Source organism: Conger conger, chromosome 10 (genome assembly GCF_963514075.1).
Source record: "Conger conger chromosome 10, fConCon1.1, whole genome shotgun sequence".
NCBI lineage: Eukaryota > Metazoa > Chordata > Actinopteri > Anguilliformes > Congridae > Conger > Conger conger.
In genome coordinates, this window is record NC_083769.1 from 1,047,544 (window position 1) to 1,191,722 (window position 144,179).

The following is a 144,179-nucleotide window of genomic DNA, read 5'->3' on the forward strand; positions in this document are numbered from 1 at the left end:
ATTTTATTATTACAGATGCCATTGAATATATATTTTTAAAGATATACCGATGTTTTATAGAGTAGCTGGCCAGATGAAGAAAGCTCTCATTCTCTAAAAATACTCATTGTAAAAATATCAACTTGGTATGGAAATGCTCGAAAGAATTTCAGCTTGTCGGACATATAGTCTAAAAAAATATTGGATATTGTTGTCAAAAGATATCCCCTACCTCAACCAATCAGAGATCAGTTTGTTTACGCATCGCATTGATTCAGTGATTTCTTATGATTTCTCTTTCTTTTTGGCTGATACTGATTACTAGAATGTCAGCATTGGGGCTATAATTCATGCTGCATGTGTGATAAAAACGGAGGTACGACCCGGATTTTCTCAAATATGGATTTACTTACACTGTGAAGCATGGTGAGCATAAGCTGTTGTGTGTGCTGTGCAATGAAGTACTGGCTAATGAAAGCATGAAGCCTTCGAAATTAGAGACATTTATAAACAAAAGACGCCAGCCTAAGAGGATAAACCTCTGGCCTTTTTCCAAGGTAAGAGCCAAAATCTTGAGGTGTCCCAGAAGACATTTGAACGTGCACGTACCGTGCAGGAGCAGGCACCTATCTGGTTTCCTACCGGATCGCCAAGAGTGAAAGGGCCCACACTCTCGCAGAAGAGCTTATGCTTCGATGTGCACTAGACATGTGCACTGCCCTCATTGGTGAAAAAGAAGCTGCAAAATTAAAGACAATTCCGTTGTTTATTTTTATTTTTATTTTTATTTTATTTTTTTGTTGTCTAATGTCTAATTGTCTAATGATACAGTTCATAGGAGGATCTGTGACATGTCTAATGATACAGTTTGTAGGGACTACAACTTCTACATTCCCAGAGGAAAATTCTGCGACATCCACCACGAATGACGTCTAACTTGGTTCAGCCAATCCCGTAATGGCAAGACACGTTCTTGGGATCTCTCTTCTGTCTCTTCTGCTTCTTCTGCCTCTTCTGCTTCTTCTCTTCGACGCACCCTTTGTGGCCATTCGCTTCAGCTCATCTGCTCCGAGACTCGGACAGAGGCTGAATGCTGCACAGTGCACTACAGGCCTACGGACACACCCAGTTACCTCGCGGTAACTTCGTGGCCTATAGCGAGTGGAAACTGGTGTACGCGGAACGCTACATCAGCAACAAACTTTTCCACCCGGAAAAGGGACCAACGAACATCCTTCCAGCAACCGAGCGGACCAGACGACAACGCGCGGCTAAGACCCCCCAGCCTGCGCATCTCACCAGGACACACATTCACAGCACCATCGCGGCTCCTACAAGGACAGCACGTCTTTTGGATCCAATGCGTATGGACTCAGTAAGAGAACAAACATTCAGGCATAGCCAGTGTTTAGTTTAGTCTTAACTGTTTTTGTGAATCTGTGTTTCTATATTTGCCGTCTTATCATTGGAATGTATTTTGTTAGCTATATATGTACGTGAATTGATTCGCCGTCTTTTGCGCATATATAGAGTAAACTACGCAAGTAGTCTTCTCACAGCTAACAATAACTAACACACCCAGAACTCTAGCTTACCCAAGCTAGCTACTCCCACTTTTACCTTTCCTTTGTTCAAGCGACACACGCGCTTGCGCGCGCCACACACACGCACACACACATACCCAACTAAATTTCCTTACTAACTTCCCGTTAGTTTATCTGTTCTGTGTTAAATAAATAAATATATTTTATTAAACCCCGGTGTCCGTTTTGGAATCACATAGACATGAGAGCCGAGTTAAAGCAGTCTTTCGAAGAACTTCCAACCTTCAGGTTATCGGTATGTTTAATCATTAATATTGGTTATTTTAATTATTAATTAAAATACTAAATTTGTGGTTAGATATTTCTGATAATAGTAATTTTATGAGACTGATTACTTTTTGCAATTATACTGCTACACAACGTTTAACTGGCGCCCCGGTTTCGTAGAGTGTAAAATCCCTGCGTTATTTGGCGGCCCGTGCGAGGACCCTACATAATTTGGAGTCCCATGCGAGGACTCCTACAAGTTCATAGGAGGATCTGTGACATGTCTAATGATACAGTTCATAGGAGGATCTGTGACATGTCTAATGATACAGTTCATAGGAGGATCTGTGACATGTCTAATGATACAGTTCATAGGAGGATCTGTGACATGTCTAATGATACAGTTCATAGGAGGATCTGTGACATGTCTAATGATACAGTTCATAGGAGGATCTGTGACATGTCTAATGATGTTGAGCACCAGCTAACCGAGCGTCTCTCCACCGACTGTTTAGCTTTACAACTTGATGAATCCACTGACGTGGCTAACCGTGCCATTCTTTTGGTGTATGTGCGGCATGTGTGGAATAATGATTTTGAAGAGCAGTTTTTGTTTAGTGCAGATTTGCCGAAATCTACCACTGCAGTAGAGATTTTTTCTACAATGGATGCATATTTGAATTCAGTGGGACTCTGCGGATGGGGCAGCCTCAATGACAGGAAGACATTCACGGGTAGTCAAATGAATTTTGGATGTAGCTGCACCAAATGCTACGTGGAATCATTGCTTTTTGCACAGAGAAGCATTAGCTGCCAAAGACATGATACCGGAGATTCACGAAACATTGTGAAAGGTTGTGAAAGTTGTCAATTACATCAAGCACAGCGCAAAGAATGCAAAGTGTTTTCAAGCCTTCTGTCAAGAGATGGGTAGCGGCCACGAACAACTGCTTTATCACGCCGAGGTCCGTTGGTTATCCAGCGACAAAGTGTTATCCCAAGTTTACAAGCTCAGAAACGAATTGGCAGCATTTCTAGCGGAGAAAAAGTCAGAGCTGGCAGAACATTTTAACAATAACCTGTGGATCGCACGTCTCTCCTATCTTGCTGACATTTTTGATCATTTGAACACTCTGAATGTGTCATTACAAGGGAAGGGACACAACAGATTTGAAGAAATGGACAAAATCCATGCATTTAAGAAAAAGTTGCATCTGTGGTCCAAGCATGTTACCAGCGACAGGTTGAACATGTTACCGAACGTGTGTCATGAGGTAAAAAACCTGATGGATACAGACAGATCAGAGCTGAAAAGGGTCCTGCGATCTCATTTGGAGAGACTGCACACACGCTTCTCTGATTATTTTCCCGAGGAGGAGAACGCGCTGGCTCACGCTTGGATAAGGGACCCTTTTGGAACTGACGTGGAAACGGTGGCAATGTCATCCAAAGCGGAATCTCAATTGGTGGACCTATCATGTGATCGCGTCCTGCAGAAGAAGTTTTCAGAGTTGACTCTCCCTCAGTTCTGGTGCAGCGTTGTGCACGAATATCCTGCCCTTGGCCACCATGCAATCAGAGTGCTTTTGCCTTTCAGTATCACCTATTTATGAGGGCTTCTCTGCCCTCACACAGCTAAAGAACAAATACAGAAACAAACTGATCATGAACATGATCTTCGGATCGCACCGTCTTCCATCACCCCAAATTTTGACAGACTTATGAAAAGGAGACAGCCCCAGATCTCTCATTAAGAAGTTGATCATAACATGTAAGTCCATCATGTCATTATTGATAGGCCTACTAATTGTAAAACGGTATCCCAATGTGTGTTCGTTATTAAATGTGTATTCATATTCATGTATTCATGTGTAATCATATTTTTATTTTCTAAAATAAATTGTCAAATTATTGGCTTGATGAATAAGCGCTGTTAATTTGCTATTGGGTCGTGACTGAATTGGTATATTGAAATTTGGGTCGCAGAGGAAAAAAGGTTCAGAACCACTGGTTTAGACAACACTCACAGAATATGAATGGCAGGCTCATCAACCTTTTTAACATTTTACATTTTAGTAATTTGGCAGACGCTTTTAATCCAAAGCGACTTACAAGTGCATAGATTCTTCCACAAGTCAAAGCATCACATCCATGACTAGTAAAATACATATGAAGTGCTGTTTTAAACAAAAAATACAGTCATCGTAAGTGCAAGTTTATTTTTATTAGTATTTTTTTGGGTATGACAAGAGGGATATCAGAAAGGGGGGGGAGCAATCAGGAGGGAGGACTAAGGTACAATTTGAAAAGGTGTGTTTTTCGTCTGTGTCGAAATAGGGGGAGGGATTCTACTGTCCGGACAGTGGTAGGCAAGTCATTCCACCACTGAGGAACCAGAACGGAAAACAGGCGTGAGCGTGCAGCTCGACCGCCAGGTGCTCGTAGTGAGGGGACCATAAGGCGACCAGAGCTGGCAGACCGGAGTGGTCTAACTGGCGAGTAGGGAGTGATTAAGGATTGTATGTAAGGTGGGGCAGTCCCCTTAGCAGCCTGAAATGCCAACACTAGGGCCTTGAATCGGATGCGTGCGGCAATAGGAAGCCAGTCGAGGCCAATGAGGAGTGGGGTGACATGAGTCAACCTAGGCTGACTGGTGATCAGGCGGGCTGCAGCATTCTGGACCAGCTGGAGGGGCTTGATGGCACAAGCTGGCTAGGAGGGAGTTGCAGTAATCCAGGTGGGAAATGACGAGCGCCTGGACTAGGAGCTGGGTGGCTTTCTCCGTCAGGAGATGACGCAGATGGTGTATATTCTAGAGAAAGAACCTGCAGGTTCTGGCAGTGGAGGATACTTGTGGAGTGAGGGTGAGGCGGTTATCAAGAGTCTCCCCAAGATTCTACAAAGTCCTCAACAGTCAGTGAGAGGTCGATTGTCGGAGAGGACTTAGCAGGGATGTAGAGAAGCTCAGTCTTGGCAAGGTTAAGCTTCAGGTGGTGTGAAGTCATCCACGCAGAGATATCAGCCAATCAGGTGATGGTGTGTGGTGACCTGGGTATTGGGGGGGAAGGAAAGAAAGAGTTGGCCATCATCAGCGTATGAATGGTAAGAAAAGCCATGGGAAGAGATAACAGGTCTATACACCATGTCTCTTGGTTCTAACTGCAAGACCTAACTGATCTAGTGAGCTCTATGAAATCTTCCTCCAGCCCTTTAGACATCTTACCAACGTCTATGCTGAAAGATGTTATTAGTTCAGTAGGTCCATGTTTGGTCTCTATCATCAATAGCTCGCTGGAATCTGATTAAGCCCCCTCCTATTTTATACAGGCAGTTGTTCAGCCGCTCCTCAAAAACTTAAACACATCTCTTCCCAAGAACTACAGGCCTATATCCAAGCTGCCTTTTATTTTAAAATGTAGAAATAATTGTTGCCTATCAGCTCACTGATGTTTTAAATCACCACAACATTTTTGACAAATTCCAGTCCGGTTTCCACCAGAAGCACTCGACAGAAACGGCTCTTCTCAGATTTTCACATGACATTATGATGTCCTCTGATGCTGGTGACTGCTCTATCCTGGTGCTGCTGGATCTCAGTGCAGCTCAGTGCAAGAAAATGGCAGAACCCACACTGACTGTGCTGAATAACTGAAAATTGGAGAAGTGGATGTTGGAAGTTGTGGCCTTTTGAAGTGATGTCATACTTCTATAAAAAGCCACAGCTATGTGGTGTAAGAGAATGGTTGGCCAGGACAAGCATTTAATACAGTACTTTCTCAAGCCATACACAGCAGACTGCACTGATCTCCTGTTAATTATTTTTTTTAAAGACATTTTTTAGGCCTTTTTGGACAGTATATAGTATAGAGAGACAGGAAGAATGGGAGCAAGAGCGAGGGGAAGACATGCAACAAATGTCAGACGGTCGGATTCAAACCGCTGACGCCACGGCTCGCAATGAGCCTGCGGTCAGTGCTCTACAGGCTGCGCCACCAAGACACCCTCCTGTTAATACATTTTAACCCTAGAAGACACAACATATTGAATGCCCCTAGAATGCATGACATAGGTCCAAATGGACCCATATTCATTTCCTATAGAATTAGATGCATAGAGGGTCTCTTTTTAATTAATTAATCTACATTATTGGCATTTGGCCTTAAGCACTACGCTACAGGCCCCGCACTCTACTCTCCAATCTACTCATTTGATGTTTAATGTATTAATGAATGATCTTGTTTTTGGTTTTTTCAAATCATCATATTTATCTTTCTTAGGTTTTGAATAAAATAAAATAAATCATATTACTACACTTACCATCTCAGAAGCCTGGAGGCCTTCCATGTAAGATGCCTTCAGAAGATCCTTGGCCTCACTGTGAGTGCCACACACAGAGGTGCAGGAACGGGCAGGCAGTCGCAGTGTGGAATCCACCCTGAACCACCATCAACTCAGGTGGCTGGGGCATGTTATTAGTATACCTAGCCACAGACTCCCACGCAAAGTTCTCTGTAGCTAACTAATATCAATCTTAGCCAATCTATTGTTGGTGGCCAGAAGAAGCAGTTCATGGACCAAATGAAGACCACGCTGAAGAGATGTCTGATCAACCCCTTTTCATTGGAAGAACTTGCTTCCATCTTGCACTCACTTTATTTTGTATACGTTTTTGGCCATCATAAATCATTATTTAAATTATTATTATTTCAACTTTATTTCCTTTCAAACTTTACTTCCCCATCGTGCATCTCAAAAAATTTGAATATAGTGGAAAAGTTCATTTTTTTCCGTAATTTAATTCAAAAAGTGAAACTTTCATATATTCTAGATTCATTACACAAAGTTAAATATTTCAAGCCTTTTTTTTGTTGTTGCAGTAATTCTCCTTTTGTGTGAATTACTGCATCAATGCAGCGTGGCATGGAGGCAATCAGCCTGTGGCACTGCTGAGGTGTTATGGAAGGCCAGGTTGCTTTGATAGTGGCCTTCGACTCATCTGTATTGTTGGGTCTGGTGTCTCATCCTCCTCTTGATTCTAGATCTAGATTCTCTATGGGGTTCAGGTCAGGCGAGTTGGTTGGCCAATCAAGCACAGTAATACCATGGTCAGCAAACCAGTTACTAGTAGTTTTGGCACTGTGGGCAGGTGCCAAGTCCTGCTGGAAAAGGAAATCAGCATCTCCATAATGCTTGTCAGCAGATGGAAGCATGACAAATCATGGTAGATGGCTGTGCTGACTCTGGACTTAAAACAGTCGACCAACACCAGCAGATGATAGGGCACCCCAAATCATCACTGACTATGGAAACTTCACACTGGACTTCAAGCAACTTCGATTCTGTGCCTCTCCACTCTTTCTCCAGACACCTTGATTTCCAAATCAAATGCAAAATTGACTTTCATCAGAAAAGAGGACTTTGGATCATTGAGCAACGGTCCAGTTATTTTTCTCCTTAGCCCAGGTAAGACGCTTCTGACATTGTCTCTGGTTCAGGAGTGGCTTCACACTAGGAATGCAACAGCCCATTTCCTGGACACGTGCATGGTGGCTCTTGATGCAAATTCTTGATGCTCTCTCCCAAATTCTTGAATCAGCTTTGCTTGACAATCCTCTCAAGGCTGCGGTCATCCCTGTTTCGTACCGCACCTGTAGTGTAGGGAACTGGTGGAGAGCCAGGAGCGACTATGGGTAACCCCTTATAAGTGGACACACGAACGTGTTCGCCACAAAATCCCGGGAGGTAAGGGAACAGGGAGAAAACAATACGGGGGAAGACACCTCCCGGAACAGGAAGGGAAATAAAAAATAACCCGGAGACAAAGATCCAACCCAAAAAACGGCTATTAGAAAATAAAGCGACGCTTAAAAAACAGGGCGAACAACCCAACCAAAATAAGTGCTAAAAGGCGAGCACAGAAAAACCCCAGACCAAAATAAAAGTACAACCTAGTATAAAACACTAGGCACGTAAAATAAAGAACCTTGAGACACAGCTCAGGAAAAGCAAACCAAAATAGAGATAGAATAGAATCTTTCGGAAGACGTCAGCAGTGCACACCACACCAGCAAACTGAACGTCTTCCTTTCCTTTTCTTTTAAATGTGAAATAAACCCCAATAGCACGATACATGACTCATAAAGACACTGAGTCTACCGCGTGCTTACCAGCTTGGTGCAAGAGCGAACAGTTGACACCGAAGCGCTGACTGACTGTCCGCGATGGCTTTAAATACCCTCCGGAGGTAGGCTCCCCTGGCACTAATGAGGGCCAGGTGAAAATAATGAGTCCCTGCCCTCTGGTGGCCACAACCGGTCACTACCACCATGACAGCACCTTTTCCTACCACACTCCAGTCAACTTTCCAGGAATATGCTTTGATACAGCACTCTGCGAACAGCCAGCCCTTTCAGCAATGACCTTCTGTGTCTTATCCTCCTTGTGGAGGGTGTCAATGACTGTCTTCTGGACAACTGTCAAGTCAGCAGTCTTCCCCATGATTGCCTGACCAAGTATTGAGTGCATAAATGAACATACTTTTCAGAAGGTCGACATTTCTGTATTATAAATCATTTTTTTGATTGGTCTTATGTAATAATTTTTTTTCTTTTCATGAGCTGTAAGCTGTAATCATCAAGATTAAAACAAAAAAGGCTTGAAATATTTCACTTTATGTGTTTGAATTTAACCTTTTGAATTAAATTAAAATTTGGGGTCGTAACAAATATGATTTTTATTCAAAACCAAAGGAAGGAAAAACAAATATGATGTTTTGTCATTACCAAAAAGAAGATAATAAATGAGTACCTTGAATATCAAATGAGTAGATTTATTAATTAAAATTGGAAAGACAGTGCTCTAACTAGCTAGTTGTTTAAAATCCTATCAAAAAGAGGTCAATTACAGTAGACTGTTGCTGACTTGCCAGCTCCAATAGTGTAAAAAAGTACTAACAAACTGCAATTGTCATAAGAAAATAAAGCCAACCTGTAACTGCTTATCAGATTCGACAAGATAGATTTGTTGTTTGCTGTGGATAGCAGTTTTCCAAACAGGCAAGCAGAAGTTTTTTTCTGCTGCGGAGTTGAGACTTCTTTAGTTTGTAATCTACACAAAAACAGTGGGAAGTGTGAGATAATGCTATATCTGGTCTGATTATGAGATGGGTGCGTGGGGGGTTTGGACCCAAAATGCACGACTCAGAAACAATGATGTAGTTAAGTCCCGTCAGGGCTTTATTCAGGGAAAATCCAGAGAGCGTAGTAAAAAAAAACAAGCAATATTCGTACACGCAATATCCAGCCAAAAAAACAAAGCGCAGTACCGAGCGAGAAGGCAGTCTCGTAATCGGTACACATGCAAGAAGTCCAGTAGCCAGGAAAGCTGTCAGCGGGGCAGAAGTACAGGCGGACGGTAGGCAGGCTCAGGGTCGATGAAGGCGCAAGAGTCAAGACCGAAGTCTGCTCCACGGGGCAAAAGTACAAAAACAGCAGGCAAAGACATGGTACAGGCAGGCAATGCAAGGCACCCGCACCTCCCCTAGAGCAATGCAGGGTTAAAGGCCTCGCTCAAGGGCCCAACAGCGGTGCGGATCTTATTGTGGCTACACCTGGATTAGAACCACCGACCTTGCGTGCCCCAGTCATTTACCTTAACCACTACACTACAGGCCAACCTATCCTGCCCTAGCATTAGTAAATTAGTAAATGACATGCACAAGAAACGTAAGGTAACATGAACACATGATTAAAATGTTAGTATTACCCAATCCTGATCTAGCATTAGTAGATTAGTAAATAGACAAGGGAAATTGAAACAATTCGGGTGTGAGTGACAGAAAGGGAGAGAGAGAAAGCAGGAATGCAAGATTTGCATTGAAAAAGTGTTTGCTAATCAATGACCAGTACAACGTAACATGAAACATAAATTGTGACATAAGTTGCGAAATATGACAATAAACTAAATAACATGACATGGCAAGACTAACAATTAAATCGTAACAACAACTAAATGACAATACGACATGGCAATACGACATGACAATAACATAACCAAGACAGTAACTAAACATAAAACATGACATGACAAACACAACGTGACAGATTACTCAGAGCTATGTGTGAAACTGTACCTATAGCAGAAGTGCGTCAGCTGCCATTTCCTGTCAAGAAAAATCTAAAACACTACAGCAATGGACCTATCTTTATATTTATACTTTGCTGTACATGCTATGTATTAATCTTTACAATAATTTACTGTACCCATTAGCATAACTTGCAAGCAAATTGAGTAATTACAAGGGACGAAATATGAAGTGCACATTGCCCAGACTTTCTGCAACAAAGGGGGAAGCTGATGAAAGAGATGAAACAGCTTTTGCGGTGCATCAACATTGCACAGGAAGTCCCCAAACATTACCATGGTGACAAAGAAAAGGAAACGGTTCAACGATGACAAGTATTTTGGATATGTGCTCTACAGAGGACGATGAGACATTATGCATTTGATGGATGGCTAAAGTGAAGACAGACTGAGAGAGCAATGGATGAAGGCTCTGGTGAGTGCACTTTTTGCGTTAGATAGGGAGGAAATGCAACAACCATACACTGTGTTATGTGTCCACAGCAAGGTTGAATCGTGCAAAAACTATTATACATGTCTGTGAGCATTTTGTGCCACAATATATCTTCAGTATATCCCTTGTCCCTGTGAAATTTTCAGATATATTCCTTATTTACAGGTCCTTAGTACACTTACATCCAAAATGGGGCACGGAGGATGTGCGTAATTAGGAGTATACTATTGAGGAGGCAACAGTGTGGTATAATAGTTTGGATGCTAGGTTTATGAAAGGTGAAAGTTATAGGTAGGACACAATTATCCTACCCTCCATGTATGGCATGGTCAGTAGAAGAATTATAGTGCATTACCAAAGTATGTTAATGGTGGAGTAACATTTGTTATTTTTGTCATTTTCATTTGAGATCAAATGATGAATATGATACAAAAGTACAAAGAATCAGGTTTTATTTCATGGTATCTACAGTGTCATGAAAAAGTATGTGCTTCCTTCCTGATTTCCTCTGTTACTGCATATGTGTCTGCGTAGTTCAACCAAATGTCAGAATGGGGAAGAAATGTGATCTCAGTGACTTTGACCGTAGAATGATAGGATGGTTTGAGTATTTCAGAAACTGCTGATCTCCTGAAATTTTCATGCACAACAGTCTCTCAAGTTTGTAGAGAATGGTGTGAAAAACTAAAATCATCTAGTGAGCAGCGTTTCTGCAAGTGAAAATGCCTTGTTAATGAGAGTTGAGAGCAAAAGGGTCAGCCTTGTCGAAGCTAACAGGAAGGTGACAGTAACGCAAATAACCACACATTACAACAGTGGTATGCAGAAGAGCATCTCTGAACACACAACGCCTCAAACCTCTAAGTGGATAGGTTACAGCAGCAGAAGACCAATAAGTCTATAAAATAAGTTTAATAAATACAGAACTGTGCAGAAGTCTTAGGCACCCTAGACTTTATTTTTTATATATATTATGTATAATAATATATATATGTTCATTTTTTTTTGTGTATAAAAAAACACATTTGAGATTTCCAAAAATTCATTTTCCAAAATATTTTGATTTTACAGAGACATTTTTGTATTTAATAAAAAAAAAAGTTACATATTACTGTAAGCAAATACTTTTCACATAAAAACTTGATCAAGGCTGTCTGAGATCAGAACAAGGACCCAACCAAAGTCTGCAGAAGAACTGTGGCAAGTTCTCCAACATGCTCGGAAAAACCTAAAATATTGATTGGTGGTCACAAAAATTATTGATTTAATTCAGTTTTTAACTATTCTGCCAAATTACTAAAATGTAATGTAAAATGTATAGTATGTTTATTTAGGACCTTTCATTGAATCATTTTTGAAAGAATCTTATCTGTACAGAATTTTATACAGGTGCCTAAGACTTCTGCACAGTACTGTACCTAATAGTTCTCACTGAGTGTATGTATCGTACATACAGCAAGATCAAGATAATTAAAAAGTCCAAAATACAAAATGTAAAAATGCACTTCCAATAAAACAGTAATAAATAAAATATGAAATAGCCATGTGTAAATTAAAACAGGACCTAAATAAATCAAATACCCGTATAATAAAACAATACACAACAGTAAATTAAACCTTTATCCAACATAAGCCACAAGAAATACTATCATGGATCGCCAAACTTCGCCATGGATCGCCTAACTGCTTGTGTTTTTCCCCAATAAATACTATATTTAAATGTCAGTTCATCTACACTGATAATAAATATAGTGACAATCAAGATTTATAATGGTTAATTTCTGTGCAGTTCAAATCTGATTGGAGATAAGTCATTCTTAGGTTTGCCAAACAGCATTAGCCATCAGGGAGAAGAAACACGTTGTCGAAGTGAAAAAGCGCAAAGTGGATATCCAATATAAGTAGACAAGGTATGACACCAGAAAAATATAAGAATTTTTTAGGATCACTTTTAGGCTACTTTTAATGGATTATATCATATCACCCAAGGTCCAGTTGCATAGAGTGTAATGTCCAAACTTAGAGGCTTAGTTAGCTACTAGTTACGTCTAATATAACATTAACATAGCTAATAAATGTTGTTGCACCATGGCTACTAAGGTTATAGCCTAACTGGTGGTTTGGATGTGAAGTCATTATTACTATATAGACCAGTACCAGTATATTATAAACAATGAAAACGTTCTCTCCTTGTGGTTGCAGTTGTATGGACAGCTTTTACTCCAACATGGTGGTAGGGTCAAGGTTACATGATTTTTGATGTGTCTCAATCCATATTTGAGAGGCATGGCGGAACTTTCCTGCTTTTTAAAATTCGAGCATTGCATAAAAATGAGTTAAAAAAAAATGTAGCTTGAAAAATGTAGCTGAAGGTAACAAAGAAAATGATTTTTTTTTTAATTTAGAAAAGTACATGAGTAAGAGTAAAAAGTATCCCCCTATAAAACAACTTAGAAGTAAAATTTACTGTTTTAAAAAAATGTATTCAAGTAAATGTAATGGTAAATATAACACATTACTGCCCACCTCTGGTCCGAGAGATACAAACATTATACGATTGTGTGAGGACTGGGAATCATGCAGCATCACATATTTTATTACATTATATTAACACACTATGGTTATTTGAAAGTCAACTTTATTAGTGTGATTGGGAAGCAACACACTACTGTTATTTGAAAGTCAACTTTATAATTATTATTTTTGACGGCCTACTCCTCCCACAGTTTTCAAGCTATCGGCACAAAACCAACTGGAGACAATGAAGATTTTCTAGGGATAGGAAGTCCCATAGGAATGGTTGAATATTCAGTTTCTGTATTGGTGACAGAATGTTGTCTACCAAATCTTTGGACGAGTGAGAAGCTGGGATTCAGATACCACCCAGGACTCTCATTACATCTACTGAAATATGTGATGCGATGCAGTAACTAATGTATCTTAGTGGAGATCTAATTTTTCTTCTTTTAATTTGATGTGATGATCAGAGCTACACAATGAGGTATCACTTGTTGGGATTGGCCAATCCGTTTTGGAGATATAGCTTGTTATAGTATATGTGTCTAACAGAAGTGGTTTTGAGAAATCAGCCATCAAAGTTTATTGAGTGGTTGTCACAGTTTCTCATCTAGAAGTGACCGAGGTGTAAAAACTGGCCCATCAGCCACTGCTTTGGAGCGTCTGGAGAGATTGGGGGCGGGACATAGGTTTGGGCGTGTCAACAAGCTGTATAATATATGCATGATCTTTAGATGGGAGGCTTAATACTTGAAAGGCAGCGTTTTTAAATAATAATATAAGCATTATTCAAATAGCACCTTTATAAAGCATATTTCATACATTAAATATAGCTCAAAGTGCTTTAAAATCACAGCTTTCTGGTTTCTGCACCCATAATGACCTATCACAAAGATTATGAAATCGTATGCTCCATTTGCATTTCTAAAGTATTGCATTTTTTTAAAAGGCTAATTTGCATGGGTACTGTGGGTTATCTGACTAAGCGTAACGTAAAACCCTGTTCCCATTTGAAATATGGAACTAAAAGCTATTAGCTTTTTTCTAATAGCTTTTAGTTTCATATTTCAAATGTTGTGGAAACATTACATATTAAATTCCAAATCGAAGCATTAACAAATTTTATTTATTTATTTTTGTCTGGATCCAAGATGTTGCTCGCTTACTCGTGTGTTTGGGGTTGTTGTCTTTTTGAAACACCCATTTCAGGGGAATTTTCTCTTCACCATACGGCAACATAATCTCTTCAAGTATTTTGATGTATTCAAACTGATATATGATCCTTGGTATACAAACCCAACACCGTAGTATGAAAAACATCCCCATACCATGATTTTTGTGCCACCATGCTTCACTTGTTTTTGTTGCCATTTTAAAGCATTTGAGATAATTTCAGCTGAGCATCCTATAATTTGCTGCACTTTTTTTATATGTTTTCCCCTCTCCAATCAACTTTTTAATCAAATGATGTTGTTCCTCCGAACAATGTTTGGAATGGCCAATTTTACTTCCCTTCTTCCTTAATAAAGGACAATTAATGACACCTGTTTTCTCACAGAATTAATGTTTTTTCTCTAATTAAACTCCACACTGCTATTATTTGAACACGCCCCTTTCAATGAATGAGTCAATTACTCAGAACAAACAGCATGCATATCATGATATTACATTACATTATTGCCATTTGCCAGAGCGACATACAGTTGATTAGACTAAGCAGGAGACAATCCTCCCCTGAAGCAATGCAGGGTGGATACTTGTGGAGCCAGGGTGAGGCGGTTATCAAGAGTCACCCCAAGATTCTTGGCCGTATGCCGTATCACTACCACTAACAGTGGTTCATCAGGTTACTGATGTTGTACTGCTGTTTTTTTAACACAACTGTAGATGAGAAGTTGGGTAGGTGTTGTGGGGTAGGTGTTGTAGCCAAAATCATTTTTGTCATGTAGGCTGCAGCCTAACTTAGACTCAATGTTGGATTTTTCTTCTCCCTTAATAATGAAAACCCTGTCTTTGACTAATATTTAAATTTGTTTGATGATCTGAAACATTTAAGTGTGACAAACATGCAAAAAAAAAAAAAAGAAATCAGGAAGGGGGCAAACACTTTTTCACACATACAGTGGTATGTAGTTATGCAAGTACACATTGTCAGTAAAGGGCATTTTTATACATTTTGGTTTCACCATGTAGAAATTACAGCAGTGTTTATGCATAGTCCCTCCATTTCAGGGCATCATAATGTTCGGGACACAGCAATGTTATGTAAATGCTGCAATGTTGCTTTTGAAAAAAATAGTTAACAATTGCCTTCTTTCACATTCCTTTATTTTTCTATTCTCTAGAAACAGCACACTAACTCACAACTCTAGCATCAGCAGTCATTACCCGTGTGTTGGACAAATTTGTGGATTATTTGATTCGGTCTCTCAACCTATTTAGTCAGTCAATATTAATTTAGTTAGTCCAATTACTTAGACATTTGAAATTGCAGCCAAAAGTAGACATTTCCAGGTCTATTAAGCATAATTATGTGATTTATTCAACAATGATCAGCTGAATGTAGCTGAATCGGATAAGCATAGGCAAATATGTCACTTTAGGCATCTGTTTCGTAACAGGGCAGATAATACTAACTGTTATACTTTATCCCTCTGTAGAGAGTCTTGTGAATTTGTTGGGAAAGAGGCCAGGAAAAAGCCGAAGGATGGGCTCCTCGCGTAGACACCAGAGAGGGGCGGGGAATCCAGAGGGCATAGAGAGGCTGGTGGAGGGGGACAACTTGTCAAATGCTGGACAGGAGAAAGGGGCAGGGGCAGGTGAAGCCCCTCCCCAAAATTATGCCGAGCACCAATCAGAACTCTTATTGCCATCCATGGAGATCGACATCCAGCAGTCCCAAGTCCAGACGGAATGTAAAACAGAATCTGAGAGTCCAGTTTCCCGAGCTCACCGACATGAGTCAGAATCAGTAGAGAAATCCGGAGTGAGTAGAAGCCCAGATGAAATATCTGAAAACAGGGGAAAGTACAGAGAGCATCTGAATGTGGATGAAGCTCAGGAGACATCTTTTTCTAACAGAAGAGGAAGGAGAAGGAAGTTGGGGCCCACTCGTAAAAGCTCTCTGAAGGCTGAGGTGCAGACAGAAGTGGATGTCATAGGGCAGGAGAGGAAGCAAAGAGAATATTCGTCAGATAATTCTGAACAAGCTGAACAATCCACATTTTTAATGGAGATGGAGTATAAAGAGGAGAGACAAGAAGACAGCATGATAGAACAGGCTGGATCATCTCACACACCTCATATGTCAGATTACTCTGGCCAAGCACATCATACCACATTTATAAGGGAGGAGTCACACACAGACACACAGCTGACCCAAGCAAGGACAGAGAGTGTAGGATGCAGTGTAGCAGAGAAATTGATTGAAGAATCTGACCAACTAAATAAATTGGAGGGCAGTCTGCGCCTAGACAAGGGTTCAGCGCTCAGTTTAAACCTTAATGACTTTGAGCAGAGGAGTGTGGATTTAGAAGACCCTGCCCAAAAGAGTGAGGAGGGAGATATGAGCAATGTAGAGGATCATTCTTCTGAAGAGGTCAGTAAGGGAGAGGTGCTCTTTAGTCTTGCTAACGAGAATGGGCAAGAGGAAATCAAAGAGAATAAGGAGAGAGAGGAGGAGAGGAACCCTGAAAAGGGACAGACTGTTGTCAGCGATGGTCATTCCCCTACAATATTGGAGCAATCCCACAACTCTACTGCTGCTGAACAAGTGGAGACTGCAAAACTGCAAGACACACAGCTTCCTTTGATTATGGAGAACACGCCTATCCGATGTGAGGGTGAAATCAGTGTACAGGAAGGAGGAAAACTAGGAAAAACTGATCAGAGGGGAGCAGAGACAGATACAACAGACAAATCTGCTGACATCATGGTGTATGAGGATACCACCCTACCCCAGGAGACATCTCTTCCAGTCCCTAACAAAAGAGAAAGAAGAATAAAGCTGGGCTCCACTCGTAAACGCTCCCGCAAGGCTGAGGTGCAGATAGAGACAGGCCTGGAAGAGGATGCCATGGGGCAGGAGATAGAGAAAGGGGAAGAGCCATCACTGTTAGAAGAGCCATTGGGCTTTGAGCCAGCTGCACCATTAGGTGAAATACAAGCAGAAGAACAGAAGGAAAAGAGCATCCATTATGCTACAGATCACGAGAAGGGAATGGAGTGCCAGGTGGGAGACAGAGAAGATTCAGACATCTCCACCCACAAACCCGAGGCCTCAGATCATTCTCAATTGGTTGAACCTTCCACATTTGTAAAGGATTGGGAGATAGACACAGACACACAGCTGACCCTCTGGAGCAGAGAGAGTGTGGAGCACAGTGTAGCAGAAAACACAAAGCATGAGAATCTGGTTGAAGACACTGTCATTTTGGACCAACTGAACCAATCAGAAGACAGCCTGCTCCCAGACAAGGGGTCAGCCCTTAGTTTAAACTTTAATGACCTTGAGCAGAGGAGTGTGGATTTAGAAGACCCTGCCCAAAAGAGTGAGGAGGGAGATATGAGCAATGTAGAGGATCATTCTTCTGAAGAGGTCTGTAAGGGAGAGGTGCTCTTTAGTCTTGATGAAGAGAATGGGCATGAGAAAATCAAAGAGAATAAGGAGAGAGAGGAGGAGAGGAACCCTGAAAAGGGACAGACTGTTGTCAGCGATGGTCATTCCCCTACAATATTGGAGCAATCCCACAACTCTACTGCTGCTGAACAAGTGGAGACTGCAAAACTGCAAGACACACAGCTTCCTTTGATTATGGAGAACATGCCTATCCGATGTGAGGGTGAAATCAGTGTACAGGAAGGAGGAAAACTAGGAAAAACTGATCAGAGGGGAGCAGAGACAGATACAACAGACAAATCTGCTGACATCATGGTGTATGAGGATACCACCCTACCCCAGGAGACATCTCTTCCAGTCCCTAACAAAAGAGAAAGAAGAATAAAGCTGGGCTCCACTCGTAAACGCTCCCGCAAGGCTGAGGTGCAGATAGAGACAGGCGTGGAAGAGGATGCCATGGGGCAGGAGATAGAGAAAGGGGAAGAGCCATCACTGTTAGAAGAGCCATTGGGCTTTGAGCCAGCTGCACCATTAGGTGAAATACAAGCAGAAGAACAGAAGGAAAAGAGCATCCATTATGCTACAGATCATGAGAAGGGAATGGAGTGCCAGGTGGGAGACAGAGAAGATTCAGACATCTCCACCCACAAACCCGAGGCCTCAGATCATTCTCAATTGGTTGAACCTTCCACATTTGTAAAGGATTGGGAGATAGACACAGACACACAGCTGACCCTCTGGAGCAGAGAGAGTGTGGAGCACAGTGTAGCAGAAAACACAAAGCATGAGAATCTGGTTGAAGACACTGTCATTTTGGACCAACTGAACCAATCAGAAGACAGCCTGCTCCCAGACAAGGGGTCAGCCCTTAGTTTAAACTTTAATGACCTTGAGCAGAGGAGTGTGGATTTAGAAGACCCTGCCCAAAAGAGTGAGGAGGGAGATATGAGCAATGTAGAGGATCATTCTTCTGAAGAGGTCTGTAAGGGAGAGGTGCTCTTTAGTCTTGATGAAGAGAATGGGCATGAGAAAATCAAAGAGAATAAGGAGAGAGAGGAGGAGAGGAACCCTGAAAAGGGACAGACTGTTGTCAGCGATGGTCATTCCCCTACAATATTGGAGCAATCCCACAACTCTACTGCTGCTGAACAAGTGGAGACTGCAAAACTGCAAGACACACAGCTTCCTTTAATGATGGAGAACACGCCTATCCGATGTGAGGGTGAAATCAGTGTACAGGAAGAAGGAAAACGAGGAAAAGCTGATCAGAGGGGAGCAGAGACAGATACAACAGACAAATCTGCTGACATCATGGTGTATGAGGATACCATCCTACCCCAGGAGACATCCCTTCCAGTCCCTAACAAAAGAGAAAGAAGAAGAAAGCTGGGCTCCACTCGTAAATGCTCCCACAAGGCTGAGGTGCAGATAGAGACAGGCGTGGAAGAGGATGCCATGGGGCAGGAGATAGAGGAAGGGGAAGAGCCATCACTGTTAGAAGAGCCATTGGGCTTTGAGCCAGCTGCACCATTAGGTGAAATACAAGCAGCAAAACAGACGGAACCAATGATATGTCAGACCACAGATCAAAACAATAGAATGGACTGCCAGATAGGAGTGAAAAAAGCTTCTCGCATCTCCACTCAGACACCTGAGACCTCAGATAATTCTGAACAAGCTGAACAATCCACATTTTTTATGGGGATGGAGTATAAGGAGGAGAGACAAGAAGACAGTGTGATAGAACAAGCTGGATCATCTCACACACCTCATATGTCAGATTACTCTGGCCAAGCACATCATACCACATTTATAAGGGAGGAGACACACACAGACACACAGCTGACCCAAGCAAGGACAGAGAGTGTAGGATGCAGTGTAGCAGAGAATTTGATTGAAGAATCTGACCAACTGAATAAATTAGAGGGCAGTCTGCGCCCAGACAAGGGTTCAGCGCTCAGTTTAAACCTTAATGACCTTGAGCAGAGGAGTGTGGATTTAGAAGACCCTGCCCAAAAGAGTGAGGAGGGAGATATGAGCAATGTAGAGGATCATTCTTCTGAAGAGGTCTGTAAGGGAGAGGTGCTCTTTAGTCTTGATGAAGAGAATGGGCATGAGAAAATCAAAGAGAATAAGGAGAGAGAGGAGGAGAGGAACCCTGAAAAGGGACAGACTGTTGTCAGCGATGGTCATTCCCCTACAATATTGGAGCAATCCCACAACTCTACTGCTGCTGAACAAGTGGAGACTGCAAAACTGCAAGGCACACAGCTTCCTTTAATTATGGAGAACACGCCTATCCGATGTGAGGGTGAAATCAGTGTACAGGAAGAAGGAAAACAAGGAAAAACTGATCAGAGGGGAGCAGAGACAGATACAACAGACAAATCTGCTGACATCATGGTGTATGAGGATACCATCCTACCCCAGGAGACATCCCTTCCAGTCCCTAACAAAAGAGAAAGAAGAAGAAAGCTGGGCTCCACTCGTAAACGCTCCCGCAAGGCTGAGGTGCAGATAGAGACAGGCCTGGAAGAGGATGCCATGGGGCAGGAGATAGAGAAAGGGGAAGAGCCATCACTGTTAGAAGAGCCATTGGGCTTTGAGCCAGTTGCACCATTAGGTGAAATACAAGCAGAAGAACAGAAGGAAAAGAGCATCCATTATGCTACAGATCATGAGAAGGGAATGGAGTGCCAGGTGGGAGACAGAGAAGATTCAGACATCTCCACCCACAAACCCGAGGCCTCAGATCATTCTCAATTGGTTGAACCTTCCACATTTGTAAAGGATTGGGAGATAGACACAGACACACAGCTGACCCTCTGGAGCAGAGAGAGTGTGGAGCACAGTGTAGCAGAAAACACAAAGCATGAGAATCTGGTTGAAGACACTGTCATTTTGGACCAACTGAACCAATCAGAAGACAGCCTGCTCCCAGACAAGGGGTCAGCCCTTAGTTTAAACTTTAATGACTCTCAGAAAAGGACTCCAGAATTAGAAGACCATCCTCAAAAGAGTGGGGGGGGAGAGATGATGAATAAAGAACACAGTACAGGAGATGTGCTCTTTATTCTGGCAGAGGAGAGTGGTCATGAGAAAATCAAAGAGAATACGGAGGGAGAAGTTGTCAGTGATGGCCATTCCTCTACAATATTTGAGCAATCAGATAACTCTAGCAATGCTGAACAAGCGGAGACTCTAAAGCTGCAAGGCACTCAGCTGCCCTTAGTGACGGAGAACACGCCTTTCAAACATGAGGGAGAAATCAAAGCACAGGAAAGAGGAGACCAGGCTGATGAAAGGACCATAAATCTGGCCGAGAAAGACAGATGTACAAATACTGTGAAGGTCAAGGACACTGCCCTACCCCTTGAGATGCGTCATCCAGTCCCTACAAGAAGAGAAAAGAAAAGGAAGTTAGGGTCCACTCGTAAAAGCTCCCGTAGAGCTGAGGGGCAGACAGAGGCTGTCATGGGGGAGGAGGGAGAGAAAGGAGAAGAGTCATCAAAGTTGGAAGATGACTCTGGGACATCTGTACCATCAGAAGAAATTCAAGCAGAAAATCAGAAGGAAAAGAGCATCCATCAATCCACAGAACATTCAACCTTTTCAGTGGAGAAGGAGAATAAGGAGGAGAGAGAACAACAGGAGATGGAAGTTGGAATGTATCACACACCTGATATCTCAGATAATTGTGTCCAATCAACACATACTACCTTTGCAAAGGAAATTGAGTCAATTCCAAACACACAGACAACCCACAGAGAGGGTGTGGGGTTCAGTGTAACAGAAATCACAAAGCATGAGAATATGATTCAAGACACTGCTCTTATTGACCAACTGAACCCACCAGGTGGAAATCTGCACACAGAAAAAAATTGTGACCTCTCAGTAAGTCTTCATGATTCTCAGTGGAGGAGTCAGGAGTTGACTGGCAACACTCAACAGTTCTACCAGCCTAAAAACATTGGGCAGTTTTCTGCAGATGAGCACAATACTTCCACTATACCACCACGGAGGAGGAAAATGGGATCAACTCGCAAAGGCCTCCAGCATTCTCCCAATCAAGGTGAGAGGGAAAAATTTAGCAAACAGAGGGAGAAAAGTCAGGGAGATGAAGGAGAAATGGGACAAATGTTAGAGGGAATGAATGGCTCACATAAACAAGAAAGGGGAATAGATAAGAAAAAGGATGGGGCCATCATGAGTTCAGTTCAGTCACTTGCATTTTTAGAGCCAACTCAATGTCCTGCTATTACCGGAAAACAGGATAAGGCAAGTACAGTGGCCACACAGCCCCCTGCAGTGAGGAAGAAGTTGGGTTCCAGCTGCAAAGACAGGAGAAGTGTATGGAAAGGGGAAAGAGACCTCAGACAAGCTGATCTTGAGGTAGAGGATCCCAAAGCCTCAGCAGTATTGCAGAGAATTAAGGAAATCTTCCAACACTGGGACCCAGAAGAAAGGGGCTTCATCACATGGGACCTGATGCAGGTACAACTCTATTCATTTGATTGTTTTTGCTCATGAAAACACTGCTAATATGTTATACAAGATTCAGTCAAACAAACAGTGTTCATATTTTAAGCTCTACTTTAAGTTTGTATTTTCTGCTGTACACAGATCACAGGGGCATGCAGTATCACAGGGACATGTTAACATTGACAGCATTAAGTTACAGATTCAATTAACTTGTAAAATGCTTTTCACAACGGACCACTGTCTCAATGCACATTGTAGATATTCTGGGCCCAGGCTCCCAAGAACCAGCGATAGGTGACAGTGGCAAATCTTGAGGATATTGGAGGAAACCTTGGGTGGGTCCTAATTCATGGGTGTGGCCATCCACTCCTTCAGACACTGGGCAGAATAATTAAAATGGTGACAGACAATGGAGGCATTCGGGTTTAAAGCAGCTGGAAATGCAGAGTTTGCAGGGATGGCCATGGTTGTGGGAGACTATAGCAAAGTGGCAGTTCAAGCAATCTGTTTGGCCAGAGTCAGATGCATTGCATGAAGGCAGGACCAGCAGGAAAGACAACAGGAAGATAAGTCAGGACCTCAGTCTGGAGGGTCCAGGATAGGAAGATGACATAAGGACAAAATGCCTATATGTAATTTTACTCATGTGTGTGCATGCATGTGTATGCATTCCAGGGACTGGGAGGTGAGCTGGGGCTCAGTACTGAAGAACTTTGGCAGGTATTTGATCGACTGGACAAGGATAGAGAGGGACTGGTCACTTCTCAGGATGTCACAGCAGGCTTCCGTGAGTAACTCTCAGAATGTACAGAATCATTCCGTTTGGCTTTGTCCTCAGGGACACAATGCTATTAAATATAATATATATCATGAATATTATATGCTATATAATCAGGTAGTGATGAAATACTGACCTAATAAGTACCTGGTATTTACCAAGGAAACACAATAAAGACGATGCAGCTAACCGACTGTGAAGTAAAATAAAGCCTTACCAAAATGGCCCAACAGCAGACACAACCAGCAAGGTGCTTTGAGATGATACTTCAACTAATTATTCATATAACTAGCTAGCTTGTTCATCAAGCAAAATAACTGAAGACTCAGCTGAGAAAAATGATCAGTATTGGTTAGAATTAGCCAAAGATGACTAAATGGAGGATTTTCCCATTTTAAGGTGCAGCCACAAGTGCAGCTGATGTAGTTGTTTGCCAGGTGACTGGGGAAGGATGATGAGCTGGCTAGCTACCGTTCCCTGCTTTTCATACATTCACAACTATGTTTCTACACTGAATCTGACACTGAGACATACAAATCATGAAAGCCAAGACATTAAAGTGCTCACTACGAGTGACATGGTAACAAATTACTTTGTGTTCTCAGTTGCCGAAAGGGAAAGACAGTGTGATCTAGCTTGTAATCTTACATTTAAAAATGTTAAAACAGTAACACTATTTGACAGAGTCATTACAATCTCCAGTTTGTGTTATAACACAACAGACATAACAACCTACATAGAAGGCTCACTATGACAGAGGTATCATACCACTGATTCATTGTGACATTTGAAAATAACTATGTCAATTAATAGCTGAAAGCTATGTCACTCTGCATCAGACTGCCAAATAGTGATATGTCATGTAAAAACAGCTTGCCATGAGTTTATATTATTTTCTTTGTAGGTTGAGATGAGTAGATAAGGCACCAATGTTAATTTATGAAACACACCTCTGGAAGAACCATATACCCGTACAATGACTCCTTTAAGATACAGGTGGATTTGTTCCCATCAACGCAGTTTCATGTCCCTGTGCTGACCATGTTAAGTTTAATTTGCATTGTCCTGTTACCCATTCTTTGAAATGACCACTAAAGGACTAATTTATGAGGTTATAACAGTGTCATGACATCATTTAGACCATGTCAAATTAAGTGAAAATATTTTCGTTTGTTATTAGTATGTCATTAGGAGTTATGACAGAGGTAAAGCTTTTGGGGCATAGATTCTGAAATAACATTTTCAATTGTTGCAGATACATAATACACTTCTATGGTATTCAAGGCTCTCCAATTGCAGGTTGTAGAAGACACAAACATAAGCAACCTTATATTTTTTGTAGTAACAATAATGCTTGAGAGGTAGAAGGGGAACAGTGGGCGTCAGGGCGTTTGGCTTGGGACCAGCTCATACACAGTGGGACTCTTAAGAGCAGACACAGAAGCCATGGAACATTATTTCTTGTTTACAGAATGTTGAAAAGATGGTGGTACATGGACAAGGAATAATAATGAATCTGCATAGTATGCAGAGTGTATGCTGGGTTTATGGTTGTAGAATACAACAAATGTACAATAACCAGTGCAAAAGGGAGAGCCCCCATGTGCTTCAAGCTGGTTAACTGTACTAGGACTATAAGGTGTACAGCCAGGTACAGAGTAACAAACTAGGACTCCTTCTCCGAACAACTTCCCAGGGACTAGCCAAAATAAGGAATGCTGGAGCATGGGAAGCTCAGACCAAACCCCACTGTTTAGCGCAACAGGACAAAGGCTGATATTCTGACGTCTTCCTCAGAGTCAGTAGAAGAAGCAATATACAATAGCACTGAATGATCTACAATAAAATTGTCATAAAGCACAAAAATTATACACAGTAAAAGGGCACAGGAATTAGGCAGGCCTACAAGCATACAGGCATTAAATAGGTAAATGGTAAATGGCAGGCATTTATATAGCACCTTTATCCAAAGCGCTGTACTATTGATGCTTCTCCATTCACCCATTCATACACACACTCACACACCGACGGCGATTGGCTGCCATGCAAGGCACCGACCAGCTTGTCAGGAGCATTTGGGGGTTAGGTGTCTTGCTCAGGGACACTTCGACACAGCCCGGGCGGGGGATTGAACCGGCAACCCTCCGACTGCCAGACGACTGCTCTTACTGCCTGAGCCAATGAGACGACTGCTCTTACTGCCTGAGCCAATGAGACGACTGCTCTTACTGCCTGAGCCAATGAGGCGACTGCTCTTACTGCCTGAGCCAATGAGACGACTGCTCTTACTGCCTGAGCCATGTCACCCCCAAATAGACTATTCCTGATGTTACCTTTTCCTGTTTCCTGTTCAGTCTGTTGGGAGACACAGGGGAACTGAAACTAGCTTACTTTCCGGTTCCCGGGCCGAATCTGCTAACTGTTAGCCAGCTGCATAGTTCACACAACTTGTCAGCCAACGCTAGGGCAATACCCAACATAACCCATGACATTGTGCTGCAAAAGACGGGAGTCTTCATTGTGATTTTTTTTTTTTATTGCACCAAAATAATATGAAAATAAAGCTCCATTCGGCTACCCGCTTTCCACTAAAAAACAGCTACCACAAACCTTGTCAGATGACTAACCATTCCCAGCAGCCTTAAACACCACGAACCAATCAGAACAATCTAAAGAATAGAATACAGTTGCCCTGATCCCCACTCTTAAATCTGCACCAGCACAACATGGCAGTGATATGTGCATCATCAGGAATGATAAGGCCTTTACATGAAGGCAGTAATGGGCAGTAATGATGCTATGTCTCTTGCTGTTATGGTTCAGGCTCCTTTAAGAGCCTCTGTTCATAGGCTATAGTGATGTACGGTGCGTGCTACGTCATACGTGCTTGTAAATGATAACATGCCGGATTAAAGAACTATAAAGATCTCTCTGTATCTTATTAAGCCAGTTTAACAGTTAAGACACCACACTTGCCATTGTCCATACTCAAATAAACATTAAACAAATAAACAAACTAGCTGAGCTAGAACCCAAATCTGCATAGAAAATGACTCCATATGAATATAAATGTATATGTGCACTAATTGCTAACATAAACTTTTCAAAGCAATGTATTACAGTTTTTTACAATCGTTTTCACACTTGTCTCAATACCATGTCCACTTTTTCAAAACTCTTCACACAGTGTGCTTTTGAAACACGCACTTGAGCACATCAGTTAACCTTTGGTGCAAAATGCACTTCAACCACCAAAACACTTAATATTTCACCCAAAAGTGACTCATGCTGCCATAACTATAGCATATGCTTTCTCCCATAAGACTACTTTGTCACTCAATGTTCAATGAACTGCAAAACACAAACAACATGGAGCATTGCTAAATACATATATTATGTGTTTCCCTTTCCTCTATTTTTGCATCCACAAATATTTCAAGCCAAGCAGCTAAAGAAACTTTTGATCTGTTGGTTTGCCTCTCATAATAGATGTCATGACTGAGTGTGGGAAATTTACAGTAAACTGTAAATGAATGAATGTTTTACTATATTGGAAACCCAGAATAACAATTTTTACTGTGTAATGTAAAACAATATATGATAAAGAAACAAATCACAAAAGCAACAGTATTCTTCAGAGGGTTTACAGTATTTTGACACTTGTTCTCTCAGTGCAATATACTGTAATTCAGAAAAGAAAAATACAATACAATCATTTACTCAAAATACATTACAATCAATAAGAAATACATACCAAATAGCAATATTTCCACTATATACAGTAATTTGCACATATATTGTCTGCCTATCAGTATCAGAAGTCTACTGTTGGCCTGGCCCATCCATCCTGTCCTCTGCATTTGGCTATAGATTTTCATCAACATCACACCCAGCAGCCATTGCATCTAGAAGTGACATCTGTTCATGTGGGTGGTGGTCCTAAACCTTCACATATACCTTCATAAACTTCATATTGGTACCTGAGTTTCTTGACACCCTCAGAGTTCCTGTCAAAGGGGACAGTGTACAACTGTTTCATCCTGATCTGATGTTTCTGTAACACTCTTGAAATGGTTGTAGTGCTTACATTGTCAATGTTTGGAAATATGTTGTTGTCTGCGATTATGTTGTTGCGTATTTCTCTTAGCCTGATGCTGTTGTTGACAATGACCATCCCAACTATTGTATCCTCCTGTTGAGGTATAAACATTCTTCCCCTTCCCCCTGTGTGACTGTGTGTGGTAACCGCTCGGTCCTGTAGTGAGTCAAAGACAAATGTGCACTGATACATCTGCTTTTTCTGGAAACTTCTCAAATCACAGTACTGCTGTAATATACACATCAATTGAACTCCTTCAGTCAGAATGCTGTAAATACTGTATAGTACCTGTTGGTTTGCCTGAAAATCCTCACTATTGAAGCCACTGTGGATCTAGGCAAGTTTGGTTGAACCCTCAACCTGATTCCCTCAGGGACAGACCATGATTTACCACATGATCAATGACTGTGGCTCTGATTTCATCAGACACAACTGTTCTTGCTCTTCCATGATGTCTTCTTCCTCTACCTCTGGCTGCATCCATTTTCCCCACCAAGGCTAAAGAATGCAAGTGCCAATCCAAAGGTGGCCCCTTTTGTATATGTGGTAACGGGGCACAAACAACAAACACCTGGGTAGGTTGTTCACTGAAAGGACAGCCAGGTGTTTCAACAGTACATATACAGCAGTAATAGTGGAAAGATCTCTTCAGTGACAACTACATCTATATTTACCCTGTATACATGCACATTTCAATGCAAGTATGATCTCTTTTGTATAGATGGTAACAAGGCTGCAAACAAAAAAAATGAATAAACGGAATAAACTTTCTGCTCAAATCAGAATGATCTGTCTTACGTATTTCAAGCATATAGTTTCATTTTTCTGCCAAAATGCAGCATATTTCCTTCCACAATGATCAGAATTTTATTGGGTTTTGAACTGAAAGTTAACTGTTTTGAACAGAGTATCTAAATGTCTGCAAAATTTGCTGTATTTGTACAAACATTTGCTGGTAGTGAACACTGACTGAGAGAGGTATTCATGAATTTTGGAAGAAGTGGTGATTGAATGCTTTTAGTATGAAAGCATTGCAAAAATATCCACAGTTTAGTTCACATAGTCTAATGATATGGTGAATGTGTTAAGTGTTTTGAAAAAGTGGACATGGTATTGAGACAAGTGTGAAAACGATTGTAAAAAACTGTAAGTGTTTTGAAAAAGTGGACATGGTATTGAGACAAGAGTGAAAACGATTGTAAAAAACTGTAATATAAAAATGTGGGCAGTATTAATTTTAGCAACTAAGCCATTATTATTATTGTTTTTGCAATACACTGAATGCATTTGGGGTTGAGATGAAAAGAACACAAAACATGTTGTGAGGCTTGTCACCTCTTCAGGAGGGTTAGGGTTAGGGTCAATTGACCATGCATTTTATCTGAAGAGGTGAAATGCATGGTCAATTGGGTTAAGGTCAGGGGCCTCATTTATAACCGTTGAATATGCCCAAAAAAGAGCTTGAAATGTGCATGCCCCACTTTCTAAGCATAAATTGGGATTTATTAAAAAAAACTTGACACAGAAATTAATTATCAATTATTTGGACTCCATATAACATTCAATTAATTTTCAAAACCCAATAAAATTCTGATCATTGTGAAAGGAAATATTTTGTATTTTGGCCGATAAATGAAACTATATGCTTGAAATACGTAAGACAGATCATTCGGATTTGAGCAGAAAGTTTATTCAGTTTATTCAATTTTTTTTGTTTGCAGCCTTGTTACCATCTATACAAAAGTGATCATACTTGCATTGAAATGTGCATGTATATAGGGTAAATATAGATGTAGTTGTCACTGAAGAGATTTTTCCACTATTACTGCTGTATATGTACTGCTGAAACACCTGGCTGAACACCTTGTCTTTTGAGCGCCTTGTGCTGTCCCACCTCAAATCCATCCCCCCATTTTCACAGACACCCCCAAAGATTTTGCACTTTAATACAGTTTTTTACAATCGTTTTCACACTTGTCTCAATACCATGTCCACTTTTTCAAAACACTTAACACATTCACCATATCATTAGACTATGTGAACTAAACTGTGGATATTTTTGCATTGCTTTCATACTAAAGGCATTCAATCACCACTTCTTCCAAAATTCATGAATACCTCTCTCAGTCAGTGTTCACTACCAGCAAATGTTTGTACAAATACAGCAACTTTTGCAGACATTTAGATACTCTGTTCAAAACAGTTAACTTTCAGTTCAAAACCCAATAAAATTCTGAAAAATTCTGAAAAATGAAACTATATGCTTGAAATACATAAGAAAGCATTCTGATTTGAGCAGAAAGTTTATTCAGTTTATTAAATGTTTTTGTTTGCAGCCTTGTTACCATCTATACAAAAGTGATCATACTTGCATTGAAATGTGCATGTATATAGGGAAAATATAGATGTAGTTGTCACTGAAGAGATTTTTCCACTATTACTGCTGTATATGTACTGTTGAAACACCTGGCTGTCATTTCAGTGAACAACCTACCAAGGTGTTTGTTGTTTGTGCCCTGTTACCACATATACAAAAGGGGCCACCTTTGGATTGGCATTTGCATTCTTTAGCCTTGGTGGGGAAAATGGATGCAGCCAGAGGCAGAGGAAGAAGACGTCGCGGAAGAGCATCAACCAAACCAAGTTCAATTGATGTGTATATTACAGCAGTACTGTGATTTCAGAAGTCTCCAGAAAAAGCAGATGTATCAGTGCACATTTGTCTTTGACTCACTACAGGACCCAGCGGTTACCTCACACAGTCACACAGGGGGGAAGGGGAAGAATGTTTACGCCTCAACAGGAGGATACAATAGTTGGGATGGTCATTGTCAATAACAGCATCAGGCTAAGAGAAATATGCAACAACATAATCGCAGACAACAACATATTTCCAAACATTGACACTACAACCATTCAGGATGAAACAGTTGTACACTGTCCCCTTTGACAGGAACTCTGAGGGTGTCAAGGAGCTCAGATACCAATATGAAGTTTATGAAGGTATATGTGAAGGTTGGACATGGTATTGAGACAAGGAACAATATGAAGTTTATGAAGGTATAGGTGAAGGTTTAGGACCACCACCCACATGAACAGATGTCACAGGGCTGGAAAAGGCACGCAAAAAGATGTTTTCCTCGGTGTATAGCAAGAGATAACATTTGGAGTGATGTTGATGAAAATCTATTGCCAAATGCAGAGGACAGGATGGATGGGCCAGGCCAACAGTAGACTTCTGATACTGATAGGCAGACAATATATGTGCTAATTACTGTATATAGTGAAAATATTGCTTTTTGGTATGTATTTCTTATTGATGGTAATGTACTTTGAGTAATTGATTGTATTGTATTTTTCTTTTCTGAATTACAGTATATTGCACTGTGAGAACAAATGTCAAAATACTCTAAACCCTTTGAAGAATACTGTTGCTTTTGTGATTTGTTTCTTTATCATATATTCTTTTATGTTACCTAGTAAAAATGTGGGAATCTGGGATTCCAATATAGTAAAACATTCATTCATTTACAGTTTACTGTAAATTTACCACACTCAGTCATGACATCTATTGTGAGAGGCAAACCAACAGATCAAAAGTTTCTTTAGCTACTTGGCTTGAAATATTTGTGGATGCAAAAATAGAGGAAAGGGAAACATATAATATATGTATTTAGCAATGCTCCAAGTTGTTTGTGTTTTGTAGTTCATTGTACATTGAGTGACAAAGTAGTCTTATGGGAGAAAGCAGCGCTATAGTTATGGCAGCAAGAGTCACTTTTGGGTGAAATATTAAGTGTTTTGGTGGTTGAAGTGCCTTTTGCACCAAAGGTTAACTGATGTGCTCAGGTGTGTGTTTCAAAAGCACACTGTGTGAAGAGTTTTGAAAAAGTGGACATGGTATTGAGACAAGTGTGAAAACGATTGTAAAAAAACTATAACAAATTGCAGCATAGGTTGCAAGCTTGTGAAGTCACACTGTCTCAGTAGATTTTTTTAGATGCCTGTGATGATGAGCATACTGTATTTTTATATTTTTGCAAATTCCTTGTATGTGAAAACTACTTGGCAAATAAAGTGATTCTGATTCTGATTCTGATTCTGAAACGGCTGGGTGATGACCATGCACAGTGATGCATAATGGCTGCTTTAGCACTGTTGGAGGGCTTTGCCAATGGCAGGCTTCAGATGGAGAGGGTGTTCAGCAATGGCTGCTTTAGCACTGTTGGAGGGCTTTGCCAATGGCAGGCTTCAGATGGAGAGGGTGTTCAGCAATGGCTGCTTTAGCACTGTTGGAGGGCTTTGCCAATGGCAGGCTTCAGATGGAGAGGGTGTTCAGCAATGGCTGCTTTAGCACTGTTGGAGGGCTTTGCCAATGGCAGGCTTCAGATGGAGAGGGTGTTCAGCAATGGCTGCTTTAGCACTGTTGGAGGGCTTTGCCAATGGCAGGCTTCAGATGGAGAGGGTGTTCAGCAATGGCTGCTTTAGCACTGTTGGAGGGCTTTGCCAATGGCAGGCTTCAGATGGAGAGGGTGTTCAGGGATCACAAGGATTTTCCGTCCCATAATGACTGGATTATGAGCTGATTTTGTTTATTTCGATATGATTGAGCCTGGCATAATTGGGATGGTATAATTGGAATGACCCAACAATACATACGGTGTCATTTTAAAAAAATGCATCTGTTAAAATAAGAATTCTTCATGTTTTCATCTCTCTTCCCTGTGGCTTCTGCCGGACAGACTTGATTGGCATGAAATCTGTTGGGAATGCAATATTTGCCTGATATAATATTACACTATAACATATAACACTAAGCCTATTTTACCATAGGCAACTGGTGTCATGATCATTTATGCCAATACAGGTCTCTATACAATGTGATATATTTTTATGTAACGGTAAACTTTGCCTTTTATATGACACGGGACAATCGTGGTTGTGAGATTAACATGGTCAGTTTTTCGCTGAAAGCAGGATATTTTTACTTTCAATATCCAATGGATAAATAGCCTCATGATAATATATTGCTTTATTTATTTTTATGTAGATACCGCATAGTGGAAAGCTACGTTCAGTTATCCGGTATTTTAATATGTGTGTTAACAAATAAACATGGATGAAAAAACGGCATACAATAAGCCATAAGTGAACCAACAGCAACAGAAAACCTATTTGATGGCACTGTAAAATTAAATTCCCTGCGGTGTTTGAATTCTTAGCCCCCTGAAATGGCCACAGATATTGGCCACAGATGAACAGCATATTGCAATATTGCTTAAACCACAATAATAAAATGGTGAATGCGCATTTATTTTAAACTGATTTTACCATTTCAGCTTCAGAATAAAATATCTGTTATCAGTTAGCAATTTTTTGTAAAAGTTTACAATTCACTTTGGTTAACCTAAACGAGGACAAATTTGCTTTTGTGAATCAGTCCCATCAATGTCCAAATTATCTTTCTTATTTATCTTTCTAAGTTTCTCTTCTTAGCTTTGCGCTCTGACATTGTCATTCACAGACATAGCCTACATACGGATTATCAAGGACATTTCTATGCTTATCGATATTAATTAATATTAATTAACCATGTTTGGGTAACTGTACAAGTGGCAGCCGTACGCAAGGTGTTATAGATCGCAATATGTTTTGGTGTACGTACATTTCCTCTTTTCTACATACGCCAATATTTTGTGTATTTTGTTGTGTTGGCAATATTCTTTCTGTCATTGTCTTGCTGCATGATGAAGTTTCTTCCAATTAGTATGGATGCATTTCTCCATAAGTTGGAAGACAGAATGTTTTTGTAGACTTCTGAATTAATCTTGCTGCTGAGTTACATCATCAATAAAGATTAGTGAGCCCACTCCAGAAGCAGCCATGCAAGCCCAAGCCATGACACTTTCTCCACCGTGCTTCACAGATGAGCTTGTATGCTTTTGATCATGAGCAGATCCCTTTTTTCTCTACACTTTGGCCTTTCCATCACTTTGGTAGAGGTTAATCTTGGTCTCATCAGTCCATAAAACTGTTCCAGAACTTTTGTGGCTCATCTCTTTACTTATTTGCAAATTGTTATCTTGCCTTATGATTCTTACTACTGATGAGTGGTTTGCATCATGTGGTATAGTCTCTATATTGCTGCTCTTCTTCAAATGGTTGATTGAGATACCTTCACTCCTGCTCTGTCGAGATTGTTTGTGATGTCACTGATTGACGTTTTCAGGATTTTCTTTACAACTCTCTAAATGTTTATGTCAACTACTGCTCGGTCGATCTGTTCGATGTCTGTTGCTCAGTATGCCAGTGGTTCCTTCCTTTTTCAGGACATTCCAAGCTTCAAAATGGCAAAATTGCTTTTCTCCCAAAGACAGCTCTCTGGTCTTCATGTTGGCTTATCTTTTCTAATACAAATGCAGTGTTCACAGGCAAAACCCAAGTATAAAAGCAAGAGTAGACATTAAGAACTATGTATTGTTGAACCAATCAATCTAACAGGACACATCTTGGCAACAAGAAACACCTGTCAGTCACATGTTCAAAAAATTTTGCTCACCTAAACATTGGGTGGTCTGAAACAAAAGGTGATATGTTCTAAGTTGTTTAACAAATCTAGATAAAATTACATCTTTTGAAATCAAACTCAAATGTCTTCAGTGTATAGGAAAAACTACGGAATTGATCTTGCTGGTACAATACTTTTGGAGGGGACTGTAGCTTTCAGCTACTAATTGACAAATGTCATGATGAATCAGTGGTATGACACCCCTGTCATAGTGAGCCTTCTATACAGGTTATTATGTCAGTTGTGTCATAACAAGAACCAAAGATTGTCTCATAGCAATGGTATGCCATTGTTTATGAGTAGACATGACACTTCATAACAGGTACAAATGTACCTTGAACACTGGCTAATTAAACAGCAAGTGTAAAATTGCAGGGATTTCTCTTCATAGTAGCTAGGATATAATTATCTACCTGTTTTGATTGCCGAAAAATGTTTTGTTTTTTCCCCCCCAGGAACGCATTGCTTTTCTCATTGTACTCAACAGATAGCTTCTTCTTTACTCCTAAAATTGATGATTGCACATTATTATGGTTATCATACATACACGATCAGTCACAACATGAGCTAGTTGCTTAAACCATTTTTTTTCCATGATTAAAAATGCTTTAAACATATCTATAAACACTTGATATTTAATTATATGATATGTGTATTTATATAGGAGATAATCATAAGTGAAGTGCATTGAAAAGTTACATTTCTAAATGAAAATGGAAATCTGGTAAGCTAATTGGGAGGGGGGGTACATTTTGTTATTATAAATATTTAGGTATATAGGCTACAGGTGTTCATGATCACGTCTATCTTAACAGATGCACCAGGACCTGTAGAATTAGCCATGAAGTTCCTGCTGAAAATATAACCGTAGTCACCCTAGATCACACCCAATATAACAGTTAGCCGGCTAACGTTAAAGCTAGCGGTTACATTGTGCTAGAGCTACAGTCCGTGAGACTGTCTAAAGTCTATGCCTGCCTGCGATACTGATTCTCATGTCCGTTTAATAATAGAATATTCAATTAACCTAACTTGTGTTAGCATGTGTCTTCCCCCATATAAAATCTATGGGTCGAAATTCAAATTGAATGTACAGTCATGAAATTAGAAACATATATTTCTGAATTTCCCACAGAATTAGTGGTCTTGTGTTGGGATTTAAATTGAGCTATTTTTGCGTAAAAAGTATATCCATAACACAGAAATGGCGCAATGTATCAATATAAAAATTTGCTGGTTTGATTGAAAATGCCAACCAATGTACACATATAGTGAGTACTACTGTGCTCATGATAATGCTATTTGCCAACAATACACTCATGAATGTGTAAATAATGTAACAAATTTTTCATGTTTATACATTCACCGAAATGATACCAAAACATGATTACTATAATTCATCATTCTTATTACTTTAACTGTGTAATGATGAATGTTCTCCATTCCTCATTATAATCAATATGTAAGTGCGTCCGCCAAATGCCATTAATGTAATGTAATGTAATGTAATGTAAGTAATCAGTTACAGCATCAATTGACTTGGAGGTAATCATACATCTTTCTACCAAACATATTACACAGGGGACTTCATGCAATTCCAGCAGCCCAGCGCTCGGCCGGCAGCCACTGTGTCAGAGTGTCACCAGTCAGAGGCTCCCATTCTGCCTGAGGAAGTGGCTGACAATGGAGAAAAGACCTTCCTGTCCATGTTGGATGATCTGAGAGCCTACAGCCTGCTACAGGAGTAAGTTAAGTAGTTGGGAGGGTGTCTGGGAACCAGCATATTTTTTGTGTTATTCTCGTAAACAGAAGAGAAGAAATTGTAGGGACCACACTGATTTACATTACATTACATTACTAGGCATTTAGCAGACGCTCTTATCCAGAGCGACGTACAATGAAGTGCAGATCGAACAGCAGTCGTGAGTGAGAAGTGCAGGTGGCATGAAGTGGCAGAACGGAGGGGTCTTGCTGGTGTATATGTCTTGATAAGTGATTGAATATATACAGGGGCTGATCCCTTAACTGCCTGGTATGCGAGCACCAAAGTTTTAAAGTTGATGTGAGCCATAACAGGCAGCCAGTGGAGGTTGCTGAGCAGGGGGGTGACATGTGAATGTCTGGGAACATTGAGTACCAGACGGGCTGCAGCATTCTGGATCAGTTGTAGGTTGATGTTGATGGTTATTTTATTTTTTTGCAAGAAAGTGTCATGGCTATTCGGCTTGTCTCTTAAAGGTTTTCAAGGCACTAACTTGTTGCGCCACTAGAGGGTACCATTGAGTGTTGCGTATCTCCGATAGCCTGGAGTTCTAAACGGATCTTTGTGGCTGTTCATGTATTTATCTCCCTTCATTGATTCACAAAAGCAAATTCATCCTCGTTTTAATGGTTAACCATACTCACTTGTAAAGGTTTACAACAAATTGCCAACCGATAGCCGATAATTTTTTCTGAAGCTGAAATGGTAATGCGCATTCACCACCAGCCGTATTATTGTGGTTTAAGCAATAATGAAATACGCTCTTCATATTCTAAACAAGCAAGAAATTAAGAAATTAACAGATTTTCTTACATTAATTCATATTTTATTGTAAAAAATGCATTCTGTGAATTAGGCATAAGAACACAGTGAACAATACATTCAGTGAATTTATTGTGTTGTGCTTTTCCTCTGATACTGACACATGAGTAGCATAGGCCTAAGCTTTAGTTATGTAAACATCCCAACTATCGTTAGTTGATTTGTTGACTTGTTGATTTGATTCTATGACCGTCCATGTTGGCCCATGGCTCTGACTTGATTAATACAAATGTTCTAAAGTATCGCAAACGATGTGTCCCAACTAAAGTTACTCATGAGCCAAATAAAATCCAAAGTATTGTCTCTAAAATATCTGTCTAATGGTATTTGTGTGTGTGTATGTTTATGTGCATGTGTAGGTTATATGCCTTTGCGTGCACATGCCTGCGTCTTGGTTGCCATTTTTTGTCAGAGGAAAGGCCCATAGCTGCCGCCACTGCTGGTCTACTTTGTATTTGTTATTCTAAAAAGTGCTTGGGCTCTGGGTGTGGCCCTATGGTCCAACGGATGGACGAGGTGGAGGGAAAGAGAAGACATTTAAGGATTGGCTACAACAGTGGTGAGCTGGGTTTGCGAGAGACAGCCTTGAGGCTAATCAAATTACCAAGTGGCTGGCCAGCATTCTGTAACATCAGGAAGCTGCCATTATTTGCTCACTGAATTCAGTTTTGTGCCTCAACTGACTGGCCATGATAGCTGAGTCCCACTGCACAGTATGGGACTGCTTATATTTTGTGGCGATTCTTTTGATTTATTTCCTCTCCTGGACATTGAGCTCATGCTTAAAGAATACACCAACATTTTTGGAAATATAGCTTTTTTCCAACTTACCCAGACTCGACGAGATATTCAATTTCATTTTTGTGTATCCACAGGCTCGGTTTCCATGTTAGTATAATGTGTTAGCTTAGCATAAAGACTTGAAGCATATAGGAGTCAGTAGCCTACTCATACAGCAACTTTGAAGATGTCTTATTTACAGAAGGTATCATGTTTATTTAACCTACATGTGCTGGGAAAAAATTGTAAGTACAACACGGTTGTTTTTGGAGATGGTTGGAACTATAGCTGCTGGACACACATGTATCCTTTATGAACACACATGTATCCTTCCTGAACACACATGTATCCTTCATGAACACACATGTATCCTTCCTGAACACATGGGTATCTTGCTCTACCTTCAGAAGGTGCATGGACTACCTGTTTGTCTATGTGCATCCAGTCCGCATTTTCGTTTCCCTATTATGTTTTCCACCTGTAGTCTAGTTGTTTAGCCCACCTCACCTTCGAGCCCGGCTAGTTTCTCACCTTCCCTTATGTATTTAAACCTCAGTCTCTGCATTGCTCTTTGTCAGAATGTTGATCATTATTCAGAGCTGAGTTACCAGTACGCCTGTATATTGAGATTCTTTACGAAAACCCTTTGCCTGTTTCTGAGTTTGCTTAGCCCCTTTGTTTTGTTTGCACATCTGATCATTTTGTTTTGGATTTTACTCTTTTGCCTTATCGACTTTGACTTTGCCTTACCCTTATGTACTTCTGCTTTTTTTGACCCCTGCTTGTTTTTTCAACTCCTTTTGCATCTTCTTTTGCATCTTCTTTTGCATCTCCTTTTGCATCTCGTTTTGGCTTGGCTGCAATATCCCCTGGTCTGCATTTGGGTCTTCAGTACCATACTTACAGTTTTTTACAATTGTTTTCACACTTGTCTCAATACCATGTCCACTTTTTCAAAACACTTAACACATTCACCATATCATTAGACTATGTGAACTAAACTGTGGATATTTTTGCATTGCTTTCATACTAAAGGCATTCAATCACCACTTCTTCCAAAATTCATGAATACCTCTCTCAGTCAGTGTTCACTACCAGCAAACGTTTGTACAAATACAGCAAATTTTGCAGACATTTAGATACTCTGTTCAAAACAGTTAACTTTCAGTTCAAAACCCAATAAAAGTCTGATCATTGTGGAAGGAAATATGCTGCATTTTGGCAGAAAAATTAAACTATAAGCTTGAAATACGTAAGACAGATCATTCTGATTTGAGCAGAAAGTTTATTCAGTTTATTAATTTTTTTGTTTGCAGCCTTGTTACCATCTATACATCAAACTAGCATTGAAATGTGCATGTATATAGGGTAAATATAGATGTAGTTGTCACTGAAGAGATTTTTCCACTATTACTGCTGTATATCTACTGTTGAAACTCCTGGCTGTCATGTCAGTGAACAACCTACCCAGGTGTTTGTTGTTTGTGCCCCGTTACCCCATATACAAAAGGGGCCACCTTTGGATTGGCATTTGCATTCTTTAGCCCTGGTGGGGGAAATGGATGCAGCCAGAGGTAGAGGAAGAAGACGTCATGGAAGAGCAAGGACAGTTGTGTCTGATGAAATCAGAGCCACAGTCATTGATCATGTGGTAAATCATGGTCTGTCCCTGAGGGAAGCAGGTTGTGGGTTCAACCAAACTTGCCTAGATCCACAGTGGCTTCAATAGTGAGGATTTTCAGGCAAACCAACAGGTACTATACAGTATTTACAGCATTCTGACTGAAGGAGTTCAATTGATGTGTATATTACAGTACAGTACTGTGATTTGAGAAGTCTCCAGAAAAAGCAGATATATCAGTGCACATTTGTCTTTGACTCACTACAGGGCCCAGCGGTTACCTCACACAGTAACACAGGGGGAAGAATGTTTACACCTCAACAGGAGGATACAATAGTTGGGATGGTCATTGTCAACAACAGCATCAGGCTAAGAGAAATACGCAACAACATAATCGCAGACAACAACATATTTCCAAACATTGACAGTGTAAGCACTACAACCATTTCAAGAGTGCTAGAAACATCAGTTCAGGATGAAACAGTTGTACACTGTCCCCTTTGACAGGAACTCTGAGGGTGTCAAGGAACTCAGGTACTAATATGAAGTTTATGAAGGTATATGTGAAGGTTTAGGACCACCACCCACATGAACAGATGTCACTTCTAGATGCAATGGCTGCTGGGTGTATGGACATAACAGTGGAACACATCCAGGGCTGGATAAGGCACGCAAAAAGATGTTTTCCTTGGTGTATAGCAAGAGATAACATTCGGAGTGATGTTGATGAAAATCTATGGCCAAATGCAGAGGACAGGATGGATGGGCCAGGCCAACAGTAGACTTCTGATACTGATGGCAGACAATATATGTGCGAATTACTGTATATAGTGAAAATATTGCTTTTTGGTATGTATTTGTTATTGATTGCAAAGTATTTTGAGTAATTGATTGTATTGTATTTTTCTTTTCTGAATTACAGTATATTGCACTGTGAGAACGTCAAAATACTGTAAACCCTCTGAAGAATACTGTTGTTTCTTTATCATATATTGTTTTACATTACACAGTAAAAATTGTTATTCTGGGTTTCCAATATAGTAAAACATTCATTAATTTACAGTTTACCACACTCAGTCATGACATCTATTGTGAGAGGCAAACCAACAGATCAAAAGTTTCTTTAGCTGCTTGACTTGAAATTTGTGGATGCAAAAATAGAGGAAAGGGAAACACATAATATATGTTTTTAGCAATGCTCCAAGTTGGTTGTTTTTTGTAGTTCATTGAACATTGAGTGACAAAGTAGTCTTACGGGAGAAAGCATATGCTACAGTTATGGCAGCATGAGTCACTTTTGGGTGAAATATTAAGTGTTTTGGTGGTTGAAGTGCATTTTGCACTAAACGTTAACTGATGTGCTCAGGTGCGTGTTTCAAAAGTACACTGTGTGAAGAGTTTTGAAAAAGTGGACATGGTATTGAGACATGTGTGAAAACGATTGTAAAAAAACTATAACAAATTGCAGCATAGGTTGCAAGCTTGTGAAGTCACACTGTCTCAGTAGATTTTTTTAGATGCCTGTGATGATGAGCATACTGTATTTTTATATTTTTGTTCAGCAGTTGGACTGTATATAAATGCATTGATAAAGCATATGACTGAGCTAGAAATTGTGGTTATTTTCCCAAAAATATTGTTTTTAAAAACTTTTGTGTTCAACAGCTTCTTCACATAAACAGAAATGAAGCAGCAGTAGGAAGTACTTTATTGAGGCAATTCTGGTTTTGAAATGAGCTGCTGTGCTGTATTGCTTCAGCTCACACTTTCTGAATAGCCTGTGTTATGTCACAATGTTATGGGCCTACCTCTTTACTTTCATTTGGTTTGAAAAAAACAAAAAACAAAAAAAAACATAAATAATGAATTAAAGAAATTTTAATTTGCTGCTGTCAGCCGCTATTTACATCTTTCACTTAACAGCTGTTTGACACACTACAATGCATTAGTAGGGAAAATGATTTGAAGTATACCTCAGTTGGCTTGTCATTTTATGTGTTTTAGCCGATATGGAGTAATGTAATGTAGTGTAATGTAATATGGAGTAATGTAATGTAGTGTAATGTAATATGGAGTAATGGATTGTATGAGAGGCCTGCTGGGCTGTTTACCTCCCCTCCTCCTCAGCACCACTTCAAACTGTCGGTGCATTCTGGCCTGTAGGTGTCACTGTTTACACATTCTGGCCTGTAGGTGTCACTGTTTACACATTCTGGCCTGTAGGTGTCACTGTTTACACATTCTGGCCTGTAGGTGTCACTGTTTGCACATTCTGCAATATTACAATAGTGATTTCTTTCCAAGGAAGAGACAAATGCTTTTTCAAATGACAATAACATTGTAAATGACTTGTTTCATAATTTGAGCTCCCTGTCCTCTCAAGAGAGGAGGTACCTCCCCTGCCTCTATTAACCAGCCTCCTCTGGGACGCATATCATATAATGAAATATGAATTGTTTATAGACAAGTTCATACCATTTTTTTATACAGCATTTTTAATCATGAAAAAACTGGTTTAAGCAGGTGGTTTTAATGTTGTGGCTGATCGGTGTATGTGTACACACACAGCACAAACAATCAATGAGGCCTTATTAGCCATCAGGTATTATCCTCAATAATAATACCTTTTCTAAATTTAATGTGTAAAACACAGTTGTCAATCATTCCCCTTATTCTATTGAAACAAACAAACAATGCCTATCCCTGAGTATAATACATTGAAACACTGAATCTTTTGCAACCACTTTCTCTCTTGGTTCCCTATTCCTTCTCTTGCACTCACTATCTTCCTCTTTCTTTCTTTCTTTCTTTCTATCCCTCTGTCTATCTCTAGGCACATCCAACAGCACAGTGTTGGAGTTAAGGAGCTGCATGAGGAAATGGAGAGACAGATTGGGACTGAAAAAATAAGAGTAAAGAAAGAGGTAGGCCTAAATCCACTCCCCACCGCCCACCCCCCCCCCCCATCCCCAACCACCCATACTCACACACATTTGTATAATTGCATAATGATTATAATGTCTGTCATCTCATACATCTGTGTGTGTGTGTGTGTGTGTGTGTGCGTGTGTGTGTGCGTGTGTGCGTGTATGTGTGTGTGTGTGTGTGTGTGAGTGTGCGTGTGTGCGTGTGTGTGTGTGTGTGTGTGTGTGTGCGTGTGTGTGTGTGCGTGTGTGTGTGTGTGTGTGTGTGTATGCACCATTCCCTGCAGAGCCTGGAGAAGAGCCGTTCACAGCTGGGTCAGGCAGAAGAGGAGCTGGACCATAGGAACAGGGAGATTCGGGCCCTGAATGTAGTTCAGAACCAGGTGAGAGAAACCATACAAAAAAATGTATGGTTTCCTTAGGGCTTGTAAGATTCTTAACAGATACACAAACACAAACACACATTCACACACACACATACACAAACACTCCTCATCAGTGATGGGCCTTCAATTCCACCAAAACCCCACCAATGCCCCCAAGCACACACCACATACTGCCAAAAAAGAAAAAAGAAAAAAGAACACAATCCTGAATACTCCCAAATCGACCACTAACTTCAACATTTCCGCAAGCAATCAAAGTATGCAGGCATAGATTATTTTCAACTGAAATGTATTATAGAGCAAAGTGAAAAATGTATACTATGTATATAATGTACGTAGCTACTGAAATGACAACAACCTGAGTCCTTTTCAATACCATTGATATTGAATAATCATTGTTAATCCATCATCAAATTGCAACCTGGAATCTTCATATGAAAAGTCAGTCAGTTATATCAGCTGAGGCTCTCTTGCCTATCATAGCATGCAAAAAATATTTAGGAGTGACCTGTGCATGTCACTTTGCCCTGTAGTTGGCTAACTGTATAGTGGGCTTATAGTTTTGATGAATGGTGCACTTTTCTTGCTCGCTGATATGACACATTTTGTTAATGTTGTTTGCTCAAAGTTACATTACAGCATCTTGGCAATAATACTCCTATCCATTTCCATATCTATTAAACCTGTTAAATTATCCTTTCGTCGTTACTCATACTCAGAAGTGGGCATGACATAACCCAGAAGTGGTGTTGTTTAGACAGTCCCCTACATTGCGATTTGCAGTACATTGAAACCAAGACTTTCACCTGAGGCACAACTACTATAGTTTTGATCTCTGTTATGCAGGTACATCTATATTAAGTGTTTATCTGGTTTAACATTAATTACAAACCTAAGCTATATAAAACGATGTGTGTACGTGCGTGAACAATTTTACAAGGAACACTTTTGGCTGAGCCACCTTAACATAAACATACATCCACGTTTTCCTAAAGCTCTATACTCTAAACACATCCGTCACACAGTTTATTACATAAATAAAATAATGCAGATAAAAATCACTGAAATAACATACTGTAAATCACAAACACTTGTGTGACCAGCGACCACACACAATGGAGGCAATACACCTCATTCAATACACTGGGCTCACATGGATTATCCGTACGTTTCAAAATAAGCACCTTTGGAACAAAACTGCCCCATACCTTGCTATCGGGTGACGCCTATCCATCACCCACACTACAGTACAGTCAGCCTAAGCTAGCCGGCTAGGCTACCAACCACTAAGGTTACAATACACAGGCTTATTTCAATTCAGCTACTTCACCATTTTAGGAGCTGTATTCATTGACATGATGATTAAAACAGTGTACTTGCAAGTATGACTGATTTCTTTAACAACCCTGACCGGAGAATGCAGAAAGTCTGACCCAGGTAGAAAGCTCACTGTATACAAAGTGCTGCCATTCATGCTTTGAAATGTTTACAGGGCGTTATGGGTTTATTCAGCGCAGTAATCCTGCTTTGTGAAATACCACCAGTACCGATTGCTAGCTAGCTACAGAAGAAACTGTAGCTAAAATCATATTCTGTGCTATACATGTGCACGAATCTTAACCTATTCTGTTTCTTAATTACATTAAAAGAGAAATGTCCATTCTCTTCATGTATTTTTTGAACCAACGCCTCTCCCTCTGTCGGAGGCACGACTTGTTTAGTCCCTACTTTATTAGAATTTACTGTCCTATACAGTCTTCTAATATTGTAGCTTATTCTATATTTTCTCGATTCCTTTCGAGTTTGAGTATTACGGTTTCACTACTTAGGTGCCTATCACCTTTCTCTTCAGTGCCAGTAATCAACTCGAGCCCCTCGAGCAGGAATCTACTCGGGCAGTGCCTCACTAGGCCGTGAGCAGTTCTCAACTACTCGGGCCCACGTTGGGCGCCAAAATTGTTGTGAGCCACGGACCCCTTGCCGAGCTCAGACCTCACATTCCCATGACCAGTACCTCACCATGAGGTGTCTCGGGGACGAACTCAAGTACTCCGAACGTTCTGGAGCCCTGGTAAGTTCTACTGAACTTCCAGCCCAGTCTCGAAATGAAGGGTGTGATGCAAATCTGGTATACGATGTCCTGTATTCAATGTATTCCTCTAAAAGAATCTAGTGCAAGTTACATATACCCCTTTAGCTCTTTCTAATTTACCTTTCCACCATGATGTTAAAATTCAAGGTACACCCCTCAAATACTCATCATCCTCTTTGGCCTTTACCTTATCTTATGGCTCCCCCTTCAGGGAGATAAAAGCTACTGAACTTCCATTAATACAATGGGTACGAACGCCCCTAAAGTCTACTACTTATTTATATCGTATATAGTATCTTACTAAAAAATAAAAGACATAAAAATGAAAGGAAACTTATAATGTATTACTTCTATGTACTACTTTTCCTACTTTTACAAGTAATATAGATTATAATTACCACCCATGCCCTAAATATAGCCATTTCGTTTTCTGCGGGATTTGATCCCTCCTCCTTGCTGTTGATGAGCTCTTTGAACAGCTGCATTGGTTTGGGAATCTGGGGCAGGATCAGGACCCAGACTTTTGAAAGACGTGACTTTGCACTTCGTACTTCTCCTGCCTGTTGTATGGGATGTGCACTGGTATGTCTTCGAACACGTCGGGGGTTTTGCAGTGCAGCCGCAGCATATGCCTCTCCTCACTGACACTGAGGTTAGGGGGGGAGGCTTCAGGTTCTTGCGTGGGTCCAGCAGGAAGGTGTTCTGCAGCGTGGAGGAACCCCGTATCCCGTCTGTTGGCCTCCAGGTGCAGTTCACGGCTCCAAGCATGTCGTAAAAGCCCTTTAACTCTTTCACCAGCTTTTCTGTATGATGAGGGATGCGCATGAACACCTCTTCGACATCAGTCCCGCTGCCACAGCTCTTGGGCTGAGTCCGCACCGCGTACGTCACTCCTCTCTCCATATCCATATCCTGGAGTGGCGTGCAGAGGGAGCGCGCCACTCCAGCTTGACTACAGCTGCCCTGCATTGCTCTCTCTTCAACAGCCCATAGATATCTTCTGAAGCAAAATTCTAAGATGCTATCCTAAGGTCTAAAAGCTTATTCCTTATATATCCTTTTTCCGTATAAAAGTGCACCTTTTTTGATAAGAAATGTCCCCAATATATCGAGTGGGAAGACATTTATCTCTTATGCAACTTTTTAATGACCATATTCATCACTTCTGTTTGTCCCACTGTCATTTTCTCATACCTCAAAAGAAATTTCCCCAATAGTTTATCTCATGTGCCCCTCCGGTTGGGAGTTTCCACCATCTCAATATACGAGTGGAAAAACACTAGCTCTTATGTAATTTTTTAATGAACCTATTCATCACTGGTATTTGTCTCCCTGTCATAATCTCTCCTTGGAATCTCTCCAAACTTTGACTTCATACAAGCCAGAAGTTAGTGCCCTCCACCATCTCAACACACTCTTCAGGTGCCCCTCTCCACGGCGCCTTAAGGGATCTACAAAGGACCATCCAGCCAATAGCTGAGTGTAAATCATCATTTAACTCCTCCACTGTTAGTCCTTTGAATCTACCCGATAAATTATTTGTGCTATAATCAGGAAGGCCCTTGAAGCCTCTTAATCTTCTTTCGGTATTGACATCCCTTCCGTTTTCCTTATCTTTTTGCTTTAGCCAGGCATTGTGCTCCTCCACTGTAGGAGCAAGCCCACACGTGTCAACTAAGTATGTTATCACATCTTGTACCATATACTTCTCCTCTTACGGGAGCTTTTACTCCTACCCCATTGGCGTGTGCGAGGGGTTAACAATGCATTCCTTCCTAACCCATCCCCCGTCAATCTCTCAAGCAAGCTACATTAACATTACAGCAAACTAGAAAATCCACCACAAGCAACATCACCGTGAACAACTTCAACAAACAAATACAAAGTTTTGCGTTTCAAATTGGTGAGTTGTGCGGAGTGATATTATGCTTGTACATGAGCCTCCAATATAGGAGGACTTGCTGGTGAAATGCGGATAGTTGAATTGGTAATTTCGATATGACAAAATCACATCTTAAAAGAAAACATACCACATACCAGCTAAACAGACCAACTCCAAGAGCAAGTGTATTTCTTACGGTCGTATTGGTAAATACGTGTGTTGTATTGTAACTTCTCTCTGTGTTCGTCTGAATATCCAGTAATGCGCGTTTCCAAGTTACCTAAGAGTGTGATGCCCCCTTGTGCTTGCAGCTAAACATGAACTGTTTTGAAAAATGGCACGCAAAACTTTGAGGTGTTGTCATTTTCATTGTATGTAGTTTGTGTGGTGAATTACTGAATCAAAACATGTATGTTTCTGTCTTCAAAATGGCTCACTGAGTATTGATTTGTGGAAAGGCTTTGTCTTAGAGGTAGGGAGGGGTCAGGCCAGGTGTGAAAAGCCTACTTATCTGGCGAGACCAAATACCTCATAAATATTAATTGAAGAAAGACCATTAGCTCTCCCATTGTCAACTGCTGCTGAAAAATAGTAGTGACAACACAAGGTTTTTGTCATTTATTTTATATTTCTAATTGGATTTGCTACAATATTTTGTCATCTTTTGATACCCAAGACCTAGATGAATAAATTTCAGTAATCCAAAAATGTTTTTACACGCACATGTTCAAAACGACTATTTACAATTTGTGTGATTCTAGAGCAATTTACAACCAACATATGATTCTGATCTAATTACTGTTGCCTTATTATTGTAGCTGAGTTTGTGCTGTAAACAAAGATATGAAACACTTTGGAATCGCTGTATAGAACGTTTGTTAAAATGACACAAATGTCAGAGCATGGCACAGTCAGCAGTTTTCCTCATTTTGCCCTTAGACCCCAGAGGGTAAATGTAATGTAATTACTGAGCCCATATGCATTGCTGGGTCCAAAAGACGTGCTGTCCTTATAGAAGCGGCGATGGTGCTGTGAATCAATGTCCAGGAGAGGTGCGCAATGACATTTGCCCAGTGACAAGCAAATAGGCCTAGCATTGCCGAAATAATGACAAAGTAATTCTCATACAAAAAACATAATCCTTAGGTTGCACGGCTGGAGTGGGTTCAATCCTTTTCTCACTGTGAAATTTTTAATCAATCTGGTCACAGGATATAGGCTACCGACAGCTATAAACGAACAACAACAGACGACTTTAATAAAGCTAACAGTGTTATTCACCTCACTCTAAGGGCCCAGAGAACCAAATCCATAAGAGATTTTGTGGAACAACATCATCATGAAAAGCAGAAAATCGGTTTAAATTGAACCATCCTTTTTTAAAGAAAACCTGAGATTCTTTCAGGAGGAATCGGCAACGATGAGCTTTGACTTTGCTGTACAGGCATCAGAAGAGAGAGGGGTTGCTTTTACTCAAACAATTCATGTGAAACATTTAAGAAAACAGAAAAAACTTATAGCCACAATACATTTAACATTTCTATTCTTTATGTTTTTATTTTTTTATTATAAAAATGCATTGACTTCTCCAATCTTCCAGCCAATCAGAAAGAATGAGCGGAATTGTGTCTGTCTCCGGGCAGTTGGAGGACAGCGTGCGGCGGCTGAGGCAGCAGCAGAGTGGGGCGGAGGAGCAGGAGCGGTGCAGGGCCCTGGAGCAGCAGCTGGAGAGCATCCGAGGACAGCTGCAGGAGACCTTGAGACATGTACACGCCTTACGCAGTGATTACGGCCACAAGCAACCCCACCCACAGCTACGCAGGTACACCACCACCCACAGCAACTCAGCTACACCACCCACAGCTACTCAGCTACACCACCACCCACAGCAACTCAGCTACACCACCCACCACCCACAGCAACTCAGCTACACCACCACCCACAGCTACTTACCTACACCTCCACCCACAGGTATACCACCTCCACCCACAGCTACTCAGCTACACCACCACCCACAGCTACTCAGCTACACCTCCACCCACAGCTACTCAGCTACACCACCACCCACAGCCACTCAGCTACACCACCACCCACAGCTACTCAGCTACAACACCACCCACAGCAATTCAGCTACACCACCACCCACAGCTACTCAGCTACACCTCCACCCACAGCTACTCAGCTACACCACCCACCGCTACTCAGCTACACGACCACCCACAGCAACTCAGCTACACCACCACCCACAGCTACTCAGCTACAACACCACCCACAGCAATTCAGCTACACCACCACCCACAGCTACTCAGCTACACCACCACTCACAGCAACTCTGCTACACCACCCACCGCCACTCAGCTACACCACCACCCACAGCAACTCAGCTACACCACCACCCACAGCTACTCAGCTACACCACCACTCACAGCAACTCTGCTACACCACCCACCGCCACTCAGCTACACCACCACCCACAGCAACTCAGCTACACCACCACCCACAGCTACTCAGCTACACCACCACCCACAACTACTCAGCTACACCACCACTCACAGCAACTCTGCTACACCACCCACAGCAACTCAGCTACACCTCCACCCACAGCAACTCAGCTACACCACCCACCGCTACTCAGCTACACCACCACCCACAGCAACTCAGCTACACCTCCACCCACAGCTACTCAGCTACACCACCACCCACAGCAACTCAGCTACACCACCACCCACAGCAATTCAGCTACACCACCACCCACAGCTACTCAGCTACACCTCCACCCACAGCTACTCAGTTACACCACCCACCGCTACTCAGCTACACCACCACCCACAGCAACTCAGCTACACCACCACCCACAGCTACTCAGCTACACCACCACTCACAGCAACTCTGCTACACCACCCACAGCAACTCAGCTACACCTCCACCCACAGCTACTCAGCTACATCACCCACCGCCACTCAGCTACACCACCACCCACAGCAACTCAGCTACACCACCACCCACAGCTACTCAGCTACACCACCACCCACAGCAACTCAGCTACACCACCATCCACAGCAACTCAACTTCACCACCCACAGCTACTCAGCTACACCACCACCCACAGCAACTCAACTACACCACCCACAGCTACTCAGCTACACCACCACCCACAGCTACACCTCCACCCACAGCTACTCAGCTACACCACCACCCACAGCTACTCAGCTACACCACCACCCACAGCAACTCAGCTACACCACCACCCACAGCTACACAGCTACACCTCCACCCACAGCTACTCAGCTACACCACCACCCACAGCCACTCAGCTACACCACCACCCACAGCAACTCAGCTACACCACTACCCACAGCAATTCAGCTACACCACCACCCACAGCTACTCAGCTACACCTCCACCCACAGCTACTCAGCTACACCACCACCCACAGCAACTCAGCTACACCACCACCCACAGCTACTCAGCTACACCACCACTCACAGCAACTCTGCTACCCCACCCACAGCAACTCAGCTACACCTCCACCCACAGCTACTCAGCTACACCACCACCCACAGCTACTTACCTACACCTCCACCCACAGGTATACCACCTCCACCCACAGCTACTCAGCTACACCACCACCCACAGCTACTCAGCTACACCTCCACCCACAGCTACTCAGCTACACCACCACCCACAGCAACTCTGCTACCCCACCCACAGCAACTCAGCTACACCTCCACCCACAGCTACTCAGCTACACCACCACCCACAGCTACTTACCTACACCTCCACCCACAGGTATACCACCTCCACCCACAGCTACTCAGCTACACCACCACCCACAGCTACTCAGCTACACCACCACCCACAGCTACTCAGCTACACCTCCACCCACAGCTACTCAGCTACACCACCCACCGCTACTCAGCTACACCACCACCCACAGCTACTCTGCTACACCACCACTCACAGCTACTCAGCTACACCACCACTCACAGCAACTCTGCTACACCACCCACAGCAACTCTGCTACACCACCCACAGCTACTCAGCTACACCACCACCCAGAGCTACTTACCTACACCTCCACCCACAGGTATACCACCTCCACCCACAGCTACTCAGCTACACCACCACCCACAGCTATACCACCTCCACCCACAGCTACTCAGCTACACCACCCACCGCTACTCAGCTACACGACCACCCACAGCAACTCAGCTACACCACCACCCACAGCTACTCAGCTACACCACCACTCACAGCAACTCTGCTACACCACCCACCGCCACTCAGCTACACCACCACCCACAGCAACTCAGCTACACCACCACCCACAGCTACTCAGCTACACCACCACCCACAGCTACTCAGCTACACCACCACTCACAGCAACTCTGCTACACCACCCACAGCAACTCAGCTACACCTCCACCCACAGCAACTCAGCTACACCACCCACCGCTACTCAGCTACACCACCACCCACAGCAACTCAGCTACACCTCCACCCACAGCTACTCAGCTACACCACCACCCACAGCAACTCAGCTACACCACCACCCACAGCAATTCAACTACACCACCACCCACAGCTACTCAGCTACACCTCCACCCACAGCTACTCAGTTACACCACCCACAGCAACTCAGCTACACCACCACCCACAGCAACTCAACTTCACCACCCACAGCTACTCAGCTACACCACCACCCACAGCAACTCAACTACACCACCCACAGCTACTCAGCTACACCACCACCCACAGCTACACCTCCACCCACAGCTACTCAGCTACACCACCACCCACAGCAACTCAGCTACACCACCACCCACAGCTACTCAGCTACACCTCCACCCACAGCTACTCAGCTACACCACCACCCACAGCCACTCAGCTACACCACCACCCACAGCAACTCAGCTACACCACTACCCACAGCAATTCAGCTACACCACCACCCACAGCTACTCAGCTACACCTCCACCCACAGCTACTCAGCTACACCACCACCCACAACAACTCAGCTAGACCACCACCCACAGCTACTCAGCTACACCACCACTCACAGCAACTCTGCTACACCACCCACAGCAACTCAGCTACACCTCCACCCACAGCTACTCAGCTACACCACCACCCACAGCTACTTACCTACACCTCCACCCACAGGTATACCACCTCCACCCACAGCTACTCAGCTACACCTCCACCCACAGCTACTCAGCTACACCACCACCCACAGCCACTCAGCTACACCACCACCCACAGCTACTCAGCTACAACACCACCCACAGCAATTCAGCTACACCACCACCCACAGCTACTCAGCTACACCTCCACCCACAGCTACTCAGCTACACCACCCACCGCTACTCAGCTACACGACCACCCACAGCAACTCAGCTACACCACCACCCACAGCTACTCAGCTACACCACCACCCACAGCAATTCAGCTACACCACCACCCACAGCTACTCAGCTACACCTCCACCCACAGCTACTCAGTTACACCACCCACCGCTACTCAGCTACACCACCACCCACAGCAACTCAGCTACACCACCACCCACAGCTACTCAGCTACACCACCACTCACAGCAACTCTGCTACACCACCCACAGCAACTCAGCTACACCTCCACCCACAGCTACTCAGCTACATCACCCACCACCACTCAGCTACACCACCACCCACAGCAACTCAGCTACACCACCACCCACAGCTACTCAGCTACACCACAACCCACAGCAACTCAGCTACACCACCATCCACAGCAACTCAACTTCACCACCCACAGCTACTCAGCTACACCACCACCCACAGCTACACCTCCACCCACAGCAACTCAGCTACACCACCACCCACAGCTACTCAGCTACACCACCACCCACAGCAACTCAGCTACACCACCACCCACAGCTACTCAGCTACACCTCCACCCACAGCTACTCAGCTACACCACCACCCACAGCCACTCAGCTACACCACCACCCACAGCTACTCAGCTACACCACCACCCACAGCTACTTACCTACACCTCCACCCACAGGTATACCACCTCCACCCACAGCTACTCAGCTACACCTCCACCCACAGCTACTCAGCTACACCACCACCCACAGCAACTCAGCTACACCACCACCCACAGCTACTCAGCTACACCACCACTCACAGCAACTCTGCTACACCACCCACAGCAACTCAGCTACACCTCCACCCACAGCTACTCAGCTACACCACCACCCACAGCTACTTACCTACACCTCCACCCACAGGTATACCACCTCCACCCACAGCTACTCAGCTACACCTCCACCCACAGCTACTCAGCTACACCACCACCCACAGCCACTCAGCTACACCACCACCCACAGCTACTCAGCTACAACACCACCCACAGCAATTCAGCTACACCACCACCCACAGCTACTCAGCTACACCTCCACCCACAGCTACTCAGCTACACCACCCACCGCTACTCAGCTACACGACCACCCACAGCAACTCAGCTACACCTCCACCCACAGCTACTCAGCTACACCACCCACAGCTACTCAGCTACACCACCACCCACAGCCACTCAGCTACACCACCACCCACAGCTACTCAGCTACAACACCACCCACAGCAATTCAGCTACACCACCACCCACAGCTACTCAGCTACACCTCCACCCACAGCTACTCAGCTACATCACCCACCACCACTCAGCTACACCACCACCCACAGCAACTCAGCTACACCACCACCCACAGCTACTCAGCTACACCACCACCCACAGCAACTCAGCTACACCACCATCCACAGCAACTCAACTTCACCACCCACAGCTACTCAGCTACACCACCACCCACAGCTACACCTCCACCCACAGCTACTCAGCTACACCACCACCCACAGCTACTCAGCTACACCACCACCCACAGCAACTCAGCTACACCACCACCCACAGCTACTCAGCTACACCTCCACCCACAGCTACTCAGCTACACCACCACCCACAGCCACTCAGCTACACCACCACCCACAGCAACTCAGCTACACCACTACCCACAGCAATTCAGCTACACCACCACCCACAGCTACTCAGCTACACCTCCACCCACAGCTACTCAGCTACACCACCACCCACAGCTACTCAGCTACACCTCCACCCACAGCTACTCAGCTACACCACCACCCACAGCTACTCAGCTACAACACCACCCACAGCAATTCAGCTACACCACCACCCACAGCTACTCAGCTACACCACCACTCACAGCAACTCTGCTACACCACCACCCACAGCTACTCAGCTACACCACCACTCACAGCAACTCTGCTACACCACCCACAGCAACTCAGCTACACCTCCACCCACAGCTACTCAGCTACACCACCACCCACAGCTACTCAGCTACACCACCACTCACAGCAACTCAGCTACACCACCACCCACCGCTACTCAGCTACACCACCACCCACAGCAACTCTGCTACATCACCACTCACAGCTACACAGCTACACCACCACCCACAGCAACTCAGCTACACCACCACCCACAGCTACTCAGCTACACCACCATTCACAGCAACTCTGCTACACCACCCACAGCAACTCAGCTACACCTCCACCCACAGCTACTCAGCTACACCACCACCCACAGCAACTCAGCTACACCACCACCCACAGCTACTCAGCTACACCACCACTCACAGCAACTCTGCTACCCCACCCACAGCAACTCAGCTACACCTCCACCCACAGCTACTCAGCTACACCACCACTCACAGCAACTCTGCTACACCACCCACAGCAACTCAGCTACACCTCCACCCACAGCTACTCAGCTACATCACCCACCGCCACTCAGCTACACCACCACCCACAGCAACTCAGCTACACCACCACCCACAGCTACTCAGCTACACCACCACCCACAGCAACTCAGCTACACCACCATCCACAGCAACTCAACTTCACCACCCACAGCTACTCAGCTACACCACCACCCACAGCAACTCAACTACACCACCCACAGCTACTCAGCTACACCACCACCCACAGCTACACCTCCACCCACAGCTACTCAGCTACACCACCACCCACAGCTACTCAGCTACACCACCACCCACAGCAACTCAGCTACACCACCACCCACAGCTACACAGCTACACCTCCACCCACAGCTACTCAGCTACACCACCACCCACAGCCACTCAGCTACACCACCACCCACAGCAACTCAGCTACACCACTACCCACAGCAATTCAGCTACACCACCACCCACAGCTACTCAGCTACACCTCCACCCACAGCTACTCAGCTACACCACCACCCACAGCAACTCAGCTACACCACCACCCACAGCTACTCAGCTACACCACCACTCACAGCAACTCTGCTACCCCACCCACAGCAACTCAGCTACACCTCCACCCACAGCTACTCAGCTACACCACCACCCACAGCTACTTACCTACACCTCCACCCACAGGTATACCACCTCCACCCACAGCTACTCAGCTACACCACCACCCACAGCTACTCAGCTACACCTCCACCCACAGCTACTCAGCTACACCACCACCCACAGCAACTCTGCCACCCCACCCACAGCAACTCAGCTACACCTCCACCCACAGCTACTCAGCTACACCACCACCCACAGCTACTTACCTACACCTCCACCCACAGGTATACCACCTCCACCCACAGCTACTCAGCTACACCACCACCCACAGCTACTCAGCTACACCTCCACCCACAGCTACTCAGCTACACCACCCACCGCTACTCAGCTACACCACCACCCACAGCTACTCTGCTACACCACCACTCACAGCTACTCAGCTACACCACCACTCACAGCAACTCTGCTACACCACCCACAGCAACTCTGCTACACCACCCACAGCTACTCAGCTACACCACCACCCAGAGCTACTTACCTACACCTCCACCCACAGGTATACCACCTCCACCCACAGCTACTCAGCTACACCACCACCCACAGCTATACCACCTCCACCCACAGCTACTCAGCTACACCACCCACCGCTACTCAGCTACACGACCACCCACAGCAACTCAGCTACACCACCACCCACAGCTACTCAGCTACACCACCACTCACAGCAACTCTGCTACACCACCCACCGCCACTCAGCTACACCACCACCCACAGCAACTCAGCTACACCACCACCCACAGCTACTCAGCTACACCACCACCCACAGCTACTCAGCTACACCACCACTCACAGCAACTCTGCTACACCACCCACAGCAACTCAGCTACACCTCCACCCACAGCAACTCAGCTACACCACCCACCGCTACTCAGCTACACCACCACCCACAGCAACTCAGCTACACCTCCACCCACAGCTACTCAGCTACACCACCACCCACAGCAACTCAGCTACACCACCACCCACAGCAATTCAACTACACCACCACCCACAGCTACTCAGCTACACCTCCACCCACAGCTACTCAGTTACACCACCCACAGCAACTCAGCTACACCACCACCCACAGCAACTCAACTTCACCACCCACAGCTACTCAGCTACACCACCACCCACAGCAACTCAACTACACCACCCACAGCTACTCAGCTACACCACCACCCACAGCTACACCTCCACCCACAGCTACTCAGCTACACCACCACCCACAGCAACTCAGCTACACCACCACCCACAGCTACTCAGCTACACCTCCACCCACAGCTACTCAGCTACACCACCACCCACAGCCACTCAGCTACACCACCACCCACAGCAACTCAGCTACACCACTACCCACAGCAATTCAGCTACACCACCACCCACAGCTACTCAGCTACACCTCCACCCACAGCTACTCAGCTACACCACCACCCACAACAACTCAGCTAGACCACCACCCACAGCTACTCAGTTACACCACCACTCACAGCAACTCTGCTACACCACCCACAGCAACTCAGCTACACCTCCACCCACAGCTACTCAGCTACACCACCCACCGCTACTCAGCTACACCACCACCCACAGCAACTCAGCTACACCACCACCCACAGCTACTCAGCTACACCACCACTCACAGCAACTCTGCTACACCACCCACAGCAACTCAGCTACACCTCCACCCACAGCTACTCAGCTACACCACCACCCACAGCTACTTACCTACACCTCCACCCACAGGTATACCACCTCCACCCACAGCTACTCAGCTACACCTCCACCCACAGCTACTCAGCTACACCACCACCCACAGCCACTCAGCTACACCACCACCCACAGCTACTCAGCTACAACACCACCCACAGCAATTCAGCTACACCACCACCCACAGCTACTCAGCTACACCTCCACCCACAGCTACTCAGCTACACCACCCACCGCTACTCAGCTACACGACCACCCACAGCAACTCAGCTACACCACCACCCACAGCTACTCAGCTACACCACCACCCACAGCTACTCAGCTACACCTCCACCCACAGCTACTCAGTTACACCACCCACCGCTACTCAGCTACACCACCACCCACAGCAACTCAGCTACACCACCACCCACAGCTACTCAGCTACACCACCACTCACAGCAACTCTGCTACACCACCCACAGCAACTCAGCTACACCTCCACCCACAGCTACTCAGCTACATCACCCACCACCACTCAGCTACACCACCACCCACAGCAACTCAGCTACACCACCACCCACAGCTACTCAGCTACACCACCACCCACAGCAACTCAGCTACACCACCATCCACAGCAACTCAACTTCACCACCCACAGCTACTCAGCTACACCACCACCCACAGCTACACCTCCACCCACAGCTACTCAGCTACACCACCACCCACAGCTACTCAGCTACACCACCACCCACAGCAACTCAGCTACACCACCACCCACAGCTACTCAGCTACACCTCCACCCACAGCTACTCAGCTACACCACCACCCACAGCCACTCAGCTACACCACCACCCACAGCTACTCAGCTACACCACCACCCACAGCTACTTACCTACACCTCCACCCACAGGTATACCACCTCCACCCACAGCTACTCAGCTACACCTCCACCCACAGCTACTCAGCTACACCACCACCCACAGCAACTCAGCTACACCACCACCCACAGCTACTCAGCTACACCACCACTCACAGCAACTCTGCTACACCACCCACAGCAACTCAGCTACACCTCCACCCACAGCTACTCAGCTACACCACCACCCACAGCTACTTACCTACACCTCCACCCACAGGTATACCACCTCCACCCACAGCTACTCAGCTACACCTCCACCCACAGCTACTCAGCTACACCACCACCCACAGCCACTCAGCTACACCACCACCCACAGCTACTCAGCTACAACACCACCCACAGCAATTCAGCTACACCACCACCCACAGCTACTCAGCTACACCTCCACCCACAGCTACTCAGCTACACCACCCACCGCTACTCAGCTACACGACCACCCACAGCAACTCAGCTACACCACCACCCACAGCTACTCAGCTACACCACCACCCACAGCAATTCAGCTACACCACCAGCCACAGCTACTCAGCTACACCTCCACCCACAGCTACTCAGTTACACCACCCACCGCTACTCAGCTACACCACCACCCACAGCAACTCAGCTACACCACCACCCACAGCTACTCAGCTACACCACCACTCACAGCAACTCTGCTACACCACCCACAGCAACTCAGCTACACCTCCACCCACAGCTACTCAGCTACATCACCCACCACCACTCAGCTACACCACCACCCACAGCAACTCAGCTACACCACCACCCACAGCTACTCAGCTACACCACCACCCACAGCAACTCAGCTACACCACCATCCACAGCAACTCAACTTCACCACCCACAGCTACTCAGCTACACCACCACCCACAGCTACACCTCCACCCACAGCTACTCAGCTACACCACCACCCACAGCTACTCAGCTACACCACCACCCACAGCAACTCAGCTACACCACCACCCACAGCTACTCAGCTACACCTCCACCCACAGCTACTCAGCTACACCACCACCCACAGCCACTCAGCTACACCACCACCCACAGCAACTCAGCTACACCACTACCCACAGCAATTCAGCTACACCACCACCCACAGCTACTCAGCTACACCTCCACCCACAGCTACTCAGCTACACCACCACCCACAGCTACTCAGCTACACCTCCACCCACAGCTACTCAGCTACACCACCACCCACAGCTACTCAGCTACAACACCACCCACAGCAATTCAGCTACACCACCACCCACAGCTACTCAGCTACACCACCACTCACAGCAACTCTGCTACACCACCACCCACAGCTACTCAGCTACACCACCACTCACAGCAACTCTGCTACACCACCCACAGCAACTCAGCTACACCTCCACCCACAGCTACTCAGCTACACCACCACCCACAGCTACTCAGCTACACCACCACTCACAGCAACTCAGCTACACCACCACCCACCGCTACTCAGCTACACCACCACCCACAGCAACTCTGCTACATCACCACTCACAGCTACACAGCTACACCACCACCCACAGCAACTCAGCTACACCACCACCCACAGCTACTCAGCTACACCACCATTCACAGCAACTCTGCTACACCACCCACAGCAACTCAGCTACACCTCCACCCACAGCTACTCAGCTACACCACCACCCACAGCAACTCAGCTACACCACCACCCACAGCTACTCAGCTACACCACCACTCACAGCAACTCTGCTACCCCACCCACAGCAACTCAGCTACACCTCCACCCACAGCTACTCAGCTACACCACCACCCACAGCTACTCAGCTACACCACCACCCACAGCAACTCAGCTACACCACCACCCACAGCTACTCAGCTACACCACCACCACCCACAGCTACTCAGCTACACCACCACCCACAGCTACTCAGCTACACCACCACCCACAGCAACTCTGCTACACCACCACTCACAGCTACACAGCTACACCACCACCCACAGCAACTCAGCTACACCACCACCCACAGCTACTCAGCTACACCACCATTCACAGCAACTCTGCTACACCACCCACAGCAACTCAGCTACACCTCCACCCACAGCTACTCAGCTACACCACCACCCACAGCAACTCAGCTACACCACCACCCACAGCTACTCAGCTACACCTCCACCCACAGCTACTCAGTTACACCACCCACCGCTACTCAGCTACACCACCACCCACAGCCACTCAGCTACACCACCACCCACAGCTACTCAGCTACACCACCCACAGCAACTCAGCTACACCACCACTCACAGCAACTCTGCTACACCACCCACAGCAACTCAGCTACACCACCACCCACAGCTACTCAGCTACACCACCACCCACAGCAACTCAGCTACACCACCACCCACAGCTACTCAGCTACACCACCACTCACAGCAACTCTGCTACCCCACCCACAGCAACTCAGCTACACCTCCACCCACAGCTACTCAGCTACACCACCACCCACAGCAACTCAGCTACACCACCACCCACAGCTACTCAGCTACACCACCACCACCCACAGCTACTCAGCTACACCACCACCCACAGCTACTCAGCTACACCTCCACCTACAGCTACTCAGCTACACCACCACCCACAGCAACTCAACTACGCCACCCACAGCTACTCAGCTACACCACCACCCACAGCAACTGAGCTACACCACCACCCACAGCTACTCAGCTACAGCACCCCCCACAGATACTGAACTACACTACCACCACAAATGATTTTGCCCTTATTTGTTGGAGGAGGGAACAGGTTACATATTTGTCTTCTCTTTCTGCCTCCAGTCTGATGGACAGGGGTGGACAGATTGAGGACTTCTCCAGACCAGAGGTAACACTGCCATAGATGTTCATATTTCTTAACACCCAGATTATTGAATGAATGCAGCATCTTTACTTCCTCAAAACACCCAGATTACTGTATCAATGCAAAATCTTTATTGTCTCAAAACATCCTCACTGAACGCAACTTTTTAGATAATTTGAACATGTTTCTGTGCAGTACAATATGCCTTGGCTCCAGGTGTTACATTTGTTCTTGTTTAATATTTGTATTTGACTCTTATGCTCAGAGTGAAATGAGGGACATTTCCTATCAGGCTGCGGTACAGGAGGGATCTGGATCAGTGCTAGGCCATTGGTCTCCCCAAGACAGCTGTATAGGGTAAAAAGTGTGTGTGTGTGTGTGTGTGTGTGTGTGTGTGTGTGTGTGTGTGTGTGTGTGTGTGTGTGTGCTATGTCTGAAAGAGTTTTCTCTCCTCTATTAAAACATTTCTTTGTTTATTTCCTGAATGTCAACTCCTGACGTCGCTCACAGAGCTCAAGGTGACTCACACAGGCGAGTGATATCCATAGAGGAGGATCCCATGCCTGACCTACCCACTGGCAGCCAGGCCTCGCCCCACTGCAGCCTCGGAGAGGCACTTTGGGACAAACAGAGAGGCCAGGCCAGAGGAGAGAGAGACTCACTGAGTAAGGAACAGAGACTCGCATAGTTAGGAACAGAGACTCACTGAGTAAGGAACAGAGACTCGCATAGTTAGGAACAGAGACTCACTGAGTAAGGAACAGAGACTTGCATAGTTAGGAACAGAGACTCACTGAGTAAGGAACAGAGACTTGCATACTTAGGAACAGAGACTCACTGAGTAAGGAGCAGAGACTTGCATACTTAGGAACAGAGACTCACTGAGTAAGGAGCAGAGACTTGCATAGTTAGGAACAGAGACTCACTGAGTTAGGAACAGAGACTCACTGAGTAAGGAAGAGAGACTCACTGAGTTAGGAACAGAGACTCACTGAGTAAGGAGCAGAGACTTGCATACTTAGGAACAGAGACTCACTGAGTAAGGAGCAGAGACTTGCATCGTAAGGAACAGAGACTCACGGAGTTAGGAACAGAGACTCACTGAGTAAGGAAGAGAGACTCACTGAGTTAGGAACAGAGACTCACTGAGTAAGGAAGAGAGACTCACTGAGTTTGGAACTTCAGCTGTGTCTCAATTGCACATTCATGTGCAAGTGCACTTGTGTGCTAAAAAGCTCAAATTTCAAGTGCACCTGCAAGCCAACTACTTAGAATGCAGGAATATAAAACCACTTAATTCAAGATGCACTTGTACTACAGTGGGGTGCAAAAATTTGGGCACCCCTGGTTTAAATGTTTGTTACAAATAATCTGTATGTGATCAAAAGCAAAATCAATGGAACAGCTGAAGTCAACGTCTCAGATAGAATGGCCCGAGACCTGGTGAGAAATGTTCAGAAGAACCCGCACATTACTGCTAAAGAGCTGTTCACAGGACAACAATACAACATACTTTAAACAACAAAGACCTACATGGCAAAGTTGCCAGAAAGAATGACATCAACACAAAATTGAAGTGTCTGAAGTATGCAAAAGAAAACATTGAGAAGCCTGAAACCTTTTGGAACAGTGTGCTTTGGACTGACGGAATCTAAATTGAACACCAACAAATAAGGTATGTTTGGAGAAAAAAGGGTGAAGCCTTTGTGGAGAAGAACACCTTGACAAGAGGAGGATCCATTATGCTCTGGGGTTTTCTGGCAGTTTGGGGCAAAGGAAATATTGTGTGAGTGGAGGGAATTCTAGAGGCTAATGTTCAAAGGTCAGTCCAGGCATTGAAGTTGAAGAGAGGTTGGGTATTCCAGCAAGACAATGATCTAAAGCATACCTAGAAATCAAGCATGCAGTACCTCCAGGAAAGACGGATGAAGGTTTTGCCACCACAGTCCCCAGACTTGAATATTATAGAAAGTCTGTTGAGTGATCTCAAGTGATCTTTTGAGCTAGAGAGGTGTTCTGCTAGGGAAATTGGGAAAAATACCAGAAGTGAGAATTTAAAGACTCTTAGCTGGAACCATAGATACAGGAAACATTTTCAACCTGTTATAGTTGCCCGAGGAGGCAACTATAACAGACAGGTTCCCAAACTTTTGCACAGCGCCTTTTTCCTTTTTTTATTATTTTGAAACTGTAAAAAATGTAAATAAAAAGTAATCTTGCTCCCCCACAGTACTGGACCTGCTGTATAATCTCTCACTCTCTCTCTCCCTCTCTCTCTCAGGCAGTGTGAGCTGCTCCCCCGCAGTGCTGGACCTGCTGTATAATGTGGTTCTGCTGGGGAACAGCAGTGTGGGAAAAACGTGCTTCATGAGGCGATTCCAAAGTGGAGAGTTCAGCCCTGATCTCTGTGCAACAGTCGGTAATATTATTGCTATGTACTGTAAATCCTGATCTCTGTGCTACCGTCAGTAATATTATTGTTAAGAGACACTTTCCCTTACTTTTGAAATCATTTGATCATGGAAGATGTGAATGGCAGAGAAAGCTGTTATAAAACCCCTGATAGTGTTCCTAACAGCGAGGTTCCCTTTTCTTTGGTGTTTTTGTTTGCGAGGCAGGCCTGGACAGCTGTATCCAGAGTGTGCAGGTGGAGGGGCGGAGGGTCATCCTGCAGGTGTGGGACACTGCTGGACAGGAGAGGTGAGAGCATGCAGAGGGCTGAGCGGAGTACTACAAGCTGAACGGTGAGGCACAGCATGGTGAAGGTGTCGCCTTACCAGGGAATTTCTCTCTTCCTCAGGTATCACAGTGTCACCAAGCAGATTCTGCGTAAAGCCCAGGGACTGCTGCTCATGTATGACATCACTTCCTCTCAAAGCTTCCTCGCCCTCCGCTATTGGCTCTCCAGCATCGAGGTGAGCTTCAGGCTTGAGGCTCAAGGTTCGATTTTGCTAGGAACGCCACACAAACACATTCAATGGTGCAGTCCCACAGTTATGTACGGCACTGAGGCCCCGGACGCAGAACAGGGGATAATCCACTTGCGGTTGCAGTTCACTGCAGTTGCACACCGGGGACCGGGGTTTGATTTGAAGTTTGGCCGGCTCTCGTGGAGCGGCATAATTGGCTCGCTGCTCCAGAGGGAGGGACTTGGCAGGGTGAGTAGAATCGCTGAGTAGGGTCGCTGCACAATAAAGCACCTCGGGCGCCTTGGAATCACGGTCACAAGCATGAGACGAGACGGCTTGAAGAAGGCGTGTCGCTCTCCTTCGGGCCGCTGAGGGACGGGGTGTGGGTGGTGTATCTAATACTGGCTCTAATTTAATCAGACGGGGCACAATTGGCTACCAAATTTGGAGAAAAAGGGAAAAAATCTGAAAACGAAACTTTAAATAAATTAAAAATAGTCCAAAGCAAAGAGATCCAAAGACAATGCCAAAAAAAGAAAGCAAAAGAAAGGTTGAATAAACGAGCAAAAGGTCAAAATCCAGGTAATCAAAAGTAGAAGGTACAAAAGGGCTGAGGCAAAAATCTAAGTAAAAAAACAAAGCAAATAATCAAAACCAAGAAATCAGATGGGCAAACAAAACCAGATGGCAAGGCAAACTCAAAAACAAATCAAAGGTGTGTCGGTAGGAATCTCAATAACAGGCGTACAATGAACTCAGCACTGGTAAAGATCAACATTCTGACAAAGAACAAAGCGGAGACTGAGATTTAAATACATGAGGGAAGGTGACTATCTCGGCGGGGCTCGGGAGAAAGGTGGGCTAACAAATAGACAACAGGTGGGAAACATAATAGGGTAATAATACAATAACAAGGGGGAGACGAAAACGTGGACTGGATGCACGATAACACACATGTAAAACATACGGCTCCGGATTAGGGAATAGACATTTGCATAGATTGAAGACGTAGTGATAGTCAGAGACAGGTGCGAACACTTCGCTGAAAGTACAGTGCGGAAAACTAAGAGATTGCATTAGTGAGTTAGTTACGTGAAAAATCTAAACTAACCAATTAAAGTGACTGTTAGTTTGTTAGACAGACAGTAAGTGTATCAAAGTGGATTAGTACTGTACAATATCTAGATTAGTAGTAGTTAGTAAGAATAGTGCTTTACAACGTTTAACTATTGAGAGAAGCAGGAAGTAAGAAATGCGAGATTGGAAGGAATGAAAAAATTAAGAAGAAACAGGGGAGTGACTCGCAAACATTCAGACACAGACAGGGGAGTGACTCGGGCTCGTAAACATTCAGACACAGACAGGGGAGTGACTCGGGCTCGTAAACATTCAGACACAGACAGGGGAGTGACTCGGGCTCGTAAACATTCAGACACAGACAGGGGAGTGACTCGGTCTCGTAAACATTCAGACACAGACAGGGGAGTGACTCGGGCTCGTAAACATTCAGACACAGACAGGGGAGTGACTCGGGCTCGTAAACATTCAGACACAGACAGGGGAGTGACTCGGGCTCGTAAACATTCAGACACAGACATAACAGGGGATCACGAATGTGTCACGAATAACTGAAAAGGAAGCAATAACCAGATATGAATGATGATGAATAAATAACAAGAATAAACAATAATAACACTAAATACAAACAGAACAAACTCAGAACATTACAGTCCCTTCCAATAATTATTTTTAAATTAATTCATGACTGTGTTTTCACTTTTAGGGCTCAATTGTAATGCATGGCACATGGTCTACAGAGTATGGCATAAGTGGGTTTAGGGCATATCCAAATCCACGTTTGGTTCAAATGGGCGGAAGGTGGCTTAATTAATAACAAGTATGTCTTCGGTGTAACATGGAATAAACCAATCAGATTGTCATCTCCTTTAAAGCCTTGGCCGATTGCTAATATAACAGCAAATTTAGCAAGACTTCATGAAGACCGATTCACCTCTGATGAAACAGACCTGGTCCAGCACAAGATTAAACCGTTCTGCATGTAGAACCACTGTGCATGTAGAACTGCCGCGCACATGTAGAACCGCTGTGCATGTAGAACCGCCACGCACATGTAGAACCGCTGCACACATGTAGAACCGCTGTGCATGTAGAACCGCCACGCACATGTAGAACCGCTGTGCATGTAGAACCGCCACACACATGTAGAACTGCTGTGCATGTAGAACCGCTGCACACATGTAGAACCGCTGTGCATGTAGAACCGCCACGCACATGGAGAACCGCTGCACACATGTAGAACCGCCACGCACATGTAGAACCGCCGCACACATGTAGAACCACTGTGCATGTAGAACCGCCACGCACATGGAGAACCGCTGCACACATGTAGAACCGCCACGCACATGTAGAACCGCCGCACACATGTAGAACCACTGTGCATGTAGAACCGCCACACACATGTAGAACCGCTGTGCACGTAGAACCGCCACGCACATGTAGAACCGCTGTGCATGTAGAACCGCTGTGCATGTAGAACTGCTGCACATATGTAGAACTGCCACACACATGTAGAACCAGGGGCTATGGAGTGAGGAATAGTTCAGCAGGTGGCACTGTATGAATTACCCAACTCCTCTGTACTCGTTAGCAGGGGCAGAGTCTCAACAGTGCAGGCATCAGTTACAGCTATGTATTCATCTGAGAACTGCTTGGCAGTTGAAGGGTTAAAATAGTGCTGTGAGCTGGAATGACAGGCCGAGGAGTTAAGGATTAATGCAGATTTGCATTAAAAATAATGGTTCTTGATCAGAATCGCGACATTACAAATGGGAAGGCCCAAAGAAAACACAAGATCAAGTGTGTGACCCTGCTGGTGTGTCGAGCCATTAATCGACTGAACATTGAACCAGTAATTAACGGTGAACAGGGATGCAAACAGAACAAAAGCCAATAACACAGGAAGGAGACGTTCACTGGATGAGAAAGTTGTTAAGGAAGCCAAATATTCTCTCAATATAGTGTAACTATAGTGTAAAATTCCAGATTATATACACATTTCGCAGTTGTTTTGCGCATGCCCACATTCGCAAAAATCAGGAAATACATATATAACGGGGATCCATCCAGTACACTGAATTTATAGGAACCTTTCTCCTGCTTAATGACCCAGTGTACTCAATTTATGTATGCAATAGTGAGCAAGTGGGCCGTTTCGGACATGACCAGACATTCAGCGATTTTGTCTTTGACAGGAAGGAGCCCCTGATAATGTCATTATTATGTTGCTGGGGAACAAGAATGATAGCAGCAAACAGCGGGAAGTTTCATTGGAGGAGGGACAAAGGCTTGCAAGGGTAATGTCATTGCCTTCTTTTTTGTTTTTTTTCTTTGATTTTATTTTCTGTTTAAATTAAATGTGGCATTGGTTCCATGCATTAACTAGTCTGCCAATAATTCTGCAGCTAAAATTTACGGTAAAAATAATGTACTTTATTTTTGTACTCACAAACTCACCAAAAATCACCTGGATCACGTTTTCTTCATAAACTATCTGTTAATAGATTAGTTGATTTTGTGAAGAGACAAATTTTGGCTGAATGTATAAAAGGAAAAAGAGCAATTAATCCATGGAGCATGACAGCACTTCTAGATACATCTGTAATGGTCAGTACAGTGACGAGCTGGTATAGAAGTATATATATCAGCCACAACATTAAAACCACCTGCTTAAACCAGTTTTTTCATGATTATTAAAATGCTTTAAACTGTATAAACTCGTGTATAAACACTTAATATTTCATTATATGCTATGTGTACTAATATAAGTGGATAATCTTAAGTGAATTGCATTCAAACATTTTTCAATGAAAATGTAAATTTTGAAAGCTCATTGGGAGGGGTGTGCATTGTTATTTAAATATGTTAGTACGTACTTGTGTTTATCTTAACAGGTGCTCCAGGACATGTAGAATTTTTAATATTTTAAAAAGAATAAAGACCACCCGCCAATTTCAAAATGCATGGGATCTATTCCTCCAAATGTTTCACCACATGCAGTACCATGTCATTCCAATGGAGTGAAGAAGGGTGAAACTGTAGGATTAGATGCCATGCATTATGGTCTTCCTACAGGTCCTGGAGCATCTGTTAAGATAGACACCATCATGAACATCAGTTCAGTAGCAAGATATTTAAATAACAACACAATGCACCCCCATGAGTTTACAAGATTTACATTTTCATTTAAAAATTTAACTTTTGAATGTAATTCACTTATGATGATCTGCTTATAAAAGTACCATATCATATAATGAAGAATTAAGTGTTTATAGACAAGTTTATACAGTTTAAAGCATTTTTAATCATGAAAAAACTGGTTTACACAGGTGGTTTTAATGAAAAGGGCCCAGTGCAAAGGTTTGGGAACATTTTTGGATTATTCTTTATAAGTTCTTAATAAGATGATTACTGAGGCCAGACCCAGGTGAGTTACACTGCTTTCAGGCTCCTGACAGAAGCCGCTCCTGCAGCCTTGTATATGTACACAAGAGAAAACACTGAGAAGCCTGAAGCCTTTTGAAACAATGTGCTTTGGACTGATGAAACTAAAATTGAACTTTTTGGCCACCACCAAAGAATGTATCTTTTGGAGAAAAACGGGTGAACCTTTGGTGAGAAGAACACCTTGCCAACTGTTTAGCATGGAGGTAGATGCATTATGCTTTGGGGTTGTGTGGCAGCTGGGGGCACAGGAAATATTGTGCAAGTGGAAGGAAGAATGGATTCCACCAAATATCAAGAAATTCTAGAGGCTAATGTTCAAAGGTTAGACATTGAAGTTGAAGAGAGGTTGGGTATTCCAGCAAGACAATGATCTCAAACATGCCGTGCATGCAAAGAGGCCAAAGAATATTTCTGAGGTAGAGGTGTTCTGCCAGGAAGAATGGGGGAAAATTCCAAAAGCAAGAATTAAAAGACTGTTAGCTGGCTACAGGAAGTATTTGCAAGCTGTTGTAATTGCCCGAGGAAGATTTACAAAGTACTTACTGACAGGGTTCCCAAACTGTTGCACAGGGCCTTTTTTATTATTTTTAAACTGTAAAAAATATAAATAAAAAGTCATCTTGATTTAACATTTTAAGAAACATGTTTAACATTACCATTTAGAGGTCAGGTTTTTTCAGACCAAATGTCAGAATGGGGAAGAAATATGATCGTTGACCGTGGAATGATTGTTGGTGCCAGACAGGGTGGTTTGAGTATCAGAAACTGCGAATCTCCTGGGATTTTCACACAGAACAGTGAGCAGCTGTTCTGCGGGTAGAAATGCCTTGTTAATGAGAGAGGTCAGAGGAGAAGGGCCAGACTGGTCAAAGCTGACAGGAAGGTGACAGTAACACAAATAACCACACATTACAACAGTGGTATGCAGAAGAGCTCTGAACTCTCTGAACACACAATGCATCAAACTGAGATTAGGTTACAGCAGCAGAAGACTAAAAAATAAATCGAATAAATGCCTAATAAAGTGCTCACTGAGTGTATCTTATACAAGGTCTTAGGCACCTGTATAACATTCCGTACAGATAAGATTCTTTCAAAAATAATTCAATGAAAGGTCCTAAATAAACGTACAATAAATTTTGCATGACATTTTAGTAATTTGGCAGAATAGTTAAAAACTGAATCAAATCAATATTTGTTGTGACCACCCTTCAGCTTTAAAACTGCATCACTTCTCTGAGATGGCCAACGCTGTCCTGTAGTTGCTTGCCACAGTTCTTCTGCAGACTTTGGTTGGCTCCTTGCTTCTGATCCTTGCTTCTGATAGCCTTGATCAAGTTTTTATGTAAAACGTAGTCAAAAAAATAAACATACTGCCGCCTCACAGCAAGGAGGTCCTGGGTTCGAATCCCCGTCGGCCAGGACCTCTCTGTGTGGAGTTTGCACGTTCTCCCCGTGTTTGCGTGGGTTTCCTCCGGGTACTCCGGTTTCCTCCCACAGTCCAAAGACATGCAGGTTAGGCTGATTGGAGAGTCTAAATTGCCCGTAGGTATGAGTGTGTGAGTGAATGGTGTGTGTGCCCTGTGATGGACTGGCGATTCCTGCCTTTCGCCCAATGTATGCTAGGATAGGCTCCAGCCCCACTGCAACCCTGTTCAGGATAAGCGTGTTAAGATAATGAATGAATGAATATATAATAAAGTCTAGGGTGCCTAAGACTTCTGCACAGCACTGTATATATATATATATATATTCTTGTTTTGCCCCAGGAGTACAATATTCATTTCATGGAGTGCAGTGTGGCTACCGGCAACAATGTGGTACCAGCCATGAATAACCTGGCCCGGTAAGAAACATGATCTAATGACCTAACCATCAAAAACACCAACGTCTTTCTAAAAAGAGCTTCCGATCTACACAGACCTGCCAACAGTTTGAGCAGAACGGATTCACAGGGAATGATTAGAAAAAATATTTGGGTTAAGTTTTGGTTAAATTAAAAAAAACAACCAGCCCCTGATAAAATAGGTGCAATCTGAGTGAGGGGTACAGTCACAGTTATGGGATTTATTTCCAGGTGAATGTGGTAAAATCTCAGGTGAATTCAGGTGAGAGGTACAGTCACAGGTAAATTAGCCAGAGATGAGTGGGGTACAGTCACAGGTACGTGTGTTTGACAGAGGTGAAGGGTACAGTCACAGGTTAGTGTGTTAGGCAGGGGTGAGTGGGATAAAGTCACAGGTTAGTGTGTTAGGCAGGGGTGAGTGGGATAAAGTCACAAGTTAGTGTGTTAGGCAGGGGTGAGTGGTACAGTTACAGGTACGTGTGTTAGGCAGGGGTGAGGGGTACAGTCACAGGTACGTGTGTTAGGCAGGGGTGAGGGGTACAGTCACACATACGTGTGTTAGGCAGGGGTGAGTGGGATAAAGTCACAAGTTAGTGTGTTAGGCAGGGGTGAGTGGTACAGTTACAGGTACGTGTGTTAGGCAGGGGTGAGTGGGATAAAGTCACAGGTTAGTGTGTTAGGCAGGGGTGAGGGGTACAGTCACAGGTTAGTGTGTTAGGCAGGGGTGAGTGGGGTACAGTCACAGGTTAGTATGTTAGGCAGGGGTGAGGGGTACAGTCACAGGTACGTGTGTTAGGCAGGGGTGAGGGGTACAGTCACAGGTACGTGTGTTAGGCAGGGGTGAGTGGGATAAAGTCACAGGTACGTGTGTTAGGCAGGGGTGAGTGGGATAAAGTCACAGGTACGTGTGTTAGGCAGGGGTGAGTGGGATGAAGTCACAGGTGAGTGCAGATAAGAGTGCTGGCTTGCCTTTAGTGTTCGTGTGTTTCTCCAGGATGCTGAAGCAGCAGGTGGATGACAAGCAGGAAGGAAGTGTCACGTTTCAGAACGGGTCCCCAAAAAAGAAGTCAGGGTGTTGTGGATGAGTGTGTGATGATGTCACTCAAGGAACCACCACAGCAGAAGTTGCCCTTATGGAAATCTAATATACACCAAGATGAATATAAATAACAGAACGTAAAAATATAATATTAAAATATATAGAATATATTTCATAACAGTATATTTTTTACAGAATATGCAATTTGGCAAGCAATTTGCATTTTGCTTACATTGTACTATTGTGAAGTGTTACAATATATTGATTATAGATTTTGTTAGAATATATATTTTAATATAACCAATTTCCATGAGTGTGTTGTGAGGTTAATGAGAACTCATATTCTCAGCTATCTGACCGATCTGACCGAACTGCAGGAAAACAAGATAGCTGTACATAACCATAGTACAAAACAGCAGAAAACCTGCAAAGAAAGCCTCAAATGTTCCATGTAACCACCAGTGGACATAAATATGGCTTCAAACTAGATTTAGAGAAATATTTACCTTGAAAAAAATCTATCATAAAGAATGAGGTCTGATCTTGTTCATAGCTGAAGCCAAGTATGTCTGGAGAATTTTGCTCAATAAAAGTTTGTGGTCATCATTGTTTTACTGCATTCCTCAGATATTTCAGCAAAATAAATATTTGTTGGCTGTTTCAGCCAAAATTTATATTCAATCTGAAAACCTTTTACATCATGGTGCCAACCAGTCCCAACCCAGAACTCGGCAGAATCGACGTCATTATTGTAAGACACATCGAGCGAACAGGCAGGTGTATGCTGGCAAACAGGTAAAATAGAGATAACTGATACATACTTTAAATACCTGTTGTTCTCCTGATATATACTCGAAATACCTGTTACTCTACTTCACATACTCTCAATACCTGTTACTCTACTGATACATACTCTAAATAACTGTTACTCTACTGATACATACTGTAAATACAGTGGTGTGAAATAGTGTTTGCCCCCTACCTGATTTCTTATTTTTTTGCATGTTTGTCACACTTAAATGTTTCAGATCATCAAACAAATTTAAATATTAGTCAAAGACAACACAAGTAAACACAAAATGCAGTTTTTAAAATGAAGGTTTTTATTATTAAGGGAGAAAAAAAATCCAAACCTACATGGTCCTGTGTGAAAAGGTGATTGCCCCGCCTGTTAAAACATAACTTAACTGTGGTTTATCAAACCTGAGTTCAATTTCTCTAGCCACACCCAGGCCTGATTACTGCCATACCTGTTCTCAATCAAGAAATCACTTAAATAGGACCTGCCTGACAAAGTGAAGTAGACCAAATGATCCTCAAAAGCTAGACATCATGCCGAGATCTAAAGAAATTCAGAAACAAATGAGAAAGAAAGTCATTGAGATCTATCAGTCTGGAAAAGGTTATAAAGCCATTTCTAAAGCTTTGGGACTCCAGCGAACCACAGTGAGAGCCATTATCCACAAATGGCAAAAACATGGAACAGTGGTGTTCCCAGGAGTGGCCGGCCGACCAAAATTACCCCAAGAGCGCAGCGACGACTCATCCAAGAGGTCACAAAAGACCCCACAACAACATCCAAAGAACTGCAGGCCTCACTTGCCTCAGTTAAGGTCAGTGTTCATGACTCCACCATAAGAAAGAGGCTGGCCAAAAATGGCCTGCATGGCAGAGTTCCAAGACAAAAACCACTGCTGAGCAAAAAGAACATTAAGGCTCATCTCAATTTTGCCAGAAAACATCTTGATGATCCCCAAGACTTTTGGGAAAATACTCTGTGGTCTGACGAGACAAAAGTTGAACTTTTTAGAAGGTGTGTGTCCCATTACATCTGGCGTAAAAGTAACACCGCATTTCAGAAAAAGAACATCATACCAACAGTAAAATATGGTGGTGGTAGTGTGATGGTCTGGGGCTGTTTTGCTGCTTCAGGACCTGGAAGACTTGCTGTGATAAATGGAACCATGAATTCTGCTGTCTACCAAAAAATCCTGAAGGAGAATGTCTGGCCATCTGTTCGTGACCTCAAGCTGAAATAAACTTGGGTTCTGCAGCAGGACAATGATCCAAAACACACCAGCAAGTCCACCTTTGAATGGCTGAAGAAAAACAAAATGAAGACTTTGGAGTGGCCTAGTGAAAGTCCTGACCTGAATCCTATTGAGCTGCTGTGGCATGACCTTAAAAAGGCGGTTCATGCTCAAACCCTCCAATGTGGCTGAATTACAACAATTCTGCAAAGATGGGTGGGCCAAAATTCCTCCACAGCGCTGTAAGAGACTCATTGCAAGTTATCGCAAATGCTTGATTGCAGTTGTTGCTGCTAAGGGTGGCCCAACCAGTTATTAGGTTTAGGGGGCAATCACTTTTTCACACAGGGCCATGTAGGTTTGGATTTTTTTTCTCCCTTAATAATAAAAACCTTCATTTAAAAACTGCATTTTGTGTTTACTTGTGTTGTCTTTGAATAATATTTAAATTTGTTTCATGATCTGAAACATTTAAGTGTGACAAACATGCAAAAAAATAAGAAATCAGGAAGGGGGCAAACACTTTTTCACACCACTGTACATGTTACTCAACTTCACATACTCTAAATACCTATTTCTCTACTGATAAATGTCGACAAACAGACATGCAAAAGTCATGGTTTTGCAATAGCATGACAAAACTATTATTTCTCATTTCGTATTTTTCTTTTTAATTGATTTTCATTTTTTAATACAACGTTATAAACCTCTGCGGGAAACACTGCAAAGGGAGTGGAAAACATGGAACAGGCAGGCAGAAAAACACTGGAATGTATGGTCAGGTCAGGACACACAGCAAAAGACCATAATGATGATGCACCACCAGAGCAGGGAAACGGGTAATGAGAAGACTATGGAAAGCAAACATGGACAAGAAACATGAAAACAAAGGCAGGAAACTATGGCGCATGGAGTGTGACAATGGCACTTAGATATCACCATAGGCACCTGAAAACAGATGGATTGCTGATGAAATAGAATAATATTTGAAGTAGTTTGATCAGCTGAGCTACTGTATGCAATATTACAGTTGTTATGCACTGTTTGGATGCATTGTTGACAACTGTGATCACAACTTGCAAATGCATTCGCTGAACCCTTAATTCTCTTCATACAATTCTCTTCCCTTTACACAAAACTATCACATTGGAAACACGGTGTGTAAGACATTTAAGTGTCTTGCAGGCACTGAGTACAGATTTAAGCTTTAACCTTAGTCTTTTGCACATAATATCCTCAAGCCTTTCTCCAATATCGCAGAATCAGTTGCAGCTCTGTAGGCACATTCACTGTGTGTGAAAATGTAGAGGTACAGAAGTTTTGATTGAATAATCAGTTTGGAGTCACACAGAGAAGGGACAGCAGAGGAGATGCAGCAGTGAGATGTAAGGGTAAAGGTGTGGGGGAGCTGGACAATGGCTTCAAAAACGATATATGGCTAATTAAATAAGGGCAACAATTGAGGATAATGGGCTGAACTTCAGAGGAGGCCTGAGTATTCAACTAAGTCTGAGCAGATCAACATTTTCATAAATTACATGTGCCTTCAAGAGGGAGACAAAATCTGAAATACATATTGTGCAGGACTGCTGCTAACATTAGCTAAGTATGCAGTTAATGTCTTATTATTGTGTGAATAAAGATTGCAGAGACAGTAGTGCATTTTTTCACGCCTTGCCAAAAGATCCTGGATCAATTATATCCACACACAAAAAAAAAAACGGTGCAAAGTTAGTAATATGGTAATATCGTTAATAGTAATATCGAAGCTTCTAACATGTGGAATAACCTACGCACTTCTAAATCGCTTGGATTGAAGCGTCTGCTAAATCACTAAAATGTAAAATGTAAAGGTTACAAAATTGTGCAGTACACATTTTACCCCTAATTCATTGTACAATTATGAAGAGAAGAGGATGGGACAACGGTTCTCAAGCCAGACGCTGTGCCAACAGTCAATCAAGATCAAGATAAGGTTTGTTTCTCTTTTTACTTTAGTTGTTACAGTAAGCATCCGTTCGAGCTAGATGACGTTCTGCTATTACAGTGTTTTACAATCGTTTTCACACTTGTCTCAATACCATGTCCACTTTTTCAAAACACTTACATTCACCATATCAATAGACTATGTGAACTAAACTGTGGATATTTTTGCATTGCTTTGATACTAAAGGCATTCAATCACCACTTCTTCCAAAATTCATGTATACCTCTCTCAGTCAGTGTTCACTACCAGCAAATGTTTCTACAAATACAGCTAATTTTGCAGACATTTAGATACTCTGTTCAAAACAGTTAACTTTCAGTTCAAAACCCAATAAAATTCTGATCATTGTGGATGGAAATATGCTGCATTTTGGCAGAAAAATGAAACTATATGCTTGAAATACGTAAGACAGATCATTCTGATTTGAGCAGAAAGTTTATTCAGTTTATTCATTTTATTTTTTGTTTGCAGCCTTGTTACCATCTATACAAAAGTGATCATACTTGCATTGAAATGTGCATGTATATAGGGTAAATATAGATGTAGTTGTCACTGAAGAGAGTTTTCCACTATTACTGCTGTATATGTACTGTTGAAACACCTGGCTGTCATTTCAGTGAACAACCTACCCAGGTGTTTGTTGTTTGTGCCCCGTTACCACATATCCAAAGGGGCCACCTTTGGATTGGCATTTGCATTCTTTAGCCTTGGTGGGGAAAATGGATGCAGCCAGAGCCAGAGGCAGAGGAAGAAGACGTCGCGGAAGAGCAAGAACAGTTGTGTCTGATGAAATCAGAGCCACAGTCATTGATCATGTGGTAAATCATGGTCTGTCCCTGAGGGAAGCAGGTTGAGGGTTCAACCAAACTTGCCTAGATCCACAGTGGCTTCAATAGTGAGGATGTTCAGGCAAACCAACAGGAACTATACAGTATTTGCAGCATTCTGACTGAAGGAGTTCAATTGATGTGTATATTACAGCAGTACTGTGATTTGAGAAGTCTTCAGAAAAAGAAGATGTATCAGTGCACATTTGTCTTTGACTCACTACAGGGCCCAGCGGTTACCTCACACAGTCACACACAAAGGGAAGAGGATACAATAGTTTGGATGGTCATTGTCAATAACAGCATCAGGCTAAGAGAAATACGCAACAACATAATCGCAGACAACAACATATTTCTGAACACTGGCAGTGTAAGCACTACGACCATTTCAAGAGTGCTACAGAAACATCAGATCAGGATGAAACAGTTGTACACTGTCCCCTTTGACAGGAACTCTGAGGGTGTCAAGGAATACCAATATACCAATACCAATATGAAGTTTATGAAGGTATATGTGAAGGTTTAGGACCACCACCCACATGAACAGATGTCACTTCTAGATGCAATGGCTGCTGGGTGTATGGACATAACAGTGGAACACATCCAGGGCTGGAAAAGGCACGCATAGAGATGTTTTCCTCGGTGTATAGCAAGAGATAACATTCGGAGTGATGTTGATGAAAATCTATGGCCAAATGCAGAGGACAGGATGGATGGGCCAGGGCATGTATTTGTTCTTGATTGTAATGTATTTTGAGAAATTGATTGTATTGTCTTTTTCTTTTCTGAATTACAGTATATTGCATTGTGAGAACAAATGTCAAAATACTGTAAACTCTGAAGAATACTGTTGCTTTTGTGATCTGTTTCTTTATCATATATTGTTTTACATTACACAGTAAAAATAGTTATTCTGGGTTTCCAATATAGTAAAACATTAATTAATTTACAGTTTACTGTAAATTTACCACACTCAGTCATGACATCTATTGTGAGAGGCAAACCAACAGATCAAAAGTTTCTTTAGCTACTTGGTTTGAAATATTTGTGGATGCAAAAATAGAGGAAAGGGAAACACATAATATATGTATTTAGCCATGCTCCAAGTTGTTTGTGTTTTGCAGTTCATTGAACATTGAGTGACAAAGTAGTCTTATGGGAGAAAGCATGTGTCCCTGATCACTCCCTACTCCCCAGCTAGACCACTCCGGTCTGCCAGCTCTGGTCGCCTTACGGTTCCCTCTCTACGGGCACCTGGCGGTCGAGCTGCACGTTCACGCCTGTTTTCCGTTCTGGTTCCTCAGTGGTGGAATGACTTGCCTACCACTGTCAGGACAGCAGAATCCCTCCCCCTATTTCGACGCAGACTCAAAACACACCTCTTCAAACTCTACCTTAGTCCTCCCTCCTGATTTACCCCGCCCCCCCCCTTCTGATACCCCTATCCCTGTCTAACCCCACCCCCCCCAAAAAAAAAAAAAATTGCACTTATGATGACGACTATATGTTTAGAACAGCAGTCCAGGTGTATTTTCCTAGTTCTGGATGTGATGCTTTGACTTGTGGTAGAACCTATGCACTTGTAAGTCGCTTTGGATTAAAAGCGTCTGCCAAATGACTAAAATGTAAATGTAAATGTGCTATAGTTATGGCAGCAAGAGTCACTTTTGGGTGAAATATTAAGTGTTTTGGTGGTTGAAGTGCATTTTGCACCAACTGTTAACTGATGTGCTCAGGTGTGTGTTTCAAAAGCACACTGTGTGAAGAGTTTTGAAAAAGTGGACATGGTATTGAGACAAGTGTGAAAACGATTGTAAAAAACTGTAATCGAATCAAGCTAACTATAACGTTACCGTTAACCCCACATCCCAAATTTATTTGCTTGTTTACTTGCTGTCTATCGATAATTTTGCCGATGTAGCAACGAGCTGTACATAAGTACATGATGACTGGCTATCGATAATGTTATCTGTAACATAGGCATTCGCTCTTATTTGTCCATCTTGTCTAGCAATGCCACCGCCAAAAAGGTTGTTTTGGTGTTGTTCACAGCTATGATGTGGTGCAAATAGGTGGGTTTTCTTGCTAAACGCCAATCAAGCAAGCAGAGGTGTTAATATATCTATCTATTGAGGATGTGTGCAGAGGTAAATTCTTCTGTTTCTCATTCGGTTCGATTTCAGGTGGGAGTATCTCGCACAGGCTTGAATAGCATTTAACTTCGTTGATTGACGAAGGGAAGTCCATTCACCTACGCAGCGGCTTCAGGAATTCCCCGAACAAAGACAGACAAGCATAGTTTCATGTCTTCTTCGCCTTCTTACTAACGAACCAATAAACCATGGTGACACCCTTCCGCTTAGCTATGCCTTATTATGTTCATTATACAGTTCCGGCTAAATTCAGCTCAGAATGACCTCACATACATACATACAAGCCACAAATGCGATATTGAATGCTTTCAATATAACGTTTCCATAAGATTAATTTGGGGATTATTTTGGGTATGAAATTAACTGTTGCGCAAGCTGCATGTTGTATGAAGCGGTTGCCAACTTTCATGCTTAGCGTGAGATGCTCGCTACCCAAACCATTGCACGGCAATTTAAAAACCTTAACTAAATACAAAGCCGCTCCTTGATGAAGCCATAGACATGCATATAAACCTGTGTAACAGGTGAGCTTTTCCGGTATCATTTATTTTCTCTGGGTCTGTTCCTATGATCTCTGGTTTGATCCGTATACTGGTGACATTTTTTAAAAATGTACTGAAGCTTTGATGATTGGAGGCCATTGGGGAAGGGGCGTGTCTCTAAGGGGGTCAAGCAAATATGCCTCCATTTTTCATTATTTTCTGGCTGGTAGGCATGTGATGCAAGGTGAGCTTTTTAATACTGCTATACGTTTGGATCTAAGTTTATGCTACGCAAACTAAATGTATGTTATTTTCAATGCTGGTATGCCTTTGGGTTTAAGTTTACGCTACGCAAACTAAGTGTATGTATTAGCTACCTGCTCGCGCAGGCCAAGAGCCCTACAATGGTCACTGAAGGATACAATTGTCTACTATCCATGCACACAAATACAGACAACAATTGCCAAAATATCCACTCACTGAGAACTTTATTAGGAACACCTGTACACCTACTCAGTAATGCGATTACCTAATCAGCCAATCGTGTGGCAGCAGTGCAATAGATAACATCATGCAAATACGGGTCAGGAGCTTCAGTTAATGTTCATATCAATCATCAAAAAAAATACAAAATATATGGTCTTAGTGATTTGCCAGACAGGCAGGTACGAGTATTTCTGTAACTGCTGATCTCCTGGGATTTTCACGCACAACAGTCTCTTGTGTTTACTCAGAATGGTGTGAAAAACAAAAAAACATCCAGTGATCGGTAGTTCTGTGGACGGAAATGGCTTGAGGATGAGTGAGGTAATGGAGAAGGGCCAGACTGGTCTAAGCTGACAGGAAGGTGACAGTAATGCAAATAACTATACATAACATCAGTGAACAGATCTCTGAACACACAATGCGTCAAACCTCAGTGGATAGACTACAGCAGCAGGAGACCTAATACGTCTAATAAATACCTAATTGTCACGTTTCAAGTCTGTCTAGCGATGTTTTATGTTTATTCATTTTGTCTTAGTCACGTATTGTCTTATCATGTATTATGTTAGTCTAGGTTCGTCATGTTGTTTAGTTTGTTTCTTGTTACGATTTATTTTCTCATCATGTCTAGTTGTTTCGTTACGATTATATTAGCTTGTTATGTTGAGTGGTTATCGTCTTAGTTTCGTTTAGTGTTATGTTTTGATTTATGTTTATTATTACGTAGACTGGTTACTGCTTAAACATACACTTTTACATGTCTTTCCGCAAACCTTGCGTTCCGTCTTTCTCTCTCTCTCTCTTTCTGTCATTCACACCCTAATTGTTTCCATTTGTCTATTTACTAAAACTACTAACGCTAGATCAGGATTGGGTAGAACTAACAAACTAATCATGTGTTCATGTTACCTTACGTTTCTCGTGCATGTCATTTACTAATTTACTAATGCTAGGGCAGGATAGGTTTATTTCTAATGATTACTAATTACCTTGTTAAACTTGTCATCCATCGCACCTGTTTTTCATTTCCTTGCTGCTCTCTAACTAATTGTCTACATAGCCCAGTCGCACTACTGTTCTTCGTGAAATTGTCTGCCTCTTGTTTATCAACGCAACTCTTGAGCATTTACTGTTATTGATTACACGTTACGATCCTAGCCTGTTTTACCGACCATTGATTATTGATTTCTGTTTTGTTGACCATCGTTTGTTTTTGACCACGTCCTCGCCTACCGATTTTGTACCGTTGCCTCGCTGTTTGTTTTATGGTTTCGACTTCTGCTTCGCCTTCGACTACGACCCTGCCTGCCGTCCGCCTGTACTTCTGCCTCGCTGACAGCTCTCCTGCTACCGGACCTCCCTGCACATCTACCGACTACGAGTTCGCCTCTTCCCTCGGCACCGTGCTTTTTGTTTGTTTACTGTTTGTTTGGCTGGATCTACGTGTATGGACTTTGCTTGTTTTGACCACTCTCCTGGGATTTGTCCCGAATAAAGCCCTGACGGGACTTTATCTACCCATTGTTTCTGAGTCGTGCATTTTGGGTCCAATCCCCACGCACCGGTCTCACTAATAAAGTGCTCACTGAGTGTATATTGTCAAATAGAGCATGCAAAATATGTACCTGAGGTGAAGGGCATAGCTTATTAAAGTACATAACTGTATAAATGTATTTACACTAACACAATGAGGCAACATTACATTACATTACATTAATGGCATTTGGCAGACGCTCTTATCCAGAGCGACATACAACAAAGTGCATACCCATAACCAGGGATAAGTGCGCTGAAAGACCCTAGAGGGAAGTACAATTTCAACTGCTACCTGTACAACAAAGATAAGGACCAGGGCCTATTTTTTTTTTATTTTTATTTTTTTTAATTTTTTTTTTAAGTAGTACAGAAGTAGGCGACACGGATGGTGCAGTGGGTAGCACTGCCGCCTCACAGCAAGGAGGTCCTGGGTTCGAATCCCCGTCGGCCGGGGCCTCTCTGTGCGGAGTTTGCATGTTCTCCCCGTGTCTGCGTGGGTTTCCTCCGGGTACTCCGGTTTCCTCCCACAGTCCAAAAACATGCAGGTTAGGTCGATTGGAGAGTCTAAATTGCCCGTAGGCATGAGTGTGTGAGTGAATGGTGCGTGTGCCCTGCGATGGACTGGCGACCTGTCCAGGGTGTATTCCTGCCTTTCGCCCAATGTATGCTGGGATAGGCTCCAGCCCCCTGCGACCCTGATCAGGATAAGCGGGTTCAGATAATGGATGGATGGATAGTACAGAAGTATGTTTGTGCAAACAGCAGTGTATATCAAAATATGGAAAATTCTACAAGTACTGACATCAGATCAATTATTGCAATTTATTACATACTAAACAAATAAACAATCAGTATATGTATTTACTGTACATTCATATAATTTAAGGTAACGTGGGCGTAAATATTGTATAATATAATTATTGTGGAAACTGCTCTATTATTTAAGTACTTAGTGTTACGCCAGGGGGAACAGAGGAACCAAAAGCAGACAGGGGTGAATAAAAAATGGCAGGTTTAATAGCAAAATCAGGGGCAGACAGAGTGGAGTCAAAAAACAAGCCAGGGTCAAAAACCAGGGGGTCAGTCCAACAACGCAGAGGTACAGATATCCACAACAACCAAAGAAGTGTCCAGGGAAGCAGGCAGGGGTCAAACACAGGAAATCCAAATAGAAACACGGCAAGGGCAAACAAACAAGGCTCTGGAAACAAGGCTCGGGAAACAAGGCTTGGGAAACAAGGCTCGGGAATAAGGAGGCTAGAACTGGGGGAAGGAAAAAAGGGCTTGGGACTCAAAAAACAGGACAAGACGAACTAGCAGGGTGCAACTGAAAAGGACAGGTAGAAATACACAGGGGAATGAGACAAACTAGGCGGGGCATGGGAGCGAGGTCGGTCTAACAACTGAACATTAGGTGAGACACATGAAAGGGTAATAGCACAATAACGAGGGGGAAATGAAAACGCGGACTGGATTCACAAAGACACACATGTAATACAAACGGCTCCGGACTAGGGAGTAGACAATTGCAGAGAATCAGGAGATGCAGAGATACGAAGAGACAAGTGCGAATACTTCGCTGAAACTAAGCAAGTAATCAGTGATAGAATAGGGAGGCGGAGTTACAGAACAGAATTGAAACTGGAGATGCGTTAGACTGGGCTAGAAAACATTCAGACTCAGATATCACAGGGGAAGACGAGTGCAAAGACTAATGAATGTAAACAGAATCCCAGACATGAATATGAATAATAATAAATTACAAGAATGATAATAAACAATGATAAATTAACACACAGAACACAGGAACATAACACTTAGCTGGGCAACTACAAAATATGGGCAAATTAAGAACAACAATAATAATAATATATTAATGATAAATAAAGGAACATATACAAAAATAAGATGTCTGAATGACAGTAAGTTAGGCCTATGACAGTAAACAATTGGCATTGGCACTACTTATTGCTTTTACAATAGCAGTGAAATTAGAGTTACAATAATACATTGTATGTCTAAGCCTTCATGACACAGTGAATCAAGCGTAGATACAAATTGGCATTTATTATTAATGATGATGATATTTTAAACCCTAATGTGATAGCATGTTAATGCAGCTGGCTACGCCGTTGAGAAACAGACAGGCAGAGACATTATCCCGTTTACCTGTAATTTTCCCACATAAACGAACAATTGGGACATTCAAAATAATAATACATTACAGTAACTGATTAATATACAGGCAATTTTATTGAAAATATTGTGGGAATACCTGAACAATATCAATATCATATAGGAACCCGTTAGTAGTAAAATAATTATTTAGATAGACTTACCGAAACGTGCGTCGGCGCCCATTCGCGCCAGGCGATTTCGTATAGTTAAGGATTCCGCACTGAAAAGACGTCACTCATTTATCTCGGAACAGCGCCGCGATATCAACGTGTGGCCAATACTATATTACATCCTTAGTTTTAAGAACTACCGTTGAGCATACAAATCTGGTAGTATGACTTATGAAAAGCAATTGTTAAAATTATTGGCTTTATTAGTATTTTTGTGTTAAGCATGAGTGATTTGCCGTGGCTTGTCACGTTGGCAGGTAGCCTGAAAGAGCACTGCTCTGAGCTAATCCACGCATTTGTGATTTGTTTATTTCTTAAATGTTTTTAAGACCGCTATGTATCATTGTAACTGGGCGAGTTTGTGTGTTTGTGTGTGTCGCCGTAGCTAGTGCAGCCTCTTGTATTCAATCTTTTTTTTTTTTTTTTTTCTGGTACGCATGTGATGCAAGGTAGCCTAAAAGAGCCCTGCACTGAGCTGATCCATACATCCATGTGCACTCTATGCAGATGGCACTACAATACATTTTGATGCAGCACATCATTGTCCAGTCTACTCATTAAAGAAATAATAAGAAAGTGGCTACACTTGCAAGGCAAACAAACTGAGATTGGTTCATAAACCAAAGCTATGTGTTGGACAGCAGCGTCCTCTGTAATTCTGCACCAATCTCATTTCTGCCTGCATGTCGCACAGTGACTGTGGTCACAGTTGAATCTTCATGTGAGCTGGATGCAAGTCAGAGACAATGAAGCTGTAAATATGGGGAGGTAAAGTCGCTGTCAGGCTGAATAGCATTTCCCATATACTGCTTGCGCATTTCATAGACGTCAGCAGCGACAATTTCATATCAGCAAATGAGCTAATTAAAGCATTCTGCAACCATAAACTTGCAAGGCTCCGTATCATCAGCAAATGATGACATGCTGCTTTTTATAACCTTTTTGTCAAATGTTGTAGTTACGAGTGCACAGTCTTTTTTGTGTACCAAACGCAACAAAGATGACGTTATCTATCTACGACTGGCTACTCTCATGGGACGTACCAAAACATTCACACCCATGGGGTATTTTCGCCTAATTCAGTTTGGTTGCAGTTCGCCATTGTAGGAACCACATTTCCCACAATCCCACAGGACAATTCCACCCAACATGATGTCTATCTTGGTTCAGCCAATCCCGTAATGGGACTTTCCCCGTATAAGGCATACATGGGATTGGCCCTTCTTCTCACCTCTTCGCACCCTCTTTCGGCGGTCTTCTCTTCACCTCATCTGCTCCAAGACTCGGACAGATGCTGAATTCTGCACAGAGCACCACCAGGCCTACAGACATACCTAGTTTACCTTGCAGTAACATAGAGGCCCATAGCGAGTGGAAGCTGGTGTACGGCAGCTTTGCGCACCTCTCCAGGACAGCATTCACAGCACCATCGCGCATTGTCTTTTGGATCCAATGCGTATAGCCAGTGTTTAGTTTAGTCTTAGATGATATTGTGAATTGCACGCAAGTAGTTGCTCTTCTCACAGCTAATACTAACACCCACTTTTACCTTTCCTTTGTTCAAGGGACACGCGCGCTTGCGCGCGCACACACACACATAACCTACTAACTTACCCTACTAACCACCTGTTAGTCCAACCCTATATCTGTTTTGTGTTTGTACGTTTGTTTAATAAATATATTTTCTTAAACCTGGCGCTGATGTTCCTGCGGGCACAGTCGATCTGCTTTGGTTCAAGTGTGGGTGCTGGAGTGAACACCGGAGCACCGCGCCAACGAGAAATCAAAGTAGGTGATGGCGGATGCCATGGAGGTCCATTGTTCCTGCAGACACGTGTCCTCTCGGATAGCCAGATCCACTAATTCATCCAGTTCCTGGGGCAGGTCACACATTGTTAATTGTCTGACAGTCCACGTAAAAAGGTGTCATACAGTGTTGCTTTATTCCATCCAGATGAGGCTGAAGCTCAATAGAGTCTGAGGATGAAGCTCAGTAGAGTCTGAAACGCTGCGCTGTTCCTGCCAAGAAATTGACGAGCAGCTGTGTCCTAGAGATGTCTGGTCTGGTTTCAGCAGCGACGGTCTGAAGGTCTGAAACAAAGTGTTTGCTGAATCTTCAGACTCCCAGAATGCTTTTCCCCTGGACCATGCTTTGCCAGACAGAAAGGTAATAATATATGCTACTTTAGCCCTCTCCATAGGAAAAGAAGAGGGCTGCAGTTTGAAAACAAGGGAGCACTGGGCAAGGAAGGTACGACAGGATCCCAACACTTTTGAGTAGCACCCCAGGGCTTGGCACTGTGTGACAGCAGTACTGGCAGTCTGGGCAGCAACAGCAGCGGAGTCTCAAGCCAGGACAATCAAGGATGACATCTGGTTGGTAAGTAGATGCTTCACAGATAAGTTTGTATGTTTTGGATCATAAGCAGATCCCTTCTTTCTCCACACTTTGGCCTTTCCACCACTTTGACAGTGGCTAATCTTGGTCTCATCAGTCTATAAAACTTTGTTCCAGAACGTTTGTGGCTAATCTCTGTACTTCTTTACTAATTGTAATCTTGTCTTCTGATTCTTACTCCTGATGAGTGGTTTGCGTCTTGTGGTATAGCCTCTATATTGCTGCTCTCTAAGTCTTCTTTGAATGGTTGATTGAGGTACCTTCACCCCTGCTCTGTGGAGATTATTTGTGGTGTCACTGACTGATGTTTTGGGGTTTTTCTTCTCAGCTCTCACAATGTTTCTGTCATCAACTTCTGTTGTTTTCCTTGGTCAACCTGTTTTTTTCTTTTTCAGGACATTCCAAGTTGTTGTACAAGCTATCCCCAAATGCTTGTGCAATTACCCCTCTTTTCTAAGCTTCAAAAAGGCTCCCAATTACAGCTCACTGGTCTTGATGTTGTTTTATCTTTTCTAACAAATGCAGTCTTCACATCTGGACAACAAGAAAGACCTTTCAGTCACATTTTGCTCACCTAAACATTGGGTGGTCTGATACAAAAGGTGATATATCCTATGTAGTTTAACACATCTAGGTGTAAATACCAATCAAAAAAACAAAGCATTTTTATTTGTATAGCACTTTTAACAAAGGGCCTTTGTCACAAAGCAGCTTTACAGGGAAACCAGGCCCCAAGTGTATGCCTAGGGTAACAGTGGCAAGGGAAATCCTTGAGCAGAAGCTGACTCAGTAAGGGAACTGCTGGTTGACACCAGTTTGTTGAAAGAATGGTTTTAAATACAAACAGATGAATAAAAGTATATAAATGTCCAATTAAAAAGTCGAAGCAGAAATGAGGCAGGAACTATCAGGCAAGGGGACAGGCTTGGTGCTACAGCTGGCAGGAGGGATGTGCATGGTTGGTCTTGGGCTGGAGCTCCGGGCCAGGAGGGGGTGCTCAGGAAAAGTTGGGCTAGAGCTCCCTTTGCCCCTGCATCGATTACCGTGGCCTGAATGACATCACCATGAAGAATCACTACCCCATCCCTCTCCTCAGCCTTCTCTTCCCTGCAGAAGTGTCAGTACTTACCAAGCTTGATCTCCGCAACGCCTACCACCTGGTCCACATCCGCAAGGGAGATAAGTGGAAGACTGCTTTCAATACCCCGAGTGGCCACTGTGAGTACCTAATGATGCCGTTCGGGCTCACCAATGCTCCAGCTGTCTCGCAGAACTTAATCAACAATATCAATTGATCTCCCGTTTCGTGTTTGTTTACCTGGATTTTCTTTGCTACCCTGGAAGAACACGTCAAACACGTCTGACAAGTTTCACCAACCCTCCATTCAGTTTCTCGGCTTTGTCGTCTCCAGGGGGCAGCTTGAAATGGAAACAGAACATTTTCTTATAATTAACTTGAACTTGCCATGTTCTGGAAGTAAGCCATGCTTTAATCTTCTATTAAACCAATAAATGTAATCTGAATACCTAACCCTAACCCTAGTTTGTTTCATTCCCCTGTGTATTTATACCTGTCCTTCTCAGTTGCTCTTCGCTAGTTTGTCTCTTCCTGACTCTGAGCTCTGAGCCCTTGTATTCCTTCCCCCTTGTTCTAGCCTCCTTGTCCCCATACCTCTGCCCTTGTGGCATTCTATCTGGTTTCACTGTTATAGATTTTTCTGGTTTTTGACTCCTGCCTGGCTCTTCTCTGGATTCTTCTCCTGCATTGTTACATTATTGGCATTTGGCTCTTATCCAGAGCGACGTACAGTTGATTAGACTAATCAGGAGACAATCCTCTCCCGGAGCAATGCAGGGTCTTGCTGAAGGGCCCAACAGCTGTGCGGATCTTATTGTGGCTACACCGGGATTCGAACCCCGGACCTTGCGTGTCCCAGTCCTTTACCTTAACCACTACGCTACAGGCCGCCCCGTACGGCCTGGCCGTGGTACGAAAACAGTTTACAGCAGACCTCATGACACAGCCAAAATCAGCTCCCAGTACCCCCCTCCCAGAGAGTTGGTGGTAGTCCACTTAAGACAGACCCATTGGGAAGGAACCACTATGGGAGCAGCTGGAGGGGAGTACATTGTGATCTCTGTACCTCTGCCCTCTTTGGACTGACCTCCCAGTTTTTTAACTTTGCCTGTTTTTGATTACGCTCTGTCTGCCCCTTCATCTGCTTGAATTAAACCTGCGATTTTCTCATAACCCCTGAGTCTGCTATTGGTTCCTCTGTGCCCCACCTGTGACATGCGCTTTCATTTCCACGCATGATACAAACAGCTGAGACCACTCGTGAAGTTAATTCGGCTCCCACAACAAAACTGACATCCAAAAACTTTGATTGAATTCCACCTTATTTGTGCAAAAGCATTTCTGAAAAGTTTAGGGGGAATTTAATTGGATAAATGAGGCCCAGAGAGTGGTCACTGTGCGGAATAGCTTGCCAGAACAGAAGGACAGGAGGAACTTGAAGTTTTCAAGACCAGGTTTGATACGGTGCTTGATGCTATTTTGCTTTTTTGCAAACTCAGCAGTAGGTAAACTTAGTGATAGGAAAAGGGGAGCATTGCTGGGTGAATGGCCTGTTCTCAACATTACATTACAGTATGTTATGTTATGCCCCCTGCTTAGTCTAATCAACTGTAAGTCGCTTTGGATGAAAGCCAAATAACAAATAGTTTATTCATTAACTTCTTTTTCCATCACATTTTAAACAGCCTGTTGATATATAATCTTTTCTGTACTATATGTTATTTTACTTAATTCAAGCTGCCACTCGACAATAACGCACTACAGATGGTACACCACTAGAGCACTAGTAAAGATCTGCAGTATGTGTCCACAAACACTTCTGTGTTATTCAATCCCTCTGGGAAGAGCTGGTCTCTTTGTGTTGGATAGGGACAAGTATCTGTTGTTTTGACGTGTGCTTGTTGACATATCAAACAAACTTTTCCTTTACCCTGTGATATCCTAGGTGGCAGCGAAATACTACAGCTAACAACTGATTTGACTGATGTCTTTGCTCACTTAACTCAAGTCTTTGTGCAGATGGTGATTTAGAGCCAAAAGGCACTTCTGGGACCTGTATCACAAAGCAGAATTAGAGAATTAGGTGGATAACTGTGCTGAGTAAAACCTGGAACAGCTCTTTTTACTCAATAATCCTGCTTTGTGAGCTTTACTCAGTGCAGTTATCCAGCTAAATCAGTAATCCTGCTTAGTGGATTTCACTCAGTGTAGTTACCCAGCGAACTCAGCGATCCTGCTTTGTGGGTTTTACTCAGTGCGGTTATCCAGCTAACTCCGTAATCCTGCTTTGTGGGTTTCACTCAGTGCAGTTATCCAGCTAACTCAGTAATCCTGCTTTGTGGGTTTTACTCTGTGCAGTTATCCATTTTTTACATTTACATTTAAGTTTTTGTCATTTAGCAGATGCTTTTAATCCAAAGCGATTTACAAGTGCATAGGTTCTTCCACAAGTTAAGGCATCACATCCATAATTAGTAAAATACACATGAAGTGTTGTTCTAAACATATAGTCATCCTAAGTGCAATCTTTTTTCTTTTTTTTTGGGGTGGGGGGTTAGACAAGAGGGATAGGGATATCAGAAAGGGCGCGGGGGAAATCAGGAGGGAAGACTAAGGTACAATTTGAAAAGGTGTGTTTTTAGTCTGCGTCCAGCTAACTCAGTAATCTTGCTTTGTGATACAGGCCCTTGATCTGCTTTTGATTCTGATCAAGGTTTAGTCCAACTTTCCATTCATGCTTTTAAAGGACAGAAAAAATAATTTTATATTGGAACTAAGGACTTGTTCCCCTGGGGGGAAATTGTAGGGATTATACAGTATGAATATCTGACTGGTTTTCATCATTACCATGAAGATAGTCTCCGCCCCTATGTTTGTGCTTACAGCACTTCGGGGCTGAGGCCAGCCACTGTGGATTTCTGCTGTGGAACTCTGCCTACAGACACAGGAGGACAGGTAAGTTCTTACTTCTATAACTGACAGCTGTGTCTCTAAAGCCTTCTAATCATGCACCAACTCTTGGATATTATAGACTTTAATTGATTAATTCATTGTAGAATTGGCAGCACTGAGGTATGTTTCATAAGAATCTTCATTTATACATAACCTTTAGATTATAGTTAAATGTATCCGTTAAAACTACGTAGAATAGGCTTATTATCTGACTCCAAAAAATCTGATTAGATTAACTAAATCACTCTAATGTGCAACTATTGCATTTCACAGTACATTCCCTGCAGCTAGTTAAAAAAATATTGATATACTAACTCATAACATGTTGCTATACTCGATATAATTTTTTTATCGTGAACTTTGAATGGCCTTTAAATAATGATTATAATATTTACTGTAATTAATTAATGACAGTGTCTAATTCCCTGGAACCAAACACCATGCAGACCAGATTGGTGCCGATTCCACCCCGATCCTCATCCTTATCACTAGTGTTTTCCTGATTAGTTTATATCATGGTCCTGTTTAGTTTATAGTGCAATCCAGGTTAGTTTACAATGTGGTCTTGGTTAGTTTATTGTGCGGTCATGCTTAGTTACAGTGCAGTCCTGGCAGCCAATGACTGGAACAAATTACAAGATTTCTTACAATTGAACAGCCTCCATTGGATAAGAGCGTCTGCTAAATTCCATTAATATAATGCAATGTAATGGACTAATTCCCTTCAGTAAAGGTGCACAGTATTACTGCAAGTGCTTTTTTCATCTGTTTACTAAAAACACAGGCCTGCACTCAGCAGCTGCCACTAAAAATATCAAGAGGAGCGAAAAGCAAAGACAATATAAACAGACAGGATTTCAGCCACTACTGTATATGTAGTTACTTGCTTACTTATGGCACAATAACAGAAGATACAATAAGATTACACTTATCTTAGTGTAGTCCAACACTAAGATAATGTTTTGGATCATGAGCAGATCCCTTCTTTCTCCAAACATTGGCCTTTCCATCACTTACAGGTTAATCTGGGTCTCATCAGTCCATAAAACATTGTTTCAGAACTTTTATGGCTCATCTCTGTAATTCAAATTGTAATCCTGCCTTCCCATTCTTAATACGGAAGAGTGGTATTGCCTTTATATTGGTGCTCTCTTTGAACAGTTAATTGAGAAACCTTCACTGTTGCCCTGTGGAGATTGTATGCGATGTCACTGACTGATGTCATGAACTGCTGTTTTTTCCTTAGTCAACCTGTTCGATCTCTGTTGCTCAGTATGCCAGCAGTTTCTTTATTTTTCAGGACATTCCAAGTTGTTGTACAACCTATCCCCAATGCTTGTGCAATGGCTCTGATCGATTCCCGTCTTTTCTAAGCTTCAAAATGACTTGCTTTTCTCTCTGGTCTGGATCTTTTCTAATACAAATGCAGTCTTCACAGGCTATTAACTATTTATTGTTTAACCAATCAATCTAACAGGACACATCTGGGCAACAAGAAACACCTGTGAGTCACATGTTCTAATAATTTTGCTCACATAAAAATTGGGTGGTCTGATACAAAAGGTGATATATTCTAAGTTGTTTAACAAACCTAGATAAAAATACCAGGAAATAAAAGCTGAAATTTGGATCCGTCTTCTCATGTACATATTTTGAGATCAAACTCAATTGTCTTCAGTTTGCAGCAAAAATCAATTAATTGACCTTGCTCCTCCAAGAAATGGAGGGAACTTTATTTTTAAAACTGAAGATAGTTTACTTTCTGCAGTTTTTTAAATATTATTTTCAAATGATATTTTCTGATATTTAAGATAAGTTTCTAATGAGTTGTCAGTATAGGTTGGTCATCAGAGGGCATTCAGGTGTTTCTCGTCTAAAGAAATAAAATAAGCAAACCAAAGCAGCTCTCCTGATAAGTGAGTCAAACATACTCTATACATTGCTTGTTGTGAGTGTGTGTGCACTTCATTAGGAACACCTGTCTCCTACTTATTCATGTGATTATCTAATTAACCAATCATGTGGCAGCAGTGCAATGCATAAACGTATGCAGATACATGTTAGGAGCTTCAACTAATGTTAACATCAACCATCAGAAGGGGAAAAAATGTTATCTCAGTGATTGACCGTGGCATGATTGTTGGTGCCAGATGGGCTGGTTTTAGTATTCCTGTAACTGCTGATCTCCTGGGATTTTCACACCCAAAAACCTCTAGAGTGTACTCAGAATGGTGCTAAAAACAAAAAACATCCAGGGACAGAAATGCCTTGTTGATGAGTGAGGTAAATAGAGAATGGCCAGACTGGTTTGACTTGACAGAAAGGCTAGGGTACCTCAGATAACGTTAAACCTTGAAGCGGATGGACTACAACAGCAGAAGACCACATCAGGTTCCATTTTTGTCTGCCAAGAACAGAAAGCTGAGGCTACAGTGGGCACAGGCTCACCAAAATTAGGCTTGAATGCAGCCTATTTGAGTGTTGTTGCATCCATCCATGGCTACAATAGCTACTAATGGCTACTTCCAGCATGATAATATACCATGCTACAAAGAAAAAGTTGTCTCAGACTGGTTTCATGAACGTGACAATGTTCTTCAGTGATCTTCCCAGTCACCGGATCTGAATCCAGTAGAACACCTTTGGGATGTGATAGAATGGCAGATTCACCGCATGAATGTGCAGCTGACAAATCTGCAGAAATTGCATAATGTAATCATTTATTCAACATCTTGTGGAATCCATGCATTGAGGCTGTTTTGAGGTCCTACCCAGTATAGTGTTCCTAATAAAGTGCTCAGTGAGTGTATAATGCAATTACAATATATCATATAATATTATATATTTTCAAGGCTCAGAAATGATTTTGTGTATTTGTGTATTTGAATATTATTGTGGGGCACCTTTGATGAATATGCGCAAAAATACTCTAAACTAAATATAATAGTAATTGACATTAACTTTATTTTCCAACATGTGTAGTGTGTTTTATTAAAGAATTAAGGATTCAGTGGAATCAATCAAAGTTGCACACACACTGGTCAAATATAGTTTCACAATTACTGATTGAATACTTTGCGTAAACACCCCTGGTAAGGCAAAAATGGGGATGTTTGACAATTCCTCCATGCAGAACTTGATATGCTTGGGATTTCCTAGTACTTTGCTGAATTTATTGCGATTAATGTTGAATAGTGCCCCTGGAGCACTCTTGCAGTAATTTACAGTAATTGTTAGTGGTGCCAATATGTTTGACACCAATATGTTTGACACCAATGTTTTTCAAAGAAAATTTGATTACTGAATAAAAAACTAAGAAACATGAGTTTCATTATCTGCAGCCTTTTATCTTCATTTTTATTAAGCGTAACAATAATTTTGCAGCCCAGTATATAGTGACGTCAAAAAATCTTCATGATTTTCATAGTGGAACCTAATGCAGTACATTCTGTATATTAAAATGCATGCCACTGTTAAGATAGAACATTGCCTTTACCAGAATCAATATTGGTTGCAAAAAAGAGTAAAACAGTCGGTCAGAGAGATTACAGAGAGAGTATAATCATTATATTATATGATTATATAATGATTATAATCATTATATTATATGATTATATAATGATTATAATCATGCAATGCAAAAAGTGGAATGTGCACAAAGTGTGATGCACAAATTTAGCTAAAGTGGGGGATGTTTATTGTTTCTCTGTAGGGAAACATCCCTGAGATGGTACGGCAAAGCTGTGTACGGTGCCTGAAAAACACTATGTGTTTTCTCAACTTCCTGTGCTGGGTAGGTCATTTCATCTATTACAATGGTTTTGTGTTTCATTTAGCATTTCTGCCTCAGGAGATCTACCAGGCAGCTGCCCCAGTAATGACTTATTGCACCACCACCACCAGGTGGCACATGTGAGCACTCTAATCTGCAGTGGTCTGATGCACTTGCAGGTTCCGACAGTAGGGGGGCAGCAGTGCCCTTTTTCATCATAAGGAGCTTGCATTATCATTATAGAGCTGAAAAGTCTGTTTCCGGAAGTGAGGGGTTTACCACTTTAACATAAATGACACAAACAAATGAATGATACAGGGACCTCTCATACTAAAATCTGTTATGCATGTAAATGGATGTCAAAACATGTCACCAATGTTGTTAATTAGCTGGTTAATTAACAGTTAACAAGTAATGTTACTGGTATATTTCCATCACTGGGTCAGTGCAGAACTCAGCTCTGTGTAGTTTTTTTATGATTTATGATAAAGCTATGCATAAAACATATGGTTAACACTAGTCACACTGTATGTTAGCTACTGTTCTACCATGTATAAATTAACGATAATTTCACTGAAAACAAGACATTTAAAGAAAATAAATAGTAGGCCTCAGTAAATTACACCGGCAAGGGTGGGCTCACAACAGCTGTGGAGTCGAGTGCTCATATTTGCCACCTGGTGGTGGTTGTGTGAAAAGCAAATCCTAAACCAATATGGATTATGGGCAATCTTGCTACTGTCAGAACCTCGCAATTATTTTTTCCCAGCCAGTGAAATTCTTGCTGTGGAAGCAAACCACCTCATGAACCATGAAACCACTGTATTTCAGTATTTTTTCTAAATACCCTGTTCCCAATTACATCCATATTAAATTCTACCTAATTTTACAACATCATGCCCACAGCAATTCAATGTAGAATTTTGAAATGAGAATGTTGCATTGTGAGTTGCAAAAAAAAATGAAGGGAACACTTTTTACTCTTTACTGATGTACATTGTATCAATACATTGTATTGTACATTGGGGCGGCCTGAAGCGTAGTGGTTAAGGTAAATGACTGGACACACAAGATCAGTGGTTCTAATCCTGGTGTAGCCAAGATCCACACAGCTGTTAACCCTGCATTGCTCCAGGGGAGGATTGTCCCCTGCTTAATCTAATCAAGTGTACGTCGCTCTGGATAAGAGAGTCTGCCAAATGCCAATAATGTAATGTAATGTATAATTTGTTGAGAACAAAATGACATGACAACAGTCAGAGGAAACCAAACTCATCAACCCATTGAGGGCTGGATTGAAAATCACACCGAAAATCCAAGTAAATAATTGAAATCACAGGCACATCCAACTTTATCACGGCAACTCATAAAGTGACTCAGTAGTGTGTATGGCCTGTACACACTCCCGATAACGTCTGGGCATACTCCTGATGAGTTGGCGGATGGTGTCCTGGGGGATCTCCTCCCAGACCTGGATCAGGACATCAGTGAGCTCCTGGACAGTCTCTAGCGGTACTTGGCGGCGTCTAATACACATAACGTCCCATAGGTGCTCAATTGGATTTAGGTCAGGGGAAGGTGAGGGCCAGTCAATGGCATCAATGCCTTCCTTATCCAGGAACTGCCTACACCCTCTGCCACATGAAGCCAGCATTGTCCTGCTCCAGGAGGAACCCAAGGCCCACTGCACCAACGTAAGGTCTGACAATCGGTCTGAGGATTTCATCCTGGTACCTAACAGCAGTCAGGGTACCGTTGGCTATGACATGGAGGTCTGTGCGACCCTCCAAGGATATGCCTCCCCAGACCATCACTGACCCACCACCAAACCGCTCATGCTGGATGATGTTACAGGCAGCATAACGTTCACCATGGCATCTCCAGACTCTTTCACACCTGTCACGTGCTCAGGTGAATGCCAATCGAGCAGCACGGTGCTGGGCTGTGAGCACATGTCCCACTAGAGGACGTCGGGCCCTCATGCCACCCTCATTTCTGACAGTTTGGTAAGAAACATGCACCCCAGTCGCCTGCTGGAGGTCATTTTGTAGGGCTCTGGCAGTGCTCCTCCTGTTCCTTCTCACACAAAGGAGCAGATACCGGTCCTGCTGCTGGGTTGATGCCCTTCTATGGCCCTGTCCAGCTCTCCTTGTGTAATGGCTGTTCTCTTGGTATCTCCTCCATGCTCTTGAGACTGTGCTGGGAGACAAAGCAAACCTTCTTGTGACCGCATGTATGGATGTGCCATCCTGGAGGAGCTGGACTACCTGTGCAACCTCATTGGGCTGCAGGTACTGCCTCATGCTACCAGTAGTGAGAAGGACACTAGCAGAACACCAAACTAGAGAAGAATCAGTCAGGAAGGATAAGGAGAGAGCAATTGTCTGTTGCCACCACATGCTTAAAACCATTACGTTCTTGGGGGTTGTCTTGCTTTTGCATCTCCATTGCACCTGTTGTCTCTTTCATTTGCACCAAAGCAGGTGAAATTGATTCACAATCACTTGTGCTTCCTAAATGGACAGATTGATATCCCTGAAGTTTAACTGAATTGGTGTCACACTGTGATGATTAAGTGTTCCCATCATTTTTTTTGAGCAGTGTAGTTTAGAACACTACTTCCGACAACCAGTGAAGGTCAGAGATGTAAGATTGAACACCTCATTGTTTTGTTCCATTTGATCTCTCTGGTGTGTGAATACTGTGAAAAAACACTGAAGGTCCCACTTCAGTGGTTTAATAGATTCATTTGAGAAACTTGTGGAAGTAGCTGAGAGATGTGGACTAAACTTAAAACTTGATGTTTCATGTTTTAGCTCTGTGGTGCATTTGTGCTAGCGTTTGGGATCTTCATGATGATGAACTCCAGGTTTGGCTCACTCATCATCTCCTTCTGGCCGATCTACCCAGCCAACACCCTGGTGGTCACCGGCACCATCGTCACCTGTGTGTGCTACTTGGGTTTCTTGGGAGCCCTGCGAGAAAACCGCTGTATGCTCATATCTGTGAGTCTGTATACAGCTCTCTATAGGGGAAATCACAGACTGTTACACAGCTCTTTATTGGGGAAACCACAGACTGTTGCATAGCTCTATGGGGGAAATCACAGACTGTTACATATCTCTATAGGGGAAACCACAGACTGTTACATAGCTCTATGGGGGAAATCACAGACTGTTACATAGCTCTATAGGGGAAACCACAGACTGTTACACAGCTCTATCGGGGAAACCACAGACTGTAACATAGCTCTTTATAGGGGAAACCACAGACTGTTACATAGTTCTATAGGGGAAACCACAGACTGTTACATAGCTCTTTATAGGGGAAACCACAGACTGTTACATAGCTCTATGGGGGAAACCACAGACTGTTACATAGTTCTATCGGGGAAACCACAGACTGTTACACAGCTCTATCGGGGAAACCACAGACTGTAACATAGCTCTTTATAGGGGAAACCACAGACTGTTACATAGCTCTTTATAGGGGAAACCACAGACTGTTACATAGCTCTATAGGGGAAACCACAGACTGTTACATAGCTCTATAGGGGAAACCACAGACTGTAACATAGCTCTTTATAGGGGAAACCACAGACTGTTACACAGCTCTATAGGGGAAACCACAGACTGTTACATAGCTCTATAGGGGAAACCACAGACTGTTACACAGCGCTATAGGGGAAACTACAGACTGTTACATAGCTCTTTATAGGGGAAACCACATACTGTTACACAGCTCTATAGGGGAAACCACAGACTGTTACACAGTGTTCTATAGGGGAAACCACAGACTGTTACACAGCTCTATAGGGGAAACCACAGACTGTTACATAGTTCTATAAGGGAAACCACAGACTGTTACACAGCATTCTATAGGGGAAACCACAGACTGTTACACAGCTCTATCGGGGAAACCACAGACTCTTACACAGCTCTTTATAGGGGAAACCACAAACTGTTACATAGCTCTATAAGGGAAACCACAGACTGTTACACAGCTCTATAGGGGAAACCACAGACTATTACACAGCTCTATAGGGGAAACCACAGACTGTTACATGGCTCTTTATAGGGGTAACCAGTGTTACACAACTCTATCGGTCTATAAGAGAAACCATAGAGTGTTATACAGTTCTCTTTAGGGAAAACCACTCTATTTTCACTGTGTGTTATATCTCTAGCTTTCACTGCATACAATATCTGTCACCACTCACTTAGGGTTGCATATAGTGCAATGTGGGATCAGTTTTGAGGGCATATATGTAAGAATATTGCATATGTTTAAAATGACTAGTTCAGAAAGATTTAAACAGCCTAGTTTCACATACAATCATTTTACAAAGCTGAAGAAATGCAGACATCACTCCATCTAGGAATCAAACACACAACATTTTAGTTAAATGCCCAGTTCTCTTACCATTATATTACACTACTGTCCCAGTAGAGGGTTAGATAGAGATGGGATCACTGCTTTACAGACTATGCCACTCACTTTGCTCTCTATACTTGTCTTTCTTTTTTAATGTTGGTCTCCTCTGTCATTTGCAGTTCTTTATTCTGCTGTTTGTCCTGATGCTGGTGGAGTTAGCCATGGCCTGTGTCATGCTGGTGTTCAACAGAGAGGTAAGAGAAACCCCAATAAGGGCAAGGTGCATTGCAGACTAGATAAATGATCATGGTGACTAACACTTCTCCCCAAAAGTGATGCTACACATTAAAATATCCAGTGTCAGAAGTGTACTTATCTCGAAATGGGTTGATACATGGAGTAGACAGTCAGGAAAATGCTTGCGAGAATGCAGGCTACACATAAAAATCTAGGAAAGTAAAGGTGTGGACATGTAAGTATATAAACACAGGTGAACTAAACTGAAATGACCATCAGGTGTGAGAGTGGAGATGAGGGAATTACACACAGGAGAAATTAATGAATGGAGTGAGGGGTACGGAGCGGGAGTTGGGACAAAACATGAAACCAACAACGCAAAATAGAATGTGACAACGGTAATGAAACACAGGTGAGATAAATGAATGAAGTGAGAACTACAGAACAGACAATAACGTGGAAGTGCGTGACCTGAAACAGAAAACACTAATTAGGGAAAAACACAGAATGTGACAATAATGTTAAACATGACACATTTCTTCACATTTTTCCTTTTACTTAAATTTTTTACAGTTTCAAAATAATAAAAGGCTCCATGGGGGGTGGCAAGGTCGGTGGTTTGATCCCCGGTGTAGCCACAATAAGATCCACACAGCCGTTGGGCCCTTCAGCAAGGCCCTTAACCCTGCAGTGCTCCAGGGGAGGATTGTCTCCTGCTTAGTCTAATCAACTGTATGTTGCTCTGGATAAGAGTGTCTGCCAAATGCCACTAATGTAATGTAATGGATCTACCTCCATGCTTCACAGTTTGCAATGTGTTCTTCTCTACAAAGGCCTCACCGTTTTCTCCAATCATACCTTCTTTGGTGGTGGCCAAAAAGTAAAAAGAAAATTAGCCAACAGGGTTGGGGATCTACAGAGGGTGCTGCATGGGACCATCTTTATACATGATTTTTCCCTTTTTCTCCCAATTTAGTACCAAATTTTCCAATTTTTTTCCAGGTAATGGCGAACAGGCCATTCAGCCCAGCAATGCTTGCCTTTTCCCTACCCCTAAGTGTACCTACCACCTAATTTGCCTAAAAGCTAAATAAAATCTAACACCGTATCAAGCCTAGTCTTGAAAACACCCAGTGTTCATGCTTCCACTACATGCGCTGGCAAGCTATTCCACACATTGACCACTCTCTGTGTGAAAAAATACTTCCGAATATCTGTACGGAATTTCTCCTTAGCCAATTTCCATTTCCTCTCATTCTGCTAACCGAACTCAACCTGAAGAATCCCCCTATACTTCACTTTGTTAATCCCTTTAATTAATTTAAAAGCCTCAATTAAATCCTCCCTTAGGCTCCTTTTACTAATCTTAGAGATTAAGCATCTTAAGTCTATCCTCGTAACTCTTATCTTTTATACCTGGAACCAATCTGATTGCCCTTCTCTGAACCTTTTCTAGTGCCTCTATGTCCTTCTTATAGTGCAAGTTCAGTTTACAAAAATTACTGAATATTCAGACAAAACAGAGAGAAGTTGCAATACAGCACACATATTTACCAATATGATCGTAAGAAATACACTTGCTCTTCGAGTTGGTCTGTTTAGCTTTTTATTTCTGCTTGTAGAGACAGTATGCTAATATTTATTGTGCGAGGACCCCCAGTTTTAGAATCCTGGCTACGCCACTACACATCAGGTATGTAGTATGTATTATTTTGAGACGCAATGGTTAGAGTGTGGGAATTTACAAACGCGCATATTGCTGAATATTTAAACGAAGTTGCAGTACACACGGAATAAATGGCTTACTCATGACTCATGCAGATGATACAAAACTGTGCTCAATTTGAAAAAAACTTGCAGGTAATAGTTGACCAAAGCCTTTCAGGTTCTGGTCAATGTGCGGTCGCAGTAATAAAGGCAAACAGGATGCTAGGATACACAGCCAGGAGTATCGAGTGTAAGTCTACAGAAGTTATACTGACCTTATACAATATTCTTGTTTGAGCACACTCGGAGTACTGTGTGCGGTTCTGGGGACCGCACCATAAGAAGGACATAGAGGCACTGGAAAGGTTCAGGGAAGGGCAACCAGATTGATTCCATACATGAAAGATAAGAGCTATGAGGATAGACTTAAGATGCTTAATCTCTTTCATTTTAGTAAAAAGAGATTTAGGAGGGATTTGATTGAGGCTTTTAAATTCATGAAAGGGATTAACAAAGTGAATTATAGGTGATTCTTCAGGGTGAGTTTGGTTAGCAATAGCTTGCCAGGCCAGTTAATGGTTTATTTATCCATATCACATTCCCATCATCTAAAATTGCAGCAAAAATGTTATTCCCATCGATTCCCCAAATCTTAGCATTGTATCTTCATTAACTTTTTCAAAGTTGCTTCCGCCTGCATTTGACTAGTTTAAAAAACATAGGCTACATATGTGACATTCCTTGCCAAGGCTTCTATCTGAAAGTTGTAATGATTACATTAAGTACTCCTGACTACTGTAGAAGTTGAAAAAAATAATATAAAAAAGCAATGCTATACAGTTAGCGAGCAAGCAGTTAGGGATTTGTCAAAAAGACAGAGTGCAATACAGTATTTTCAGGGTTTGCTCCACTTTGCAAGTTGCACTTCTGTTAATCACTGGAGGTAAATTATTCCATCGCAACTAAATCGGATGTGCTCATGAAGATAACATTAAAAGATTTTGTAGTAAAAAAAAAAAAAACACGTTCCCTTCTCAATGCTCTTATTACACAGATGGCTTATTTGTTGACAAGAAGCTTGTTTACAACAGCTGAGAATTTGTGTTGTCTGAGGATGATTTCATGAGGTGGCTTATATACGGTACGCAGGCCTATATGTCATCCCCCTAACTTAACCTTAAATCTGGTGTTTTGCTTGTACTTAAGACACTGTTGTCCCTGACACTGTTTATTTCCCTTTATGAAACCGTTCCCCCTGGTTGTCACTAGATGGCATTGAGATATGCTAGAAGGTCACTTATTATTAAACAGTTCAATGAGGCCATCTTAGAAATGACGGAAGTCCCGATAGCACTGAGACAGTATCCAATCCGTAGCGAGCACAGAACTGTGTGGCAGCGACAGCCAAGTGTCGCTTGTCACACGGGCATAATGTTTGAGACATACACTGAGAGGTAGTTGGAGGACTGAATTGCTTTTAGTCTTGAAAGGCATTCAGGAACCTCTTCAGAATCAATTGGGAGCATAGGGACTAGTAGTTCTGCTTTTCTTTGGTTGGGTGGTCCCCCTGGATCTTCCATATTCTGGGTTCTTAAGCCCTCTCCACTTCAGAGGAGCGGCAGAGTTTACTTCTGGGGTTTAGCCTTATCGAGACTCTTCCATTGAGGAATCTTGTTTTTCCCTGACCAACATTAGCTCTCAAGTTAATTTTCCGTTGGCAGAAACCCGGGGAGTTTTTGGTTTACCTTTTTCAGTTATTTTTTCAAACGAGACTCGCCTGTTTCTTCAGGCATTCCATGCTAGTCGGCACATAGCCTGTTTGACCGATTTTGCAGTTTTGTTTCAGTTAGCATTTCGCCAGGGAGTTTCGCCACATTCGTGAGAGGTTCCTAGATTATATCAGTGGTTATCCAATTTATTGTTTGTAATTTTGTGATCCCGTCCTGGTTGCTCTTGGTCTCTCGCCCCCGCTCCCTCACAGGTGATGTATGTTTACAATTTTGCGGACTGTGTCAGTACAGTTGTGTGCAGTACAGTTTGGCAGTTTAATACACAAACAAAATCACATACCTGGAGGACAGCAAAAGCTGTTTTTGCAGTGTGAAACCAACCTTTTCTCATTTCTCATTTTGCACCAATCCGGCAATAGTCTAGTTAAGTTGGAATTAAAATGGCATATTTCTGAAGATTTTACAAAACCACAGGACAATAAATGAAAAAAAGGTCATTGTTAAATCTGAGTGATTATGTGATGTCATATGCAGCCCTGTGAAGGGGTTTTAATAGTTCTGTTCTGATCCAGTTGTAAAATACACTGCAATCAATACTACAACCAGGGCAAGATAGCATGACAACAATTGGGACATTAAAGGTGTTTGTTCTGTTCATTCTACAGATAGACACATTCTTTGAAAAGGATCTACTGCGCAGCCTGGAAACATACAAGGACTCAGAAACTGGCAACGAGACACTCAAGGATGACTTTGATGCAGTCCAAAGCATTGTGAGTTTTCAGTACAGCCAGTGTAAATAAATAATTTGTTATTTATATACAGAAAAAAAGCATCTGACCTCACCTACAGTCCTGGGTAACCAAAAGGGGGAAAGTCAGTCATCAGTAGACATTCACAGTCTCCAATTTCAAATAATTAATCATATGGCACAATTCAGTGGTAGCAATTGTGGTTGGAAATGAAAGCCAGCACATGCAGAGATTCCCAAGACCAAGCTGGATCCCATGATCCCCATGATTTAACAGTGCTGCTGTTTTCAGTTTAGGTGCTGTGGAGTCCATGGTGTCTCTGACTGGGAAGGCCATGTTCCCATCTCCTGCTGTACCACAGATCCCTGTGTTAGCTTCCCTCAGGAGAGCTGGCAAGAGGTGGGTAACCAATACATCATCCTGTCATTGTGAATTACTAAATTGTTTTTGCCTTAGGGTTGTTTAGGTAAGTTGTTCAACTTACCAAAAAAAGGAAAAGGTCCAAAAAGTCAAACTAAAAGTTAATTTTTAAACCATGCAGCAGATTCTTTAACAACTTAATAAGCTCATCATCACGACTATGCAATATTTTGTGCTGAGTAATTTGATTGGCAGAAAAAGTTTAAAAAATAAGGTTTTCAAACCACCTTGGTCTTCATAATGGGGCAAAAGCAACAGGACTGAAGAAAATGTAAGCAGGTTGCTAATAACACAGACATGCACAGACATTTTGGGGGCAGGGGCTCAAGCAAAAAAAGGGTCCTCATCCCACCAACACACATTATTCCCACCCTGATGCCACACCGCCGCCATCCATAATCACACACTATGTTCATAATATGGGACCTGTTTAAATTCTACTGAAACACATTATTCCATGAAGAAACCACAGATTTCATGTATTAATGCAAGTCAGTCAGTGTTGAGTTGTTTAGACCAATTCAGTTACATTAGATCAGTAGATTCTTTGAGAAAGAAAGTTCGGAAGCATGCAGTGTGGCATGGTTCACACCACTCACAATTCACTTTTTCTGCTGTATGGTTTCTCTCTCAGCTCTGCTGTACGGTCTCTCTCTCAGCTCTGCTGTACGGTTTCTCTCAGCTCTGTTGTATGGTTTCTCTCTCAGCTCTACTGTACGGTTTCTCTCTCAGCTCTGTTGTACGGTTTCTCTCTCAGCTCTGCTGTAAGGTCTCTCTCTCAGCTCTGCTGTCAGGTTTCTCTCTCTCAGCTCTGCTGTACGGTTTCTCTCTCAGGGCTGCCACATGAAGCTGAGGAATTGGTTTGCAAGGAACTTCCTAAGCACCGGAGCTGGAGTTGTCACCATGTTCATCATTCAGGTACCGACACTAATCCCGTCATTCAAGAAAATGTAACACACACATGGAATTAACCACAAGCACCTACCTTCAATGGTTTCTGTAGTGTCATTCAGGGCCAGATCGTGGGCTTTCTGACTCTCTGGTGAGCTCACACTGTAAGCACTGAGGGGTCTGGGGGCCCTAGTGGTGAGCTCACACTATAAGCACTGAGGGGTCTGGGGGCCCTAGTGGTGAGCTCACACTGTAAGCACTGAGGGGTCTGGGGGCCCTGGTGGTGAGCTCACACTGTAAGTACTGAGGGGCCCAGGGATGAGTTATTAGATAACTCAATATAACTAGTGTATCTAGTAGCAGGTAGCTGTAAATGAACAAACAAAAACTACATTTTTTTTCGTAAATAACTTCAATCATGCGTGTTTAGCTAAACTTTCATTTGTCTCAAACAGTTGCATCGTTTGTGGTTGACTATCATATCGTAGTTATATAGCTAGGGAGTTATATAGCCAAATAAGTTGCTTGCTCATAATATAGTTGAAGTGAAAACTTTAAAAAGACCAAAAATATAAATAGGTGTTGTGTTGTGTTGCGCCAACATTTCATAAAGTCACCTGTTCAAAAATGTTCTTACTAGAACACTACAAAAAGACGGAAGGCTCTGTCGGGTTTGTCACTGTCAGCTTTCCAAAACAGTGCATGAGAACACTGGACTGTATAATAATGCTTTATATTAGGCGTTATATTCATAGACTGTGGGAAGGATGAACAGTGGTTTGAGGGTGTTCATTGGTGTAATTCCTCTCTTGACCGTTGAAATTACCTATTGTACCGTTAAGTTCTAAAAAGTATACTAATGTGTTCTATAACTAAAATATTTTCTAAGTTTACTTCTGAAAAGTATACCAAAAGTACCTCCACAAAGTGGAGAAAGAAAAAGAAAGAAAGAAAGAAAGTTGCCCTTGGCTAGAGACGAGTTTGTCTTTAGCTGACTGGTAACGCGTTCGTTCAACAAATATTTGGACACGTGAGAGGCCGGGGTTCAAATCCCAACTCGGACGCAATTCCTCACCTGTTACACATGCATCAGCGTCTTTTCTACAGGGAGCACAATAGATCTCCCCTTACTAAACAGGAGAGTACAGGAGACTCCCCAGTACCTAGAATTAGATCCAAACAACAGGTGGTATAACATGACTGTTAACATCCGTTCCTGATTAACGCTCTATTTACAACTAGTACACAAGTCTGCAATTTGAGACACAGCCATGAGCCCCTGGCTTTTTTTCCTTGATTAATTTCCTTGCTCCTAGCTCCACCCATTGACAGATGCTCTTGCAAGCATCAGTTTGACAGTTGCCATGTCAATTACAGATATGGCAGAAATGTGGGAGATGTGGGGGCAGCCTGTAGCGTAGTGATTAAGGTAAATGACTGGGACACACGAGGTTGGTGGTTCTAATCCCATTGTCGCCACAATAAGATCCGCACAGCCGTTGGGCCCTTGAGCAAGGCCCTTAACCCTGCATTGCTCCAGGGGAGGATTGTCAGTGCTACCCACTGCACCATCCGTGCCGCCCAGCATGTTTTCATCGGTGGATAATTCAGTGAGTTACACATATACAGGGCTTAAAGTTATCAGGCACGTTTTCCAGCGTTTGGCCGTTTTTGTCCACAAAAATAAATAAATAAATAAATAAATAAATAAATATGAGAAAACACAACAACCACTCCCCGGCCAAGTCAAGATAATACATAACTTTGCTACTTTCCCCTTAAAATTATAGTATATATAGGAGGAATTTAATCCCGTGTAATATATCAATATGACAACATCCCTTCTTCGGTAACATGCAAGGTCTTAAAATGTGAATGTCATAACGCGATCCCACGTGTCTTTGTTTTTGTTCTGGATGTGTCCTATCTAATCACATTCATTCTTCAATTACCAACGGTCTGTGAGTCAGTGAAGCCAACTTAGCAGCTTAACTTTTCTCCTGCTTAGTCTAATCAACTGTATGTCACTCTGGATAAGAGCATCCGCCAAATGCCAATAATATAATGTAATATAATGGAAAGGTGGATCAACAGGTCAACCATTTATAAATCACACACTCTGAAAAAATATTTCAACAAAGGATGCACTCATGTTTCCTTTGTCAAAAAGCCACCAAGATCCTTGCTCCTAGCTCCTTCAAGGAGCATTTAACAGATTGGAATGTCCTTATCTTGCAGACTTCCAGGTAATTCTAGGATCAATGAGACAAGGACAGATAAAACAAGGCTGGAATGAGCCCAATGTCTCTTTCTGTTTATGAACCTACACACTGTGCAATTTGACTTAATTAAAGCGTTTCTTTTCTTACAGTTCCTCTGCCTGTGTTTCACCATTCCCTTGTTCTGTCGCCTCGGTCGGTCTGGGCTCGGATACAAGTGAACACTATTTCCACACACTCCTCCCTCCTACTGTCTGCAACCAATCAGAGATGTGTATCCAGTGACCAGTCACAGAACAGTATCTGGATAAGTGTTTTAGCATAAAAGGGAAACCCATTCATTAAAGATAAATTAATGTGTCCCAATCATTGATCAAAGCTTAAAATGGGGGTAGAAAAGAAATGAAAACAAGAAAACAAATTCCTCTCAAATTGCTGTTATGTATATTCCTTGATTAACGATAGAGCAGAAAATTATTAATTCAACTTATTGGAGCAGAATAAGTTATTAGGCAGCAGCCCCAGAAATCCCCATTCTTGCTGCTGCACCGTAACATAACACAACATAGCCATTCAGCCAAGGAGTACTTTCCATTTTCCTACCACTAGAATGTACCTAATGCTTAGATTAGCTAAAAACTAGACTATATGTACATTAGCACCATATGAAGCTGCAGTTGTGCTGAATGTGAACAGCACACGTCTAAAGATGGATTTGTGGTAGCTCGCCAAAATCTGAGCCTTCTCAGAATGCAAAATTCATCTGCACACTGCTTTAGAACAAAATTTGTTTGTCAAACATTTTTGCACTTCACCCCCCAGAAATCGTGCGTGATATTTGAATGGAAATTATTTATCTCTTTACGTGAAAAGTATTGTTCTTATTGAGATTACTTTTATTGTATTAATTCATTTTATTCATTTATTTTATTTGTTTATTCAAACTTAGACTGTACTGTCATTAATATTCAAAATACCAATATTCAAACTGCATTACAATAGTAATGTAACACATCTTGTGTAAAACAATAAAATAAAATAAAGGAAAATATGTTGGCAGAATTGATTTCTGGACTATGGGTCACTTTTAAAAAAAATTTGTCAATCCTTTATTTGGCTTTGTAACTTGGGGAGGAATTCACCTTTAACAATAAAAGCTTGTTATTTCTTTGTTTGCAGTTCCATGCCAGAAGGAAAAATGTGATAAAATTCCATCAGTTGGGAAAGTTAAGTGTCCATTGTGTGTTCAGTATGCTGCTTTATTCAAGTGCCTTCAGTAGTTTTCTTACACATTAGTCTGTTTGCCAAGTCAGAATCAGTGTGTCTGATACTTTTGTTTCATTTTCTATTTGGGACGATTCGCTTGCACAGTGCACATATGCAAGCGTAGTCTTGATTCATGGGCCAGAAAATGTACACAAGCCATTTGCAGGTTCACATACAAATGACAGAAATCAACCGAATATGGAAAACATGCAGCCGATGCCGTTATGTTTGGTGATAGTGGGAATAATTCAGCTTTGGTATTCCTACCAAAGAAATTAAGCTGCTCACTATGAACAACATAGAAGGTTCAGGTTCTTCAACTATGTGTTGATTCACGTGTTCCAAAGACAGTGTGCAGACTGGAGTAGAAGAGACAGCATGTTTTCATTCATTCATTCATTATCCTAAAGCGCTTATCCTGAACAGGGTCGCAGGGAGGCTGGAGCCTATCCCAGCATATATTGGGCGAAAGGCAGGAATACACCCTGGACAGGTCACCAGGGCAACAGGGCACACACACCATTCACTCACACACTCATACCTACGGGCAATTTAGACTCTCCAATCAGCCTAACCTGCATGTCTTTGGACTGTGGGAGGAAACCGGAGTACCTGGAGAAAACCCACACAAACCCAGGACCTTGCTGTGAGGCGGCAGTGCTACCCACTGCACCATCCGTGCAGTCCAGCATGTTTTCATTGGTGGATAATTCAGTGAGTTACACAAATACAGAGCTTAAAGTTATCAGGCACGTTTTCCAGCGTTTGGCCGCTGGAAATAAAAACACAACAACCACTCCCCGGCCAAGTCAAGATAATACATAACTTTGCTACTTTCCCCCTAAAATTATAGTATATATAGGAGGAATTTAATCCCGTGTAATATATCAATATGACAACATCCCTTCTTTGGTAACATGCAACACAAGGTCTTAAAATGTAAATGTCATAACACAATCCCACGTGTCTTTACCACAACGCTACAGGCCGCCCAAGTCATATACCTTAACCGCTACGCTACAGGCCACTCTTTACAACAACGCTACAGGCTGCCTCAGTCATGGACCTGAACCACTACGATACAGGCCGCCCCAGTCATGTACCTTAAGCGCTACGCTACAGGCCGCCCCAGTCATGTACCTTAACCGCGACGCTACAGGCCACCCCAGTCATGTACCTAAACCGCTATGTTACAGACCGCCCCAGTCATGTACCTTAACCGCTACACTACAGGCTGCCCTTAACCACTACGCAATAGGCCGTCCCAGTCATGTACCTTCACCACTACGATACAGGCCGCCCCAGTCAAGTACCTTAACAACTACAATACAGGCTGCCCCAGTCATGTACCTTAACCATAACGCTACAGGCCGCCCCAGTCATGTACCTTAAGCGCTACGCTACAGGCTGCCCCAGTCATGTACCTTAACCACTACAATACAGGCCGCCCCAGTCAAGTACCTTAACCACTACAATACAGGCCGCCCCAGTCATGTACCTTAACCACAACGCAACAGGCCGCCCCAGTCATGTACCTTAAGCGCTATGCTACAGGCTGCCCCAGTCATGTACCTTAACCACTACGCTACAGGCCGCCCCAGTAATGTACCTTAACCGCTACACGAGTGGCCGCGCCAGTTATGTATCGTAACCACTACGCTACAGGCCGCCCTTAACCACAACAATACAGGCCGCCCCAGTCATGTGCCTTAACCGCTACGCTACAGGCCGCCCAAGTGATATACCTTAACCGCTACGCTACAGGCCGCCCTTTACCACAACACTACAGGCTGCCCCAGTCATGTACCTTAGCCGCTACGATACAGGCCGCCCCAGTAATATACCTTAAGCGCTACGCTACAGGCCGCCCCAGTCATGTACCTTAACCGCTACGCTACAGGCCACCCCAGTCATGTACCTTAAGCGCTACACTACAGGCCACCCCAGTCATGTACCTTAACCGCTACGCTACAGGCCACCCCAGTCATGTACCTTAACCGCTACGTTACAGGCCGCCCCAGTCATGTACATTAACCGCTACATTACAGGCCGCCCTTAAACACTACGCTACAGGCCACCCCAGTCATGTACCTTCACCACTACGCTACAGGCTGCCCCAGTCATGTACCTTAACCGTTAGGCTACAAGCTGCCTTTAACCACTACGCTACAGGCCGCCCCAGTCATGTACCTTAAGCGCTACACTACAGGCCACCCCAGTCATGTACCTTAACCGCTACGCTACAGGCCACCCCAGTCATGTACCTTAACCGCTAGGTTACAGGCCGCCCCAGTCATGTACATTAACCGCTACATTACAGGCCGCCCTTAAACACTACGCTACAGGCCACCCCAGTCATGTACCTTCACCACTACGCTACAGGCTGCCCCAGTCATGTACCTTAACCGTTAGGCTACAAGCTGCCCTTAACCACTACGCTACAGGCCGCCCCAGTCATGTACCTTAACCACTACGATACAGGCCACCCCAGTCATGTACCTTAACCGCTACGCTACAGGCCACCCCAGTCATATACCTTAACCGCTACGCTACAGGCCACCCTTTACAACAACGCTACAGGCTGCCTCAGTCATGGACCTGAACCACTACGATACAGGCCGCCCCAGTCATGTACCTTAAGCGCTACGCTACAGGCCGCCCCAGTCATGTACCTTAACCGCGACGCTACAGGCCACCCCAGTCATGTACCTTAACCGCTATGTTACAGACCGCCCCAGTCATGTACCTTAACCGCTACACTACAGGCTGCCCTTAACCACTACGCAATAGGCCGTCCCAGTCATGTACCTTCACCACTACGATACAGGCCGCCCCAGTCAAGTACCTTAACAACTACAATACAGGCCGCCCCAGTCATGTACCTTAACCATAACGCTACAGGCCGCCCCAGTCATGTACCTTAACCACTACGATACAGGCCGCCCCAGTCAAGTACCTTAACCACTACAATACAGGCCGCCCCAGTCATGTACCTTAACCACAACGCAACAGGCCGCCCCAGTCATGTACCTTAAGCGCTACGCTACAGGCCGCCCCAGTAATGTACCTTAACCGCTACATGAGTGGCCGCGCCAGTTATGTATCGTAACCACTACGCTACAGGCCGCCCTTAACCACAACAATACAGGCCGCCCAAGTCATGTGCCTTAACCGCTACGCTACAGGCCGCCCAAGTGATATACCTTAACCGCTACGCTACAGGCCGCCCTTTACCACAACACTACAGGCTGCCCCAGTCATGTACCTTAGCCGCTACGATACAGGCCGCCCCAGTCATATACCTTAAGCGCTACGCTACATGCCGCCCCAGTCATGTACCTTAACCGCTACGCTACAGGCCACCCCAGTCATGTACCTTAAGCGCTACACTACAGGCCACCCCAGTCATGTACCTTAACCGCTACGCTACAGGCCACCCCAGTCATGTACCTTAACCACTACGATACAGGCCGCCCCAGTCAAGTACCTTAACCACTACAATACAGGCCGCCCCAGTCATGTACCTTAACCACAACGCAACAGGCCGCCCCAGTCATGTACCTTAAGCGCTACGCTACAGGCTGCCCCAGTCATGTACCTTAACCACTACGCTACAGGCCGCCCCAGTAATGTACCTTAACCGCTACACGAGTGGCCGCGCCAGTTATGTATCGTAACCACTACGCTACAGGCCGCCCTTAACCACAACAATACAGGCCGCCCCAGTCATGTGCCTTAACCGCTACGCTACAGGCCGCCCAAGTGATATACCTTAACCGCTACGCTACAGGCCGCCCTTTACCACAACACTACAGGCTGCCACAGTCATGTACCTTAGCCGCTACGATACAGGCCGCCCCAGTCATATACCTTAAGCGCTACGCTACAGGCCGCCCCAGTCATGTACCTTAACCGCTACGCTACAGGCCACCCCAGTCATGTACCTTAAGCGCTACACTACAGGCCACCCCAGTCATGTACCTTAACCGCTACGCGACAGGCCACCCCAGTCATGTACCTTAACTGCTACGTTACAGGCCGCCCCAGTCATGTACATTAACCGCTACATTACAGGCCGCCCTTAAACACTACGCTACAGGCCACCCCAGTCATGTACCTTCACCACTACGCTACAGGCTGCCCCAGTCATGTACCTTAACCGTTAGGCTACAAGCTGCCTTTAACCACTACGCTACAGGCCGCCCCAGTCATGTACCTTAAGCGCTACACTACAGGCCACCCCAGTCATGTACCTTAACCGCTACGCTACAGGCCACCCCAGTCATGTACCTTAACCGCTATGTTACAGACCGCCCCAGTCATGTACCTTAACCGCTACACTACAGGCTGCCCTTAACCACTACGCAATAGGCCGTCCCAGTCATGTACCTTCACCACTACGATACAGGCCGCCCCAGTCAAGTACCTTAACAACTACAATACAGGCCGCCCCAGTCATGTACCTTAACCATAACGCTACAGGCCGCCCCAGTCATGTACCTTAAGCGCTACGCTACAGGCTGCCCCAGTCATGTACCTTAACCACTACGATACAGGCCGCCCCAGTCAAGTACCTTAACCACTACAATACAGGCCGCCCCAGTCATGTACCTTAACCACAACGCAACAGGCCGCCCCAGTCATGTACCTTAAGCGCTACGCTACAGGCCGCCCCAGTAATGTACCTTAACCGCTACACGAGTGGCCGCGCCAGTTATGTATCGTAACCACTACGCTACAGGCCGCCCTTAACCACAACAATACAGGCCGCCCAAGTCATGTGCCTTAACCGCTACGCTACAGGCCGCCCAAGTGATATACCTTAACCGCTACGCTACAGGCCGCCCTTTACCACAACACTACAGGCTGCCCCAGTCATGTACCTTAGCCGCTACGATACAGGCCGCCCCAGTCATATACCTTAAGCGCTACGCTACAGGCCGCCCCAGTCATGTACCTTAACCGCTACGCTACAGGCCACCCCAGTCATGTACCTTAAGCACTACACTACAGGCCACCCCAGTCATGTACCTTAACCGCTACGCTACAGGCCACCCCAGTCATGTACCTTAACCACTACGATACAGGCCGCCCCAGTCAAGTACCTTAACCGCTACAATACAGGCCGCCCCAGTCATGTACCTTAACCACAACGCAACAGGCCGCCCCAGTCATGTACCTTAAGCGCTACGCTACAGGCTGCCCCAGTCATGTACCTTAACCACTACGCTACAGGCCGCCCCAGTAATGTACCTTAACCGCTACACAGGCCGCCCCAGTCATATACCTTAAGCGCTACGCTACAGGCCGCCCCAGTCATGTACCTTAACCGCTACGCTACAGGCCACCCCAGTCATGTACCTTAAGCGCTACACTACAGGCCACCCCAGTCATGTACCTTAACCGCTACGCTACAGGCCACCCCAGTCATGTACCTTAACCGCTACGTTACAGGCCGCCCCAGTCATGTACATTAACCGCTACATTACAGGCCGCCCTTAAACACTACGCTACAGGCCACCCCAGTCATGTACCTTCACCACTACGCTACAGGCTGCCCCAGTCATGTACCTTAACCGTTAGGCTACAAGCTGCCTTTAACCACTACGCTACAGGCCGCCCCAGTCATGTACCTTAAGCGCTACACTACAGGCCACCCCAGTCATGTACCTTAACCGCTACGCTACAGGCCACCCCAGTCATGTACCTTAACCGCTAGGTTACAGGCCGCCCCAGTCATGTACATTAACCGCTACATTACAGGCCGCCCTTAAACACTACGCTACAGGCCACCCCAGTCATGTACCTTCACCACTACGCTACAGGCTGCCCCAGTCATGTACCTTAACCGTTAGGCTACAAGCTGCCCTTAACCACTACGCTACAGGCCGCCCCAGTCATGTACCTTAACCACTACGATACAAGCCGCCCCCGTCATGTACCTTCACCACTACGCTACAGGCTGCCCCAGTCATGTACCGTAACCGTTAGGCTACAGGCCGCCCTTAACCACTATGCTACAGGCCGCCCCAGTCATGTACCTTAACCACTACGATACAGGCCGCCCCAGTCATGTACCTTAACCGTGAGGCTACAGGCCGCCCTTAACCACTACGATACAGGCCGCCCCAGTCAAGTACCTTAACCACTACGATACTGGCCGCCCCAGTCATGTACCTTAACCACGACGCTACAGGCCGCCCCCGTCATGTACCTGAACCACTATACTACAGGCCGCCCTTTACCACTACGCTACAGGCTGCCCCAGTCATGTACCTTAACCACTACGATATAGGCCGCCCCAGTTATGTACCTTAACCACTACGATACAGGCTGCCCCAGTCATGTACCATAACCACTACGATAAAGATCACCCCAGTCATGTAAATTAACCGCTACGCTACAGGCCGCCGTTTACCACAACGCTACAGGCTTCCCCAGTCATGTGCCTTAACCACCACGCTACAGGCCGCCCATGTCATGTACCTTAACCACTACGATACAGGCCGCCCCAGTCATGTACCTTAACCGCTACGCTACAGGCCGCCCTTAACCACTACGCTACAGGCCGCCCAAGTCTAGTACCTTAACCATAACGCTACAGGCCGCCCTTTACCACTACGCTACAGGCTGCCCCAGTCATGTACCTTAACCACTACGATACAGGCCGTCCCAGTCATGTAACATAACCACTACGATACAGGCCGCCCCAGTCATGTACCTGAACCGCGACGCTTCAGGCCGCCCCAGTCATGTACCTTAACCACAACGATAAAGGCCTCCCCAATCATGTGCCTTAACCACCACGCTACAGGCCGCCCCAGTCATGTACCTTAACCACTACGATACAGGCCGCCCCAGTCATGTACCTTAACCGCTACGCTACAGGCCGCCCTTAACCACTACGATACAGGCCACCCCAGTCTAGTACCTTAACCACAACGCTACAGGCCGCCCTTTACCACTATGCTACAGGCTGCCCCAGTCATGTACCTTAACCACTACGATAAAGGCCTCCCCAGTCATGTGCCTTAACCACCACGCTACAGGCCGCCTCAGTCATGTACCTTAACCACTACGATACAGGCCGCCCCAGTCATGTACGTTAACCACAACGCTAAAGGCCGCCCCAGTCAGGTACTTTAACCACTACGCTACAGGCCGCCCTTAACCACGACGCTACATGCCGCCCCAGTCATGTACCTTAACCACTACGATACAGGCCGCCCCAGTCATGTACGTTAACCACAACGCTAAAGGCCGCCCCAGTCAGGTACTTTAACCACTACGCTACAGGCCGCCCTTAACCACGACGCTACATGCCGCCCCAGTCATGTACCTTAACCACTACGATAAAGGCCGCCCCAGTCATGTACCTTAACCACTACGCTACAGGCCGCCCCAGTCATGTACCTTAACCGCGACACTACAGGCCGCCCTTAACCACTACGCTACAGGCAGCCCCAGTCATGTACCTTAACCACTACGATAGAGGCCGCCCAAGTCATTTACCTTAACCGCTACGCTACAGGCCGCCCCAGTCATGTACCTAAGGCGCTACGATACAGGCCGCCCCAGTCAGGTACCTTAACCGCTACGCTACAGGCCGCCCCAGTCATGTACCTTAAGCGCTATGTGAAAGGCCGCCCAAGTGATATACCTTAACCGCTACGCTACAGGCCGCCCTTAACCACTACGATACAGGCTGCCCCAGTCATGTACCTTAGCCGCTACGATACAGGCCGCCCCAGTCATATACCTTAAGCGCTACGCTACAGGCCGCCCCAGTCATGTACCTTAACCGCTACGCTACAGGCCACCCCAGTCATGTACCTTAAGCGCTACACTACAGGCCACCCCAGTCATGTACCTTAACCGCTACGCTACAGGCCACCCCAGTCATGTACCTTAACCGCTATGTTACAGGCCGCCCCAGTCATGTACATTAACCGCTACATTACAGGCCGCCCTTAAACACTATGCTACAGGCCACCCCAGTCATGTACCTTCACCACTACGCTACAGGCTGCCCCAGTCATGTACCTAAACCGTTAGGCTACAAGCTGCCCTTAACCACTACGCTACAGGCCGCCCCAGTCATGTACCTTAACCACTACGATACAAGCCGCCCCCGTCATGTACCTTCACCACTACGCTACAGGCTGCACCAGTCATGTACCGTAACCGTTAGGCTACAGGCCGCCCTTAACCACTATGCTACAGGCCGCCCCAGTCATGTACCTTAACCACGACGCTACAGGCCGCCCCCGTCATGTACCTGAACCACTATACTACAGGCCGCCCTTTACCACTACGCTACAGGCTGCCCCAGTCATGTACCTTAACCACTACGATATAGGCCGCCCCAGTTATGTACCTTAACCACTACGATACAGGCTGCCCCAGTCATGTACCATAACCACTACGATAAAGATCACCCCAGTCATGTAAATTAACCGCTACGCTACAGGCCGCCCAAGTCATATACCTTAACCGCTACGCTACAGGCCGCCGTTTACCACAACGCTACAGGCTGCCCCAGTCATGTGCCTTAACCACCACGCTACAGGCCGCCCATGTCATGTACCTTAACCACTACGATACAGGCCGCCCCAGTCATGTACCTTAACCGCTACGCTACAGGCCGCCCTTAACCACTACGCTACAGGCCGCCCAAGTCTAGTACCTTAACCATAACGCTACAGGCCGCCCTTTACCACTACGCTACAGGCTGCCCCAGTCATGTACCTTAACCACTACGATACAGGCCGTCCCAGTCATGTAACATAACCACTACGATACAGGCCGCCCCAGTCATGTACCTGAACCGCGACGCTTCAGGCCGCCCCAGTCATGTACCTTAACCACAACGATAAAGGCCTCCCCAATCATGTGCCTTAACCACCACGCTACAGGCCGCCCCAGTCATGTACCTTAACCACTACGATACAGGCCGCCCCAGTCATGTACCTTAACCGCTACGCTACAGGCCGCCCTTAACCACTACGATACAGGCCACCCCAGTCTAGTACCTTAACCACAACGCTACAGGCCGCCCTTTACCACTATGCTACAGGCTGCCCCAGTCATGTACCTTAACCACTACGATAAAGGCCTCCCCAGTCATGTGCCTTAACCACCACGCTACAGGCCGCCTCAGTCATGTACCTTAACCACTACGATACAGGCCGCCCCAGTCATGTACGTTAACCACAACGCTAAAGGCCGCCCCAGTCAGGTACTTTAACCACTACGCTACAGGCCGCCCTTAACCACGACGCTACATGCCGCCCCAGTCATGTACCTTAACCACTACGATACAGGCCGCCCCAGTCATGTACGTTAACCACAACGCTAAAGGCCGCCCCAGTCAGGTACTTTAACCACTACGCTACAGGCCGCCCTTAACCACGACGCTACATGCCGCCCCAGTCATGTACCTTAACCACTACGATAAAGGCCGCCCCAGTCATGTACCTTAACCACTACGCTACAGGCCGCCCCAGTCATGTACCTTAACCGCGACACTACAGGCCGCCCTTAACCACTACGCTACAGGCAGCCCCAGTCATGTACCTTAACCACTACGATAGAGGCCGCCCAAGTCATTTACCTTAACCGCTACGCTACAGGCCGCCCCAGTCATGTACCTAAGGCGCTACGATACAGGCCGCCCCAGTCAGGTACCTTAACCGCTACGCTACAGGCCGCCCCAGTCATGTACCTTAAGCGCTATGTGAAAGGCCGCCCAAGTGATATACCTTAACCGCTACGCTACAGGCCGCCCTTAACCACTACGATACAGGCTGCCCCAGTCATGTACCTTAGCCGCTACGATACAGGCCGCCCCAGTCATATACCTTAAGCGCTACGCTACAGGCCGCCCCAGTCATGTACCTTAACCGCTACGCTACAGGCCACCCCAGTCATGTACCTTAAGCGCTACACTACAGGCCACCCCAGTCATGTACCTTAACCGCTACGCTACAGGCCACCCCAGTCATGTACCTTAACCGCTATGTTACAGGCCGCCCCAGTCATGTACATTAACCGCTACATTACAGGCCGCCCTTAAACACTATGCTACAGGCCACCCCAGTCATGTACCTTCACCACTACGCTACAGGCTGCCCCAGTCATGTACCTTAACCGTTAGGCTACAAGCTGCCCTTAACCACTACGCTACAGGCCGCCCCAGTCATGTACCTTAACCACTACGATACAAGCCGCCCCCGTCATGTACCTTCACCACTACGCTACAGGCTGCACCAGTCATGTACCGTAACCGTTAGGCTACAGGCCGCCCTTAACCACTATGCTACAGGCCGCCCCAGTCATGTACCTTAACCACGACGCTACAGGCCGCCCCCGTCATGTACCTGAACCACTATACTACAGGCCGCCCTTTACCACTACGCTACAGGCTGCCCCAGTCATGTACCTTAACCACTACGATATAGGCCGCCCCAGTTATGTACCTTAACCACTACGATACAGGCTGCCCCAGTCATGTACCATAACCACTACGATAAAGATCACCCCAGTCATGTAAATTAACCGCTACGCTACAGGCCGCCCAAGTCATATACCTTAACCGCTACGCTACAGGCCGCCGTTTACCACAACGCTACAGGCTGCCCCAGTCATGTGCCTTAACCACCACGCTACAGGCCGCCCATGTCATGTACCTTAACCACTACGATACAGGCCGCCCCAGTCATGTACCTTAACCGCTACGCTACAGGCCGCCCTTAACCACTACGCTACAGGCCGCCCAAGTCTAGTACCTTAACCACAACGCTACAGGCCGCCCTTGACCACTACGCTACAGGCTCCCCCAGTCATGTACCTTAACCACTACGATACAAGACGCCCCCGTCATGTACCTTCACCACTACGCTACAGGCTGCCCCAGTCATGTACCGTAACCGTTAGGCTACAGGCCGCCCTTAACCACTATGCTACAGGCCGCCCCAGTCATGTACCTTAACCGTTAGGCTACAGGCCGCCCTTAACCACTATGCTACAGGCCGCCCCAGTCATGTACCTTAACCACTACGATACAGGCCGCCCCAGTCAAGTACCTTTACCACTACGATACTGGCCGCCCCAGTCATGTACCTTAACCACGACGCTACAGGCCGCCCCCGTCATGTACCTGAACAACTATACTACAGGCCGCCCTTTACCACTACGCTACAGGCTGCCCCAGTCATGTACCTTAACCACTACGATATAGGCCGCCCCAGTTATGTACCTTAACCACTACGATACAGGATGCCCCAGTCATGTACCATAACCACTACGATAAAGATCACCCCAGTCATGTAAATTAACCGCTACGCTACAGGCCGCCCAAGTCATATACCTTAACCGCTACGCTACAGGCCGCCGTTTACCACAACGCTACAGGCTGCCCCAGTCATGTCCCATAACCACCACGCTACAGGCCGCCCCAGTCATGTACCTAAACCACTACGATACAGGCCGCCCCAGTCATGTACCTTAACCGCTACACTACAGGCCGCCCTTAACCACTACGCTACAGGCCGCCCCAGTCTAGTACCTTAACCACAACGCTACAGGCCGCCCTTTACCACTACGCTACAGGCTGCCCCAGTCATGTACCTAAACCACTACGATACAGGCCGTCCCAGTCATGTACCGTAACCACTACGATACAGGCCACCCCAGTCATGTACCTTAACCGTTAGGCTACAGGCCGCCCTTAACCACTATGCTACAGGCCGCCCCAGTCATGTAGCTTAACCACTACGATACAGGCCTCCCAGTCAAGTACCTTAACCGCTACGCGACAGGCCGCCCCAGTCATGTACCTTAACCGCTACGCTACAGGCCACCCCAGTCATGTACCTTAACCAGTACGATACAGGCCACCCCAGTCATGTACCTTAACCGCTACGCTACAGGCCACCCCAGTCATGTACCTTAACCGCTACGTTACAGGCCGCCCCAGTCATGTACATTAACCGCTACATTACAGGCCGCCCTTAAACACTACGCTACAGGCCACCCCAGTCATGTACCTTCACCACTACGCTACAGGCTGCCCCAGTCATGTACCTTAACCGTTAGGCTACAAGCTGCCCTTAACCACTACGCTACAGGCCGCCCCAGTCATGTACCTTAACCACTACGATACAAGCCGCCCCCGTCATGTACCTTCACCACTACGCTACAGGCTGCCCCAGTCATGTACCGTAACCGTTAGGCTACAGGCCGCCCTTAACAACTATGCTACAGGCCGCCCCAGTCATGTACCTTAACCACGACGCTACAGGCCGCCCCCGTCATGTACCTGAACCACTATACTACAGGCCGCCCTTTACCACTACGCTACAGGCTGCCCCAGTCATGTACCTTAACCACTACGATATAGGCCGCCCCATTTATGTACCTTAACCACTACGATACAGGCTGCCCCAGTCATGTACCATAACCACTACGATAAAGATCACCCCAGTCATGTAAATTAACCGCTACGCTACAGGCCGCCCAAGTCATATACCTTAACCGCTACGCTACAGGCCGCCGTTTACCACAACGCTACAGGCTTCCCCAGTCATGTGCCTTAACCACCACGCTACAGGCCGCCCATGTCATGTACCTTAACGACTACGATACAGGCCGCCCCAGTCATGTACCTTAACCGCTACGCTACAGGCCGCCCTTAACCACTACGCTACAGGCCGCCCAAGTCTAGTACCTTAACCACAACGCTACAGGCCGCCCTTGACCACTACGCTACAGGCTGCCCCAGTCATGTACCTTAACCACTACGATACAAGCCGCCCCCGTCATGTACCTTCACCACTACGCTACAGGCTGCCCCAGTCATGTACCGTAACCGTTAGGCTACAGGCCGCCCTTAACCACTATGCTACAGGCCGCCCCAGTCATGTACCTTAACCGTTAGGCTACAGGCCGCCCTTAACCACTATGCTACAGGCCGCCCCAGTCATGTACCTTAACCACTACGATACAGGCCGCCCCAGTCAAGTACCTTTACCACTACGATACTGGCCGCCCCAGTCATGTACCTTAACCACGACGCTACAGGCCGCCCCCGTCATGTACCTGAACAACTATACTACAGGCCGCCTTTTACCACTACGCTACAGGCTGCCCCAGTCATGTACCTTAACCACTACGATACAGGATGCCCCAGTCATGTACCATAACCACTACGATAAAGATCACCCCAGTCATGTAAATTAACCGCTACGCTACAGGCCGCCCAAGTCATATACCTTAACCGCTACGCTACAGGCCGCCGTTTACCACAACGCTACAGGCTGCCCCAGTCATGTCCCATAACCACCACGCTACAGGCCGCCCCATTCATGTACCTGAACCACTACGATACAGGATGCCCCAGTCATGTACCATAACCACTACGATAAAGATCACCCCAGTCATGTAAATTAACCGCTACGCAACAGGCCGCCCAAGTCATATACCTTAACTGCTACGCTACAGGCCGCCGTTTACCACAACGCTACAGGCTGCCCCAGTCATGTCCCATAACCACCACGCTACAGGCCGCCCCAGTCATGTACCTTAACCACTACGATACAGGCCGCCCCAGTCATGTACTTTAACCGCTACACTACAGGCTGCCCTTAACCACTACGCTACAGGCCGCCCCAGTCTAGTACCTTAACCACAACGCTAAAGGCCGCCCTTTACCACTACGCTACAGGCTGCCCCAGTCATGTACCTTAACCACTACGATACAGGCCGTCCCAGTCATGTACCGTAACCACTACGATACAGGCCACCCCAGTCATGTACCTTAACCGTTAGGCTACAGGCCGCCCTTAACCACTATGCTACAGGCCGCCCCAGTCATGTAGCTTAACCACTACGATACAGGCCTCCCAGTCAAGTACCTTAACCGCTACGCTACAGGCCGCCCCAGTCATGTACCTTAACCCCTATGCTACAGGCCGCCATTCACCACTACGCTACAGGCTGCCCCAGTCATGTACCTTAACCAGTACGATACAGGCCGCCCCAGTTATGTACCTTAACCACTACGATACAGGCTGCCCAAATCAAATACCTTAACCACAACGCTACAGGCCGCCCTTTACCACTACGCTACAGGCTGCCCCAGTCATGTACCTTAACCACGACGCTACAGGCCGCCCCCGTCATGTACCTGAACAACTATACTACAGACCGCCCTTTACCACTACGCTACAGGCTGCCCCAGTCATGTAAATTAGCCGCTACGCTACAGGCCGCCCCAGTCATGTACCATAACCACTACGATACAGGACGCCCCAGTCATGTACCTTAACCGCTACGCTACAGGCCGCCCTTAACCACTACGATACAGGCCGCCCCAGTCTAGTACCTTAACCACAACGCTACAGGCCGCCCTTTACCACTATGCTACAGGCTGCCCCAGTCATGTACCTTAACCACTACGATAAAGGCCTCCCCAGTCATGTGCCTTTACCACCACGCTACAGGCCGCCTCAGTCATGTACCTTAACCACTACGATACAGGCCGCCCCAGTCATGTACGTTAACCACAACGCTACAGGCCGCCCCAGTCAGGTACTTTCACCACTACGCTACAGGCCACCCTTAACCACGACGCTACATGCCGCCCCAGTCATGTACCTTAACCACTACGATACAGGCCGCCCCAGTCATGTACCTTAACCACTACGCTACAGGCCGCCCCAGTCATGTACCTTGACCACAACGATACAGGCCGCCCTTAACCACTACGCTACAGGCAGCCCCAGTCATGTACCTTAACCACTACGATAGAGGCCGCCCAAGTCATTTACCTTAACCGCTACGCTACAGGCCGGCCCAGTCATGTACCTTAGGCGCTACGATACAGGCCGCCCCAGTCAGGTACCTTAACCGCTACGCTACAGGCCGCCCCAGTCATGTACCTTAAGCGCTATGTGAAAGGCTGCCCCAGTCATGTACCTGAACCACTAAGCTACAGGCCGCCCTTAACCACTACGATACAGGCCACCCTAGTCACGTACCTAAACCGCAACGCTTCAGGCCGCCCCAGTCATGTACCTTAACCACTACGATACAGGCCGCCCAAGTCATTTACCTTAACCGCTACGCTACAGGCCGCCCCAGTCATGTACCTTAGGCGCTACGATACAGGCCACCCCAGTCATATACCTTAACCGCGATGCTACAGGCCACCCTTAACCACTACGCTACAGGCCACCCCAGTCATGTACCTTAACCACTACGATAAAGGCCACCCCAGTCATGTACCTTAACCGCTACGCTACAGGCCGCCCCAGTCATGTACCTTAACCACTACGATACAGGCCGCCCAAGTCATTTACCTTAACCGCTACGCTACAGGCCGCCCCAGTCATGTACCTTAGGCGCTACGATACAGGCCGCCCCAGTCAGGTACCTTAACCGCTACGCTACAGGCCGCCCCAGTCATGTACCTTAACCGCAACGCTACAGGCCACCTCAGGCATGTACCTTAACCGCTACGCTACAGGCCGCCCCAGTCATGTACCTGAACCGCTATGCTACAGGCCGCCCCAGTCATGTACCTTTCTCGCTACGCGACAGGCCACCCTAGTCATGTACCTCAACGACTACGCTTCAGGAAGCACTTCACCACTACGCTACAGGTTGCCCCAGTCATGTACCTTAACAATGACGAAACAGGCCGCCCCAGTCATGTACCTTAAACACTACCATACAGGCCGCCCCAGTCATGTAACTTAACCGCTACACTACAGGCCGCCCCAGTCATGTACCTTGACCACAACGATAAAGGCCTCCCCAGTCATGTGCCTTAACCACCACGCTACAGGCCGCCCCAGTCATGTACCTTAACAACTACGATACAGGCCGCCCCAGTCATGTACGTTAACCACAACGCTACAGGCCGCCCCAGTCAGGTACTTTAACCACTACGCTACAGGCCGCCCTTAACAACGACGCTACCTGCCGCCCCAGTCATGTACCTTAACCACTACGATACAGGCCGCCCCAGTCATGTACCTTAACCACTACGCTACAGGCCACCCCAGTCATGTACCTTAACCGCGACGCTACAGGCCGCCCTTAACCACTACGCTACAGGCAGCCCCAGTCATGTACCTTAACCACTACGATAGAGGCCGCCCAAGTCATTTACCTTAACCGTTACGATACAGGCCGCCCCAGTCAGGTACCTTAACCGCTACGCTACAGGCCGCCCCAGTCATGAACCTTAACCGCTACGCTACAGGCCACCCCAGGCATGTACCTTAACCGCTACGCTACAGGCCGCCCCAGTCATGTACCTGAACCGCTATACTACAGGCCGCCCCAGTCATGTACCTTAATCGCTATGCGACAGGCCGCCCCAGTCATGTACCTCAACGACTACGCTTCAGGAAGCACTTCACCACTACGCTTCAGGCCGCCCCAGTCATTCACCTTAACAATGACGAAACAGGCCGCCCCAGTCATGTACCTTAAACACTACCATACAGGCCGCCCCAGTCATGTACCTTAACCGCTACACTACAGGCCGCCCCAGTCATGTACCTTGACCACAACGATACAGGCCTCCCCAGTCATGTGCCTTAACCACCACGCTACAGGCCGCCCCAGTCATGTACCTTAACCACTACGATACAGGTTGCCCCAGTCATGTACCTTAACCGCTACGCTACAGGCCGCCCTTAACCACTACGCTACCGGCCGCCCCAGTCTAGTACCTTAACCACAACGCTACAGGCCGCCCTTTACCACTACGCTACAGGCTGCCCCAGTCATGTACCTTAAACACTACGATACAGGCCGTCCCAGTCATGTACCTTAACCACAACGATACAGGCCGCCCCAGTCATGTACCTTACCCGTTAGGCTACAGGCCGCCCTTAACCACTATGCTACAGGCCGCCCCAGTCATGTACCTTAACCACTACGATACAGGCCTCCCAGTCAAGTACCTTAACCGCTACGCTACAGGCCGCCCCAGGCATGTACCTTAACCGCTACGCTACAGGCCGCCCTTAACCACTACGCTACCGGCCGCCCCAGTCTAGTACCTTAACCACAACGCTACAGGCCGCCCTTTACCACTACGCTACAGGCTGCCCCAGTCATGTACCTTAAACACTACGATACAGGCCGTCCCAGTCATGTACCTTAACCACAACGATACAGGCCGCCCCAGTCATGTACCTTACCCGTTAGGCTACAGGCCGCCCTTAACCACTATGCTACAGGCCGCCCCAGTCATGTACCTTAACCACTACGATACAGGCCTCCCAGTCAAGTACCTTAACCGCTACGCTACAGGCCGCCCCAGGCATGTACCTTAACCCCTATGCTACAGGCCGCCATTCACCACTACGCTACAGGCTGCCCCAGTCATGTATCTTAACCAGTACGATACAGGCCGCCGCAGTTATGTACCTTAACCACTACGATACAGGCTGCCCAAGTCATATACCTTAACCGCTACGCTACAGGCCGCCCTTAACCACAACGCTACAGGCTGCGCCAGTCATGTACCTTAACCACTACGATACAGGCCGCCCCAGTCAGGTACCTGAACCGCGACGCTTCAGGCCGCCCCAGTCATGTACCTTAACCACAACGATAAAGGCCTCCCCAGTCATGTGCCTTAACCACCATGCTACAGGCCGCCCCAGTCATGTACCTTAACCACTACGATACAGGCCGCCCCAGTCATGTACCTTAACCACTACGCTACAGGCCGCCCCAGTCATGTACCTTAACCGCGACGCTACAGGCCGCCCTTAACCACTACGCTACAGGCAGCCCCAGTCATGTACCTTAACCACTACGATAGAGGCCGCCCAAGTCATTTACCTTAACCGCTACGCTACAGGCCGCCCCAGTCATGTACCTTAGGCGCTACGATAGAGGCCGCCCCAGTCATTCACCTTAACAATGACGAAACAGGCCACCCCAGTCATGTACTTTAAACACTACCATACAGGCCGCCCCAGTCATGTACCTTAACCGCCACACTACAGGCCGCCCCAGTCATGTACCTTGACCACAACGATGAAGGCCTCCCCAGTTATGTGCCTTAACCACCACGCTACAGGCCGCCCCAGTCATGTAGCTTAACCGCTACACTACAGGCCGCCCCAGTCATGTACCTTGACCACAACGATACAGGCCACCCCAGTCATGTGCCTTAACCACCACGCTACAGGCCGCCCCAGTCATGTACCTTAACCACTACGATACAGGTTGCCCCAGTCATGTACCTTAACCGCTACGCTACAGGCCGCCCTTAACCACTACGCTACCGGCCGCCCCAGTCTAGTACCTTAACCACAACGCTACAGGCCGCCCTTTACCACTACGCTACAGGCTGCCCCAGTCATGTACCTTAAACACTACGATACAGGCCGTCCCAGTCATGTACCTTAACCACAATGATACAGGCCGCCCCAGTCATGTACCTTACCCGTTAGGCTAAAGGCCGCCCTTAACCACTATGCTACAGGCCGCCCCAGTCATGTACCTTAACCACTACGATACAGGCCTCCCAGTCAAGTACCTTAACCGCTACGCTACAGGCCGCCCCAGGCATGTACCTTAACCCCTATGCTACAGGCCGCCATTCACCACTACGCTACAGGCTGCCCCAGTCATGTATCTTAACCAGTACGATACAGGCCGCCGCAGTTATGTACCTTAACCACTACGATACAGGCTGCCCAAGTCATATACCTTAACCGCTACGCTACAGGCCGCCCTTAACCACAACGCTACAGGCTGCGCCAGTCATGTACTTTAACCACTACGATACAGGCCGCCCCAGTCAGGTACCTGAACCGCGACGCTTCAGGCCGCCCCAGTCATGTACCTTAACCACAACGATAAAGGCCTCCCCAGTCATGTGCCTTAACCACCATGCTACAGGCCGCCCCAGTCATGTACCTTAACCACTACGATACAGGCCGCCCCAGTCATGTACCTTAACCGCGACGCTACAGGCCGCCCTTAACCACTACGCTACAGGCAGCCCCAGTCATGTACCTTAACCACTACGATAGAGGCCGCCCCAGTCATTTACCTTAACCGCTACGCTACAGGCCGCCCCAGTCATGTACCTTAGGCGCTACGATAGAGGCCGCCCCAGTCATTCACCTTAACAATGACGAAACAGGCCGCCCCAGTCATGTACTTTAAACACTACCATACAGGCCGCCCCAGTCATGTACCTTAACCGCCACACTACAGGCCGCCCCAGTCATGTACCTTGACCACAACGATGAAGGCCTCCCCAGTTATGTGCCTTAACCACCACGCTACAGGCCGCCCCAGTCATGTAGCTTAACCACTACGATACAGGCCGCCACAGTCATGTACCTAAACCGCTACGCTACAGGCCGCCCTTTACCACTACGCAACCGGCCGCCCCAGTCTAGTACCTTAACCACAACGCTACAGGCCGCCCTTTACCACTACGCTACAGGCTGCCCCAGTCATGTACCTTAAACACTACGATACAGGCCGTCCCAGTCATGTACCTTAACCACAACGATACAGGCCGCCCCAGTCATGTACCTTAACCGCTACGCTACAGGCCGCCCTTTACCACTACGCTACCGGCCGCCCCAGTCTAGTACCTTAAAAACAACGCTACAGACCGCCCTTAACCACTATGCTACAGGCCGCCCCAGTCACGTACCTTAACCACTACGATGCAGGCCTCCCAGTCAAGTACCTTAACCGCTACGCTACAGGCCGCCCCAGGCATGTACCTTAACCCCTATGCTACAGGCCGCCATTCACCACTACGCTACAGGCTGCCCCAGTCATGTACCTTAACCAGTACGATACAGGCCGCCCCAGTTATGTACCTTAACCACTACGATACAGGCTGCCCAAGTCATATACCTTAACCGCTACGCTACAGGCCGCCCTTTACCACAACGCTACAGGCTGCGCCAGTCATGTACCTTAACCACTACGATACAGGCCGCCCCAGTCATGTACCTGAACCGCGACGCTTCAGGCCGCCCCAGTCATGTACCTTAACCACAACGATAAAGGCCTCCCCAGTCATGTACCTTAGGCGCTACGATACAGGCCGCCCCAGTCAGGTACCTTAACCGCTACGCTACAGGCCACCCCTGTTATGTACCTTAAGCGCTATGTGAAAGGCTGCCCCAGTCATGTACCTGAACCACTAAGCTAAAGGCCGCCCTTAACCTCTACGATAGAGGCCACCCTAGTCACGAACCTAAACTGCAACGCTTCAGGACGCCCCAGTCTTGTACCTTAACCACTACGATACAGGCCGCCCAAGTCATTTACCTTAACCGCTACGCTACAGGCCGCCCCAGTCATGTACCTTAGGCGCTACGATACAGGCCACCCCAGTCATATACCTTAACCGCGATGCTACAGGCCAGCCTTAACCACTACGCTACAGGCCACCCCAGTCATGTACCTTAACCACTACGATACAGGCCACCCCAGTCATGTACCTTAACAGCTACGCTACAGGCCGCCCCAGTCATGTACCTTAACCACTACGATACAGGCCGCCCAAGTCATTTACCTTAACCGCTACGGTACAGGCCACCCCAGTCATGTACCTTAGGCGCAACGATACAGGCCGCCCCAGTCAGGTACCTTAACCGCTACGCTACAGGCCGCCCCAGTCATGTACCTTAACCGCTACGCTACAGGCCACCCCAGGCATGTACCTTAACCGCTACGCTACAGGCCGCCCCAGTCATGTACCTGAACCGCTATACTACAGGCCGCCCCAGTCATGTACCTTAATCGATATGCGACAGGCAGCCCCAGTCATGTACCTCAACGACTACGCTTCAGGAAGCACTTCACCACTACGCTACAGGCCGCCCCAGTCATTCACCTTAACAATGACGAAACAGGCCGCCCCAGTCATGTACCTTAAACACTACGATACAGGCCGCCCAAGTCATTTACCTTAACTGCTACGCTACAGGCCGCCCCAGTCATGTACCTTAGGCGCTACGATACAGGTCGCCCCAGTCAGGTACCTTAACCGCTACGCTACAGGCCGCCCCAGTCATGTACCTTAACCGCTACGCTACAGGCCGCCCCAGTCATGTACATGAAACGCTATGCTACAGGCCGCCCCAGTCATGTACCTTAATCGATATGCGACAGGCCGCCCCAGTCATGTACCTCAACGACTACGCTTCTGGAAGCACTTCACCACTACGCTACAGGCCGCCCCAGTCATTTACCTTAACAATGACGAAACAGGCCGCCCCAGTCATGTACCTTAAACACTACCATACAGGCCGCCCCAGTCACGTACCTTAACCGCTACACTACAGGCCGCCCCAGTCATGTAGCTTAAGCGCTACGCTACCGGCCACCGAAGTCATGTACCTTAACCACTACGCTACAGGCTGCCCCAGTCATGTACCTTAACCACGACGATACAGGCCGCCCCAGTCTTGTACCTGAACCACTACGATACAGGCCACCCCAGTCATGTACCTAAACAGCTATGCTTCAGGCCACCCCAGTCATGTACCTTAACCACTACACTACAGGCCGCCCTGTACCACAACGCTCCAGGCCGCCCCAGTCATGTACCTTAAGCGCTACGATACAGGCCACCCCAGTCATGTACCTTAAGCGCTAAGCAAAAGGCTGCCCCAGTCATGTACCGTAACCGCTACGATCCAGGCCGCTGCAGTCATGTACCCTAACCGCTACGCTACAGACCGCCCCAGTCAGGTACGTTACGCGCTACAATACAGGCCACCCCAGTCATGCACCTTAACAGCTACGCTACAGGCCGCCCCAGTCATGTACCTTAAGCGCTATGCGAAAGGCGGCCCCAGTCATGTACCTGAACCACAACGATAGAGGCCGCCCCAGTCATGTACCTTAACCACTACGATACAGGCCGCCCCAGTAATGTACCTTAACCACTACGCTACAGGCCGACCTAGTCATGTACCTTAACCACTACGCTACAGGCCGCCCCAGTCAGGTACCTTAACCGCTACGCAACAGGCCGCCCCAGTCATGTACCTTAACCGCTACGCTACAGGCTGCCCCAGTCATGTACCTTATACACTACGCTACAGGCCGCCATTAACCACAACGCTACAGGCCACCCCAGTCATGTACCTTAACCACTACGATACAGACCCCAACAGTCATGTAGTTCAACCACTACGATAGGCCGCCCCAGTCATGTACCTCAACAGCTACGCTACAGGCCGCCCCAGTCATGTACCTTAAGCACTACGCTACAGGCCGCGCCAGTCTTGAAACTTAACCGCTACGCTACAGGCCGCCCCAGTCATGTACATTAACCACTATGCTACAGGCCACCTCAGTCATGTACCTTAAGCACTACACTACAGGCCGCCCTAGTCATGTACCTTAACTCGTACACTACAGGCCGCCCCAGTCATTTACCTGAACCACAACGATAGAGGCCGCCCCAGTCATGTACCTTAACCACTACGATAAAGGGCGCCCCAGTCATGTACCTTAACCGCGACGCTACAGGCCGCCCTTAACCACTACGCTACAGACAGCCCCAGTCATGTACCTTAACCGCAACGCTACAGGCCGGCCAAGTCATGTACCTTAAGCACTATGCGAAAGGCTGCCCCGTCATGTACCTGCACCACTAAGCTACACGCCGCCCTTAACCACTACACTACAGGCCGCCCCAGTCATGTACCTAAACCGCGACGCTTCAGGCCGCCCAAGTCATGTACCTTAACCACAACGATACAGGCCTCCCCAGTCATGTGCCTTAACCACCACGCTTCAGGCCGCCCCAGTCATATACCTTAACCGCGATGCTACAGGCCGCCCTTAACCACTATGCTACAGGCCGCCCCAGTCATGTACCTTAACCACTACGATACAGACCGCCCCAGTCATGTACCTTAACCGCTACGCTACAGGCTGCCCCAGTCATGTACCTTATACACTACACTACAGGCCGCCCCAGTCATGTACCTTAACCGCGAAGCTACAGACAGCCCCAGTCATGTACCTTAACCGCTACGCTACAGGCCGCCCCAGTCATGTACCTTAACCGCTTCGCTACAGGCTGCCCCAGTCATGTACCTTATACACTACGATACAGGCCGCCCTTAACCACAACGCTACAGGCCGCCCTTTACCACTACGCTACAGGTTGCCATTTACCACTACGCTACAGGCTGCCCCAGTCATGTACCTTAACCACTACGCTACAGGCTGCCCCAGTCAGGTACCTTAACTACTACGATACAGGCCGCCCCAGTCATGTACCTGAACCACTACGATACAGGCCGCCCTTTACCACTACGCTATAGGCTGCCCCAGTCATGTACCTGAACCACTACGATACAGGCCGCCCTTCACCACTACGCTACAGGCCGCCCCAGTCATGCACCTTAACAACAACGATACAGGCCGCCCCAGTGATGTACTTTTTCCGCTACGCTACAGGCCACCCTTAACCACTATGCTACAGGCCGCCCCAGTCATGTACCTTAACCACTATGATCCAGGCCACCCCAGTCATGTACTTTAACCGCTACGCGACAGGCCGCCCCAGTCATGTACTTCAACCGCTACGCTACAGGCCGCCCCTGTCATGTACCTTAACCGCTATGCTACAGGCCGCCCCAGTCAGGTACCTTAACCACTATGCTACAGGCCGGCCTTAAACACTCCGCTACATCCCGCCCAGTCATGTACCTGAACCGCTACACTACAGGCCGCCCCAGTCATTTACCTTAACCGCTACCTACAGGCCGCCCCATTCATGTACCTTAACCACAACGCTGCAGGCCGCCCCAGTCATGTACCTTAACCGCTACGATACAGACCACCCCAGTCATGTACCTTAACTGGTATGCTACAGGCCGCTCCAGTCATGTACCTGAACTGCTACACTACAGGCCGCCCCAGTCATGTACCTTAACCACTATGATCCAGCCCGCCCCTGTCATGTACCTTAACCGCTACGCGACAGGCCGCCCCAGTCATGTTCCTTAACCGCTACGCTACAGGCCACCCCAGTCATGTACCTTATACACTACGCTACAGGCCGCCCTCACCACTACACTACAGGCCGCCCCAGTCATGTACCTTAACCACTACGATACAGACTGCAACAGTCACGTAGTTTAACCGCTACGCTACAGGCCGCCCCAGTCAAGTACCTTAACCAGAACGCTACAGGCCGCCCTTCACCACTACGATACAGGCTACCCCAGTCATGTTCCTTAACCGCTACACGACAGGCTGCCCCAGTCTTGTACCTCAACCGCTACACTACAGGCCGCCCCTGTCATGGACCTTAACCGCTACGCGACAGGCCGCCCAAGTGATGTACCTTAACCGCTACGCTACAGGCCGCCATTCACTACTACGCTACAGGCTGCCCCAGTCATGTACCTTAACCACTACGATACAGGCCACCCCAGTCATGTACCTTTACCGCTGCGCTACAGGCCGCTCCAGTTATGTACCTTAACCGCTAAGCTTCAGGCCGCCCCAGTCATGCACCTTAACCACAACGATACAGGCCGCCCCAGTCATGTACTTTAACCGCTACGCTACAGGCCGCCCTTAATCACTACGCTACAGGCCGCCCCAGTCATGTACCTTAACCACTATGATCCAGGCCGCCCCTGTCATGTACCTTAACAGCTACGCGACAGGCTGCCCAAGTCATGTATCTTAACCGCTATGCTACAGGCCACCCCAGTCATGTACCTTATACACTACGCTACAGGCCGCCCTTAACCACTACACTACCGGCCGCCCCAGTCATGTACCTTAACCACTACGCTACAGGCCCCCCCAGTCATGTAACTTAACCGCTACGATACAGGCCGCCCCAGTCATGTCCCTTCACCACTACGATACCGGCCGCCCCAGTCATGTCCCTTAACCACTATGATCCAGCCCGCCCCTGTCATTTACCTTAACCGCTACGCGACAGGCCGCCCCAGTCATGTACCTTAACCGCTACGCTACAGGCCGCCCCAGTCATGTACCTTAACCGCTACACTACAGGCCGCCCCAGTCATTTACCTTACCCGCTACGCTACAGGCCGCCCCATTCATGTACCTTAACCGCTAGCTACAGGCCGCCCTTCACCACTACGCTACAGGCCGCCCCAGTCATGTACCTTCACCAATACGATACCGGCCGCCCCAGTCATGTACCTTAACCACTATGATCCAGCCCGCCCCTGTCATGTACCTTAACCGCTACGCGACAGGCCGCCCTAGTCATGTACCTTAACCGTTACGCTACAGGCCACCCCAGTCATGTACCTTATACACTACGCTACAGGCTGCCCCAGTCAGGTACCTTAACTACTACGATACAGGCCGCCGCAGTCATGTACCTGAACCACTACGATACAGGCCGCCCTTCACCACTACGCTACAGGCCGCCCCAGTCATGCACCTTAACAACAACGATACAGGCCGCCCCAGTGATGTACTTTTTCCGCTACGCTACAGGCCACCCTTAACCACTATGCTACAGGCCGCCCCAGTCATGTACCTTAACCACTATGATCCAGGCCACCCCAGTCATGTACTTTAACCGCTACGCGACAGGCCGCCCCAGTCATGTACTTCAACCGCTACGCTACAGGCCGCCCCTGTCATGTACCTTAACCGCTATGCTACAGGCCGCCCCAGTCAGGTACCTTAACCACTATGCTACAGGCCGGCCTTAAACACTCCGCTACATCCCGCCCAGTCATGTACCTGAACCGCTACACTACAGGCCGCCCCAGTCATTTACCTTAACCGCTACCTACAGGCCGCCCCATTCATGTACCTTAACCACAACGCTGCAGGCCGCCCCAGTCATGTACCTTAACCGCTACGATACAGACCGCCCCAGTCATGTACCTTAACTGGTATGCTACAGGCCGCTCCAGTCATGTACCTGAACTGCTACACTACAGGCCGCCCCAGTCATGTACCTTAACCACTATGATCCAGCCCGCCCCTGTCATGTACCTTAACCGCTACGCGACAGGCCGCCCCAGTCATGTTCCTTAACCGCTACGCTACAGGCCACCCCAGTCATGTACCTTATACACTACGCTACAGGCCGCCCTCACCACTACACTACAGGCCGCCCCAGTCATGTACCTTAACCACTACGATACAGACTGCAACAGTCACGTAGTTTAACCGCTACGCTACAGGCCGCCCCAGTCAAGTACCTTAACCAGAACGCTACAGGCCGCCCTTCACCACTACGATACAGGCTACCCCAGTCATGTTCCTTAACCGCTACACGACAGGCTGCCCCAGTCTTGTACCTCAACCGCTACACTACAGGCCGCCCCTGTCATGGACCTTAACCGCTACGCGACAGGCCGCCCAAGTGATGTACCTTAACCGCTACGCTACAGGCCGCCATTCACCACTACGCTACAGGCTGCCCCAGTCATGTACCTTAACCACTACGATACAGGCCACCCCAGTCATGTACCTTTACCGCTGCGCTACAGGCCGCTCCAGTTATGTACCTTAACCGCTAAGCTTCAGGCCGCCCCAGTCATGTACCTTAACCACTACACTACAGGCCGCCGTTCACCACTACGCTACAGGCCGCCCCAGTCATGCACCTTAACCACAACGATACAGGCCGCCCCAGTCATGTACTTTAACCGCTACGCTACAGGCCACCCTTAATCACTACGCTACAGGCCGCCCCAGTCATGTACCTTAACCACTATGATCCAGGCCGCCCCTGTCATGTACCTTAACAGCTACGCGACAGGCTGCCCAAGTCATGTATCTTAACCGCTATGCTACAGGCCACCCCAGTCATGTACCTTATACACTACGCTACAGGCCCCCCCAGTCATGTAACTTAACCGCTACGATACAGGCCGCCCCAGTCATGTCCCTTCACCACTACGATACCGGCCGCCCCAGTCATGTACCTTAACCACTACGCTACAGGCCCCCCCAGTCATGTAACTTAACCGCTACGATACAGGCCGCCCCAGTCATGTCCCTTCACCACTACGATACCGGCCGCCCCAGTCATGTACCTTAACCACTATGATCCAGCCCGCCCCTGTCATGTACCTTAACCGCTACGCGACAGGCCGCCCCAGTCATGTACCTTAACCGCTACGCTACAGGCCGCCCCAGTCATGTACCTTATCCGCTACACTACAGGCCACCCCAGTCATGTACCTTATACACTACGCTACAGGCCGTCCTTAACCACTACACTACCGGCCGCCCCAGTCATGTACCTTAACCACTACGCTACAGGCCGCCCCAGTCATGTAACTTAACCGCTACGATATAGGCCGCCCCAGTCATGTACCTTAACCGCTACACTACAGGCCGCCCCAGTCATTTACCTTACCCGCTACGCTACAGGCCGCCCCATTCATGTACCTTAACCGCTACGCAACAGGCCGCCCCAGTCATGTACCTTAACCGCTACGATACAGACCGCCCCAGTCATGTACCTTAACCGCTACGCTACAGGCCGCCCTTAACCACTACGCTACAGGCCGCCCCAGTCATGGACCTTAACCGCTACGATATACACCGCCCCAGTCATGTACCTTAACCACTACGCTACAGGTCGCCCTAGTCATGTACCTTAACCACTACGATACAGGCCGCCCCAGTCATGTTCCTTAACCGCTACGCTACAGGCCGCCCCAGTCATTTTTTGGAGGTAAGCTGGGGCAGACCCCTTAACTGCTTGGAAGGCGAGCACCAATGTTTTGAATTTGATGCGAGCCACGACAGGCAGCCTGTGGAGGGAAGTAAGCTGGGGGGTGGCGTGAGTATTTGGGAAGTTTGAAGACCAGACGAGCTGCTGCATTCTGGATAAGTTGGAGGGGTCTGATGGTGGATGCTGGGAGGCCAGCCAAGAGGGAATTGCAGTAGTTCAGGCGGGACAAAACCATGACTTGGACCAGGAGCTTGGTCGAGTAGGGGGTGAGAAAGGGGCGGATTCTCCGTATGTTATATAGGAAGAACCTGCATGACCGGGTCACCGCCGCAATGACAGTCTGCTGTCCATCACCACACCGAGGTTCCTTGCACAGGGTGATGGTGTCAGTGTGGTATCCCCTAGGGAAATGGAGAGATCCAGATGGGGAGAGGTAATAGCAGGGATGAATATCATTTCAGTCTTACCTGGGTTCAGCTTTAGATGGTGGTTTTTCATCCAGCTCTGGATTTTTTTGGGGGGGTTACACAAGAGGGATAGGGATATCAGAAAGGGGAGCGGGGGAAATCAGTAGGGAGGACTAAGGTACAGTTTGAAAATATGTGTTTTTAGTCTGCGTCAAAATAGGCTACAGGCCGCCCTTAATCACTACGCTACAGGCCGCCCCAGTCATGTACCTTAACCGCTACGCGACAGGCTGCCCAAGTCATGTATCTTAACCGCTATGCTACAGGCCACCCCAGTCATGTACCTTATACACTACGCTACAGGCCGCCCTTAACCACTACACTACCGGCCGCCCCAGTCATGTACCTTAACCACTACGCTACAGGCCGCCCCAGTCATGTAACTTAACCGCTACGATACAGGCCGCCCCAGTCATGTACCTTAACCGCTACACTACAGGCCGCCCCAGTCATTTACCTTACCCGCTACGCTACAGGCCGCCCCATTCATGTACCTTAACCGCTACGCAACAGGCCGCCCCAGTCATGTACCTTAACCGCTACGATACAGACCGCCCCAGTCATGTACCTTAACCGCTACGCTACAGGCCGCCCTTAACCACTACGCTACAGGCCGCCCCAGTCATGGACCTTAACCGCTACGATATACACCGCCCCAGTCATGTACCTTAACCACTACGCTACAGGCCGCCCCAGTCATGTACCTTAACCGCTACGATACAGACCGCCCCAGTCATGTACCTTAACCGCTACGCTACAGGCCGCCCCAGTCATGTACCTTAACCGCTACGCTACAGGCCGCCCCACTCATGTACCTTAACCACTACGCTACTTGTCATGTACCTTCAGGCCACCCCAGTCATGTACCTTAACCACTACGCTATAGGCCGCCCTTAACCACTACGCTACAGGCCGCCCCAGTCATGTTCCTTAACCGCTACGCTACAGGCCGCCCCAGTCATTTTTTGGAGGTAAGCTGGGGCAGACCCCTTAACTGCTTGGAAGGCGAGCACCAATGTTTTGAATTTGATGCGAGCCACGACAGGCAGCCTGTGGAGGGAAGTAAGCTGGGGGGTGGCGTGAGTATTTGGGAAGTTTGAAGACCAGACGAGCTGCTGCATTCTGGATAAGTTGGAGGGGTCTGATGGTGGATGCTGGGAGGCCAGCCAAGAGGGAATTGCAGTAGTTCGGGTGGGACAAAACCATGACTTGGACCAGGAGCTTGGTCGAGTAGGGGGTGAGAAAGGGGCGGATTCTCCGTATGTTATATAGGAAGAACCTGCATGACCGGGTCACCGCCGCAATGACAGTCTGCTGTCCATCACCACACCGAGGTTCCTTGCACAGGGTGATGGTGTCAGTGTGGTATCCCCTAGGGAAATGGAGAGATCCAGATGGGGAGAGGTAATAGCAGGGATGAATATCATTTCAGTCTTACCTGGGTTCAGCTTTAGATGGTGGTTTTTCATCCAGCTCTGGATTTTTTTGGGGGGGTTACACAAGAGGGATAGGGATATCAGAAAGGGGAGCGGGGGAAATCAGTAGGGAGGACTAAGGTACAGTTTGAAAATATGTGTTTTTAGTCTGCGTCAAAATAGAGGGAGGGATTCTGCTGTCACGACAGTGGTAGGCAAGTCATTCCACCACTGAGGAACCAGAGCGGAAAACAGGAGTGAATGTGTAGCTCGACCGCCAGGTGCTCGTAGAGAGGGACACATAAGACGACCAGAGCTGGCAGACCGGACTGGTCTAGCTGGGGACTAGGGAGTGATGTGTTGGATTGTATGTAAGGTGGGGCAGTCCCCTTAGCAGCCTGAAATGCCAACACTAGGGCCTTGAATCGGATGCGTGCGGCAATAGGAAGCCAGTGGAGGCCAATGAGGAGCGGGGTGACATGAGCCGACCTGGGCTGACTGGTGATCAGACGGGCTGCAGCATTCTGGACCAGCTGGAGGGGCTTAATGGCACAAGCTGGGAGACCGGCTAGGAGGGAGTTACAGTAATCCAGGGAGGAGATGACGAGCGCCTGGACTAGGAGCTGGGTGGCTTTCTCTGTCAGGAGATGAGGGATACAGCGTATATTGTGAAGAAAGAACCTGCAGGTTCTGGCAGTGGAGGATACTTGTGGACCTAGGTATCGGGAGGGAAGGAAAGAAAGAGTTGGGTGTCATCGGCGTAAGAGTGGTAAGAAAAGTGTTGAAGTTTGATCAAAATGCCCTTATTGAAAATCAGGAATGATGAAGTTTGATTTAAATACTTTCAGAATCATGTGCAAAAATACCCTTTCCTAAATGTTACTATATATCTCTATACTACATTCCAAATGCTGTTTTTTTACTACAATGATAAGCCATACTGTTTGAAGAATTATTATTAATTATGTTAAAATGAATAAGTCAGTCATCTTGAGCAATTAGAACTGTGTGTCTGTTAAAACACATTGAGCTGCAAAGTACAGTCTGTTTAATGAAAGTGCAGAGAACACTTAATCAGGTGTTTACAAACCATGGCATTGGATGCGGCCTGTTTTGACTCTGTGATGCAGCCCAAGAGATGTGGGTCTTTGCAAAGAGATGTTTTGAGTTAGTGATCACCAGCTCAATTTGCCTGCATCATTATATAGGTGAAAGGTTAAGACAGCTCAGCTTTCATAGAGTGACAGAAAATATTAAGGCGGGTTAAGAGAGACAATGTGATGATTTATGACAAATGATTGGTTAGCTATAATGTATAAAGACTAGGATACTTCCGACTGTTACTTTGGAATTCTCTGATCTCTGGAAGTTCTCTGCAGCGCACAGACTCCCCAGATTAATCTGTTTTATTTTTAACTAAAGATTTATAATGAGCAACTACTGAGTCTGAATATTTTTTCAACATCATTGCTGCCAAAACAACTTCACCTATGTAAAAGGGACGAGGAGGAAAAGAGACAAAAAATATTTCCTCAACAAAAGCCATGGGAAGCGATAACAGAACCAAGAGACATGGTGTATAGCGAGAAGAGGAGAGGACCAAGAACTGAGCCCTGTGGGACTTCAGTTTGTAGGGGGTGAGGGTCAGAGACTGAGCCCTTCCAAGTCACCTGGTAGGAACGTCCAGAGAGGTAGGAGGAAAACCAAGCAAGTGCAGATCCTGTGACACCCATCCCAGACAGCGATGAGAGCAGAATCTCATGGTTGACTGTATTGAAGGCGGCCGACAGGTACTGACTGACTACTTACTTCTGCAAGTAGTCAGTTACTTACTTCTGTAAGTAGTCAGTTATACAAGCGCTCGTGATTTAAGTTAGCCATCTAAGCAAGTGGATTCTCCTACCCTATTTGGGACTTGAATCTTTGTCTTTTGTGAAAAATGACCAAAGGTAATTGAGTATTGCTGTAAGTGATAAGAGCAGCTATACAACTGTAATCACTTTATTTCTATCCATTTACTTTCTTTATTGCTCGTATCTGGTCTCTGTTAATAAATGTGTTCCTATTTCATCTCTTAATCATTTTGCTCTTGATTCACTTGATCTCAGTCTGCATCCTCTCCAGAGTAGGGACGTCTTCTTTCTTGACTGCCAGGGGGAGGGAGTGCAGGAGGCCACTATGTGGGTTCATATGCACATGGACACACACACCCCCACTAGGGCTACAAATTTCCTTAAAGGAATACTTCAGCTTAGGGCTGTGACTTTGCAAAATCCTGCAGCCCCTTCCCTCTACCCATCTTTAGAGCAGTTTAAGTTAGAAACAAAGATCCTTGACTTTCCAGCTGTCTGCATTCACTACCCCTACCACGCAGGTACAGTTCTGCGCGCTACAATAGCTAGGAACAGAGTGTTACCAATATTTGGCTAATTGTTATATGACATAAACTCAAATCCCTGTGTTCCGAACAGAACACAGGGAAACGTCTGCTTCCACCAGAAGTTAACGTCCATTCAATCGTAGCTTTTCTCCTGAGGAATATGGTTTATGATTATGGTTGCTTATTGACAATCCCAGACACTAAAACACTTTGATGCGAATTGGCCTAATATTTATAGAGAAAAGGGCAGACTGTTAGGAAGACTGTGTTAGCTCACCATGGTCCAGACAACGTCGTATAAGCCTGCCCAGCTCATAGTCTATCGTTAGCAACAGCTTCCTCACCACAATGTCACAGCGGAGCACTATTACTTTGTCAATGTATGCTGAAATGGATTGTGTATGTGACTCGTACCAAGGTTTTATGAAAACGGAAGGAACTTTACACACACAAAAACCAAAGCTGATCTGGAAGTAATTTTTTAGTGATTTGTCATGAAAGTTCCACTGTTTTGAACATGGTGAGCTAACTTGGTGTTCGGAACACGGTGGCTACACATTTTATGGCTGCACATTTTAAATTTGAGCTGTTTTCACACGTCGATGGTGCTCAAACTCCAGATGCATCAATTGCATCTTCAAATAGTCCACAAACAGGACCAACACAGATAGCAAGTGAGTCCATACCTGATCTGTGCTTGATGTTGGGGCAGAATTGGGGAAGATCAGGTCCAGAATCACTTGCTGTCTGGGAAGGCTATCGTCTGATTCATCATCGTATAGTCCAACATTACCAACATGTACAACTCACAAGGAAACCTTCTCGACCTGATCTTTCTGAGGAAATGCTCCTCGTCTAACCCCACTGTTACCCCTTTACACAAGTCTGATCACCACTATCATTTCCTTCTCCATCCCCCTAGTTCCTCTGCCTCCCTCCCCTTCTTTCACCCCTACTGTTTCTGTCCAATGTAACCTCCGCTCTCTATCACCCTCCTCCCTTGCCCCCAGAGTCACCGCTTCCCTCCCTCCTCTTGAATCCTTCTCCAAATTACCCACTGATTCTGCATCTTCCGCGCTGCTTTCCTCTCTCTCCTCAGCCCTTGACTCTCTCTGTCCTCTTGTGTCCCGGCCTGCTTGATCCTCCCCTCCCAGCCCATGGGTTTCTGACCTTCTACGTTCCTCCAGGCCCAGCCTACGTGCAGCTGAGAGGAAGTGGAGGAAATCAAAAGACCCATCGGACCTGTCTTCCTACCAGTCTCTCCTGGTGGAATTCTCCTCCGCTATCACCACTGCCAAAAGAAATTACTTCCAAACAAAAATCCAGAATTCCACTTCTAACCCCCGTCAACTGTTCTCCATTTTTTCCTCTCTCCTCAGCACACCTCCCCCAGCATCTCAGTTCTGTCTCACTGCTGATGACTTTGCGGTATTTTTTGGCGAGAAGGTTGCAGATATCCGCAGCACCTTCGCGACCACCACCACTTCTATGCCTACCTCCCTTTCGGTGTCTGCCCCCTGTTTCTCCTCTTTCTGTCCCCTTACAGATGCTGATGTGTCTCACCTCCTGCTCTCCCACTGCTCTACTACTTGTGCCCTGGACCCCATCCCCTCAAACCTCCTTCAGGCAATCACGCCTGACATCCTTCCGTTTGTCACCTCCCTTGTTAACTCCTCTCTGTCCTCTGGCTGCTTTCCCTCATCATTCAAGAGGGCCTACATCACCCCACTCCTAAAGAAACCCACTCTAGACCCCTCCTGCATTCAAAACTACCGTCCGGTATCTCTCCTTCCTTTTCGATCCAAATCCATTGAACTTGCTGCCTCCAACCAACTCTCTTCCTTCCTCTCACAGAATAACCTGCTGGACCCCCACCAGTCCGGCTTCAGACCTAGCCACTCAACGGAGACCGCACTCCTCTCCGTCAATGAGTCCCTTCAGGCTGCACGAGCAACCTCTCTCTCCTCTGTCCTGATCCTTCTTGACCTCTCTGTGGCGTTCGACACGGTCAACCACTCCATCCTTTTAGCCTCTCTGGCATCTACAGGGATCTGTGGCACAGCCTTAGAGTGGATCAAATCTTATCTCTCTGGCCGGTCCTCCCAGGTGTCCTGGTCTGGAGGAGTGTCAACCCCTCGCCCCCTTGTTACAGGAGTCCCCCAGGGCTCAGTCCTCGGACCCCTCCTCTTCTCCATTTACACGAGATCCCTTGGCCCCGTTATCCCTGCTCATGGCATCTCACATCATTGTTATGCCGATGACACCCAACTCTTTCTCTCCTTCCCCCCATCAGACACACAGGTCTCTACCCGTATCTCCACCTGCCTGAGAGACATCCAGAGCTGGATGCGCAACCACCATCTAAAGCTCAACCCAGGTAAGACGGAGGTAATCTTCATCCCTGCTCTAACCTCTCCCTTCTCTGATTTTTCCATCTCACTAGGGGATACCACAGTGACCTCATCCCCTAGTGCAAGAAACCTTGGAGTAGTGATGGACAACAGGCTGTCCTTCTCCGAGAACATCGCTATGGTGAGCCGGGCGTGCAGGTTCTGCAACATCCAGAGAATCCAACCCTTTCTCACCACCTACTCCACTCAGCTCCTTGTTCAAGCAATGGTCCTGTCCCGCCTGGATTATTGCAATTCTCTGCTGGCTGGCCATCAGACCCCTACAACTGATCCAGAATGCTGCAGCCCGTCTGGCATTCAATGTTCCCAGACATTCACATGTCACCCCCCTGCTCAGCAACCTCCACTGGCTGCCTGTTATGGCTCGCATCAAATTTAAAACTTTCACGCACGCATACCAGGCAGTTAAGGGATCAGCCCCTGTATATATTCAATCCCTTATCAAGACCTATACACCAACAAGACCCCTCCGTTCTGCCACTTTGTGCCGTCTGGCACCTCCCCCTCGCCACACCTGCACTTCACGCTCACGACTGCTGTCTGTCCTGGTCCCACGGTGGTGGAATGACCTCCCGGTGGATGTCAGAACGGCAGAGTCTCTGACCTTCTTCAAGAGCAGACTGAAGACTCATCTCTTCAGGCTACACCTTTCCCTCCCTAACTCACCACCATGATTAGCCTAAGACTGTAGACTGCACTTATATATAGATTGTATAGATATTGTTGTTTTTTATTGGCTGTTGTATTGTTGTATTCAGGGTATTCTAGCTGCCAACTGTGGTATCCTAGTTTGGAAGTTGATTGTACTCTTCGAGGGTTCTGATTATCTGTATGTTTACACTAGGACTCAGAACTGTACTGTCCTCTCAGGTCCTTTTAGTCCTTTTATTGTGTTTGATTTGCACTTCATTGTACGTCGCTCTGGATAAGAGCATCTGCTAAATGCCATGAAATGTAATGTAATGTATTTAACTTGAGATGTCAAGTACTTCCACAGAAATATTACATGCACCAGAACAGTGACATATCTACGGCTGCATGAGCCCCTGCCTCAACCAATCAGAGATCAGGTTGCTTCCTCATTGCTTACTCATCGCAATGATTCAGTGATTTTCCATGTTCTCTCTTTTTGGTTCAGCCTAGAAAACAATTTGACCCTGGAAAATAACAAAATGATATTGCCTGCTTCTATTGATGACTGAAATGTGAGTTTTTGGGCTGTAATTCATGCTATGATGTATAATGAGTTAAGACAACACTCATAGAAAATTAATGGCAGGCTCATCAACATCCATTTTCTGTCTTCTGTCTCTGCCATCTTGCAGCGGTGCTACTTGCGGCAGAATAAATGGGCTTGAATGGAACCACGTGACAATGTTTCCTTATACACAGACAGAAAATGAGACTTTCATGCCAGCTGAAAATAACGGTTCCTTATTACTACAATTTAGTTTTAAAGGGTAATTATGCTAAACTACACAGGGTCCTTTTACATTTTAGTAAATTTTTTAAATAAAAAAAAAGCTGCGCAGAGGCTTGTCTGTGGGAGAGAAAAGATGACAGGAACTCTCAGACCTATTAATAAACTCCACCCCCACTCCACCCGTCAGGGTGTGATGTGTTCCGCTGGAAAGCACCCTGCTAAAATCTCCACCAACTGTACTTTCCAACATCACTACCGTTCAAGCAAGAAGAAGAAAAAGCAATAAAAGTACTTTTCCAGACTGTTGGATCAAAGAAAGAAAACAGATTTAGCTGATCAGGTAAGAGTATGTTATTATGTCTGACCGCTAATAATAACAGTTAAAAACAAAGTTAAGCCGTGTTCCTGTCGACCCTCTAACTCTTCCTCTGTGAAAGTACAGAATTGCGTCTCCAGCTTAAAGTGATAGGCACCTCCAGGGAATATGACATTTGTTGTCCTTAAAACCATCTCAGTGTTCTGTATTCATTAAAGCAACTACAGTAGGACATGTTGAACAAACAATTTGAGAACAACCACCATTGTATATTCTGAATGTCTCAAACAATTCAAGTTGCAATTATATTTTATCCAGATAATAATTATATATATTTGAAATAATGGTTTGTGTAACTGCAAATGTGTAAATGATATGTTGACAATAGCAGTTGATCTCAATACATAACACAAAAACTTGAACAGCATATTTGACAGATATGCAAGATAATTATGTTCACTTTTACTTAAAAGAAGCAGAACTTGTGTTATGACGGCATATTTCATACTTTGAAGGGATATTTATAAAGCATAAACTGAAACTAGGCAAGCTACATCTGAATAGCCCCCACTGTATCTGTACAGTGCAAGTTAAAGGTATGCCATATTCATTTGACAGGAGACCCTTCAGTTTAAAAAAAGAACAACAAATTTTTATTCTATTGTTTTTATTTGGACAATACTTTACATCTGTAGGCAGGAATTTCTTTTTGTGATCAAAGCAAGGGTTATGGTTTCTAGCTGTAAGATGAAGAAAAGACAGTGGCACTTAAAATGGCTACTCACTGACATCTGTGAAGGGCTGTGGAAATGTTGCCCTCTCACTCTATAAAATGCTTAATTACGTCACCAGTTCAGATACCTGCTGCAGGAAACATATTGTGTGTGCCGCTCTGCTATCTCTTGTCCTCTTGTCCTCTTTTACCAGCCGAGGAAGAAGCATGAAACCTTCTTCACTGCTCACCATTCTTTAAATTGATTAATCATCGTCTCTTATTTTCTATTAACCAGACCTGGGTCAAATACAGTGCATCCGGAAAGTATTCACAGCGCTTCACTTTTCCCACATTTTGTTATGTTACAGCCTTATTCCAAAATGGAATAAATACATTTCTTTCCTCAGAATTCTGCACACAACACCCCATAATGACAACATGAAAGAAGTTTTTTAGAAATTTTTGCTAATTTATTAAAAATAAAAAACTAAGAAATCACATGTACATAAGTATTCACAGTCTTTGCCATGAAGCTCAAAATTGAGCTCAGGTGCATCCTGTTTCCACTGATCAACCTTGAGATGTTTCTACAGTTTAATTGGAGTCCACCTGTGGTAAATTCAGTTGATTGGACATGATTTGGAAAGGCACACACCTGTCTATATAAGGTCCCACAGTTGACAGTGCATGTCGGAGCACAAACCAAGCATGAAGTCAAAGGAATTGCCTGTAGACCTCCGAGACAGGATTGTCTCAAGGCACAAATCTGGGGAAGGGTGCAGAAAAATTTCTGCTGCTTTTAAGGTCCCAATGAGCACAGTGGCCTCCATCATCCGTAAATGGAAGAAGTTCGGAACCACCAGGACTCTTCCTAGAGCTGGCCGCCCGTCTAAACTGAGCAATCGGGGGAGAAGGGCCTTAGTCAGGGAGGTGACCAAGAACCCGATGGTCACTCTGTCAGAGCTCCAGCGTTCCTCTGTGGGGAGAGGAGAACCTTCCAGAAGGACAACCATCTCTGCAGCAATCCACCAGTCAGGCCTGTATGGTAGAGTGGCCAGACGGAAGCCACTCCTTAGTAAAAGGCACATGGCAGCCTGCCTGGATTTTGCCAAAAGGCACCTGAAGGACTCTCAGACTATGAGAAACAAAATTATCTGGTCTGATGAGACAAAGATTGAACTCTTTGGCATGAATGCCAGGCGTCATGTTTGGAGGAAACCAGGCACCGCTCATCACCTGGCCAACACCATCCCTACAGTGAAGCATGGTGGTGGCAGCATCATGCTGTGGGGATGTTTTTCAGCAGTACAGCAGTTTTCAGCAATGTACAGACATCCTGGATGAAAATCTGCTCCAGAGCACTCTTGACCTCAGACTGGGGCGACGGTTCATCTTTCAGCAGGACAACGACCCTGAGCACACAGCCAAGATATCAAAGGAGTGGCTTCAGGACAACTCTGTGAATGTCCTTGAGTGGCCCAGCCAGAGCCCAGACTTGAATCCGATTGAACATCTCTGGAGAGATCTGAAAATGGCTGTGCACCGATGCACCCCATCCAACCTGATGGAGCTTGAGAGGTGCTGAAAAGAGGAATGGGCGAAACTGCCCAAAGATAGGTGTGCCAAGCTTGTGGCATCATATTCAAAAAGACTTGAGGCTGTAATTGCTGCCAAAGGTGCATCAACAAAGTATTGAGCAAAGGCTGTGAATACTTATGTACATGTGATTTCTTAGTTTTTTTATTTTTAATACATTTGCAAAAAAATAAAATAAACTTCTTTCATGTTGTCATTATG

General features: G+C 45.4%; 3 protein-coding genes across 5 annotated transcripts in view; all 3 read left to right on the top strand.

Annotated features, from left to right (window-relative positions):
* The first annotated feature begins 10,225 nt into the window (after positions 1–10,225).
* Positions 10,226–70,492, top strand: LOC133138252 (EF-hand calcium-binding domain-containing protein 4B-like). Of its 2 annotated transcripts, XM_061256847.1 has the most exons (17): positions 10,226–10,347; positions 15,543–21,572; positions 21,773–21,994; positions 22,658–22,769; positions 35,009–35,171; positions 41,246–41,336; positions 41,624–41,719; positions 47,340–47,518; positions 59,544–59,589; positions 59,831–59,922; positions 60,076–60,230; positions 61,847–61,984; positions 62,184–62,265; positions 62,366–62,480; positions 65,747–65,848; positions 68,768–68,844; positions 69,839–70,492. In XM_061256847.1, the coding sequence occupies exons 2-17, from the start codon at positions 21,489–21,491 to the stop codon at positions 69,927–69,929; spliced, it is 1,845 nt and encodes a 614-aa protein (XP_061112831.1). In that variant the 5' UTR covers positions 10,226–10,347; positions 15,543–21,488; the 3' UTR covers positions 69,930–70,492. The 2 variants fall into 2 exon arrangements, with proteins under 2 accessions (XP_061112831.1, XP_061112830.1); XM_061256846.1 differs by having other exon boundaries at positions 15,543–21,994.
* Positions 70,493–84,769: 14,277 nt separating this feature from the next.
* Positions 84,770–105,271, top strand: LOC133139318 (leukocyte surface antigen CD53-like). 2 transcript variants are annotated; one of them, XM_061258772.1, is made up of 9 exons: positions 84,770–85,348; positions 88,094–88,163; positions 91,873–91,953; positions 94,749–94,937; positions 96,486–96,560; positions 100,646–100,753; positions 101,024–101,131; positions 101,987–102,070; positions 104,415–105,271. In XM_061258772.1, the coding sequence occupies exons 3-9, from the start codon at positions 91,888–91,890 to the stop codon at positions 104,481–104,483; spliced, it is 699 nt and encodes a 232-aa protein (XP_061114756.1). In that variant the 5' UTR covers positions 84,770–85,348; positions 88,094–88,163; positions 91,873–91,887; the 3' UTR covers positions 104,484–105,271. The 2 variants fall into 2 exon arrangements, with proteins under 2 accessions (XP_061114756.1, XP_061114757.1); XM_061258773.1 differs by lacking the exons at positions 84,770–85,348; positions 88,094–88,163 and adding an exon at positions 88,180–88,280.
* Positions 105,272–141,539: 36,268 nt separating this feature from the next.
* Positions 141,540–144,179, top strand: part of LOC133138533 (leukocyte surface antigen CD53-like) — a 13,566-nt gene continuing 10,926 nt past the window's right edge. Inside the window, exon 1 of the mRNA XM_061257375.1 lies at positions 141,540–141,691. The gene's annotated coding sequence lies outside the window, so the exon portion shown is untranslated. The remainder of the gene's footprint in view (positions 141,692–144,179) is intronic.

What these genes read in the sequence shown, in the direction of transcription:
- LOC133138252 (XM_061256846.1), top strand. An exon ending in GGATGTCACAGCAGGCTTCC is followed by an intron (nt 22,770 to 35,008) that starts GTGAGTAACTCT and finishes CATATTACACAG; the next exon opens with GGGACTTCATGCAATTCCAG. An exon ending in GACACTGCTGGACAGGAGAG is followed by an intron (nt 62,266 to 62,365) that starts GTGAGAGCATGC and finishes TCTCTTCCTCAG; the next exon opens with GTATCACAGTGTCACCAAGC.
- LOC133139318 (XM_061258772.1), top strand. Translation starts at nt 91,888, where the DNA reads ATGGTACGGCAAAGCTGTGTACGGTGCCTGAAAAACACTATGTGTTTT. An exon ending in TGCTGGTGTTCAACAGAGAG is followed by an intron (nt 96,561 to 100,645) that starts GTAAGAGAAACC and finishes TTCATTCTACAG; the next exon opens with ATAGACACATTCTTTGAAAA. An exon ending in TTGATGCAGTCCAAAGCATT is followed by an intron (nt 100,754 to 101,023) that starts GTGAGTTTTCAG and finishes TGCTGTTTTCAG; the next exon opens with TTTAGGTGCTGTGGAGTCCA.